Source organism: Crotalus tigris, unplaced genomic scaffold, assembly GCF_016545835.1.
Source record: "Crotalus tigris isolate CLP2741 ecotype Arizona unplaced genomic scaffold, ASM1654583v1 scf7180000019068.10715455, whole genome shotgun sequence".
NCBI lineage: Eukaryota > Metazoa > Chordata > Lepidosauria > Squamata > Viperidae > Crotalus > Crotalus tigris.
The window spans coordinates 8,144,477-8,288,655 of record NW_024097358.1 but is presented as its reverse complement, the minus strand read 5'-3'; the positions used below and the strand labels follow the sequence as shown (position 1 = coordinate 8,288,655).

Below are 144,179 nucleotides of genomic sequence, written 5' to 3'. Positions count from 1 at the left end.
AAAAGTGACTTACAACCTTTATTTGCATTTACAATTGTTGTACCACCTCCATGGTCACATGATTTCAATTTGGGTGTTTGACAAGAGGCTCACATTTATGACCAATTGCAGCATTCTGAAGCTACATGAATGAGATTTGTCTTCTTTTTTTGCCAACTTCCTTAAAAATGCAAAAAACATCCAGCTGAATTCACTTAATGACTACATGGTTCATTTAATGATTGCAGTGCTTAATTACCATTGTAAAAATTGCCATAAAATTGGGTCCAACTCGATTTACAGTCACGATGACTTATGATGGAAAGTCTGGTCCTAATTGTGGTCATTAGGTTGAGGATTACCTGTACTTAACTAGTTTGCCTTCTTGATTATTTTTCCTAATGTTATTAGTTTATCAAAGGCTTCAAAATGCTGTTCACAAGGTTCTTAATCAAGAGTTTTTTGGTATAATTAGCAGCCAATAAAAAGAAGATTTTCTTTTTATGGTCTGCTAACATGTTAACAAAAAGAAAGTAAAGAGTTCAAATAAATGAGCAATTTCTCCAATGGACAGAAGTAAGAAGTAGAGGCTCTGTGTTGTTATTTTTTAAATTTGTTCATGAATGGCCTTGATTTAGAAGGAAGAAGTGAATGGGCCAAATCTACCATTCAGGGTAGAGAAATAAAAAATAACTCTGAAGATTTCCAGAACCTCTCTTTAAATTGTTCAATAGTCAGATTGAACAAGGGTCAATTGTCAATAGTCAACGCACTAATTTCAGGGTAAGGATCCTGGGGTTATAATGGGGTCAAGGATAAGGGCCTTCTCTGCCACTGCCGCTGCCCTTGCTCTGTGGAACATTTTGCCCTCAACGTTGAGGAAAGCTCCCAATCTCTTGCCCTTCTGCATAGGGGTCAAAACCTGGCTGTGTAACTTGCCTGGGGGACACAGACCCCAGACAGCCATGGGGTTGGTTGGCCCTATGAGAACCTCACCCTCCATCTTTATTAACAACCTCTAGTCTCCTATAATGGATTTCTCTATTTTTGTAATTTTATAATGTTGTCTTACATTTTTTAAAAAAATAATCTTAAATTATGTTTTATTATATTATATTATATAATTATTATATTAATTAAATTGTATACCACCCACTCTCTACAAGGGAGATGGGGATTTAAGAAGATGATTGAAAGATAGATAGATAGATAGATAGATAGATAGATAGATAGATAGATAGATAAACACAATGAAGATATTAATTTAGTATGTGGCAGAATAAAAAAGGCAAATTTCATACAGTATCATTAGGAAATGGAAAGAAAATAAAAATGTCAACATTATAGTGCCCTTATACAAAAATATGATCCATCTGCATCTGGAGTACAGTGCACAGTTCTGATAATCACATTTGAAATAAGGTATAATAAAGCTGGAAGCAATGCAGAAGATGGCAATTAAACTTATTAGAGAGCCTGAACACCTTCTTTATGAATAATTTCTAGGATGGCAAAATGATGGTGGGAAGGGATATGGCTATGGTTTATCAAATGTAGAAAGAAGATCAGGAGAAGCCTTCCCCCTCCCAAAAATATTAGTATTAGAGGCCATTCAAAGTATATTTAAAACAATCAAAAGAAAGGGACTGTGGTATTCAAGATATGGTGATGGTCATTAACATGAATGGCTTTAGAAGTTGATAAATACACTAATAAAAGAACAGATGTGACAAAGCTTATTTATCTTGATGATTCAATGTTCCAGCATGGCTCCAAATAAGAGCTGCAGGAAACAATAGTGGGAAGGAAATGTCTATGTTTCCTACTTGCAAGCAAGCAGAGCTACTGGTTGGCCACTGTGAGAAACAAAATGAGAAACTGAAATGGATCTTAGCTTAATTCATTTGGGCTCTTGTAGTGTTGTGTTCCTATATTTTCTCAGGACCTACTAGATTATTATACAACCTAAGGATGGATAAATGATGAGTTGATTTAATGAAAGCCAATTTGGTCTAATGGTTAAGGCACCAGGCTAGAAAGCAGGACACTGTTAGTTCTAATCTCACCTTAGCTATGAAAGCCAGCTGGGTGACTTTGGGCCAGTCACTCTGTCTCAATCCAATCCACCTGACAGGATTACTGTTTTATTTTTTTAAAGTAAGAAACTTCAGATAGACAAGGCTTTGGACTCGAATAGTACAAGATTAAGGGAAGACTCCTCAGAGATTATACCAGTTTAGATGCATAATAGGAGTAACCTGAACAGGTTGCATGTGTAAACATTCAGTGTTTCACAGCAGAATTGCACCCTAATTTACTTGAGGGAAGAATCTCATAACGACCAAAAATTGCTTTTGGGATTGGCCACAGGTCAGTCTATTGTGTCAACCAGATATGAAACTATAAACTCATAAATTTGTACCAACATGATCAATGAAAGTAATTTCACATGTCCAATACTTGTGCCAGCCCTATCTCATGTTGGAACCTCTATTGACTTTTCTTCTGATTTTCATTTACAACTTTGAGTGGTTTTTTGTCTGCTGCTTTGGAGCTTGCAGTATCCCATCATTCTACATGAGGAGATAGGGATCTCACTCCTGGGAATCCACGGGAGATCGTAGCTAGATGGGTTTTCCCATTTCAGCCATTTCCTCCTGTCAACTTTCCTGGCCTATAGTCATGATGATGGCATATTACTCCTTTTTCCAAACCACTTTGGGGAATTCTGTAGGCTTTTAATTTTCCTAAGTGTGGATTAATTAAGTAGCAATAAACACAAAGGCATGCATTATTGATGGTGAAGAGAAGGGGGGAAGGGAAGAGTTCAGGTGGATATGATCATTGTAATTAGAGTCAAACTAAATTCCAAAATTTCTAGCCTGATGTACATAATCAGTTAAAGTGCAGAGCATGGGAAATATTTCTAGAAGGTGGTACTTCATTCAGACCAATACTAACCAACTCAAGAGTATAAAGATACCAGCTGAACAGACGGTACATATTTTTTCAACCATGATCTTTTATTTCTCAGATTATCAATCAACCTCAAACTCTGAAATGATAGGAAGCAGTGACTTCAAGCTGCAAATTCCACAGGATTATTTCCTGCTGCCAGGCTCCTATGTCAATAAACAATATGTCACATTTACAAAGCATTTTTAACCATTCAAAGCAATTAATGTATATTAAGGACTTTTTGAATCACTGCAAGTTTCCTTGATTGAAGAAACCTGATGTTAGAGTGAAGAATTACAGCCCTTTTATAACTTGTAGACTTCAGTTCCCATAATTTCTGAGCCAGCCATCCTGGGTCAGGAATTCTGGGAGTTGAAGTCCACAAGTCATAAAGAGGCCATATTCCCCAACTCTGATGTAGAGCATGGAGTGATCTATTGACTGCTGTCATTTATAGTTATATCCAACAATACCAAAACCAGAGAAAAGGAAAACTGCTTTTCCCATTGCTACTTATAATCCTTGGATGCAAACTTCCAGGCCTTTTTTTTTTTTTGTCACAGAACTCCCAGAACGGAGTTCCGGCACCTTTTAGGGTAGGCAAGGCAGGTTGTATGATATGTGTGAGTTCCAGCACTTTTTTTTTTTTTTTTTACAAAAAAAGCACTGCAAACATCTATTCTAGAATAATCTTTCTTAAACTGTTTGCTCCCAGGACCACTTCCCAGTTTAAAAATTATGGAGGCCTCCAAAAGAGCTTTTGTGTGTGTAGATTATATTGATCAATATTTATCTACAAAAATTATAATCAGTGCATTTGTAGAATATTTACTGAATCATGTAAAAATAACAGTAAATATTAACAAATATTTTTCATGAAAAACCTTATGTTTTAAACAAATAAAAAAATAATACCAAGAGTGGCATTTGTTTAATTTTTGTAAATCCTTCAATATTTGGCAAATAATTTTGATTTTATGGACCCCAGGGATCCTTAAACCATAGTTTAAGAAATCAGGTTCTAGAAAGATTTATTGCATTGATCTTTCTTCCATCCCAGCTTTTGCTGCCTACAAATAGGGTGGTGAACTATGAGAGGCTATTTATACGCAGTTGTCTGGATATAGTTCCACTGTTCCTAAAAGTTCAAATATGGAATGTGAGATTATGCTTTGAGAGTTAGAACTACCATTGGTGGCCAAGTAACTTTCTCCTCTTATCACCCATTTATAGTAAGTATCCACAGATAATGTGTTCTTGAAACTATTTCAATATGTTGTAAATGGAACTCTCCACTGTCTGGACATTTGTTAATGCAAAATGCAGCACATATATTGACTTGGATTGGATACATCAAATATATATCTTGCCAATTTTTAATCAAGTGTATTGGAGCCAGCTTTCTGAGCGTAGTTCAAATGGTTGGTTTTAAAACTTTAAAGCCTTAAATAACTTGAGACTAGAGCACTGACAAATTTCCTCCTGCTGTATGGATATTAAGAATTAACCTCTGAGACCCTACAGAACAGCATTTATTTGTATAGCATATGATTAGGCTGTGGCTGCACAATGTTTACAGAAATAATTGCTGTTGTCACAATTCGGAAAATCAAATTGAAGGAAAATAACCTAACTTAATTTAATATCACCACCAATAGTATCTTCAGTGAGATTTATGGAAAGAAAGTATGTGTCTTACTACTTGAAACAGACTAGACTGTTTTCATCTTAAAAAGCCAACAATATAAAAGGTTAAATTTTTAATGCTGAATCCCATTTCCTAAATCCATCTCTACTTTTCTACTTCAACTGTCCACTCCCAATATGTACACAGGTTGGTAGGCAGCTTCATTACATCAACCCAAAAGGGGATATAGCCAATTCTAGAATGGCCATTATTCTAGATACCCCTATGGCTGAAGATTCTCTAAGACAAAGATGGGAATCTGTGGGTCTCCACATTTTGTTGATGTATAAATCCCACCAGCCCCCATCAACACGTACAGAATGAAGAATGTTGGAAATTGCTTCCCACTGTGTGGTTTTCAAAAAAGAAGCCACTTCATCATTGGGAAAAGGCAAGGAAGAAAATACACATTCTTAAGGAGCCCCATACAGAATGTAAATTAAAGTCAGAAAAAAGGCAAATATTATTTAAAATCTGAAGAGCAATTCTAGACTAGGGTCAAAAGATTGCACAAATGGAGACAACTATTCTGTAACCTAGAAAACTGCAGTTTCCATATTGGATTATCCAGATCTGAGTTAGAACAATGGCTCAATGGACATATCAATGTATAATATCTTGCTATATATCTCTGTGATTACATAACTTTACTCTGGGCTAAGCAGATGTGCTGGAAATTTGGACCCAGTGCCTGGAGGATGTGAATCTGAAAGCAGAAAAACAAGTTTAAGTTGAATCTTGTTTTAGACAGAGTCCTTGTGGACTTGGAAATCAACTGAGCCCAGAAATAGTCTGTTTCATTCTATATAGGGAATGAATTCTAGATAGCTCTGACTGAAGTTACCTGTAATATAGGGATCACCCTGGATTACCAGCTCCTGTTTGAATAGCAGGCAGAAGGGCTTTTTCAAAATTACATGGTGTATGTCAGTTGTAGTCTTTTCTGTATCAAAAGCTTTACTTGCAGTCATTCATGCTGTTTTATCTTTAGATTAGATTACTGCATTATTGTATTATTGTCATCTTTAAACATCTAGATCACTCTGCACCTGGATATCTCTGTGGCTAAGTTGGATCTATCAGTCTGGGAGAAAATGTTTGTTGAAGGTTTCACAATCGAAAGAGTGCCATCTTCAGCAACCTTGGGTTTTAGCCTTCTCAGTAATAGCCCCTCTTTTGGAATGGTGTATTGCCAGACATCCAATACTTCTTAGTATATTTTTGGAGAACAGTAGAAACATGACTCTTCAGAGTGGCAACTTTTAGGTGACAACTTTGTCATCCAAAAAGTAGAAGAAGGAACTAGAAGAAAAGCTGTACTGGACCTAACTCTTACTAATAGAGAAGAAGTGTTACAGGAAGTTGAAGCTGCTGGAACCTTGGGAGAGAATGAATTCAACATAATGTAAACACAAGCAATAGAATACAATCCAACCAGTGTCTTTAAAACACCTGATTTTAACAAACTCAGAGAGCCTAATAAAAATTCCATGGATAAAAATCCTAAAGGGGAAAACAACTCAAAAAGCATGGGAGACTCTGAAAAATATGGTTATAAAAGCCAGTCCAACACAATATCACTGAAAAAGAAAAACAAGAAATCCAAGAAGAAACCAGCACCATATCTTTCAAAAATCCTGGAGCACTGGGGAAGTACCTGAGGATTGGAAAAGGGCTAATGTGTTTCCCATCTTCAAGAAAGGAAAAAAACAGACCCAGGAAACTACAGACTAATCAGCCTAACATCAATACTTGTTAAGATACTGGAAAAAATAATCAAAAAAGAGATCTGTGAATATCTAGAAACAAAGCTTCTAGTACCAGCACAGGTTTGTTAAAAACAGATCATACCAAAACAATCTTATTTCATTCTTTGACAGAGTGACTAAATTAGTAGACCAGTGAAATGCTCTGGATATAGTATATGTAGACTTCAGCAAGGCATTCAACAATGTAGATCACAACCTACTTCTTGATAAATTAGAAAAATGTGGGATAGAAAACATCATCATCAGATGGATTTGTAATTGGCTGACCAACCATATTCAATGAGTAGTCTTTAATGGTACTACATCTACATGGAAGGAAGCAGTGGAGTACCACAAAGGCCTAGTATTGTTCAATATCTTCATAAATGACTTAGTTGAGGGAATAGAAGGGGAACTCATTAGATTTGCAGATGACACTCAGCTGGCAGGAATAGCCAACACCCCAGAAGACAAGTTCAGGATCCAAAAAGATCTTGACAGACTTGAGCAATGGGCCCTCTCCAACAAAATGAAATTTAATGTGGAGAAAAGCAAGGTTTTACACCTACGTAGGTACAAGTACAGATTTGGTGAAACCTGGCTCAAAAATAGTAACTGTGAAAGGGACCTTGGGATCCTAGTGGATGATCACTTAAATATGAGTCAGCAGTGAGTGGCAACAACCAAAAAAGCTAATACAATCTTTGGTTGTATAAACAGGCATAGAATCAAAATCACGTGAAGTATTACTACCACTTTATAAATCCTTAGTAAGACCACATCTAGAATACTGCATCCAGTTTTGGTTACTACTTTGCAAAAAAGATTTTGAGACTTTGGAAAAAGTACAAAGAAGAGCAATTAAGATGATTAAGGGCCTGGAGACAAAACATATGAAGAACGTCTGCAGGAATTGGGTATGACCAGTCTAGAGAAAAGAAGGACTAGGAGTGATATGATAGCAGTACTCCAGTATTTGAGGAGCTGCCACAAAGAGGAGGAGATCAACTTATTTTCCAAAACACCAGAAGCCAAGACAAGAAACAATGGATGGAAACTAAGTAAGCCCTACCACAAAAGTAAGCCCTATTTAAGAGCCTGTGCAGCCGGCTGCCCGCCAGTTCCATCTGATTGCTACCATAGACATGAAGTGAGGGGGGGGGGGAGTTGCCAATACCGCTGCAACGAGGTGAAGCCACTGCGGGAGGGGGAATCTGACCTACTCGCCCAGCTTAATGGTACCCTGCCACAGCCTTTTACACCACCCCACTGGTTCTGTGCCCAGTTTTGGCCACTTGTGGCACTATGCGCCCACCAATGCCACCGCCATGAGGCTTGGCAGATCCCCCCCCCCCGATCCACGCAGCACCTGCTTTCCAGCTCCATCACATTTCTCTGCAGCTACGGGGCTGTTTGACTCACCACTGCACAGATGCCCTCGCTTCCCCCAAGCATTTCTTTGCTTACCTGATTTCTAGCTCCATCATATTCCTCTGTTGCATTCCTCCACGGCTGTGTGCAGTCCCACAAACAAAAGAAGCTTGTGGGAATAAAAAAAAAGGCAAACAATCCATTCCAACTTTTTGTGGAAAAAAAAAATCTCGCGGTTGGAAATGATTGATTGAACTTTTTTCTTTTTTTTTCTTTTCTTCTTTTCTTTTCTTCTTTTCACACATGGCGGCTGAGGAACGCGATGGAAGAATATGACCAAGCTGGAAATCATGTAAGGAAAGAAATACTTGGGGGAAGCGAGGGCATCTGGGTGGTGGTGAGCAAATTCTCCAGCTCCGCCTGGAGGACCATCAGCCTGGCCGTCCCCACCTCGGTGCCCTCCCATCATCGCCCATCATGGCTGCCCCAGCTCTGCAGGGGGCAGAGGAAGGGCACGTGCGCCCCCCACCCACCCAAATTCTGTCATACAGTACCTTAACCATACCATAGTTGGTCCGCCACCACGCTTGGAGTTTGATCTCTACCCCCGTGCGCTCGCCACCTGCTGGTAATGTAAGATCTACCCCGAAAATAAGCCCTAGTGCTTATTTCAGAGCCCATTATGAAAATAAGACCGGGTCTTATTTCTCTGGAAACTTGGTAATCAAGGAGAGAAGAAACCTGGAATTAAGGAGAAACAATTAGCTAGTGGAACAGCTTGCCTTCAGAAGTTTTAGGTGCTTCATCCTGGAGGTTTTTAAGAAAAGATGGACAGCACTTATCTGAATGATATAGGGTCTCCTGCTTGAGTAGGGGGTTGGACTAGAACAGGAGTCCCCTAGCTATGGCCTGTTGGCCATCAGTCCCCAGGAATAGCTGGCGAGTCCCCCCACTTGTGGTAACACTGCCGCATGGGCTCTAGCAGCTCTATCTGTGCATGCGCGGGGATGCTAGCACTGCTGCATCATGCAGGTGCCAGTGGCCTGCTTGCGCATGTGTGCGGGTATCAACGGCCCATTTGCATATGTGTATGGGTACTAGTGCATGCATGTGCATGCCAGTGTGTGTGCTGTGGATGTGCATTGCCTGTTTGCGCATGCATGCGCACAGTAGCACTGCTGTGTGTGCTCACCCCTTTGCACAAGCACGGTGGGCTGCACACATGAACATTTTCCTGTTGCTCCCTTTCCTTCTGCGCCGCCAAAGGTTGGGGTGCTCTGGACTAGAAGACCTCCAAGGTCCCTTCTAGCTCTATTCTGACTGGATTGGATTGGCATTTAAGATTTGAAAAAAATCATGCTGCTCACAAATTATGGTACATCAGACTGCTTGATTATGACTGTATTGATTGATTTTTAAAATCTTCTTATATTAATACTGCTCAGGCTCCCAAAAGGAAGCTAGACATAAGTTATAAAAGCACACACATTTAGTTGAAAATGTGGTTTCCCTAGATCAGTAGCTCCCAATCTTTTCTGTACCTCGCGCTCCTAGAACGCTTCTGATATATTCTTACAAAAGTTCAAAATAACGGCAATGAATTATGTATATATGCTATAATTTTGAAAACCCAAGTTTTCACGCCCCCTGGAATATTGTCTTGCACCCCTAATTGGGAACCCCTGCCCTAGATGATTTTTGACACATTCCATTTTACATGTACATTAAAAAAAAAATTCTGAACACTTGCAAAAATGTTGCATCAACCTAGACAGATAAATATTGACTTTGAATTTCATCCTGAATGTGGCCTCTTAAATCAGACATGTATCTAGACTAATGTGCAGGAAATGATTTATTTTTTTTAACAGTGACCAGGTTAATTTGGCAGCACAGGAGATTAAGGTCACACCCTGGAACCCACCACATGGATGGAAAACAACATTCTCAATCCTCAATCCCCCAGTGTTCTCCTATCACATGCAGTGTCCCCATGCTTTCAATCTGGCAGAGGTGCAAAGAATCCAGCTGCTCTGCAACTGCTGAAAACGAGCTCTTTGAACCCTAGTGCAGTGTTTCTCAACCTTGACAATTTTAAGGCGTGTGGACTTCAACTCCCAGAATTCCACAGCCAGCTGTGGTCCAGATTTGCTTTCTTTGGGGGATAGATTACTGTATAAATCCAAGCAGCAGAACTGTACTTGGGCGCCCACCGATTGTTTTAGCATAGAAAGCAAGGCCCAGGTTGCTAGGTAAACTCAGTGAATCATCCGCCTGGGTCAGGGAGAAGGGCTCAGAAAATAAGAATGTGACTCAGCCTTTCTTGCTATCATAGGCTGGCCTGATAACCTGATCAAACTGTAGGGACACTCCCTTGCCACCAGTATAAGAGAAAGCATCATCTTCCAATCTATTTGCTTTTTGTTCTTGAAATTGATGAGCAGTGATGCCATTTTGTCATTTGCCTTAGGTAGCAAAATATCATGGGGCAGCCTTAATACCAAATGGCTTTTTGCTGATGTATAATTAACCTGTGTATTGTAATGCTAGAACTGCTTCAGATGGATGAATTAAGAAGCCAGTAAGTGTGGAATATCATGTAAGCCATTCAGTAAAATGGTTGACTTTTTTTAATTGTAGAATTTCAGCCTGAAGTGAATTTCAGTGGCTACTTCTAGAAAGGTAGCACATCAGGGAGAAAGATGAAAACTTTCTCTGACTTGCAAGCTTTTGTCTAATTAGGCCTTTGACTTCAGCAGCTATTGATCCATTACAGCAGTGTTTTTCTTGGCACTATTAAGATGATGAGGAATTCTGGGAATTGAAGTTCACACATCTTAGAGGTGCCAAGCTTGTTTCTCCACATGCTCCATTAAAAAAAAACAGAAACGGTATATGATATGCCCTAAATTCAACCTGTAGGATGCCTTAGGAAACACTTCAAACATGAATTATTTTAGCGTTTAAATACATGAGATGAACAATATTTGACTTATGATATCCAGTTTCTGTATAACAGTGCATTATAGTTTAGCCTGGTATACATAAATTATGGTTTGAAATTGGCTCTAGGCCAGTGGTTCTCAACCTTTTTAATGCCGCGACCCCCCAACCAGTCATAAGTCGAGGACTACTCAACCAGTCGTAAGTCGAGGACTACTTAACTGGTGCAGCACCGTTTGCAGAATGGGACTTTTGGTGGGCTCAGCAGGGCAGAGACAGCCTAGACAATTCCTATTGGCTTTTGAAAGCCAATAGAATTAGACTCTATTCAAGAGAGTCTATTCTATTGGCTTTCAAAAGCCAATAGAATAAAAGGAAGTAGCACAGCTCAGGAAAAGGGGGAAAAAATGGCGGACTGCGTTGTTTGGCGACCCCCGTGAAATGGTCGTTCGACCCCAAATGGGGTCCCGACCCACAGGTTGAGAACCACTGCTCTAGGCAAATCATTGTCAAAACTAACAATATGTCTTGCTTCTGATTTCTTCCTTGTGAATGTAAACCAGAAAAGCAGAAAGTCTGAAGATGAGCTTCACTGGCCCTATATAGGATCTGCAGGGAAACTGATGCATCGTTCAAGTTACTTTGTCTCTAAATTATTTAATATGAAGTTTACTCTTTTTAACCAGTGAGGAATTACTACCAGTCCTCATCTATGCAGAGGCTGGAAGTGAAGATGTTCAGAAGAAGATGTACATCCCGTAAAGGGTTACAATCTTATTTCTTTAGCATTTCTGTTTCAGAAAACCAACAGCATCAGCCATCAGATTAATGAACATCTTTCTATTTGTTATACTTCTATCCGTCTTGCTTACAAATCCTCAATTTCCTAAAGAAAGTTATTCAGTTCTGGGGGAATAATTCTAACCAGAGAATTGATGGGGAGGGGGTGAAAGAAAGCCACATGTGTGCCCAAGAAAGAGCAGAGTTTTTAAAAAGGCAGCTCAATTAATCTGTTCCCATCCTAGTTCCCAGAGTGCCCTTCTTCTGAGCTAAGGGGTAGTGGAATTGGCAGCTGTTCGCTATTTATTAACCAGTCATGGTTAAATTGGTTTATAAATTAACAGATGTTTTAACTTTAGTCTTTCTTTGGGGACTGGAAGCTGCAAACTGGTTGGTGATTGTAAGTCAAGCATCAAGTTGGGACTAAGGGAGGAGACGATGCAGGGAGGGAGGCCTCTGCCCTGGCTCCTTTCCACAAGCCCTTGCCCATAAAGAGAGCTGTCCGTGGACAGCAGGTCAGTCCTGTGGGGTGACTCTGCCTGGTGTAGGCAGGCTGGCCATGATGCATCATTAACTTTCTTCCTTTTAGTGCTCACATCTTCATCAGCCAAATATGGAACAGGGTAAGAAGGAGTGCTACATTTTGGGGATGTAGGATGCCCAGATTGAGATTCTTGCAGAAATCAGAAAATATCACTGCCAGACTTGTCACTCCTACAGAGAGATACAGCCAATATTATTATGAGCCTTGCAATAAACTTACTGAATTGGGTGACCATTCTAGGTTCTGAAAAACCATTGATTCTGGCTCAGTTTTTATACCAGCTTCTTCGATTCTGTCTGCTTTCTAAGTCAGACAGTATCATTGGTTTTTTTAAAGAAATCAAGATCCTTTCATTGGTTTGTGAACAAATACACTTATATATATCCAAACAAACATTTTAATCAATTCCTCATTTTTTTTAAGTCATTGGACCACTACAATCCTTTTGAAGTACATAAAAAAAGTGGGGGGGGGACTCAAAAACTGTCCAGATTTCTAAAGTGGGATGGAAAACTAAAAAAAAGTTGCATGACATTAATCCAAGTTGGGCAGTAGGTGGGTAGAAATAGAGATCACACAGAAATAAAAAGGCACCCCTGAAAAGCATCTACAAGCTTACTTGATATAAATCTTTAGATAAGAGTAGGTCTTCTTTCAGCCTGTCCAATTTGTACCTAAAGAGCTTTGAAGGAGCAATGAAATAATGAAAAGTCACATTGGGCCATGGACTCTACTTAGAATATTGCCAGTATGGACAATTTGGTGTTCTCTGTTATTTTGAAAGGCAAATTTCATAACCTTTTCATATGACATAATGACAGAATATGACAAAAGAGGGCACCAGAATATTTTTTCCTGATGTACAGGGAAAATCTTCCTCTGAGCTCTAGGGGCAAGCTCATCCATGCTGCTGCATCTTGGAATTATGGTACCTGCGAGAACTGAAGACATGCAGAGATACAGAAGCATCAAACAATGTGTTAAATAATTAGAAGTGTTATGTTGTAGGTCCAGCCTAATTATGTAGTACTATGGAATAACTGTTAATTGAGCAACTTTCATTGAATATAATCTGTATTGTAATGAGCTGACTACTATGGGAGTATTTTTTTTTTTTTTAGCAATTGTAATATCTTTAACACATTTGATTGAGGTTCCCTAACAACATAGAAGAATTGGACAGATACAAAGACCTTAGCAATGTCAATATATCCAGTGCTTTCTATATGAGGTGGCAACAACTAATACTATTGATTTATTCGCATTCCAGGCACTTGCCTCTGAAGTGAGACCCAGAATATTCTCAGCATTCTATAGGGCTAGGAATGGCAGAACCTGGGGAGAAAGTTAAAAGGCAGATCAGCCTGGAATTTCTAAGCAGCCACAAGCAGACTAAGTCCAACCCCTCTGAATTCTGTTGAGCCTTATCTAGCTCCTAACAAATGCTAACCATTAGTTGAAAATATCCCTGAGCATAGGTAGTAAATCAGTTTAATTGGACCTTCATGTGTGGACCTGATCTTCCACACCTGATCCACTCTCCCTTATTACAAGCTAAGAACAGTATTAGAAGCTGCCTTTCAAGGAAATGTATTGGCCATTATTGTCTCTTTCCTCAGGAGCAGGAGTTTCTGGGAAATTCCCAAAGAATCCTAGCACTGTGATGGAGAACATGTAGTATCTTACCAAGATACAATTCCCACAATTCTTGGGGGGGGGCAACCATGGCAGAAGACTGCTAGAAAAGTTGCTCCTGAGGCTACTCGGTCTTTGCCCCTCCATCCAAGCACAATTCTGGAGGCTTTGGAGCTACGGCTGGCCTGCAAAAGCTTTGAGTGCAGCCCCTAGAGCCTCCCCAAGAGTTGCCATCATATGTAATTTTTAATGTAACAGAAGGGAGAGATGATTAAATACATGGAGAGTAATCATTTTAACTGTGTTTAATTTCATTTTAATTCACATTTAATGTAAATTAAATAAAGTTCGGTTTTGTCCTGGCCTGACCCATTTCTCTGTTCTGGCCCAAGCTGTCTTTGAAGTGCAGCCCACCGCCATGCAAAAGTTGTATGTCTAGTGTTGTGTTGTACAAGCCACATTTTAATTTATCTGACACACTCTTGGGAGCCCGGAGATTTTTCTGTGTCCCATCCACAAAAGCTGAAGGAAGGTAGCCGTGAGCCAAGGAAGAGAATATGTATTTTTCTTGAGCTAATATCTTTAAAAACAAGAATGGCATTATTTATTCCTGGCAGTTGTTTTTCAGCAGTTATTAAAATTGCACTGTTATTGCCCAATATCTATTCTGGATTGTAAGAAAGTTTTCTCAAAAATATCTGTTTTTTCAGAACCCAATTTTTAGAACTGAGGTTTTTGACCGAAATAGTGGACTGACTAGAGGAGGAGATAGATCCCATATGTATTGCTAAATTAGTAGCGACAAAGAGGGCTTTAGTTCTCATGCGGAGATGAGTTCATGTGATCATACAATGCCTCTCCATGCAAAGGTGAGAAAAATCAAGTTTGGTTCAAGGAATTACAGACAGGTATTATGTTTGTACACCCTCACAAGCTAGGGACCTTTAAGCTTTCAAACATACAGTGCTATACACCCCTTAAACACACAACACACACACACACAGAGAGAGAGAGAGAGAGAGAGAGAGAGAGAGAGAGAGAGAGAGAGAGAGAGAGAGAGAGAGAGAGAGAGATCTTATTTATTGACCATTGCAGGGAACCCATTATTTTTGAGTGTCTGTTAACTCTCAGCAGTGTGAGTTTTGCATCATTATACAAATAATGCAAGCTTTGTCATTTATTTTATTTTGGTATTGTGTCACTACATAGAAATGGTCACAAGTGATGTCATTTTCATCATTTGCATTGTGACATCACTACATAAATGTCATAAAGTGGTACTGATATCACAAAATTACTATAGGACTAACTGCCTCATCTGATCGATGTTAGATGCAATATGATTGCTCATTTCTTAGGGAGAAGGTCTGGACTGCAATGTAGCCTTTGTATCCAAAGTCTACAAAATGGGGGAATCCATTAAATCTACACATTTTAATGTGAATTATATTATCAATTAAACAATTAATAAGGTGGCAAAATTGTGCCAACTGAAAAGGCGTTCATAATGAATAACTAAACAACAATAGGCAAATCTGTCACATGCACCACTGCACACTTCAAAACTGTACCTTTTGGTAAATTGGAAGACTTTGTATTAAACACTAATCACATGCTATGAAAATTGCATTGCACTACTGTTCTCTTCACCTCCTCCCCCCAAAAAAGTCAGATTTTCCACTTTTGAGAAAGAAAGAACAGAAAGCATAAAGGATGGCAAATAGAAATCATTTTCATATATGTTGTGTAAAAATGAATGGATAGACGGTTGAAACACAAACTTTGTTTTCATAAAACACCTAGAATAGAAGAACTGAAAGTTAAGCTGGGATATATTTATTTTTAAAATGTACATAGTGTGGTGATCCAGTAAGCATCATCAACCTGTTTCCTTTTATAAAAAAAAAAGGCATACTGGTAAATCTGACATTCGCACTAACTGTGTAATGAACACACCCACATTTACAAAATTTGTTTAGCTGATGTTTGGGTTTCTTTTTGTTAACCACAGGAATTTTTAAATTTTTTTTTATAAAAAATAAAATAAAATCCAAATTTTCTCTTCACCTAGATTTTAGCCAATGTTTGATTCTTCTTTTGTTCTTCTTTTGTCTTTCATAAAAGTAATCCTTACTGATTTTAAAGAAGTTTACACCCGAAGCAATAAATACTGGATTACAATCTTTTCGGTACAAATAAGAACGTGGAACATAAGATCACAGAGCTGGAAAGAACCTCTTCCAGTCCAGTCCTCTCTCAAGATAAGAGCAGGCAAAACTGCTTTCCCTGGTGGAAACTGGAGGGCTTTGAAAATAATAACCAAACTCTCCCTGCTTAGAAAAAGTAGATGGGCAGAAAGTAGAACAAACTGATGAAAAGAGAGGATGCAAGTAACACTTTTAAATAAACATTAGAGAGATAGCAAAGATTTAACGAGTGCTTGGAGACCCTAGATGTGGTAGCAACACTTTTAAAATCCTACTATGTACATTACTATAGAACATCTGATTATTTCTGTTCTTATGCCAATCACTTCCTTCTTCATTAATGAACACAGTTGCTTTTGTGCCAGGCTTGTCTTAACTCATTCAAGAACAATATATAAGTCCTCTTTTAAACTTCTTTCCCATAGCAGTGATGATTTCTGTTATTGCCTACTGTCCTCTTATTATTTTTTTAACTGCTCATCTCAGCTTTTAAAGAACATTTTCCTAGATCAGTTTCCTAACCTGGTTAGGAATAGTGGGAATCAGGATCAACATCCATGTGAGACAGGAGAATGAAAATTGCTGCATTAGTTATATTGCTGTAATTTGACAAAACCTGAACATACTTTACCTAACTTGAATTAAATCTTATTTAGTAACTTAGGAAAAGAGAGAGATGCTGCCTTGTCATGGTAATAAAAAGATAATGCAGATTTCAAATTCTGCTTTCAGGGAGAGGGAGGAAGGGAGGGAGGGAGGGAGAGAGAGAGAGAGAGAGAGAGAGAGAGAGAGAGAGAGAGAGAGAGAGAGAGAGAGAGAGAGAGAGAGAGAGAGAGAGAATTTGACGCTACTCAATCAGATTCCAGTGCAGTAGTGAGATAAGTCAGCCTTAAAATGAGGTGGTCAGCCTCTCAAGCTGGTAGAGCTGGCAGCAACAGCCTACTTTTTTTTTTAAAAAAAAAGTCTGCCGTTTAGGCCTCCTTCTCCCGTTTTTTTGTAAGCAAGCTGCACACACACATGCACAAACCACACCCCTACATACATAAGTACTTGCTTTACATGCAGTGCTGTTGAGGGATTTGTGAAACCAACAGATGGGATAAAAGCCCACTGGGGTGCCATTTAATCCCTCCCCCTTGGCAAAAGCAGAGGATTTTCCTTCCCATGTCCCCTGTGCTCACCTTTAAATTCATCAGGAGTCAGAAAAGACCCGTCGGGACCATACAACCCAAACCTTATTTTACAGTGCAGAGAAAGCAAAGAGGAATGGATGTGTTGGGCATTTGTTTTGTGTTGGATTTTTTTTTAAAAAAAACCCATGTCCCTCTGCCATATATATTGCTATGACTAGGATCCTATTTAGAATGAGATGGCAGGTATAGTAATAATTTGGACTGTTGAAAAACTCACTATCCTTAAGTACAAATTAAGAAAAAACACAAATTTCTAGCCTTTAGAGTTACTTGTTCACTCTAGGGCTGTATTATGTATTCTCCCTTCTTTCATAAAGATACAGTGTGATATAAGCAGAGCTGTTGATATTGGAGCAAAAAAGAAGCCATAAAATTTACCACAAAAAGATCACATCCCATTCAGTTTTGGCTAACCATTTCTGGGGTTCCTGCCTGGTTCACAATCTGCACTTATTGTCTGTCTTTAATAGATATAAGAAGGCCAATATTTGTGTAGCCAACAAGAAATTGAAGAATACAGATAATCTTTTTGAAAACATGCAGGGCATAATTGGGATGGTGGGGTTGTGGTGGAGGAACAACTGTACATTGTTTGGGATATGGCCCTCAAAATAATCTTCCAAGCCCTTCTAGAAACTGCTTGGATCATAATTTGCAAATGTCGAACAAGCTTCTATAGAAGCCATCAACTTTCTCAATGGCGGGAGTTCATTCTATTTTTATGCAGTATAAATATACTTGTGCCTCTTTCTTGTTCACATGTACAAAATCATGCACCCATTGCAAATTCTATCCATTTGATGTCTGAATCAGAGATATCTTAGATTTGTAACTCTCTTTGTTAGATCTCAATAGCTTCTACCTCCTTTTCAAATCCAAGGGGGGAAAAAACCAGGATTTGATTCTAAAATGGCAGCCTGTGTCCTAGGACCATTTTGCACTCTTTAAAACTGCCTCTATCTATATGCTGATTCCTATATGTGCTATTGTTGAAAACTGATGGCTTGGTTTCCTGCCATTTTTAGATAACTCAATACCAGGTGTGTGGGCCCCCAAACAAACTTCACAAATGCATTTGAAATACAAAGGAAAACCTCAAAATACCAAACGGGAGGAGACACAGAATCTTACACGTGTGGCACAGGCTCACCTATTCCAAATGAACAGCAGCTTCCAAACTCCTCCAAACATCTTTTCCTATCATGGTGTAGGTGAAATTCAAGTATATTCAAGCTCAGTACATCAGCCCCAGCCAGGGTCTGGGCGAGTTCCAATCTAAAACATCTGTACTGTGGCTTGGATAGAGCAATTTCTGTTTTGAACCATATGTCTCTTTCCTTCCTGGCTGGGGAGCAAAATCCAGACACCCAGCTATGGTTGGAGACTACACAGGAATCTGTTCTTCCTCCCATATTCTCTTCAGTTAGGGCAGCCAACCTTCCAATTTTTTCCTATATGAATCCTGCTATTCTGAATATATTCTGACCATGGAAGAAGGTAACAATACAGAAATGGTAGAGGTGAACAAAGATTTGGAATCACTTGCATTGCCATTTCTGACTGTTCCTTCAGGAGCAGCTTTGTGTTTAAAAAGGGAACCTTTAAGTAACAATACAAGCACCTCTCTATAAGGTCTCTTTGACCTCTAGACAAGAGCTGGCTCATCTTGGGATCCTCTTTGCACTGGGATCAGCTTTGTCTGCAGTTCCAGGCCTCCCTCGCTCCTCTCCCAGTAGGTTCCTTTCTTTGAGCTGTGCAGAAAAGAGAGAGCTGTTTGTGCAGGGTGAAGAGAAGAGGTCAAAGCCGCAGCTGACTCCATCTTGGATTCTTGGCTGCTGTTCAAACTTGTCTGGCAGTGGCACAGGGGACTTGGCATATGGGGTGGCAAAGCAGGTCGCTCCTGCAAGGAGGCGGTGGGCCTGGCGCCGTTGCCCCATGCCCATGACACGTGCCAGGTCTTTCCCTTGGCTCAGCTCCCAAGTCCTGTCTGCTACTGATGGCCCCAGAATCGGCTGCAAGCAACTGGGGTGGAATTGTGTGTGTGCGCTCGTGCATCCTGCGGGGGGATTACAGGACACACAATTCCGCCATGCCGGTCTGTTTTTGCAAATGCCTTGCAACACCACAGCAATTTGCTTTTGAAATTCATATCTTTGATTGTAGTATTCAAGGTTTCCCAAACAGTTCCAGTTCCATTTAAACAGCACTGGAAACACATAATCCTGACACTATGCCCAATGTCATTTCTGAAGATTAAAAAACAAGCACCATCACAATGAAATGTTACAAGTTTTAGCTGTTAGGTTTCATTGGAAAATGATTCCCTGCTTCCCCTTCCTCTGTGGTTTGAACATCTTTGCATATTTCCAAAGAATAGTACTGGCAGTGGCACACTATGTTTACAGTATTTGAAAATGATATCTTATACTGGTCATATAAAATTACAAAATTGAGATTGGGTTGAACCTAAAACTGATGACAGCTTGAAATTGCATTTTATTTTCAAACACATATACTCTATTTTTTAAGATCATTAAATGGCTTTAAAAAAAAAAATCTATCAGCTTGAAAGAACATTGGGGGGAGGGGGGGCTGACCCTAAGCAGATTGCAAGACAGTCCAGAAGAGAAAACTTCTCTGTCCAAAGGATCATTAAACCAAAAGTAAGCTATTTTAAAAATACTGGCTCACCTAAAGGGTTTCCTTTGGCAGTAAGGATCACAAAGGAAAGGCTCTTTAAAATCCATTTTTCCTGAGCAGCTAACAAATTGGTAGATGCTGAGCAAAATATTCACACTAATTTATTGCCCCTTAACATATTTATTTTTAAAACCTCTTATTTTGGGATGGCTTAAAATGCCTTCCAACATTTCAAACATGGGCAATATTTTGATAGCTCCTCCACCTCCCACGTTTTTCCCCAAAAAAGATTTATAGTGTATTTGTTAAGGCCAAGTGCCATCCCCATGATTAAAATAAATCTGGAGGCATTCAGAAATTGTGTGTTAGAGGCCATATCTTTCAAAATCACTGATGTATTGACAGGATATTAGAAAGTATATCATTTCGTTCTTCAGTTTCTTCAAAAATTAAAAAAAAAGATTTTCGGTAAGATTTTTTGATATTTTGGGTCATTTTAAAATCTTGGCAGTAATCCAAAGATCTGACTGAAGATAAATATTGGCTGTCATACATGAGATTATATATGCAGATGAATAAGGCTACCCATTGATTTAGGTTTCTTGTACTGGATGTAGTATTTCTCCTCACACAAATATTCCTGGAATAACAATACTTCGGCGAAGAAAGGTGATTTTATAAATATATGAAAAAACAGGATCAGATTTTCTTATACTGACAATCCTATACTGATTCATTAATTCTGGTTTGAATTACTGTATGCTAAACCTGAAATGAATGTTTTGAAATGAGAACATCTTTTACATCTCTATCAACAAAGAATTTTCCGGATAGATTATCCAGAAAGGTAGACAGTAAGAAAAGGACAGCTTATCCCCATCCCAGCCCCAAATTTCCAACCACTCTGTCCAAGAGAAGTTAATATTTCCCATTCTGACCTCGACATATTTGAAAGGTGGAATAATTGTGTGCTTGGCTCTGTCTTAGGATAGTTAATGATATGATAGTATCCATTCATAATTATCAGGGAAAAGAATTTAAGTCCTGCCAATTTTCTTTTTCTACCTAGCAAAGAATTAAGTGCATTTGGAAGCTTGCATAAAACTTCTGGTAGTCATTCTGAGAACAGTAGAAGAAATTGAGGAAATAATATTATATCTTGAGCAATAATAATAGCAACAAAAAGCAATAACATCTGTTGAGGAAAGACTAGAGGATTAACATGGAATTCCATAGCTAGAGGCCAAGGAAGGGAGGGTGGGAGGGAGGGAGGGAGACAGACAATGGTGAATCATTTATTTATTTATTAATAAAATTTATACGCCGCCCAATCCCTAGGGACTCAGGGCGGCGTACAAAATTAAAACAATAAATATAACAATAAAAATGAGTGCATTCGTACAACATGTCCCAATCGTGTCCCGGACCCCCCGGGGACATTGCTATATCATGCCAAGAAAACTAAAAGAACCAAATTATTGGGAGCTGAACTGCATTAGAAAGCAATATTACTTTTATGCAAGGTTATACAGTATGGCAGTGTTTCACAACCTTGGCATCTTTAAGCTGTGTGGACTTCAACTCCCAGAATTCCCCAGCCCTCCAATTCTGGGAATTGAAATTTTACATGTCTTAAAATTGCCAAGGTTGAGAAACATTGCAATATTGTACTGTATATGTTCAGTATTAAAGTACAAGTATTCGGAATAGGTTCCCAAAATAAAGCTTGAGCCTTAATAACCCTTTTATTCATTCCTCAGAAACAAGCAGCTGCTATGCTCCAGGATTAATCTCCAGGAGTCATCCCCAAGAAATTCCTAAGTCAGCCTGCCCCTAATACAGTAAATGGGTAAGTAAAGAACTATAGAGAAAGTAGCGTCTAGGGTGATAGTTCTTCTGAAGTAGTTGAGGAAGCTCTAGAAACCATTATCTGCTGGAAAAATCCATGCTTTATGATCATTCCTGACTCTGTTTATACATTATGATTAATGCAGTAACTAAATTATTTTCTGGGTTCATATAATACATTGAACTAATTGTATTAGCTAAATAAACTGGGTTTTCAACAAACAGAATAAATCACCAAAATTAAAAAGAAACCCCCCCCCCATCAAGCTTACCTGTTGTATGAATATCAGTTTTAACTGATGTAGCTAAGCATAGTGCATTACATATATAGCCACTAAGTCCTTCCTTTTTTGCTGAAGAGATTCAGTATCTTTACTCTGTTTGTAAAAATGCCTGTTTCATACATATTCTAAGTAAAGCAAAGATTAAGCTTGCAAAGATACACTGCATTATTCTGAAAGGCTAATAGAGGGCGCCCTGTGCTTGAGTAATTCATTTACTAACCCTATTCAATGCAAATACAGTTGCTCCTGCACATACTTTTCATAAACCTTACAAACAACAAATAAAATTACAGTATGATTATGTCCATTATGTAGACAATTAATTTATTTAAAAGAGAGGAACTAAATGGTAGTTATTCTGAAACTATTAATGAGATGTCTAGAGAGAGAGAGACCATCCTGTTTATATACTGTCCTGTGTGCCAATGTTTAATCCAAACATTTCATAGGCTGAAAATTAAATCAGAACCTTAAAAAATGGTCTTTCCTGATCTGTGCCTGCCAGGTGTGTTAGATAACAACAATCATCTTCAAATGTTGGCTGTGGGATTTGTAGCCTAAGATACCTAGAGAAAAATCATATGTTGAATATTAGTCCAGGTTAAAAAAAAAAAAGCATACAAGATGCCCTTTGGCCATAATCTGCATAGTGCAATTAATGCTGACATTATCTTCAGAATGCTGTTGTTTTATTTCAGCTTTCTTATAACCTAATGCTCTCTAAATCTGCTAGAATTCAGCTCCCCAAATCCTATACGGCACTCAATGGCCAAGTTGAATAATGATGCATCCAGTTTAGCAAGACTATTTTATTGATATTCATGTAAAACTGGTTAGCACAAAATGTTAAGTCACCTTATAGTTTGTTTGCATTTGTCATAACTTGATATGTTATAGCTAAATATTCTATTTGAATAAAGTCATTATGGAAGTTCTATAAGCCATAAATTAAAAAAAATATTCAGATTTAAAGGCCAGAGAAAGGTGGTAAATAGACCAATAAAAATAATCCCCAATCCATGCTTAGCTAAGCCTATGTCAGTGATAGCTAAAATGATCTACAATTTGAATATAAAAACTGAATTTACAAATCGAACAGCCAGTTTGGTTTAATGGTTAAGGCACCAGACTAGAAAGCAAGAGACTGTAAGTTCAAATCCCACCTTAGTCATGAAAGTCAGCTGGGTGACTTTGGGTCAGTCAGGGTCATGGGGAAAATAGAAGGAGGAAGGTGTGTTGGAAATGTTCACAACTTTGAGTTATCTATAAAAATAAAAAAGGCAGGATAAAAGTAAACCAACCAACAAACATATAATCCTAAGAACCTAGAGAATTCCAGGCTAGGAGGAAGTCAACTTCATCCTTTTAGTAGCCAAGATAAATTTGGGATTTTTATCAAATCTGGAGCTTAATCTGTCATTAGAATTTGAAAGATTAAATTAACTTTCCGCCTGTGGTACCAAGATAGAAGATTAGAGGGGACCCACCAAATTGACGTTACTACAGTGACCTTGTCTGTGGTGCTTTGGACTTTTTATTATTTTATCTACCAAAGACAGACAATCAAGGTTTTATGATGGCTCTGTAACTGGACTACTATGGAATGTTCTGATGACCAAATCTCTGCCTATCTCTGTTAAGAATTAGCCTACCAGCCCCCCAAATGATTATGATGTTGCCCAAGATAATTCATCCAAAATGATTAGAGCAACCTTTGATCAGTTGTCTAATTCTGAATCACTATGATGTTAGTGAGTGAGCAAGCATGTGATTATTCGTTAATATGTGTGCTTCCATGTAGCCATGGATGTGAATAGGTACGGTATGTGTTGTTCAACCCAGCTCACAACTTACAGTTGACCGGAAATAATGACCCTTGGCCAGAGCTGACTGTATCGTTAAATAGAACAAAGCTGATATTTCAAGTAGCTGTTTGGAGTTTAATATTCATTCATTAACATTATTTCTGGGTTTTTCTAAATCAGGTTCCACTAATTTGATTTTAGATACTAGGCATTTGAGGGAGTGGGACATTTGTTGTTTTGACTTCAGATGTTTTGATTTTGACTTAGAAACTCTTCCTATATTTGTGAACAAAATGATTTAGGAACGAAATGATGGATTTCTTACATTAAACCCAAAAGCATTTCTGAGTTTCCTCCTGGCTCAGGCAAAGTCCTGGTTTGAAAAAGACATTAAAAAGAGATGTTTATTTTACTCTCCTTTGAATCTACAATTTGCCTATGTTAACGGAAAACCCAAAGAAGGACCTTGATTGCCCAGCAAGGTTTGGCACAGCTTAGCAGGTTGCAATTTGCCAAATTCCGTCTAATCCAACCCTGTCTCCCATCCGCATCTCTGTCTGCCAAGGTCATTGATCTAATGCCCAGCTCTTAACTTGTGACATGGGGGCTCTGCCAAAAGCCAGATGCCTGTCTATGTCCTGCCAACAACTCTGGCCACACAGTGACATCTGCTGGATGTCTATGATAACGTGTGTGTCCTTGGTATCTAGATGAGAAAACACATTGCAGGCAGACATGCAGTCTGTTCTTCCGGTAAACAAACTACGGCCCTGTTTCTACAAGGTTATCTAACTTAAAGGATCATGTGTGTGTCTGAAGCAGAGGGTAGTATATTGTGAGATCACAAAAAAAGGGTTAATTAACAGTCAATTAACGTGTAGGGCATTATATTTAATTCCCATCAGATCCAGTCACGTATAGGATTAAATTGTTTTCACCCACTCAGAGAATGTCTTATACCTAGTCAATTGACTCTTTTACATACATCCACCAAAAACCCAAAATGGAGAGAAAGGGCCAAGTTTCTCTGCCGCAGATCTTATTTACTAGCAGCAGAGATCTCTGAGATATTGATTGACTATAGTGGCCAAAGTATGCTTATGGCCCGTCATGGACAACTGGGAAGTGGCAAATGATGTATTCAGAGGATGCAAGACCTAATGTGACATTAGTCATTTCCTAGATAAAGTCACAAGGAGTCTATATTCTCCTTGTGTGTGATGATGATGATATGCTACAATGACCACCAATAAGGAGCCTTCATTTAGCAACTCATAAGAAAGAGAAGGACAGATCCATAATTTGTGATGGTTTCTGTTGTGTCCTGGGCCTTATGAGGAAACTCATCAGGCCCAGAAATGTTGCAATTGGTCCCGGGCATTCCAAAAGCTGCCTGGGATCAGACAGAGCGGCACCAGCCTTGTGCGCATGCGCAAGGTGCGAACAGGCTAAATTCCTATTGGTTAACATTGCCTGGGTCTTTGGCCCTATAAAAGGCCTGTGTGCCTTTTGTTCCTTGCTTGGGTGTTGGAGAAAGAGAATAAAATGTTTGTTGCTTGTCACCATGTGTCTTCATCATTCATATGCGAATGAAGGATTTAACAGTTTCCATAATGTAATTATGCATCTGGTGGAAGTTTCTTTCCAAACTTGTTGACCATTGTCTCACTTTTCCCTTCCAATGCTGCATTTACTCCAAAAGGAAAAAAAAAAAGAAAAAAAAAGAAAAATCTTCCCTTGACCTCAAAAACAAACAAAGAAAAAAAGAATAGCCAAAAGAAAATTTAGCTGCCACCAGTATTGTACTGTCACTTAATGTAAGACGATCCTCATATTTTAAACGTAATAGGGAAGAATGGATATCCTCTATTTTCATATGCTACTTTCTGGATTTGAGCACCTTGTTTCTGCAGAAATAAAGTATTGGGAGGCGCTGACACTTACCCTTTGCTGGCATCTAATGTCAGGATAGATTTTTGCCGCCCAAATCTGGAAATTCTATTTTGCATGGAGAAAAACCAGTAACAAGTCTGAAAGGAGACCCCGTCTGTATCCAAGACCTTCCTCCCATTTCTTTCTACCATTCTTTTCTTTTTTTCCAAGCAGTAGGCTGCAGTGAAAGGATTGCCAACTCTTAATAAATGCGTGAAATAGGGCTTTTTAAACTAAATTATGTCAGAACCTCATGAAGATCTGGGGTCACAAGAAACCAATCCCTGTAGTTTTGGTTCTGAAAACTATTGCATACATATCAACATGCAGCAGTTGGCTTTGTTAGTGGAATAGGGAATGTGGATCCACAGATCTTGTTGGCTGCAATTATCATATTCCATTGGCTGCAGTAGTTAGGGCTGATAGGTTTTGGAGTTTATTTGGAGTTTATCTAATATCTAGAAGAATTTTCTTTGTGTTCTATCAGGCTTTTGAAAATCTGTATATACTTACTAATAGTGTATTCTACAAACTAATACATTCACATCTCCTAGAAAGGTTAACTAACATAGAAACCACTTTAATTTGGCACATATAAGTCCCCTTGTTTATTTTTATGTTTGCTTTTATGTTTCGACTTGATATGAAGCTTATCAACTAAGGTGAAAAGTGGGAGGTTAGTTTTTAGAATGAGAGTGAAGTAAATTTTTTTTTCAAACTAAAATTTGAGATTCATTCCAGATCAGAGCAAAGGAAACATTTTAGTTTATCCCAGATAGGATGTAACCAGCAGAGGGCAATCATGGCCCAGATACTATTTCACTTAGATTCTTTTCAGCCCAGTGGAATGTTGTAAGCAATTATATAAAGGATTTGAATATCATGTCGGGCAGTCTGTCTGTAGTCAGAAGGGTACCTCTCTGAAAATGTAACAGACTGCATCTGAATTTGAGGCAGAAACCAGCAAAGGAGAGCTTGAATTTGAAAATGTAAGTAGTTGACTGATGATCACAACTGGGACTGGAATTTTGGTCATTAAATGATGAAGTTGTTAAGCAGGTCATCATGCAACTGAGCCTGAATTTATGACCAAGTTTACCAAATCCAGTTTCCCCAACTGACTTTGCTTGTCAGAAGCTGGCTGGGAAGGTAGTAAATCGTGATTACATTATCACAAGACCCAGCAACGGTCATAAAGGTGAATCATAAATTCAAGGACAGTTCATAGGTTATTTTTTTCCAAGATGTCATATCTTCAAATCATTGTTAAACAAATGGTCCTAAGTCAAAGACTACCTGTAGGCCAAATACAGCTTAGGACTGGAGAGAGAGAGAAAGTAGAACATTTGCCCCAAAGACTTCTCTTCCCTGTGGACAAGAAATTAGGAAACAAGTCAGAATGTGCTCATCCATCCATGCGAAGGCGCTCTCTCAATTTCCTCCTGGTCACATGACCTACAACAGAAAGTACGTCTTCCCTGAAGATGGGCTCCAGCATGAATCCGAAAATTCAGAAGACGAAACCATTGGTCCTGGTGACCAGATTGGATCCTGCAACATTATTCTGGGACACAAATATTTGCTTTCATTTGTGAAAAAGCACAAAGCCCACCCTGTGTTCCCATTACACATATACATACCAATATATGCAGATGTATAATGAGGTGACAGCCATTGGTTCCTATTTAATGTCCTCTCTGTGTTCTTAATAGAGACATTTCTCAAGTAATTCAGTCAGTTCCGGACAGCTATTCTAGATTCAGAACCTCATTAAATTTGGTTGATGATAAAATTCTAGTAGGGTTAAATCTAATTTGACTTGGGTGGAGAAGACTAGGAAAGTCCAGGACCGTAGATTAGAGATGGAAGTTGAAAAACTTCCTTACTCAGAAGAGGGTGATGGCATTTTACTTCCATATTGCTACTAATTGTGAGATCAGACATAATTATTCATCTTCCAGATACAAGTGGAGGGTCAACTAACCACACAAAAAGCCATGTGTCCAAATGGCAGATTTAATTAAATCATAGCCAAAATTATCATGTTGTATAAACCCTATAAGTCACTCAACATAGGTTTTAAGAGAGGGTAGTTTTATCCCAAAAAGTTCAGGGATGCTTCAGGTTATCTTTGTCCTATCAAACATGTTGTAAAGATGGTGATGAGAAGATAAATGGAGGCATAACTTTTTTCTGAATATTTAATTTAAAAAGTGGTGAAAAGTAATAACTATCCAGTCAACTTTGTGGTGGTTTAAGAAGCTGCTCCTCATTTGTCCAGAGCTTCTCTGATCATATGTCACTGATGGATAGGAAATGCTTTGGCCCAACATCCAAATAGTAGCTACACAAATGTTTGCCTACCGCACTGCACAAGCAAAATCTGTGCAGTTGGTCTGTGTTTTACTCATGGATATTGACAAAGGGATGTGGGAAACGAGACAATGCCAACATGTGTGGAGTATGGGATGCAAATGCAAATACTTGGGCCAGATGTTGGGGCACAAATATAATTGCAGCATTTGCATAGTGATATAATTGCATTCATATTTGCAATTCTTTTGGTATTATGGTTTGATGTGCTGCTGGCTTTAATGTATCATGCAAACTTATAAAATTGAGTAACCATGCTAAAGTTAACTACATGCTACAGTAAGTATGTCATACAAACACAACCACTCATTGAAGATCGCCAGTAAAGATGGGACAATTCAGGGATTGTGGACATACGGTAAAATAGTATCTTTCAATTCTGGAGACCTCATCCTCAAGTCTAGGGAAGAATTAAAATTAGAAGATTACGCTTGTCACTGGTTTACATATCAACAAATAAACTAGACAAAAAAAGGTCATGGTTCTGAGTTTGTAAAAATGAATTGGAAATCCTACTATGGTAGTGATGATCCTATAATTGCCAAGGCCTATAAAACGTTATTAAAATTGAATTTGGAAAATGAACATGTAAAACACTGTATGATCCAGTGGGCAAGGAATTTTGGATATAATGTGATGTTTGAACGATGGGAGATTATGTGGATAAAAGGCTTAAAATTCACATTAAATTATAACCTAAAAGAAAATTTTTACAAAATGGTGTATCGCTGGTATTTAACACCAGATAAGTTATCTAGAATGTATAAAGATATTTCAAATGAATGTTGGAAATGTAAATGTAAAGAAGGGACTTTTTATCATTTATGGTGGACGTGTGATAAGGCAAAGAAATATTGGAGTAGGATTCATACATTAATGCAGAAAATTCTTAAAGTGAACATAAAGATTAAATCAGAAACTTTCCTTTTGGGTCTAATGGAAAGAGAACTGGAAAAAAATTGGAACTCTGATTTTATATATGGTTGATGGCAGCAAGATTGCTTTATGCACAACAGTGGAAGGATACCTCGATTCTTACCATGGACAAATGATTAAAAAAGCTGATGGAATTAGCAGAGATGGACCAAATTGACTGTGCTGATAAAACAAAAGAGCAGCTTCTATTTGGAAACCGCTTCTGGACTTTGTGCTTGAGGTGGAAAAAAATGAGATTATGATTTTGGGTTTTACTGATTAGACTGATTTGCCAATACAGAAATGGCTAGTGCATACTACTATAGAAATGTAAAAAGTTGAGATTTGATTTTAATATCTGATTTTACTGCGACAGAGAGAGTCGGAAGTCAATGCTTTTAGGTTTCTTCCCTCCCTTTCTTCACACCTTTTTTTGTTTTCTCTTTTTCTACTGTCCCCTACTATTTGCTTTTGTATTTTCACATTTTATGTTATAAATAAATACAATAATAAAAAAGAGACAATTCAGGGATTTGTAGTATAATGCACAGCACTCTTCATTTAACAGCTGGTATGCTCAACTGGCTCTCCTAGAAGCGATAAGGATTCAGCTGAGCCACATTCTAAGTAAATCACTTTAATTTTCTGCTGCTCAGGACTCTTAGATTTGAGTTGCAAAATCTAAGGCAGATATGAAATGGCAGCCAAGAGACTTCTCTGTACAGGTAGTTCTTGACTTATGATCACAATTGGCATCATAATTTCTGTTGCTAAGCTAGGTGGTTTTTGCCATTGTTGTTAAGCAAATCACTGTAGTTGTTAAGTAGATCATGTTTGTTATGTCCCGAGCCTTGCAAACGGCTCGGGCGTTTGCAGGCAGTCCCGGGCAGGTGCAAAGCTGCCCAGGACCAGACAGGCTGTCGCCAGCGCCGTGCGCATGCGCGGGTGCTGGCGCGGGAAAAGTAACCCATTTACCCGGGAGTTGCCTATATAAGAGGCTGCGAGGCGTTTGGGCGAGGCTGAAGCCATCTTCCTGTAAGCTGAACGCTGAATAAATGAAACTGAGAACTCCAGCTGCTTCTCGTGTCTGTTTTCCCGCCACGGACTCAACACTGGCGACGAGGATGGGATGCCTTGCACTACCTGGAAAGGAAGAAGTGTAAGCTTACCCAAGGAGTCCTGAGCGGCGGAAGAGGAACGGCGTCGACTCGGCAGCTGCCCGCCAATCCGGTGCGCATTCGGGGGTAGGCTGGCTGATAGACCCGTCTCCTGAAGATCCGAAGATGGCGAAAATCGGAAGGCTTTCGGAATTCGACGTCTCACATCCAGAGCGGTGGGAGTCCTACGTATCCAGAATGGAGAACTACTTCAAGGCAAACCAAGTGAGGGAAGATAGCTTGAAGGCGGCCACCCTGCTTTGCGTTTGCGGCCAAGACGCCTTCGAAATCGCAGAAAACATTGCAGCACCTGTCCCAGTAGAGTCTGTAAGCTACGCAGACCTGAAGAAGCTGCTGAAGGAGCACTTCAACCCCAAGGTGTCCGTTATCTCATGGCGCCACATCTTCGAACAAAGGGATCAACGGTCCGGTGAGTCAGCCAAGGAATACATCGCCGCGTTACGGAAGGCCGCCAAGCCCTGCGAGTTCAAGGACCTCGAGGAACGACTGAGGGACCGATTCGTGTGCGGGTTAAGGCATCGCGAGCTACAACAGAGACTTTTCGCAAAGGAAGAATTATCCTTCCAAGACGCCTTAAGGGAAGTCACCGCAGAAGAAGCAGCAGGCGGCGCCGTCAAAAACATGCGGCCGATCAGAAACAGTGCAGAGGGTGCGTCCGTGCACCAGGAAGACGTCCGACGAAACTCCGAGGAGGATCCGGACGAGGAAGTCGACCGTCTACACCCCGCGAAGGAAGAGAACCAGAAGGGAAGCTCTTCGGCTCCGCTCAAGTGCATCGGCTGTGGAGGTCGCCACAGGAGAACCGACTGCAAGTTCCGCTCCGCTACCTGCCGGGCATGCGGTAAACTAGGGCACATTGCAGCTGTGTGCCTGGGCCGACGAAAGGCACAACCCCAAGAAGAACGCCTGAAGGGTACCAGATTCCCCAGCCAGAATAGGGTAGGTTTTTGCGCTTCGCGAAGAAGCATCTGTAGAACAGGCACACACAAGCCCATGAAGAAAAAGCTGTCACTCAACGTGAAGCTACAAGGGGTTCCATTATCTATGGAACTAGACACAGGGTCTGCCCTCCATATTTCATTGCATACATTTAGGAAGATTTGTTCCAGTAGTGGGTCTAAGGCCAAGTTAAGGCCTTCTGATATTGTATTAACAGATTTTCAGAACTCAAGAGTGTGTGTTAAGGGGGAGGCCACCCTTAACGTGCAATACAAGAGTTTTGAAGGTCCACTAGACTTATTAGTAGTAGGGGGTGAACGAACGAGTCTCATAGGACTCGATTGGTTTGAGGCCCTGGGGATACACGTCACAGGACTCAACAGCTTACAAACACTCGACCTACAGGAAGTCTGCAAAGAATTTGCAGATGTTTTCAGCCCCCAGCTGGGCACATTCAAAGGACCACCTGTGTCCTTAAAGCTAGACCCCACTGTCACTCCCATTAGGATTAAAGCAAGAAGGGTCCCTTTTGCTTTAAAAAGTAAGATTGACACTGAACTAGACAAACTAATCCAACAGGGAATCCTAGAACCTGTTGATTCCAGCCCGTGGGAGACCCCCATTGTCACGCCTCTAAAGGCAAATGGGGACATTCGCATTTGTGCTGATTACAAATGCACACTCAATAAGGCATTGCAGCAACATGCCTATCCTGTTCCTGTGGTCAGTCACATCCTGGCCTCTCTCAAGGGGGGGCGTGTTTTTGCAAAGCTTGACCTAGCTCAAGCATATCAACAGCTGCCTGTTGATGATGATGCTGCCATAGCTCAGACCATTGTGACCCACAGGGGAGCCTTTAAAGTAAAAAGGCTACAGTTTGGAGTAAATGTCGCTCCTGGGATTTTCCAAAGCGTAATGGAAAACACACTACGAGGTATACCAGGGGTCTGCCCCTACTTTGACGATGTCTTGATTGCAGGAGACTCCACACACATTCTAGCTGAAAGGCTTAGGGCTGTCCTGTTAAGATTCAGGAAATCAGGCCTCAAGCTCAGAAAAGACAAATGCCAGATTGGGGTGCCTTCTACTGAATTTCTGGGATTCAAAATTGATGCTGCTGGGATTCATCCTGCTGAATCCAAACTAACTGCTATTTTAGATGCACCCAGGCCAAAGTCTAAGGCCGAACTTCAGGCCTTCCTAGGCCTCCTGAATTTCTACAATTCTTTTCTTCCACATAAAGCTAGTGTAGCTGAGCCTCTTCACAGGCTACTAGACAAACAGGCTGTGTGGCTGTGGTCACAAGCGCATGAGGCTTGCTTTAAAGAAGTCAAGGCCTTGCTCACTTCTAACAGTGTTCTTGCACATTTCAACGAGTCTCTCCCTGTGTGCATCGCTTGTGATGCGTCCCCCTATGGGGTTGGAGCTGTCCTGAGTCACCTCAGGTCTGATGGAACTCAGGTTCCTATTGCATACTACTCCAGAACACTGTCTTCTGCCGAGCGCAACTACGCTCAGATAGACAGGGAGGCTCTGGCTGTTGTTGCTGGAATTAAAAAATTCCACGATTTTCTATATGGCAGGCATTTCACGGTCTTCACTGACCATAAGCCTCTGCTGGGACTGTTTACCACACGTAAGCAGACTCCCCACATCATTTCCCCTAGAATGCTTAGGTGGTCTATTTTTCTTGTCTGCATATGATTTTTCATTACTCCACAAGCCTGGGAAAGAAATGGGCCATGCTGATGGCCTCAGTAGATTGCCTCTGCCAGTAGTGAAGCTGACCCCGCGCCAGCTGTCAACATTCTATCAATCCAAGCCTTGCCCGAGCTCCCTCTTAGTGCCAGGGATGTTACCGCTGAAACAGGTACAGATCACACACTTTCACGTGTCCGCTCCTGGGTCCTGTCCGGGTGGCCTGAGCACTGCCCTAGTCCTGAGTTTCAGAGTTTCTGGTCCAAAAGGAACGAACTGTCCCTTTCTCAGGGTTGTCTGCTTTGGGGAAACAGAGTTGTCATTCCCACCTCAATGAGGACTAGGGTCTTAGAATCCCTCCACGAGGGTCATCCTGGCATTGTTCGTATGAAGGCTCTTGCACGAAGCCACTTGTGGTGGCCTGGTTTAGATAAAGATATTGAGGCTAAGGTACACGCATGCCACCTGTGCCAACGATCTCGCCCAGAGATGCCCCAAGCCCTGTGCATAGATGGGAGGAAACACAGTCCCCATGGTCTAGGGTGCACATTGACTACGCTGGGCCCTTTCAGGGCCAGTTCTTCTTGGTCCTTGTTGACAGCCATTCAAAATGGCTTGAGGTTGTGCCTGTCTCATCCACCACCACTGCAAAGACTATTCAGGTACTGAGGGGGATTTTTGCTGCACACGGGCTGCCAGATGTCATTGTGTCCGACAACGGCCCTCAATTCACCTCCTCCGAATTCCAAGCTTTCTTACAGGCAAACCTGATTCGTCATGCCACGTCTGCGCCTTTTCACCCGTCCACCAACGGTATGGCTGAACGCATGGTGCGCATCGCAAAGGACGCCTTGAAGAGACTCACCTACGGGGACTGGCATCACAGGTTGGCTGACTTTCTCCTTTCTTATCGCACCACACCGTCCACTTCTACAGGGAGAAGTCCAGCTGAACTTCGTTGGGGGCGCCAACTTACTACTAGACTTGACCGGTTGCATCCGGACAGACTGCCTTCATCTACCTCACATCCTAGGGCACCTAGACAACTACTTGTGGGTGCCCCGGTTTGGGCTCGCAATTACGGGCCTGGTCATACATGGGTCCCCGCTTCTGTGTCCAGGATCACAGGTCCTCTCTCCTACGAGGTTGCCCTGGACAACGGTCGTGTCCTGCGTCGGCACATCGACCAACTTCGCTCTAGGCGAGACTTTTCTGCTGAGACTCCTGGGTCTTTTCCAGGGGGGGAGGGGGACCCTTTGGAGCAAAGGGAAGGGCAAGAGCTACTGCCCATCTCCACTGAGGGAGCCACAAACGGCTCGTCCCAAGGTTCTGCAATTGCTCCGAAAAGAAAGTCATGGAGCTTACCCACACAACAGGCACTCACGCCTACTCCAGCCAGGGAGTCACCCCGGGGGCATACTCACTTTCCACACACATCACACAGCACTCCAGCAACGGAGGATACCCGGGGGCATCCCAACAAATCATTCCCCGCAAGAGAGCTGGCACACAATTCCCAAGGTTGGCCTGACCTTACCCCAAATCCTACAGGGGGTCAAACATACACAGAGCTAGTCGAGGAACCAAGTCCCGACTACAACAACCCTAGCACAAATCAGGGAACACCTGAGTTTTGGGAAAGTACAGAAACCCACACGAGCCCGAACACAGAATGGGGTTCAGGGAATGGACAGCCTCCTGACAGGTCTTGGACTGACCTAGGAGGTTCTACAGAGACGCCCAGCAGCGGCTATCACTTCAAGGGGCCTGAGGGTCTACTGCTAGGTAGGTCAACCAGGTCACAAAGTAACAGAAGCCCTGGCCTGACGAGCCCGGTGGGCAAGCAAGCAGGCCAGGCATCGGGGCACAGTCCTTGGAAGACACCAGGGCACAATAGAGAGAACAGGCTCACGCCTCCCTCCAGTCAGGGGACTTATGCCAGTAACCCAGAGCTAAGAAGGTCACAGAGAGCAAAGAAATCTCCTAAGTATCTAGAAGATTACATAACATTGCTGGCAAGGCAAAAGCCAGTAATCAGTGGGAGCACTGGGGAGCAAAATGTCATATAAAATAAATGTTGTATGTTGGTAGTAGTTTTAGCCCGGGGGAAAGGGGTGTTATGTCCCGAGCCTTTGCAAACGGCTCGGGCGTTTGCAGGCAGTCCCGGGCAGGTGCAAAGCTGCCCGGGACCAGACAGGCTGTCGCCAGCGCCGTGCGCATGCGCGGGTGCTGGCGCGGGAAAAGTAACCCATTTACCCGGGAGTTGCCTATATAAGAGGCTGCGAGGCGTTTGGGCGAGGCTGAAGCCATCTTCCTGTAAGCTGAACGCTGAATAAATGAAACTGAGAACTCCAGCTGCTTCTCGTGTCTGTTTTCCCGCCACGGACTCAACAATGTTATTTAACAAATTTAGCTTCTATTGACTTGATGGACACTGGTTGAGAAAGTTGCAAATAGCAATCACAGGACCTCAATAGATTGCAGGACCTCAATAGATTGTATGCCACCTGCAAAGCCTACAATTTTTGATCATGTGAATGTAGGGATGGTGTAGTGGTAGTAAGTATGAGAACCAGTCATAAATAACTGTTTTCAGTGCTATTGTAACTTTGAACAGTTGCTAAATGAATGGTTGTAAGTTGAGCACTACCTGTATCAGGTGGGATTTCAACTTCTATAATCACAAGGCAGAAATTCTTCAATTTCTGGATGGAAGATCCAGAAGAAATTAGAAACTTAAGGCAAAGGTAGTGTTGTACAGGTTGGGAAGGCTGGCAAGATCCTGTTGAATAGTGATGTCTTCACTTATTACATGAAATCTGCTGATGAATCCCTTTATGGATGGCTTTGTACAATGTTATAACTGCATGTTATATTCCTATTTTATTGCATTGTAAGCTTCCCAGAGTTGCTCTGAATAGTGAGATGGGCAGCGTATAAATTTAATAAACAAATAAATATACTACACTTCCATTTATCCAGTTTTGATTTAACTTGCTATGTGAACCATTGGTTAGGAATCTATTTGTGATTCATTCAAATCATGGTTAAGCAAATCTGCATTTAGTGGGCTCCGCAAATTCCATTGGAATATTATTTTCCTTCAAATCCTGCTCAGTTCTTCCCACCCCACACCTGGTTTCACAGTCTGATTAGCACATTGACATCAGACTTTTTCTTAACGGAAGGACTACAGATAACCTACAGTTGACCTGGCTGGAAGCTATACAGATATATGTTACATACTTTACAGGAATGATCTCCTATCTGAATATTTTATCTAGTTCAAATATTGTAAAAAAAATGTAAAAGACTTGTGTTCTATTTAAATCAGAGCAATTATTTCTGAATTGATATCTTTGTTCATAAATCCAAATGAACATTGTTTACTCAGCTCTCCTTCACTCATTGTGTTTTAATTTGAAAATAAATTTCCTCTTCCCCCTCCTTTCTTATAGGTGGATAATATCTAAGCGGACATCTTAAATAAAAGCTAATCTACTTAATCAATAATTTTGTGTCTCTAAGTGCATGTATGTGTGTTGTACAGTGATCAGGGAAATATATATTGCACATGCCCAGAAGTGCTCTTTCATAAGTGTCTCAACCTCTGTCCTTTGTTCTTGCAAGACAGAAACTAAAGAAAAATCATAACCTGTTGTGTCTAGGATATTTACTTTGTTGTCTGTGAAAAGGTCTCAGCAAACAGAAAAAAACGTTATGCTTCAGATATTATTGCTTTAATTTGAAGCCTATAAGGCAGAATAATATGTTGCATTTACAAATCTTAAATGAGACAAACCATTTGGATGCCCACTTGCACTTCTGTGCATCTACCAAACCAATCTCTTGTGGCACTGGAGTGTATATTAAGCCAAATGTCTAAAGAGCAAGATCAGGCACTAATTAAGCTCTTGACAAAAACTTTTGTTAAAAAGCAAAAAGTTGTGAAATGAACTGAAGCCAATAACCGGTGCCCTCCTAGATTGCAAAGTTAATATTTGTCATTAACAGCTGTTGTTTGGTTAACCCATGTTATATGTCCAAACCCTGGATCCCATACTAGAGTAAATAAAATGTCACCTGGTAATTAATGTTCAGAATGTCCTGGCATTGCTTCTTTCTGCGTCAGCACCTGCCAGAGATTAAAGTTTTGCATTGTAACAGTGTTAAATGAATTTTTAAGAAAGCACTTATTAATAGCTCAGTATGCCAGCTTTTTTTATTTAGTGTTAGCAAAAGGCCCACCATCTTTGATGAACAGTGGAAGGCAGGAGTGAAACAGGTACAGGGTCTCTGGAGAAGATGTGAACTCTCCTTGACTGGGATATTTAGAGAGGATTCAGAAGCTCTTGCCTCCTGGAGTTAAGTTTCAACCCATTTAGCTTGTTTAAGTACCCTCCCAATTCTGTGATTCAGGAACAGATGTAGTTATGGAGACTAGATATAGTCTGCTAAAACCTGAAGCAGACTTCTTCCCTTCCAACCTCTGAAACCTGAAAATTGTAATCTATTAGTCTGTCCCATAGAAGTAAATAGGAACCATTAAGAACAAAATCAGTTCCTCCTTCTGCTAGAGAAGTCTGGTTTGGGGGAAAGAAGGGAGGGAGGGAGGGTCAGCAGAAAAGAGACCATGGATCCACTATTTTTTTTTTTCAGATGAGTAGCTGCATTTTCTCCCATGGCTTCTTAAAGGAAAAATACTTTTGAATGACAACTGTTTCATGAAATAAGAATTATCCACATTGGGAATTGGTGGTGTGTTTGGGAAAAGGGGTTTAAAAAGTTGAGATGATGAATACAGCTACACAACTGGGCCCCTGACCCCTTATTATATGTGTAGCAAGGACCCAGCACTTCAACTGCACTACAGGAGCTATATTGATATTATTTAATACCCATATATGTTGCCTCTTTCAGGTACTTAGCCATCATGTGGTGATATATTAGCAATGGAGGTCAATGTGAGCAAGACCCACTCCCTTCTGGCCCTGAAGAATGTTATCTAGTTGAATAGTGAAATATCTGCTAGAAAACAATCAAGCTCGGAGAGCACTAAGCACTCCACACCATGGATATATTTTGCTTCTTTAACCTGCCAAATATCTCTTCTCTTCAAAAATCCCTGACCATTCAACCCAATATAGCACAATCAATGCAAACCCTAAAAGGAATTACACTGCTATACATCAAGAATATTTTAGAACTACCAATAGACTACTACAACCACATGGAATCACACAAACCAACTAAAACCCTTCAAAACATTGTAAGCAGTCCAAAAGATCCAATAACTCTAGAAGGAAAACAGGAGTCTTCTACAACATACCATGTAAAGATTGCAACAACCACTATATAGGACAAACAGGCAGAAGACTGGCAAAACACAAACACAAAACCAACCAGTAGTTAGAAGACATGATGAAAAATCTTTAATTTCACAACATATAGACAGATTTAACCATAACTTCAATTGGGAAAATGTGGCCATCCTAGACCAAGCCAAGTCCAAAAATGCCAGGTAATTTCTAGAATCTTGGCACTCTGACAAATCAGCCATCAATAGACACATAGACATCAACAACATCTATAGACTATGCAAAAGAGACTCAGTTCAAAAAGAAACACAAAACCCGAAGCACCTCTCCACCAGCAATCAGCACCCAGATCAGCATAGATTAACATCAGACCAACAATACCCTAATCAAGAAACTGTCAAAGAAGCCAACAGCAAACAGCCCAACTGAAGAATCTATAAACCATCCCCACCAACACTGACAGGCAAGCCATTAGAACAGGGATGTCAAACTACCGGCCCGCGGGCTGGACACGTCACACAGAAGCCGCACCCACCCCATTGCCGGCAATGGCAAAACAGTCCCGATATGTTGTGCGACGTTGCAAATTTGACATGTCTGCACTAGAATATAAATTGACAGCAAACTGCACTCCTTACTAGCACTGATGTTACCTAGTTTGGATAATGAAACATCTGCAAGAAAACAAGCAAGCTCAGAGAGCACCAAGGACCCCTCATCTCTTCTCTATTTTGCTGCTAAGTCTTTAACTGACCCATATCACCACCTACATAACTTAGGCATAAAGTCAAACCTTTGGCTGGTCATGTAAAAGGTTTGGTAGGCTTCTTTCCTCTGATCAAACCTATCTCTTCTCTCTGAAATCCTCTTTCTCTTTCTACCTCACTCCACGAGTCCCTGAATATGGAGATCACATCAAATAGAAATCTTTGACCAATTCAATGGTGGCTCAGAATGTACTTCCTGCCTATCTTAGCAGTGGAGAACATGCCAGTTCATTAGAAATTGGCCCTGCTGAATGATCACCAAGGCTAGACAATGAAACATGCAAATACATAATCATAATCTATACTTTTCTTTTGGGAGCTGCTTATTATAAAAAAACACAGGGATGGAGGACAGAAGAAGCCTGTAAAGAATATGAACAGAATTGAAGCCGAAAATTAGTATGGCAAAACTTCAACCTTCCAGGTCATGCTTTGTTCCCTTCTTTGTATATTGCTTTGATAGGTTGGGGTGCCCTTGATTCTCAATACTCTCCCAACCCATCATTTCCCTTTCTTTTCACTAAAGTTGATGACTTTTTCTGAAACAAAAAGAAACACAGTATGTCCTATCCCGTAAAAAAAAAAAAAAAAACTAAAGTCATAAAATATAATTTAATTCCCTGAGAAGGGTGAGGCTGTAAGTGGTAATTATCGCAAATGTTCTTCTATTTTTATGCACTGTCTTTCTCATTTTCTCTCTCCATGAGAAATTGCCATTATGGCAAAATGCAGCCTTTCCCACAGTTGCAGGGAAGTACTCCTCAAATATCCCAGTCGCTATATGGATAAACGATGGGGGTCAATCAGAACTATAACGAGGTAAAACAGAAGGAGATGGATAAATAGTTTAGAAAGTGATAGTGGAAGTGGGCCTGGAAATTGCCCATGACTATTTATTTATTGTGACTTGGTCTTTAGAGCTTTCCTCAGATGAGGATCACAAAATATAAGCATACCTGATGCTTCCCAGCAATAGGACTAAGACAGCAATTGGACCCATCATTCTACCTTGGCTTAGATTCCGGCCAAGACCAGGGGCTTCAAAAGTGTTGGCCTCTAAAGACAGAAAAGCAAAAACAGGAAAATAGAGGAATGCTTGACTTTGCTAAGGGACAGTTGGAGTTCACAAGGCTATTAAGGAATATCCTCTATGAAGCTGGACCCAAACCAAGCCAGTTATGAGGGAATGAAGTCAGGATTGCCTGATATGTAGGGCTTGATATTTCACCGGAACATTGTCAACCTGTAAATGGATAATCAGAATTTGCTTTAGAGCTTTTATATCCAGAACTTCTATTCTAGAAAATTGACTTGGTTCTTCTCTCTTCTATGTCTCTGTAAATACAGTCTGCCAATGAGTCATGATTTTAATTGTATAAAAATTTGGCTTTAAGTTTTGATTTCAAGATAAACCTGAGAGCTGCACTGCCATTTAAGCCAGACAAATAGCACAAAGCAGTCTAGATACTTATTGAACCTGCAAAGGCATTCCTTCTAAGCTTTCTACTGTTTCCATTCTCCTGACCCAGTACCATAGTGGCAATCTTCCTTGGGTGCTCCAGGTTGACTGGTTTGTTTTCATGGTCACATCTATCAAGGTGTCACTTGGAAAGGACCTAACTAACTGACCAGCTGGAGAGGCAACAGTCCAGGAAATATCACTCATATGCATGGTTTACTTTGCTCATCGGATGAATGCTAAATTACTACAGCTTCACTGCTGGAAAATTATCTAATAGTGTGAACCTTGCCACTTACAGAGAATGATGAGTTATAGTCCAACACATCAGGAAGGTGCCAGGTTTGGAAAGGGTGGTGTAATATATCCGTATAGGCCTCATTAATGCATTCATTTACACCCAGGAGTTTTAGAGACAGATTTGAAGAGCCAACTTCAAAAGGTTTCAGGGTTCAAGGGCTTCCACTGCCTGCCAACTCTTCCAACATTAATTCCACAGGTAAGCTTCTTGGTGGTTACAGCAGCATTAGTGGGGACCTGCAAAATGCCCTCAGTTTTAGATTTCTAGAATACCCTGACATGTTGTCACTCTGGGGCAAGTCGCCAGTTGGCTTTTGATATCTACCCAACAATGCTAGATGTTGGTAGGGGGCTTGGATGTAGAGTCAAGTTCAAGAGATTTGGAAGGAAAGAGGCTGAATGTGAAAAATGACAACTCATTTACCACCTATTAGCAACTTTTTAAAAAAGAAGCATCCTTAAAATATTCCCAAGGAAAAAACAGAAATATTTTCTGAAGAAAGAACTAACAAAACAAGAAATAAATATATAGGATTGCAGTAGGAGCCAAGAAATAAATATATAGGATTGCAGTAGGAGTCAAGAAACTCTACTGAAATTATTTGAGGGGATTCTAGGCAATCAACCAATTTTTCAAAGAGCTGTTGTGATCACAGCTCCCATTTTTGGGATAAAAGAGAAGTGGGGTGAAGTCATGCTGCATACTTGTCAAGCAAAAATTTCTGTCAAAGCAAAGATGGGGGAGTAATCCTAGTGGAGAAGTTGTTCTGCATTTAAAAAAAAAATCAGAGAAACATTATCTAATACTCCTTAAAATACTTATGTGTGTGCATGTGCACCATTTGTTGCTATAACAACCATGCAGTCTGTTCTGTCTTCACCGGGTAAGAAGCATCTCAAGGTAGAGCTTGGGGAGAAAAGTTTTCTGATTTGTTTAATAAATCATTGGTGATATTTATCTATCCTTTACTTCAATAGTAACTCTTTTAATTTTACACAACGTATAATTTTGTCCCCCAAAAAGTAAAGAAGGGAACTAGGGGATTAGCCATATTGGATCTAATCCTCACTAAAAGAGATGAAATGATAAAAGGTGTTGAAGCCACAGGAACCTTGGGGGGGAAGCAATAGTGCAATATTGGAATTCAACATTATGGAAGCACAAGTAATAGAACACAGTCAAACTAGAGTCTTGGATTTTAAGAGAGCTAATTTCAATAAACTTAGAGAGAGCTTAGGAAGGATTCCATGGATGAGAATCCTCAAGGGGAAAACAATTCAAGAAGCTTGGGAAATTTTGAAAAGTGAGATAATAAAAGCCCAGTCTAGCACAATACCAACAAAAAGAAACCAGCATGGCTGCATAAAGAACTCTCTAGTAAATTGAAAGATAAAAAGGACAAGTATAAAAAGTGGAAAGAAGACACATAACTAAGGTAGAATATCAGCAAATAGCCCGAGCCTGCAAAGATGAAGTGAGAAAAGCTAAGGCTCAAAATGAACTAAGGCTTGTGACCAAAGTCAAAAATAACAAAAAAAGAGCTTCTTTCAATATGTAAAAAACCAAGAAAAAAATAAGGAAATGATTGGTCCACTGGTGGGGGAAAGTGGCAAGAAGGTGACAAGCAACAGGGAGAAAGTAGAACTATTTAACTCATTTATAGTTCAACCTATCAAAACAGTACCATAAAAAACAGATTAGAAACACAAATTAAGATAAGCAAGAAAATGGTAAGTGAGCACCTGTCCAGCCTAGATGAATTCAAATCACCAGGAGCAGATGGATTACACCCCAAGGTTCTCAAGGAACTGGCAGATATGATCTCAGAACCACTGAACTATATTTTTCAAAGCACTGGAAAAGAGCTGATATAGTTCCCATCTTCAAAAAGGGGAAAAAAATAGATCCAGGAAACTATAGACCTATCAGCCTGACCTCAATACTTTGGAAGATTCTGGAAAAGATAATCAAACAACGAATCAGTGAACACCTAGAGACAAACAAAGTCATTACTAAAAGCCAACATGGATTTGTCAACAACAGATCATGCCAGACAAATCTTATTGCATTCTATGACCAAGTGACAAAATTAGTGGACCAGAGGAATGCTATGGATATAATTTACTTGGATTTCAGTAAGGCATTTGATAAAGTAGATCACAACTTACTACTTGATAAGATAGAAAAATGTGGGTTAGACAGCATCACCACCAGACGGATTCGTAGCTGTCTGTCTGGCTGTATTCAGCGTGTGGTCCTCAATGGAACTGCATCTACATGGAGGGAAGGGTGTAGTGGAGTGCCCCAGGGCTCTGTCCTGGGCCCAGTGCTCTTCAACATCTTCATCAACAATTTGGATGAGGGGATAGATGGGGAACTCATCAAATTTGCAGACGATACCAAGCTGGCAGGAATAACCAACAATCCAGACAGGATACAGGAGGATCTGGACAGACTTGAACATTGGGTGCTATGTAACAAAATGAAATTCAATGGTGAAAAAAGTAAGGTTCTACATTTACACAAGAAAAACCAAATGCACAAGAATAGTATAGGTGGTACCTTGCTCAATAGTAGTAACTGTGAGACGGATCTTGGAGTCCTATTGGACAATCACTTAAATATGAGCCAGCAGTATGCTGCAGCTGCCAAAAAAGCCAACACAGTGCTAGGCTGCATTAAAAGAGGGATAGCATCAAGATCACATGAAGTATTAATACCACTTTACAATGCCTTGGTAAGGCCACACTTGGAATACTGCATCCAGTTTTGGTCACCACGATGTAAAAAAGATGTACTCTTTCTAGAGTACAGAGAAGAGCAACAAAGATGATTAGGGGATTGGAGGCTAAAACATAAAAGGAACAATTATTGAAATGTCTAGTTTAATGAAGAGAAGAATGAGGGGTTACATGATAGCAGTGTTCCAATATCTCAGGGGCTGCCACAAAGAAGAGGGAGTCAAGCTATTCTCCAAAGCACCTGAAGGCAGGATAAGAAACAATGGATGGAAACCAATCAAGGAGAGAAGCAACCCAGAACTAAGGAGAAACTTCCTGATAGTTAGAACAATTAACCAGTGGAACAACCTGCCTCCAGAAGCGGTGAATGCTCCAACACTGGAAGTCTTTAAGAAGAGACTGGACAACCATTTGTCTGAAATGGTATAGGGTTTCCTGCCTGAGCAGGTGATTGGACTAGATGACCTCCAAGGTTCCTTCCAACTTCATTATTATTATTATTATGGATCATCGCACAGTCAGCCAGATGTTCAGACTGGATTTGGCATTTAGTCTACCTATCGAGTCCTTATCCAGGACCTGGGATAGGCAGATGTGGATGTTTGATGGTATTACAGATATCTTCACAGGATGGAAGCAGTTCCTAGTAAGGCCGCCTTTTGCAATTGACTAATAGTGAATTTGTCAATGCCAATGGTGTTCAAGTGGTGCTCCAGTTGTTTTGGGATTGCACCCAAGGAACCTATTACTATTGGTACTACCCTTGCTTGCTTTTGCCACAGTCTTTCTATTTCTATTTGTAGGTCTTTGTATTTTGTTATCTTCTCCAGTTCTTTCTCGTCTATTCTGCTGTCTCCAGGCACTGCCACATCCACTATCCAGACTTTTTTGTCTTTCTTATCGACAATTGTTAAGTCTGGGGTGTTATGTTGCAGGTGCTTGTCTGTTTGAATTCTGAAGTCCCAGAGCAGTTTAATTTTATCATTTTCTATGACTTTCTCTATTTTATGATCCCACCAGTTTTTGCTTACAGGCAAATGATATTTTTTGCAGATCTTCCAATGCACCATTGTTGCTACTTTGTCATGCCGCTGCTTGTAGTCAGTCTGTGCAATCTTCTTGCAACAGCTTACCAGGTGGTCCACTGTTTCTTCATCTTCTTTGCATAGGCGGCACTTACTGTCTGTTGCTGTCTTCTCAATTTTGACTTTATATGCATTTGTCCTTAAGGCTTGGTCTTGTGCAGCCAGAATTAGTCCCTCGGTCTCTTTCTTCAATTTTCCTGCTCTTAGCCATTGCCAGGTCTTGTTATTATCTGCTTTCCCAGCTATTTTTTTAATGTATTGGCCATGTAGTGCTTTGTCTTCCCATGCCTCTATTCTGTTCTTCATTTGGTCTTTCTTGTAGGTCAGTTTGGTCTCTTCAGTAGTCAGTAAGCCGTCCTGATCTACTAATTTCAGTGCATCTTCAGATATTGTTCTTCAGATATTCTTCCAAAGCCATTTTTCTTCTTCAACCATCTGATATACCTGTAGCATTCCACGCCACCTATTTGCCTTGGTAGATAAAGTCTGTCAATGTCACTGTGTGGATGAAGGGCATGATTCATTGTCATTATTTTTCTGGTCTTCCTATCCATTGCTTTTAGTTCTGCTTGAGTCCAGTCCACTATTCCAGCTGTGTACCTAATGACTGGGATTGCCCAGGTGTTGATTGCCTTTATGGTATTTCCTCCATTGAGTTTGGACTTTAAGATCTTCTTCACTCTCTTGATGTATTCACCTCTAATCTTTTTCTTGACTTCAGTGTGCTTGATGTTGTCTGCTTGAAGGATACCCAAGTATTTGCAGTAATCTTCCTCATCCAGACTCTTAATGTTATTTTCGTGGGGCATCTTGATTCCTTCAGTTTTCACTACTTTTCCATGTTCGATAGTAAGTGTGGCACATTTGTCCAAGCCAAACTCCATAACAATATCTTGGCTATATATACAGACAGTGTTGAGCAGCGATTCTATTTCAGATGATGTTTTTCCATACAGCTTCAGATCATCCATGTAAAGGAGATGGGATAGTCTGGCAGATGTTTTTGATGTTTGATAGCCATGTCCTGAGTTATTCAGTATTGTTGACAGAGGAAACAGTGCAATAACAAATAGTAATGGTGACAATGAATAATTAAATAATAATTATTATTATTATTATTATCATTATTATTATTATTATTAATCTTACAGCATGTTAAAAATCAGTACATTTAATATGATACACTTCTGAGATATCCACATCATCAGATACGCAAATGATTTACTGCATAGTAATAAGCAGATTACTGCATCAACCTTGTTTATAAATACATGAATTAGTCTTAAAGTGGTATAAAATTCATTATTTTTAGCTATCAGGAAGTGGCAAAAAGCATTCCATGCAGCACATCAACAAATAGCCATGTTCTGCATCCAAGAATTTCCAATGTCTCAGTGTCTTCATGTAGAAGGAGAAACCAGGAGTACAGAAATAATCTTGAAAACAGGATGCATAAACTGGAAAGTAAATATTAACATTGTCATGGGATGGAAGAAAGAGTGAGAAAGAAATTCAAGATAATTTCCCCCTCCCCTTGATTCTCTTTGATGTAAGAAGATGAAAATGGAAATTCTTTCTTTTATTATATTCCACAATAATAAAGCAAAGATCCAGTAATCCATGCAGTGTCTGACAACAGAGCCAGACAAGACCGTGGTCTGAGAATTTAAACAGCTGTTGCCATTAGAATAGTCAATTAATAGGCCATAAGGACTAAATATCTGGTTCAATATAAAGAAGTATCCTATCTTATTCTGTACTTTAAGCTGCTACCAGTGATTGTGCTTCTCTATGTTGAGGAAGATCTGTTTATATGTTGCAGAGTGATAGAAGAATGTTAAAATGTTGCACTAGAATGAAAATAATAATGTTCGTGTATCAGCCACATCACAGGCATAGAAAATTAATACTTCTAATCTCCAGTTCTCAGTTTTGTTGAAATACAGTATATCAGCAGTTGGTTCAAAAGTAGAGTTTTTGTATATGCATAAATAAATCTGGCAATTAGTCTAATGTTGAAAAAAATCTATCTGAGCTAGTTTTTTTCCATGTGGCATCATAATTTGTTCATAAATTTCTTGGCATACCTAGATTTGGCATGCATATACATAACCTTTATGCTATTTTTTTCAGGGTATGCAAACTTTAGTAAAGCATGGAAAAAAGAATGAAATGTAACAGGCAAAATAAGTTAAAGACAGGAGAGAAAAAGAAAGCAGGAAATATAACTAAATTTAGATGATTGTTGTTGTTAGTTGCGAAGTTGTGTCTGATCCAGCATGACCCCATGGACAACGTTCCTTCATTTAGATGATTACATTTAACCATAATGTAATAAAAATTGCTTATGTGATCAGCCCTACCAACAGAGTCATCAAACCATGCAAGTTCTCGCCCCCCTCAAAAAAAAACCACTCCCTTTTTTAGGACGATTCTTTAAAAAAAAATTAAGTTGCTGTCTTTACATTCTCAAGCTTTTCTACAAAGTCTCATGGACTGTATTATCAGACCGTTCTTGCACAACATGCAAGCAAAGTCTGCATCTCCAGATACCTACGTTATGACTGACCTCTTGCAATCAAGATTGGTGTGTCCATTCTTTTGGATAACTTTGGAAAATCTGGAATCCTTTAAGAAAGTAAAAGACAGGGCATGACAGCAGATAGAGTATAATATTGATTCCTTGGGATAATGGGTATAATCCACAAAAATTATGCCATAATTAATGGATTGTTTTGAAAATGCCAGACTGACGTAGAAACCTTCTAGAAAGGGTTTAAAATCTAATGCAAGAATGGGCAACATTTCGGTTGGCCAGGGATTATACATAACATTTTTGGGGTACCAAGGCTATAAAGATGCCAAATGGACAAAACAAACTCATATACATGAACAACATCTGAATATTCTGTATTGTCCTTAATTAGAATGGGGATCTAAAACAGCAGTCCCTTTTTAAACTGCATATAGAACTTTTTTAAAGTTCCCTTTAAAGTTTCCATGAGTTTCCTCATAAATGGCAAAAAACTATGCTACCAGTTTTCAGTCTTTGTGACCAGGGGACTTACTGGGTGCTGTAAAAGGCATTCAAGACCTTGAGTTGCTCATTCCTACTCTAGAGTTAGTTGATTTTCTGGCTCCTCATGAATTGTTCTGAAATTATAGATGATGAGAAAGATTGTTAGTATATTTAAAGCAGTGTTCCCAAATTGCCTTTCAGATATATTGAGATTGCACCCCTGAGAAATTCTTCCCAACACATATGGGAGGGGGACAATATACTATAAAAGGGTATCTCCTTTGTCAGTGAAAATAAAGATAGACTTTCATCTCAGAAGTTAACTATACTGTATTTATGCCTACTATTCAGCTACTAAAGATGCTGGAGTTGGGAATGAGGAAAGAAAAAATGTGATATGTGTGCGATATGTTATATGTATGGGTGATATGGCTTCAACTGACCAAAAAATGAACTGTAACTCTTTCTTTACCAAAGAGTCTTAAAAGAACTTGGTTCTTGCCAACTTCAGACAACTGCCAGCATGATTGTGTATGAGCCTAATTCCTCTCTTACACCTTTTGCAATTGGCACTACAACACAACAAAATTAGAACAAAACAGGATAAGTGCCTGAATCATGACTTGTGGACAAGACAAAGCCAGCATGATGGAGACAGAGGATAACATTTAGTTTATGAAGCTATTCTAATGATGCTTTAAATAGCTAACAAAAGCAAGCACTATGCCTGATAAAGAATCCATTATAGCAGGTTATTTGAGGACTGAAATAAAAGCAAAGAACTGAACAAAAAGCAGAGTTACTGAAATGAACAAGAGAACATGAGTTATGACAAAAGGACATCTAAGTTAAAAAGATAATACAAGATCTTGGAGGAAAGATTAGGCTTTGTCCAGATCAGATCCATATTTTTATTTTTATTATTATAGTTTATTGCACAGTCAGCCAGATATTCAGATTGGATTTGACATTTTTGTCTACCTATTGAGTCCTTTCTAAAGACCCGGGGTGGGCAGATGTGGATGGTTGATGGTGTTGCAGATATTGTCACAGGAGGTAAGCTGTTCTGAGTAAAGTTGCCTTTTGCAAATGACCCATGGTGAATTTGTCAATACCGATAGTGTTCAAGTGGTGCTCGAGTTATTTTGAGATTATACCCAAGGCGCCTTTCCTTGCTTTTGCCACAGATGTTCTATTTCTAAGAAAATCGGGGGGGGGGGCGGTGAGGGGAATCACAGTTTGAAAAAGAGAAAACAACTTATAGTGAATACAAATTGAAGGCTGGAAAAATGAAAAGTTCTTTGCCAGGTGACAGGTAAGACTTCATTCTGCAATCATGAGAACCACCATTAAATAAAAAACCCAGGCAGCTATTTTCCCTAGTGATGCTCTCAGAGAAATTCCTCCAATGATCCTAAAGTTAGATATTTTGAGGATCTAAAATAATGTCATGGATTGGGTCTAGAAATACTAGCAAAGATAATAAATATAGTCTTATCACCAAGCCTTACTTGGCAAGTTTCATTTTTTTTTTTGATTAAAGTAAACCATTATCACAGTAGCACCTTTGGATAAATGGTGAGAATGTTTTTTGAGAATGCTTATAAAACATCAAATGCACTTATTCATGAGTTGCCTTTTTGACCTCCTTAGTATCTTGCAGATATATGGGGAAGGAGAAGCAGCTACATCTTGATTTAGTGCATGTGTTTGATTGCCATAAACACCAAATGCCAAGGAAATAAATGTAGTCTTGCATTATCATCCCCAATAATTGCCTATTTAGATACAACTGTTATAAGTGCCCATCAGATCTCTCTCGGGAGCTTATCACTGTGTGTTATTTTGAGGCAAGTCTGGCCCTGCTGTCTTAACTTGCAAAAATTGTGGATAATGGTAGCCAGGACATTTTGTGGGAGCCACGAAGTTCCAAACTGACTGTGTGATGATTACAGGTGATTATTCATTTTCTTTCCCATTCCTAACATAGCAGCAAAATTATTTTGTTGTGCTTTTCAAATATTTTAAAGTGTTTATAGGGATCTGATCTGCATATGAAATCTAGCATGGAAGCAAGGCAGGTATCCTCAGCTTATGATCACAATGGAGCCCAAAATTTCTGTTGCTAAGTAAAGCATTTGTTAAGTGAGTTTTGCCCCATTTTATGACTTTTCTTGCCAGAGTTAAGTGAATCACTGCTGTTGGTAAATTAAGTAATACAGTTGTTAACTGAAACTGGTTTCCCCATTGACTTTGCTTGCCAGAAGATCACAAAAGGTGATCTCCATGTCCTGGAGACATTGAAATTGTCATAAATATGAATCAGTTGCCAAGCATCTGAATTTTGATCGCATGACTGTGGGGAATGCTGTGGTGCTTGTAAGTGTGAAAAATGTCCATAAGTCACTTATTTCAGTGATGTTGTAACTTTGAACAATCACTAAATGAACTGTTGTAAGTAGACGATTATCTATATATGTTGACCACCTGCTGCAGAGTTTAAGTTGTGTCTCCAGGTCCTCTTAGCTTGTTTATCTTCAGATAAATATGCATATAAAAATATCCCTGTAGCCTTTCCCCCCAAAAAGGCCTTTGGTTTCAGGTTTCCCATTGGTTTTAACCACCTTTTTGTACTTCTCCCATTTGGCACTATGAAGTCAATTGAGGGCAATTGAGTAGAAATTTCCTGTGAGCAGGAAGTGGATAGTTACAGGGCATCAGGATATCCAGGAGCACATGTCAGCAATGAGAATCAGGCAGAGGTGACTGTTTCAAAAAACATTTTAATCTTATCATATCCCTTCCTTCCCACAACTTCATTCAAAGGGAGGGGGGAGAGAGAGAGAGCAAGACATTACAGCCCTCAACTACTCAACAAGACAACCCTATGGATCAGAAACTTATTATTTTTTATAATTTAATTCCTTATCCAGTTTTAGGCACAGTTAATAAATTTGTAAAATTATTGCTGCTGGTTATTCAAAGATTAGAGTTCGGTTTGTCCCCAGAGGTAGAATTCTCTCATTAGATGTGTTATCTGCACAATAAAGAACTCAGCAGAATTGTTTTCAAACTGAATATTAATGGCTGTCTTAGTAACACGAATCTGTCCCTGAGTGTCTTTAATTGAGCTACATCTGCCTGTCTATTGAGGTCCAAAAGCTAAACAATTTACCAGGCTGTTCGCCCTTCCCAATCATTCCACTTTAATACAGGTCAAGGCAAATTCAACTTGAGAGAAAAGCAATTTGTGTTTCATTAATTTATTGGAATCCCCATAGGTTGGCATGGCATTGTAATTGTTTGTGGCTTCTTGTAACCAATGTTCAAGTTTATTCAACTTCTTCCTCTGATATTTCCTTTCAGAGAAAGACAAGGAATAATGTTTTAAAGGCTTTCCAGAATGGAACCCAGAATACCAGGTGAGACCCTGATGGCCAAGTCATGGGTCTCACGTTTTATATTTGGTGCACCTAGTGCATTCAGAATATAGTTTGTGTCCAATTGTGTTGGGAGGATAGGAGTGAATACTCTTATTTGTTCTGATTATCATTTGGAGTACCTCACAACAATTTCTCAATGGTTACAGCCAGAGCATGGCGGTATCATCCGTTTTTCAATTTCTTCTTAATCATTATTATGCCAGTCCCTTTCCAATTTAAAGGTAGTCCTTCACTTACAATCATTCATTTAGTTACACTGGCACTGAAAAGAGTGACTTATGACAGTTCTTGTGCTTATGAGCCTCATACCATCCCCGTCATCTGATGAAAATTCAGGCATTTGGCAATGGGCCTATATTTACGATGGTTGCAGCTTCCCAGGGTCACGTGATCACCATTTACTACCTTCCCAGCTGGCTTTGTTCAAGTAATGTCAATGGAGAAAGCTGGATTCACTCAATGACTATGTGATGCACTTAACAACTGCAGTGATTCACTTAACAACCAGGACAAAAAGGATTATAAAATTGGGTATGATTTACTTAACAACCGTCTTGCTTAGCAGTGGAAATTTTGGTTCCAGTTGTGGTTGTAAGTTGAGAACTAGCTGTAGTTCAGCTTATCACGCCAGAATTACATGGCTGGGAAATTTTTCCAACCTCCAAATGAAAATTTATGCTGATATACATATTAACTGAATCTATTTTCTTTTAAAAAACTTGTCCGAATGTTGAAAATGTACTGTCCCAAACTGATGACTTCTAGGTATAAAAGACAACTTTCTTCACTCCCAGGTGGCTCAACCAAAAATATTATCCTGCACATCTGGTGGACACCCACTTTACAAAGACCCAGTCAATATGACTTAGAAGAAGATCAATTTGGGCAGCTGCTGTAAAGTGTGGTATGATCACAGCTTTCAAATCTCTGCTGGTCTGAACTTGGCAGAGCAGAAGAGGTCTAGAGCCTGCCATACATTTTTCTTCTGTTGAGGGAGTATTTAGGGAGAAGAAGGCTTGGACTCCCTGTTTTTGGTCTCTGATGTTAACGCTGTGCTACCCGAAAGGGAAAAGGCAGTGGATCTTTCTGAATGTGAGAGGTGGGAATGCCAAAGCTGAATCTACTGTCCCTGTGAGTTGAGACTTCTATTTCTTTGCCCTTGGAGATGGAATTTCAGTTTGTTCTATGAGTTGTCATATTCTATAGGAATGCACTGTAAATGACGTAGAATTGTAGCTGTATTTTCTTACTCAAAGGAAAACGACAGAGAAATAACAACACATCAAGATTCACGGTATGGAGTCATCTTGGGATTGCCTACCTTTTTTCTAAAAATATAGTGGAAGAGAACAGATAGATTTGTTCCCACACATAAATTTACTTTTTGTCAATCATCCAGGTATAAGACAGAATGGAACTGCTGGCTGGCCATTCTGTCAGGGTAAATATTTTCCTTATTGCTAGAGCTTCTGGAAACAAGCCACTGAGGCAGATGAGTTGTCTTTAAATTTCACAAATTTTCAGTTGCTGAGGATTTCAGTCCTTTTCTTCTGAGCTGGGCAAAATATTCCATTCTGAACTGAATCCAGCAAAATTCAGGATTTTCTCACTTATTCACAAACCTCTTAGAAATACCTCTGAGGCTATCAAATTATCCATGTAAGGTGGCTCCTTACACATCACCACAAAGAGGATATGAATTTAAATCACTCTGAATACGTGCAAGCTGGAGGTGAGTGGGTGAGAAACGAAAACTAGCTGTCTCTGTCTGTGTTAAGAGTGAGGAGAGAATGATTAATAGCTTGAATTTAAGAGCCATGCACTCTTATTGTATGTGTGTGTGTTTGTGTGTTTGTGTGTGTGTGTGCGTGTATGTATACAGTGAGTCCTTGACTTATTCAGCAGAAAATTTCTATTGCTAAATGAGATATTTGTTAAGTGAATTTTGCCCCATTTTATGACCTTTGTTAGTAACATGGATGTTAAGTGAATCTGGCTTCCCCATTGACTTTGCTTATTAGAACATCACAAAAGAGGATCACATGATGCTGGGACACAGCAACTGTCATAAATATGAGTCAGTTGCCAAGCTTCTGAATTTTGATCACATGACCATGGGGATATTGCAATGGTCATAATTGTGAAAAATTGTCATAGGTCACTTTTTTCAGTGCCATTGTAACTTTGAATGGTCACTAAATAAACTGTTGCAAATTGAGGACTACCTTTAGATGAGTTCTTGGATGCATTTCAAGAGGATAGACCTCTCTTAAAGATTGTCCCACTATCCAAGGCTGGTTGAAGATGAAAGAGCATACTGAGAGAATACCTCTTGTGCCTAAGATACATGTAAACCGGGAGCAGTTAAGCATTCCAACCTGTATTGCCCAACTTCTCCAATGGGTTCATGTATCACTATAAACTATGCTTAATCACAACTAATTTAATATATTAGCTGGATTAAAACATTACCCTGAAATATAAAGCATGATTTACTGGCCACAGTAAATGGTCAGTTAATACCTAGGCTAAGCCTAGACCAGGCATCGAAGTTATGGTCTAGACCAGGGGTAGGCAACCTCGGCTCTTTTATGACTCATGGACTTCAACTCCCAGAATTCCTGAGTCAGCAGCTGATTCAGGAATTCTGGGAGTTGAAGTCCATGAGTCATAAAAGAGCCGAGGTTGCCTACCCCTGGTCTAGACTGAGCAAGGTTTCCAAGCTGTGAGGTCTGCCTCATGTGTGAAAGTACAGACAGCATCCCAGGAGAGGTATGAAGAACTATTGAGTACCCTTTGTGATCCTTTCTGGTGTTTGGATTTTTAGCAGGTGTCTCCATTAAGGTTACACTAAAGCAGTGCTTCTCAACCTTGACAATTTTAAGGCATGTGGACTTCAACTCCCAGAATTCCACAGCCAGCATTGCTGGCTGTGGAATTCTGGGAGTTGAAGTCCACATGCCTTAAAATTGTCAAGGTTGGGAAACACTGCACTAAAGGAATGTGTGATGGACAAATATTTAGGAACCCCTGGTCTAGTGAGATGTGTGAATCAAGTTTTTTTGACAGTTTGCTCCAGCAATCATTGCTTAGGATAGAGATGGACAGATGTGGTTGTTCTTTAGGGGTTTTGCAAAATTTTACAAATCTTTGCTGCTGCTAATTATTTGAGTGATTAGGTTGCTGAGACAAGCATGCTAGGATTGTAACCTCAATTTTAGATACTTTAAGCAAATTCTAGTCCTGATCTATGAGTTCAGCAGCAGCTGGTTCTGCCAGCTTAGGGCTACCCCAGATGAGGGTTGCAAACATCTGGATGATCGCTAGATGGGGGCAAGAGATGCAGAAAATTCTAACTTGTTGCTGCCATTTAATGGTCACTTGGAGCTCAGCAGCTCAGTTTGGTGCCATTTTTTTCAACCTTGCTCCCAATTAATGGAACTTGCCATTTGAATGAAAATAAATAAATAAACAGAAGCTTGAATTATGCTGAGATTTTTTTGCCACTATCAAGTCACAGTACTATTAACTCATCTTTGGGTCAGCAGAAATCCATAGTGGATTTCTCCTCTTGCTCTCCCCATTGCTGATTCAATCTTGCATCTATTTAAATCAAGTTAAGACTTGATTTAAACATCAACAACAACAAACAGGTTTTCTTTCATACTCTGACTTTAATAGAGATCTAGTCCATTTTTGCTTATTATAACAGCTATACCATTATTCTCTTCTCAAGAGAATTAAGAAACTGATTTCTAAAAAAAACCTGACATCCTACATCCCTATATATCTCAGTGTAAATAGCAACGACACTTATATACTGCTTCACAGTGCTTTACAGCCCTCTCTAAGCAGTTTACAGAGTCAGTATATGGCCCATATAATCTGGGTCTATCCACTAAGTTTTCTCCCAGATTCTGTGATAAATTCATAATCGTTATAGATTGGTTGGAGAATAATGCATTGCTTTCAGTGGATCATTTGAGATCATCAGCTTGTTCTAGTTGAAAACCATGACAAATAATTTGTGCATGTTTGTTTTCTTTCCTGGCTTCCCAGGAAACTCAGCAGTCCTAAATACTGACTGGTTTAGAATAGAATAATAATTTTATTTTCACTTTGAATGTACACTAATCGGCATACATTAACATGAAATTTCATTGCATACAGCTCTCAAAAGGTCATCACCTCCGATATACACTACATAGATATGACAAAAATAAATAAATAAATAAATACAGAATTATGCATATACCCACATATATTAAATGACACAGAGAAACAACAGTCTAGTTTGGGTTTTATACATATATATATATATATATATATATATATATATATATATATATATATATATAAATGGCGAGAAAAATGAATGTTGTGAGTTTACCAGATGGATGGCCTATGGAACAAAACTATTACAGAGCTTTGGGTAGTCCTGCTAGAAATACTTTGAAACCTCCTCCCAAAGGGGAGCAACAGAAACAGATCATAAAGTGGGTGCAGAATCTTGTCTCTGTTCTGTTTGTTCAAAAGAAAAGGTGATAATCAATTGGCTATAAAGAAAAAAAACCATTTCCCATGTATTCCCATTTATTAAATTACTGACTTCTCATGGCCTGAAAGAAAGTTTTCTTCGGAGTCCCACCCAATTCCCATTCCTTATTTTATTCCATTAAAGACTTCCAGAATAAATATGCAGGCCAAACATGTAATGATGTGGCTATTAGGTAAAAGGATTAACCTGGAGCCTGAAAGTTGTTAAACTTGTTTATGGAAGCAACCTCTGAAATGAATATTTTACCAGTTAGCTGTGTATATTTTGCTTCCTGTGAGTCAACATGTCCTTAAATGCCCCCCATTCTAGGAATGACACTATTTCACAGAGGCTTTTGGGCATTAGCAATGGCACAATCTTATGCATAGGTGTAAGCATACAGTGTACATTAAGAGACTAAATAAACTTACACTGAATGGTGCTTATGTCTGGATAAATATGTGTAGGAATATGCTGATAGTCTCTGCTCCCCAAAGAAAAGTGGAAAATGTATTAAAAAGGAGGAGATGGCAGAGGACAAATGGATGGGCCAAGGGATAGAAAAAATGTGCAGAATAGTGGGAAAGCAAGCAGGGCTAAATGTATTACTTCTGAAATCATACAATAAAAATCTATATTTTTTTCACTAGACACAGAATTTAATATTCCAATTATCTAAGTTCTGTTTTTTAAAATATTTTTTGTATTTCAGGTAGATTCTATCTTACTGCTCCAAACCTGATTTAATTAAACACATCAACTATGTATAACTATTCAAAAATAAATCAGACCGACTTTAACAAAACTTACTCCTGGAAGTATATGGAGGACTGCAGCTCATTTCTCTTTTAAATTTTCAGTTGATCTGCTGATTGCTTGGGGGTTTATGTATGTATATGTTGGTATGTTTTCTACATTGAGAGCCAGTTTGGTATGGTGGTAAAGGCATCAAACTAGAAACTGGGAGAGTAAGTTCTAGTCCTGCCTTAGGCACATAGCTAGCTTGCTGACCTTGTACCAGTCACATTCTCTCAATCTGGTGAAGAAGGCATTGGCAAACCACTTCTGAAAAATCTTACAAGAAAACTGCATGGATTTACCCAGGTAGTCTCTGAGAACTAAACACAAGGGAAAGTGTTTTATATGGAGCACTGGCCTGATTTCTTTTAATGTTTTGAACAGTGCTTTTTTTGTAAGAAAAAAGGTGCCGGAACTCACATCTTGTTAATCTTTTATTTAAAAAATTATACATTCAGTTCTTAGCAGGACCAGTGGTTGAGAAGTAATTAGTATTTTTTTTTTCATTTTTAAATTTGAGGTCATACTTTTACACTAAAAATTTAAAAAAGATTTTCAATTCACCAACAATTTTTTAAAATAAAGAAATTATTGACCTTTCGCACGTAGTCAATCACTGTACACACACTCACACATGTTGTGTAATGAAACATAATGGTCGCTGCCCGCAGTAAGCACTCAGCCTGTGACCACACAACCAATCACAAGCCGAGCAGTGCCACAACCTGAGCAGTGCCATCACAACCAGCGCGGACGAAGTATGCATGCATCAGAACCAACACGCAAGCAGCCCACATGCACCATTTTAATGATTTTGCTGCCAACCTGCTATGCTCAACAGGGCAATTCAAGTCCATATGGACCAAACATCAAATTTTTAAAAGTTACTTTTAAAACTTGGAAAATCCATCAAAAAAAGGTGCCGGAACCCTGTTCCGGTGCGTTCTATGACAAAAAAAGCACTGGTTTTGAATAAATAGGCAAATTTAGGCAGCTAAAATGGGCCTATATGCCATTGCTAGAATTTTCTGAGGGTACCTCATCCAATTACTAGCCAGCAAATATGTATGATTGCTAATTAAAACATAGCAAACAGAATACAGTGTGGAACAGCACTTTCTATAATCTTCAGACATGCAGACTGGGGATAATGAGATATATAGAATAATGTAACTAAAAACTACAATTCCATGTATATCACCCTTCCTGATCTTTGGAAAAAATGTTAGAAGTGTATGTTCAGCTTGTTTTTTTTAGGTGAGAATTGTTTTTACACCATGGATGCAAAAAGTTACTGCAGGGCATGAGGCTTCCATTCATTTCCTAGATCAGATATTTTGCCCACTTTTGATAGCATCCATCAACTTATCGCAATTTTAATAATAGATAACACTGAAAGAGGTTTTTGGGTCTCACTGGTTGTCCTACACAAATTAATTAAAATTAATTAATGTTAAAATTTCAGTTCTGGTGGAAAATCAGATCCCTTACAGATAACATCCTAACCAATACTTGAAAAATACCTTGGAGAGATAAATCTTGATACATCAGCAAGACTACTTGAGAGAATCAAACAATCTGATCCTAAGCAGTTTAGGTCTTTGGAGGATAAGAACAACGCTCTAAATACTTGCAGGATGAGGCCCTATATTTTCTGGCTACCTCTACCTATAACTGTCACCTAAGGAATTCTGGGAGTTGAAGTTTACACTTCTTAAAATTGCCAAGATTGAAAAACACTGTGCTAAACTATCACTGTGACTTAAGTTTCTATTTGTTTCAATAAGTATGACAGCATTTAACTCAGATAACCTTCATATGTGATCAGACCAGGATATTGTGGGTTCTTGTGTCAGCACAGTATAATGCCATGCTGCTAATCAGCCTATTTGTCTCCAATGGGGAAAATGAATGTTGGTTCTTATTTTGAATGGAATAGTGAGTTCCGCTGTGTTCCTTGCTTGGTCAAGGTGGGCTTTATTTATCTTCAAATAAACAGAGCAAGCTGAGAAAATTATAGGAGGTAATATTATGCACCAATATCAATGGCCATGAATACTATTGTCACATAGTTTTTCTCTCTGTCTTTTGGATTCCGATAGTTAATGCAAAACTCATATTGAACTCTGCCTATCCAGAATTAATTTTTGAAAACTCAGACCAAACGCAGATGTAATGAAAGAAAATTCTCCCGAATTTTCCTTGTGCTGTTTACTTTTTTAGGAACTATATGTTTTGCCGTATCAGACAAACATCTATATATTATTCTGTTTTAATTCAGTTACCATATTGGGGAATTTGTAAGCTGCTCAGAGAACACTGAAATCATATCAGACAAGGAATAAAATATGGGATTGGAATCAGGAATGACACCAAATCATTTTGTGTGTATTTCTCTCTTGCAAATTAGAGTCATTCATCCAACAAGTACCTTGCCGAATTTTCTCTGCAGTTCAGATTTAACAATATGAGAACTGCTAGTATAACACGGAAAGCTCCACTAGGTTTTCATCACAAGTGTGTCCCAAGAAAGAAATTAAGATATTTACTCTGTGAACACATCCTGACAAACTATAACTCAACAGGGTGATATACTTGACTACACAAACTGTAGCACATATACCTCTGCTGGTTATGAAATTGCTTGTATTGGCCAACATTCAAAATGCTGCCAGAGATATCTTGCTCCTGCACAGCCTAGTCCTTAAGTTTCAAAAAGTTTAAATCTGTTATCAAATCTGTTCAAAAGTTATTGAACCAAAAACTCTTTAGGGAACTTAGCAGAGGATATCCCACAAATATTCAGAGATCTCAGGGTTCAGAAACTAATTTGTTTGGTTCCTTTTGAGGAAAAGCAAGCTAAATTTGCTGTAGACGACCAAACCAAATATTAGCAATAGCAACATTGAAAAGCACTTTTTCCAAGGGAAAAACACATCTCCTTTCCACAGCTATTAGCCACTAGTCTTAAGATGGCCATTCTTAAACAAAGAATCTTAAAAAAGTTATTCTTAAACAAAGAGTCTTTTTTTTATTGAAAATTTTTAGATATTTTTACAAAAAGCAAAAAAACCAAAAAAAAACAACCCTCACCCACCCACCCCAACCCTCCCTCTCCATCACCCCCGATCTTCCCAGAGCTGAATATAGGCTTAATTAAAATTTTTAAGAATCTTTAAAAAATTGAAAAAATATAAATCATAAATATATCTAAATACCTTACATAAACAATTTATAAAGTAATTAACAATAAAATATATGTAAAAAAAGCATACGTATTAAAAGGAAAAAGTACTTGAAAGAAAAAGAGATAATAAAAAAGAAAAAAAAGAGAAAGAAGAAAAGAGATATAAAAAGTACAATCTATAAAATATTAAAATTTATATACAAGTTATTAGAAAGCTAAATGATATTTTTTTATATCCAATTTATATTGTATAAAATTTATCCATTTTTCCCATACCACAAAGAATTTTTCTTGCGATTGCTCCTTTAAGAAAGCCGAAATCTTTGCCATTTCCGCCAAATAAGAAACTTTAAAAAACCACTCTTGCAAGGTAGGCAAAGATTCCTTCTTCCAATATTGCCCTACTAACAGCCTAGCGGCCGTAATCAAATTTAACATCAATATAACTTCCTTAGCATCACAATCAGTAACAATACCTAACAAAAACAATTGTGGGGTAAATTTTACCCTCTTTCTAAAAATTCTTTGAATATTCCACCATATCTTAATCCAAAAGACTTTTATATTTTTACACGACCACCAAATATGATAATAAGTAGCATCCAAACAACCACATCTCCAACATTTAGGCTGTAAGTCAGGATACATACGAGACATTTTTTGTGGATCAAGGTGCCATCTGTAAAACATTTTGTAAAAATTCTCCCTTAAGTTCTGAGCTTGTGTAAATTTAACATTCCTCACCCAGATGGTTTCCCAGGTATCTAGTAGAACTGGTTCACCAAAATTTTGTGCCCATTTAATCATACATTCTTTAATTAATTCTGATTCTGAGTCCAGTTCTACTAGCACCCCATAAATTCTCTTAATGTGAGTTCGCCTTTGATCTTTTACTTGTTTAAAAAGATTTTCATCTTCTCTGAGAAGACCCACATTACGATCTATCTTCCATCTATCAGCTATTTGTCTATACTGAAACCATGAATATATAATATTTTCATGTGCTAAATCTTCCAAAGATTTTAACTGCCAATTTTTACCATCCCACCTGAGTAATTGCGCATAAGAAACACTATCCATCTTAACTCCTCTTCTTATCCCCTCTATCGCATGCCAAGGTATAGCCCATAATGGCATTTTAAACTCACTTTTATAATATTTCCTCCAAACCCGAAGTAAAGAAACTTATAATATGAGATTTAAAAACCCGATCCACTTTTTTATTAAAAATTAGATAGGCATGCCATCCAAAAAGTAAATTCCAACCCTCCAAATGGCGTATTTCTACATTTGTTAAATCAACCCAATCACTAATTAGTGTTAAAACCACAGCATCATAATATAATTTCAGATTCGGTACCTTGAGTCCACCTCTCTCACGAAAGTCTTGCATAATTTTAAGCTTTACCCTTGGTTTTTTCCCTGCCCAAATAAATTTGTTGATACCTTTCTGCCATTCATTTAAATTAACCTCATTCTTTAAAATAGGTAACATTTGAAATAAAAAGAGAAATTTTGGCAGGACATTCATTTTAATCACTGCAATTCTTCCCATAAGAGATAACTGTAACTTCTCCCAATTTTTCAAATCTTTTTGTACCCTGACCCACAGCCTTTCATAATTGTTTTTATACAATTTTACATTAGAAACAGATAGGGTAACCCCCAGATATTTTATCTTATCAACAACTTCAAAGTCTGTCAGATTAACCAAAATCTGCTTATCCAAATTAGTCATGTTTTTAGATAATATTTTAGTCTTATTATTATTAATTTTAAAACCCGAAACCCGTCCATATTGGTAAATCAGTTGTAATAAATTTACTACAGAATAGGTAGGTTGAGACAAAGTAACCACCAAGTCATCTGCAAAAGCTCTTAATTTATATTCTTTTTTGTTAACTTCTATTCCTTTTATTTCCTACGACTCTCGAATTTTGATCAGCAAAATTTCCAGAGTTAAAACAAACAGTAACGGTGACAATGGACATCCCTGTCTTGTACCTTTTTCTATTGTAAAAACCTCTGACAAACCTCCATTAACAATAAGTTGTGCCGTTTGTTTTTGATATATAGCACCAAAAGCTTGTGATATTTTTTCTCCAAAATTCATTTCCTCAATTAATCTTAACATAAACTGCCAATTCAATTGATCAAAAGCTTTTTCAGCATCTAAAAATATCAGCCCTGCGGAAATTTGGTTATTCTTATCTAAATATTCTAATAAATTAATAATTTGTCTAACATTATTCTTCATATACCTACCAGTTATAAAACCCAATTGGTCCTTATGTATAAGCTGATGCAAAACCCTCATAAGCCTATTAGCTAAAATTTTTGCAAAAATCTTATAATCTACATTTAAAAGAGATATGGGCCTATAATTCTTCGGTAAAGTGAGATCTTGATCCTCTTTTGGAACTTAAACAAAGAATCTTAAAAAAGTTATTCTTTGAAAGAGATGATCTTCACTTCATGAAGAGGTTTATCTTCATGAAGATAATTGTTTGTATAATTATTCATGTTTTAGTTCATAAATGCAAATTGCATTGTCACTCAAACAGCAGTGGCTGTTCTGCAAAAAGCCACTGCTGTTTTCTTTTGACATCACTGATTGTACTTTACTCTCACTCCTAAATGATTCAGAATATGTGAATGCAGAGGTTTGTGTGTGGACTCTCAGAAGCCATAGTCCAGAACATCAAGGACTGACTGGTAATCAAGTGGAGGATTTCTGCTACAAGTTTTTGCTCTTCTTCAGAAGCCACGATTCCCACAAACCAGCATCAGAAATAAGCAGTTCAAATTGCAGCTATCTAGATTTTATTTAAATGTAGAGAAAACCTCCCTGATTATAAAATCAGTCCAACAGTAGAGTACTCTATCAATGGAGATTGTTGGCTGTCCATCCCTGGAGAATTATATATGGACAGCCACCTCTCAAAATAGCTTAACTGGTTTTCTACACTTTACAGAGAGTTGAACTAGTCCATAGTGCCCGAGTCTTAGCAGCTGTAAGATGTATGGATTTCAACTCCCAAAATTCTCCAGCTAGCATGCTGGCTGGGGAATTCTGGGAACTGAAGTTCACTATCTTAAACCTGTCAAGACTGGAATGCATTGGAGTAGGCAATTCATCTGGTCAGTTCCAGCTCTACAATTCTTGGTTGTTTTATAATTTCAAATGTCTTGCAATACAATTATTAATCTCCTGGAACTAAAACCTAAAGAAGAGAGGATTGGCACTGGACTGGAAAGGCAGGACAGGGAAAGAAAGATACAGGGATTGATGAAGAGTTGTCAAGAAAGCTACTGTTTCTTGATTAACTTTTCCCTCCTGCGGCACTCTGCTGCTCTTCGGAACGGGCTAAGACGGGCAGCTACTGATCTCTTTTGAGTGGCGGCATTTTAATAGGCGTCCAGCTGAGGGCTTCTTGGGAGCCAGAATCCTGATGCCTACCTGCCTCCTCTGGAGGACTCAATAATTCAGGCGGCAGTTGGCAAGAGACCAAGCTTCCCTCCCCTCCCCTCCCCTCCTCTCCCCCACTCCTGCCGCCTCCTCTTCGCCTGCCCTCCCATCGCTTCCTCCAGCCTCCCCTAACGCACGCAGCTATGAAGGAGAGTTGAGCTCTGCCACCTTCAGTTGCTTTTGCAGCACGGGAAGTTAGCACCGGGCAGCGCCTGCTGCTAAGGGGATCCCGGGGGACTGAAAAGAGGCAAAGGCAAAGGGAGGGAATCCAGAGGGAGAGTTTTTCTTGTCAGAAGTAGGAGGCTGTCTGACTCCAGGACTTCGTGATGGACCCCAAGGAGCGGAAGAAAATCCAGTTTTCGGTACCTGCGCCGCCCAGCCAGCTGGATCCCCGTGCAGTGGAAATGGTAAGGAAGGAGCAATGGGGGGGGGCAGCCTAGGGAGGGATTCGAGGCGTGGAAAGAAGTTGGGAAAGTAACAATGGTCAATCCCGTTTCCTTTTCCTTTCTTCTCCTCTCCTCTTCTCTGAAGTCCTTCTGTTTATTAGGCATAGAAGTACATCCAGTGCACTGATTGCTGTTTAAATACAAACTTGCACGCACGCACGCACGCACGCACACACATACACAGAGAGAGAGAGAGACAGACAGACAGACAGACAGACAGAGAAGGGCACATAGGTGATTTAGCAATGGTTAGAACCAGACTAAAATCATTGGGATTTCAGTTAGAGTTACAAACTCTGGATTTCCAAAGCACTTAACCCACAGAGAAAAACGAGACCTCCAGAAACTGCTTTAAACTTACTTCCAAATCATCCCTGTATGATTTATTTATTATCTTTCCTTACTGAAGTTCTCAAACAGGTAGGGTTTATATAAAGTGATTATATAAATCCTATAAATAATGCCTGTTTGTGCTTATTTTTCTTTTATATCATACTCTGCAAATGTTCTTGTTTACTTTTTGATTGATTTTATTATATTTTTTAACTTTTATTAAGTCACTTTGGGAATTTTTTTTCCCAGGGGGAAAAATAAGATTGTAAATGCAGCCAGGTAAATAAATAATTCATTGCTTATACTTATTACATTTCTTTACACCATATGGGTCTTTGTATTGTATAGCACTGGAATAAATAAAGACACCAAAACACAAATCTGTGAATGCATGTCAAAAAACTTCCATGAACCCAGAGAATGGGGGGTAGGGAGAAATACAGTACAGTACTCCTTTATTTTGCAATAGTACATATAATTCATAAACTGTAAGATCTTTTCTTATAGATGTGCAGAACCAAATTTACAGTAATTATGTACAGCCAACCATCTAAAGTCTATACCTGCTCAAACTTTTTTACACACCTAAAAGTCTCTTATGTGCAAATTCTCACATCTTATGCAGACTCTTAGCTTTTCACACTTGCTAATGTGATCTCTATGATTCCTGAATAGATTTTCACACCAAGTGGTGAAAAATGCCTTGACAAATTTGGCTCTCCTCTTTTGTAACAAATGCATCATTCCTAACTTCTCAACCTGATGATCTCTAACTGTATTAGATTACATTCCCATCACACCCCAGACATCATTGAAGAAGTCATTATATCAGAAATTTGATTTCTGGTGAAATTGCGATATCAGAAATATGAATGTTAAGGAAGATATATTGCAATCAGGGGCCAAGGATTCAGCTTTCAGGCTCTTTGGGCCCTGGCCTCCCCATAACAAACAGGTGATTTCTTAATTTGGTCATGGATCTGCAACCAAAGTTATCCTTCTGCAAAATCTAAATAATTTGTCTCATTTTGGGTGTGTATAAAAATAAAATAGTAGAATTTGCATATTAAAAGAACAATAGAATCTAAGATATGTTTTTAGAGAAATGGTGAATTCATGCTTTATTATTGGCTATCATGCAAGCGATATCAGTTCTTATGTTATCTAAATAAACTGAATACACATACACTCACTGATCTAATGTAGTTCAACATCACACTAGCTTAACTTTACCCTGTTAATACTGGATTCAAACATTGTGGTAAAGTATAAACCATGGTTACAAAGCTAGCCCACCCACCCCAACCACTTTGTGACAGAATGTGATATATAACTCCGCAGAGAGAAAGAAGAGTAAGCTGGTCGAAGACGCTAACAGTGAAAAAAAAATGCAGGTATGATAATATATCTGCACCCAATCAATAAAGACTGAGCATATATTATCCCTGATTAATAAATGCACACATAGAAGAACATAGGAGCAAGGATGGCAAATTTGTTAAGAATAGGACAAAAAGATCACACAATGTTAAAATGCTTTATTTTTTAATATTTGAAGGCCTGACAGTTTAATCTTTTCTCTCTCTCTAGCTTTGGTGCATATGCTGTTTAAGGTAAAGAGTCAGAAGATAGCCTAAAACAGATTAAACATCTAGGGGAAATGAGCCTCAGTGCTCTGCTCAAAACGGCCTGGTAGTTGTGTTCATGTCAATATGCTGAACTTAGTTACTAAATTAGCTTATTTCCAGGTCACTGAAGCATAAACTCACCAAGCAGGATGGTTTTCTAGAACATAGTAAGCTGCACAATAAAAACCCAAACTCTAAATACTAAGGTGACCAACCATCCTCCTTTAGGGAGGACAGTCCTCCTTTTTTAAGTTCTGTCCTCCCTCGAAAAGTGTCCTCCTACATGTCCTCCTTTTCGATATTTGAAGACTAATCTGCAGGGCTTTTTTTTCTCATAGAATGCTCGGAACGGTGTTCTGGCACCTTTTTTATGGTTTTTTTTTCCAACTTTTGCATGAGGTGTGCTACTCCCCTTATTGGCTTTCAAAAGCCAATAGGAAATGCTGCTGAGCGTGCCAAAACAACCAGCCAGCAAACTTTGCACATGTAAGTTGTCTGCCGCGAAGGCGAATTGGCAGAAACTTTGCATCCTTCCCTGCTACCCAACTACACCATAATAATAATAGTAAAGTTGGAAGGGACCTTAGAGGTCATCTAGTCCAACCCCCTGCTCAGGCAGGAAACCCTATACCATTTTGGACAAATGGCTGTCCAGTCTCTTCTTAAAAACCTCCAGTGTTGGAGCATTCACCACTTCTGGAGGCAGGTTGTTCCACTGGTTAATTGTTCTAACTGTCAGGAAGTTTCCCCTTAGTTCTAGGTTGCTTCTCTCCTTGCTTAGTTTCCACCCATTGCTTCTTGTCCTGCCTTCAGGCGCCTTGGAAAATAGCTTGACACCCTCTTCTTTGTGGCAGCCCCTGAGATATTGGAACACTGCTATCATGTCCCCCCTCGTCCTTCTCTTCATTAAACTAGACCTACACAATTCCAGCAGCCTTATATGCTTTAGCCTCTAGTCCCCTAATCATATTTGTTGCTCTTCTCTGTACTCTTTCTAGAGTCTCAACATCTTTTTTACATCGCGGTGACCAAAACTGGATGCATATTCCAGGTGTGGCCTTACCAAGGCATTGTAAAGTGGTATTAACACTTCACATGACCTTGATTCTATCCCTCTGTTAATGCAGCCTAGCACTGTTTTGGCCTTTCTGGCAGCTGCAGCACACTGCTGGCTCATATTTAAGTGATTGTCCACTAGGACTCCGAGGTCCCTTTCACAGTTACTACTATTGAGCAAGGTACCCCCTATACTATATCTGTGCATTTAGTTTTTCTTGCCTAAATGTAGAACCTTACTTTTTTCACATTGAATTTCATTTTGTTACATAGTGCCCAATGTTCAAGTCTGTCCAGATCCTTCTGTATCTTAAGCCTGTCTTCTGGAGTGTTGGCTATTCCTGCCAGCTTGGTGTCGTCTGCAAATTTGATGAGTTCCCCATCTATCCCCTCGTCCAAACCGTTGATAAAGATGTTGAAGAGCACTGGGCCCAGAATAAAGCCCTGGGGCACCTCACTATACACTTCCCTCCATGTAGATGTGGTTCCATTGAGGACCACATGCTGAGTACGGCCAGTCAGCCACCTATGGATCCATCTGGTGGTGGTGCTGTCTACCCCACATTTTTCTATCTTGTCAAGTAGTAGGTTGTAATCTACTTTATCAAATGACTTACTGAAGTCCAAGTAAATTATGTCCACAGCATTCCTCTGATCCACTAATTTTGTCACTTGGTCAAAGAATGCAATAAGATTTGTCTGGCATGATCTATTTTTGACAAACCCATATTGCCTTTAGTAATGATTTTGTTTGCCTCTAGGTGTTCGCTGATTCGTTGTTTGATTATCTTTTCCAGGATCTTCCCAGGTATTGAGGTCAGGCTGTTAGGTCTGTAATTTCCTAGGTCCATTTTTCACCTTTTTTGTAGATGGGAACTACATCAGGTCTTTTCCAGTCCTCTGGTAGTTCCCCTGTGCTCCAGGATCTTTGAAAAATATAGTTCAGTGGTTCTGAGACTAACTCCTAGTTAGTCCCAAAGATACCTGGAGGAGACTGGAGCGGTGATGCCATGGTAACTTTCTCTTGATCTTCAGCCCTGCTAGGGCAATAATGGCTGCGGGCGCAAGAAGCAGGGGCAGCAGGGCTGCTGCGGGTGGGGGTGTGAGGGGCGGCAGTGGCTGGCTGCCCCCAGTACTGTGGGAGCCGCGGAGCCTGCTCTATACAGGGCTGTGCAGGGTGGGCGGTGGTGCTGGTGGAGCGGCTGCAGGCAGGGTGTGTCGATGGCGGGCTGCCCCTGGGGCCGGAGCTCGCACAGCTGGTGCTTTGGGAGCCGTGGGGCCCATTCTACACAGCGGGGCAGCACTGCTGGCGGGGCAGCTGTGGGCGGGGGCGCAGCATGTAAGCATAATTACAATATAAAATGTTATTGTTACAAATGTTTTTATTATGTATTTATCATATTAAAGTATATTCTGCATTATTGTTGCAATGAATAAAATGTTTCTTTTATTTACAATATTTTTTCTTCAATTTATTTGTGTTCTCCTTTTTATTATAAATAAGTTCGTCACCTTATAAATACACAAGGTTAAAAAAAAAAAATTTAGCAGATTGTATAAATTCCAGCACTAGGACTGTATCTGATTTGTTTAAATGAATTTATTTATTTATTTATTTAATTTCTATATCCATCTATCTCAGTCAGTGATTCTGGGCAGCTTACAATTCAAAAATATGCTGCAATTTAAAAACACATAATAAAAACAATACACATAGTAGCTGAAATATTTGCTGTTTGAACATGAGTCAGTTGTAGGGAAATATTAGGTACCAGTGTTTTCAAAACAGATTCTGTCATTTAAATCAGGGGTCCCCAACCCCTGGTCCATGGACCGGCAGTGGTCTATGGCATGCCAGAAACCGGTCCGTGCAAACAAGCGAAGCCCCATCTGCAGGATGCAGGCAGCACGCAAAACCACACCCCCTCCAGTCCGCGAAAAAATCTCTCTCCACGAAACTGGTACCTGGTGCCCAAATGGTTGGGGACATCTAATTTAAATGAGCTTGAGGCCAGAACAACTGAAGTCCTCTCCCCCACCCTCTCTTTGATGCCTCCTAATCAAGTTTCATCTTAAATTGCTTTCTGGGCAAGAAAGACTTTATGCCCCCCTCCCACATTTTCAGATAGCAGATTATAGCTACTTGTTCAAGATAAACGTGAGAAGAGCAAGAGCAGGTAGACTGGTCTGGAGTACTGGCCTGCAAGGTAGGTATTCTGGCAGGATAAACTCAATAGTTGCCTCATGAATGCATACAAGGACACAGGTCACTCATTCCCTCATCAGAGTCCTAGCCACCAAAATATGGCATCAGTGTGAAATTCCCCAAATTTGATCTCCAACGCTTTCCACTGAAAGAATTTGATGGCTATCTTTGATATTTAACATCCACCTGAACACAGATTTTATTGAGATAAAATAAGGCCAGGCAAGTATAAAATGGCTCCACGAAAGTCTTTTGTCTATACACGGCCTATTTGCATTGGGAGGAATAGCCCACAATAATCATTTATAGAAGACAATTCTTTGCTCCCTATTCCAGCCTTCCAGGATACATCCTACCATCCATAGTTTACTTTTCGTTTGGATAAACAGGCATATTTACAAATAAAGCACTGAACTATACTGGGATTTTGTTTCAGCATTACATCTCTCTAGTATTCTCTCTGATTCAGGAGAAAAGGGAGGCATCAAGAACACAAAAACAACTTTCAATTGTCTATCCAGGCCTGATTAGTCAGTGGCCTGCCTTGTATAAGGCACTTTACTTTCCATTTGAATCTGTTGGCTGAATAAATTGGCTCATGAACTGTATGTGAGAAGGACCCTCAGCTCTCATATCAGTCCTAAGACATATAGTACATTAGTTTTACTGTCATTGTTGATACTATAGATTTCCTGTCTTTGCAGCCCTCAAGGGATACTGGGTTAAAGATTTCTCTTACTCCTAGATATCAAAAGTGTGAGTGAATGGAATTGCAATTTACAAATCTGGAGAACTTTAGTTTGGAGAAGTCAGTCTATGGAGTAATGTAGTTAAAGTCCATAGGTTGTCCCACCATCCTCTGTATCCCTCCATATCTTTTCATAAGTGGAATAGAAAGAATTGTAACAGTGGAGCTAGAAATCTTTTTCGAATTCCCACGCTCTATATTTTTCTCTTCTCTAGACAGCAAATGAGATCAGCAAGTTAGATCTTCTGGCATAAAAGGGCTACCCTTAATCCAACTATGCAGCTACTGGATACTTCCCCCAATGCTGCAGGCTATGATTGTGTGTTCAAGGCATGAATATGGCACAGTTATAGCCATGGAATTTTGGCAATGGGAGCCACAGATTCCTTTTCTTGTGATGGCTGATATTCCCAGTGGAATGGAAAGGCACCCTGAAAACATTTTAATTGTGCCCCACAGGCTGAAAGATCTTGGAACAATGCTGGGCAGTTGATTTCAGTACTGAAATGTGCTACCAATCACAGATTTCAAAAAATCTACAAGACATCTGCTATTCATTTCTTCTGGAAAAACAATAGGGATAGGAAGGCAGAACTGTAGCCGCCACATTTCTCCCACCTCTTGTGAGAAGCAAAATAAAACTTCTATTTGATTTCTCTTTTAGATCCGTCGTCGGAGACCAACCCCAGCTTTGCTTTTCCAGCTTTCAGAAACTTCTTCCCCCGGTAAGTCACTATTTTTTTTAATCAAACCTGAAGAAAGGAATGGAGGGCTTGGGTGTGGGGAATAGAGGTACAAGAATATGCATAGATATATTCAGCTACTGTACCATGTTAGAATGTTAGCCCCTCTAGCATGCTGCTGAAGAATTCTAGGAATTGAAATCCATGCATTTTAAAATTGACAAGTTTGAAAAACATTGATCTAGAGTATTCAAGTCACTTCTGGATTGGCTTGCACTCAGAAGTTTATCCATTGGTTTGTTTTTTTTTAATCCAGCAATGATCTTCAAAGCTCTTTACCAGGAGATGCCAGGGGCAGAGCAATGTTGAAAAGAAATGTCAAAATCTTTTTTAAATCAAATGCTAATTTCCAGTATCTTCATGAGAGAAACTAAATTCCATTCTTTCAACTCTAGATTTTGATATTTTCTTCTGGGATTGTTTGATTATTGCATTTGCAAAGAACATTCAAGAGTATCTTGTTTATCAGCAACACCTGCAATTGCTCTGTAACATTGTAGGAGAAGAGTGGCAGAGTCAGGGGGAGGAGTAAAAAAAGGAATCAGACTAGAATCCTTACATAGCCACAAACAAACTAAATCTAACCCACCCTTGTGCACTATTGACCCTAATCTAACTATAATCAGGAGCTGACCATTAGTTGAGACTATTCCTATGCATAGGCTTTTAGCAAAAAAATCAGTGAAATTGAAACCTCAGGTGTGAACCTGATTTTATCTACCTATCAAATATGTCAAAAATGGAAACTGTACATTTCTGAAGTTTATTTCATAGGTTGCAAATGTAAAGTGATTTGACATTCCTCTCCTTTCACTAGTTCAATATGGCTAGTTCAGTAAGTGGCATATTTGCATGTGTTCCTGGTTTGTGAGTGGGTACACAGAGCTTAGTTAACAAAGCCTAGCTTGAAATTGAAACATGGGGGTTTGGCTTTGTCCGCCTGAAATAAACAGGGAACAAAGCTATGGCTCCATTTAGTTTTTAATGGCTTCATTATCTGGCTTCTTCCAGGCAGCCAAAGCCAGAATCCTGCATTTGTGCAATGTGCTAACTTGGTTAACAGGCCATAGAAGAGCCAGCATGCGCATAAGAAGAGCCCCCCTTGGATTAGGCTATAGGTCCCCTTGTCCAGGACTTTATGTCAAATATTATAATTGCCTACTGGATTCATTTTGGAATGGTTCTCCTAATGTTGCTTTGCAGCAATCAATGTTTCTGGCATGCTAACTATAATTCAGGATGTTGTAAATAGCCATCAGTATTCCTGCTAGTGGCCATTAATTAGAAGGAATCTGATAACAACTTTCCAGACTTATACATTTTATGAAAAAGGAAAAGCTTTTCTGAACCACAGCTCACTTAATCAGATCCATTGAGGGGCTAAACTGATATAGGATTTAAATTGGGATGAGTTGGGAAGCAATAAAAGGGGGAAGGCAAGTGGTTATATATATGCAGGTTACATATGTGACATATTATAAATACATTATCAAGTGTCAATTATAAAATGTTACCAGTCCATTGTATTTCTTAAAATCTTCTGAGATGGCTTCAAATCCTTTGATATATGTGAGTTCAGCAGTTTCTTGCTCAATTATCTTGGTGAAGTTTCCTTGCTCCAAAATAGCTACTTTGAACATCTACTGCTAGTCATTGATAGCCTGAGAGTCCACAAAAACATTTATTTCCTGTTTAAAAAACACCCAGATTGGTTGCCATTATCAAAGCTACTAGCAGCTATTCCATAGCTTTACTATATACAATATAAATATGCATTTCCTTTTCTTGATCCTGAATCTCCCAATATTTAGTGGGGGTGATAGACCTTGAGTTCCAAACTGATTGTACAGAAGTACTTTTCTTTTCACATTATTTGTGGCCTACATAATTTTATATAGTTCTCTCATGTCTCCAGTTATCCTTTTTTCCTAGGCTGTAATCATTGCTGTAATCTTTCAATATAGGAGAGTTGCTCCAGTCCCATAATCATTTTGACTGCCCTTTTTTGCACCTGCAGGTCTAAAATCTTCTACAGGTAGTTCTTGTCTTATAACTATTTGCTTAATGACCGAAATTGCAAAGGCACTGAAAAAAATGACTTATCACTGGTCCTCATAACAATTGCAGCATCCTCACATCACATGATCAAAATTCAGGCATTGGTAACCACCATATAAATACAATAGTTGCAGCATCCTGGGGTCGTGTGATTGCCACTTGTGATTTTCCTAGCTGGCTTCCATCAAGCAAAGTCAGCTGGGAAAGCTGGACTTGTTTAAGGACCATGTTAAGTTTTAACAAGTCCAGTGATTTGCTTTAAAATGGCGGCAAAATAAGCTGCTAAATCTGGAGCTTAGCTCATTTAATGATACCACCTTGCTTCGCAATGGAAATTCTGGCCCCAGTTGTAGTCATAAGTTGAGGGCAGATCAAAGTTTTGCACAAGGAGTTTAGCCCCTCTATTTAAACTCCCTTTCTAAACATCCCAAGTATGGGATTTGTCCCTCTTTATTTTAACATTCACACACAAGTGACATTTTCATTTTGTTGTCTGCCATTCCTCCAAGACTCCCTTCCTGATTATTCACTGCCGGCTGAGAACCTTTTGTGCCTGCGTGCATGATTTTATATTTGTTTAAGTGTTTGTTTATCCCTTCATCAGTTTTATTGCTTAGCATGACAAGCAAGAAGAATTTCAGGTTCATATTGTTATGCAAATGTGTTATGCAAAACCAGCCATGACTTTGGCCTAGCTCAGTATGACTCTAGTAACTCCTACTAGTAAGCCCCTTGGGAGTCAATGGGACTTACTTTTGAATGTGTTTCTGCTGCCAAACTTGAGCCAAAGAGATACCAATTCAGAAATAAAGCATTTCTATATTTGAAAAAAGAAAAATGAGAGAGAGAGAGAGAGAGAGAGAGAGAGAGAGAGAGAGAGAGAGAGAGAGAGAGAGATATCTACACAGGCAAGCATTTGTTCTCGTCCTACTCAGTAAAACAACTTCTCCTCCTCCTAGCAAAATACATATTCTTTTTTCAGTAAAGCTTATCCCTGGAGGTTTTTATTTTCTTTCTTTCTTGTTTGTTCTGAAAGTTTAGCTCCAGGAACCAGGAAGGGTATCTTCTGCAGCCTTTCTCTGAACAATAGCCCTGCTGTTACCCATGGAAAGGCATGGTGTTCAGAACAGGCCTTACCTATTCCATAGCCTGCTTCCTCCCAGGGAGCATTCCTTAATGCTTTTTCCAGCAAAGTTTATTTGACTAAGAGGTTTATACAGACACAGGAGTGAATAAACAGTTTATTTTTTAATTTCAGTTGAATTTCCTTGCAGTTGACTATGTTTCATATTTAAGAGTTGGGTGTTAAAAGTTTGACTTTTCACTGTGTGGGTGATACAGTGCTTTTCTTTCTTGTGAAGAGATTGGCAACCTACAGCTTCACGGCTACACAACCCTCCACCCCCAAAGAGAGTTCTTTGATCACAAATGCCATTTATCAGTTATAGAAATGCAAAAAAAATAATAATAATCCTTAAAGCCCTCGTTGGGTGTATCTGAGGGGGGGGGGAAGGGAGAGAGAGAGATTATTGTATTACTTATTTATTTAGTTGGATACTGGTTTTAGTCCATTTTTGGTTTAGTTCCTTAATGGATCACGGTCTTAATAGCTAAACACAGGTAGCTGCTTCCATGCTGCAACGAATGGATTTAACCAAGTGATAATTAAATAGAAGTTAACGTTTAGCCTACCTAAGTAGTTGAATCTAAAGGAGGGAGGAAAATTATTTGCAGTAACCACAAGTCACAAGTGTAATTAGCTCCTCATGGTGCAGCTGAGACAATTCTACTCCTGGCTATGAATGTCCTCTCTCTCTCTCTCTCTCTCTCTCTCTCTCTCTCTCTCTCTCTCTCTCTCTCTCTCTCTCTCTCTCTCTCTGTATATATACAAAGTTTATACATATATAAATATTGCCAAAAGTAACTGCCAATGCGGAGGCGTTCACTCAAATAATTGGCATGTGGTGTTGCCTTGAAATAGTTACATTTGAAGAAACCATCAGCCCAGTTGCTTAGCTATGGAAAGCTATAACACCAGTACAAGCTTGGTACACCAAGTTTGGTAAACTATTTGTTTAGCGAACATTCAAAGTTACAGTAGCACTGAAAGTGGCTTATAGCTGGTCCTTGCAGTTATTACTGTTGCAACATCCCCACCATCCTGTAATCAAAATTTGAAACTGTATTTATGATGGTTGTAGCTGGCTTCCCAGCCAGCTTCTGACAAATAAAATCAATGGGGGAAGTCAGCTTCACTCAACGGTCATATGTTTCACTTAATAAGTGCAGTGATTCACTTAATTGTGGCAGAAAAGGTTGTAAAATCAGGCATGACTCACTTAACATCCGCTTTGCTTAGCAATGGAAATTCTGGTTCCAGCTGTGGTTGTAAGTCAAGGACTATCTGTATAACAGTCAAGAGCCATCATTTTTATCTTTTGGACCTGTGGTGTCAAAGAAAAGTGTGCTTTACATTTCTTTTTTTAAAACTCATAATATTCTCTTTTTCTTTTGCCCTCCCTATACTCTTCATACTGCTTGCTACAGAAGATGAAGCAACCCCTTATCAGGTCAGTATTGTGGATTATTGTAAGATGCTATAAGCTAAGCCCACTGGATTTCACCATTCCCAAGCTTGAATGATAAAGGCCCATGTAGTAGTGCAGGGCAGGGCTTTTCAATCAGTGGTATGCATGCCACTGGTGGTATGTCAGCACTTGGCAGGGGTACACTCATGATGGGTTGAAAAGCACTGTAAAAAAAGTGTGAAAAAAGTGTAGCGTGGGGATGGATTGAAGTGGCGGCAATGCAGCACAGGCTTGTGGGAGAGCCAGCTGGAGCCACGGTGTTGCTGGGGCTCTGTTGAGTGCTTAGGATCTGCGCCAGGCTCCAGCTGATTGGTGCTTCTGGAAGCTGCGTGCAGCCTGGGGAAAGGAGTCAGTTGCAGCTACACCAAAGATAAAAGGAGGAGGAGGAGGAGATAGACATACCCACTGGGTGTTTACATTTGGCCCGGGTCCACCCTGGAGACAGCGAAGGGCTAGCCCACCCCAGCCCACAATCAAAGGAAAACCCTGAATCCAGCGGGCCAGAAGGCAGCCCAACCACCACACCCCTCTGGTTCCTTCTCCTCACCCCTGGGCACAGATGCAGTCGCTGCTCCTCGCCATAGCTGGGGTGGGACTTGCAAGTACCTCCGTCCTACAAAGCAGTGCTCCCTGGCACTCCCACCCACTACAATGCCGGCAGCCCCGACTAAGGCTGCATGCTCCAGCCTCACCCTACCAAGGAAGGAGGCGGTAGCCGAGACTACAGCAGATCTGCAGCTTGTCAGTGGCACTCAAAGGCTGCCCAACTTTACTCTGGAATTTGGGGGTTGGAAAGCGTAGGGGTAGCAATGCGTTTGCAGGCCTGGCACCTGCTGAAAAACCTCCTACTTCCCTCCCCCCCACAGCTACCTCTTTCAGAGCCATCCTGATTCCGATTGGCCTGCCAGCATAGATCTCCCAGCTTCATCCTGCAAAGTGCAGCTCACCAGGAAGACTCTGAAGGAAGTAGCTGCAGGGGGAGAGGCTTTGCAGCAGGTGCTGCCAGGCCTGCCAACACAGTGCTGCCCCTCTGTTTTCCAAGCCCGAAATTCCAGAGTAAAGTTGGACAGCCTTTGAGCACCACTGACCAGCTGCAGATCTGCTATAGTCTCGGCTGCTGCCTCCTTCCTTGGCAGGGCGAGGCTGGGGTGCACAGCCTTTAGTCAGGGCTGCCAGCATGGTGGTGGCTGGGAGCACTAGGGGAGCACCATTTTGCAGGATGGAGTACTTGCAAGTCCCGCCCCAGCTATGGTGAGGAGCAGCGACTGTGTCTGTGCCCAGGGGGCAAGGAGAAGGAACCGGAGGTGTGTGGTGGCTGGGCTGCCTTCTGGCCCACTGGATTCGGGGTTTTCCTTTGATTGAGGGCGTATGGCCTGACCCTTACCGAAATGTAAATCCTCCTCTAAGCAGGGGTTGGGAGGCTGAAGGTCTCTATCTTTGTGGCCATGCAGTTCTGAAATTGATGGGCTGCTGCTGGGGATGAGAATCAAAATAGGGCAAAACAAGCCTAGTCCACCATGGTTTATTATTGCAAAGTTTTCCTTGGGTTTTCCTATCCCTTCCTGGATTATTAAAATCACATTGGCAAGGTGTACTGAATAGCTGGTTGCAAACTACTCAACCGGATTTTAGCCTAGCCCCTTGTGCAGTCCCAGGCCACATTCTGGAGGTAAGAGTATATAGTAACAAGAGAGCTACAAAATTGATTCGTTATTTATTCTTGCCTTTGGCAGCAATATCTACGTTGTTTGACAACTTTGCTAGCAACCTGCAGGCTGTGAACTTTCCTTTCCCCCTTGGGGAAAGAATTCAGGAGTGCTAGATTTATTTTTCTTGCTAATTACAATAAACCTTGTGGGTTTTTTAGGGAGCTTATTAGAAGAAGATGTGTATGAAAATTAAAGAATATATGGATTGAATTGTGAGACAGGGAAGGAAAGTACATGGACATATGCACTTCCAGTTGCTGACTGGACACCTGCATGCTCTTAGGGCTGAAAGATTATCTTCATTCTTCATAGGGTGGTATTGTGGATTAACTAATTTTTTCTGGGTTCTGATTTTAAGGTTAGTATCCTGAGCTACAGCGGCCTTTGATCTTCTTCTTAAATATATAATAAATAAAATAATGAGAACTAAAGGCTCAAAGGGAAGGTAGATTAGAAAGAATGAGACCTTTTGGGGTCTTCAATTCCCTTCCTGTTAAGAGTTCCTTAATAAGGGCTTAGAGAGGTAGAAGTGACAAATATGAAGGCTGCACCTTGCCCTCCAGATCTCTGTCTCCCCTGCAGATCTCTGGAAAGGAGGAGGGTGTGGCAGGGGAGCTGTGTGAGGGAAGGCTGACCCAACAAACCAGCATCCTTACCATGCACAATTGGAAATGAGACTCTCCTTTTGAGAAGACCCAGCCTCCCTTGTGCAGGACCCAGGACCCTCTGCTCCCCTGTAGCCTCCTCTTGCTCTCCAGAGATCTGTCAAGATAGGAGTTGGACTCAGAGGAAACGGTTTCCTGCAAATGTCCTCCATCTCCTGCTTTGCCAGATAGGGGCACCGGACAGGGAAACACTAACTATGTCTGAGATTGGGAAAAGAACATCTCTTTAGCATGCTATACACACACACAAACACAAACACACACACAAACACACACACACACACACACACACACACACACAAACATTCCAAGCTTGGAGATTTGTATCCACATCTGAGCTAGCAAATTGCCAATCATGCCTGCGCTTGAGGAGAAGGCCCTCTCCTTCCTCTGTGGATAAAAGTACCCAAACCTGGAATGCGGTGTGTTGTGCATGTATGTGCTTGGCTGCTAGCAGTTTGGGGAGGCGAGGAGTTTGTGGGGCACCAAGTTGTTCCCACATCAAGTTAACTGGTGCGATTTGTTCCATTCTGACCCAGCTGGCTCGAGTCTTGAAAAGACCTGGTGTAGGATGTTGGACAAAATCAGGAGACCCAGGAATAAGGCTATCTTCAGCCATAGAAACTCATTGGATTTCTTCAGGCCAGTTCCTACCTGTTATCCCAGTTTATTTCACAGGATGATCATCGTGAATATTAAATTGGGAAGGGAAGTATTATGTATATGACTCTGAACTATTTGAAGGAAAGTTGTAATATAAATCTAAATGTATACTAAAATACCATTATATTTTCCTTTGCTATAGAGTTATCAACAGAAATATCACTAACTACCATTAAAACATCCTCATCCCTAAACTGGAGCTATTGGTCAGATTTAACCACAAGTTAGCAACAGCAATAGCATTTAGGCTTATATACCACCCCAAAGTGCTTTATAGCACACTCTGGGCTGTTTACAATGTAGCAGCATTATTTGCATATTGCCCCCAACAATCTGGGTCCTCATTTTACCAACCTTGGAAGGATGGACCACTTGAAATCCAAATGCCAGACCCTGCTAACCTTTTATAGGTCTCCTAATTCTGGCTGGTCCCCTAAGCGTTTGGATCAGGAGATTAAGGGAACACTGCTGGCCATGCAGCTTTTATTATTTGGGTGTATTATTTAACCCCAGGTGTCATAGCTCTTAGGTGGTTGTTGTTATTGCCTATCCACAGGAATCTTCTGAACTAAAGATCAGAGCATGCCTAATGTTAGATAAGTTCCATTTAATTCAAGGGAGGTTGAATTTTGTTTGTGGCTATATAGGGATTTTAGGCTGATCGCTCTTTTAACTCTGCCACTCCTTCTCCTACAATTTCAGTGAAACAGAGGGAGGATTAAATCACTTCTCTAGCAACATAGACCTAATTTCGGTTTAGATGTTTCAAAAGAGCTGATTTCTTTTTAAGTGTGTATAATCACTCCCAATTTAATGCACCTTGAAAATTATGAGATTTATAGACCTACATTTGCAGAGGATATTAGACACAGGAAGGTTGCCTAGTATCTATTTGCCTTCAGTTCACTTATAACCCTGTTCATTGATGGCCTAAATTTTAAATAGCTAAATATGAAGACAGCTGCTCCTTTGCTGTGTGTGACAGATTTGACCAAGCAACCTATTTCATATATTGCATTGTAATCTGTCCAGAGTCACTGAGGTGGGTGGCGATAGAAATTGAATAAATAAATATTTATTTATTCAAGCATGCTACTTGAATGCAATGGTGGTAGGCAAATTTAATGCAACAAGTTTTAGCAAACTTTTACGGTAAATCTTTTTTCACCATTTAAAAAGAAATGGATTACATGTGTTGTATTTGATCTTCCTTGCCACTAATCTCAGTTAAGGAAACGTTTGCCTATTTTTTTTTAATGTGGTCACATGCTGTAAGAAATAACCAGTAAAGTCACATTCCTGTTCTAAAAGATTACCATCCTTCTTATGATAGTCAGTGTGGCCTAAACATCTTTCTGCAGATGTTTGCTGAGAGTAAGGTTACCAGATGTCTGGAAAAAGAGAGAGAGAGAGAGAGAGAGAGAGAGAGAGAGAGAGAGAGAGAGAGAGAGAGAGAGAGAGAGAGAGAGAGAGAGAGAGAGAATGGCAGCTTTTTTGTTTCTCAGTTCTGGGTATTCTCTGGCCTCTTCCCTTCAGTAATAGCAAGCAGGGGTGAGAGAAAGATGTCAAGGTCAGTAGACGAGAATTTTGCAGCTCTGCATTTCCTTGCTCAAACAAAAGGCTTTACAGGCTGCAGAATGGCTCTGCTGCACTAGGAGACTTTGGAATTTACTAAAAATATATATATATATTTTGCTGTTAAAGCACAACTTGCAAACTTTGCTACCACCCTCACCTCCACCTGAGCCTCCTGCAGAGCAAATTTATTTTGGCCTGCATTTTTCCATAACTTTTCCTTCATCTTCAATCACATTAATATAGCCTTTATTGAGTATATAGTTTTCCTTAAAAGAACTCCCAAGCTCTTTTGGGGAGGATTGTGTGGGAGAGGGAGAGGGGAGACCAAACATGCAGTACACTACATAAAAATCACACCTAAAACAAGTATTATTAAAATAAAGAGAACTGAACCAATAAAAGAAGTCAGAGTGCAGATTTTCAAAACAAGTGGAGTTCAGTTTGTTGGTAGGGAGAATTAAAAGACTGAAGAAAACTTGGCTTTTAAAAACTGATGTTTATTCTGCGATGCAGTCCATTCTATAGTCATGTTGCTGAATGATTCCTTTCTTTTCCCCCAGTTGTGCCTAACCACAGCGCAAACACTGGAAAAATATTTTTTTTTCCACTATGTCCTCATGATGATGCCTTTATCGTGTCTCCGGCCCATGGGTGAATCTCCCAGAGTCATTTTTAGCATGTTAAAGCAACCTTTTCCTCTTGAGGCAATAATATTAAGTTATGCCCATAAGTTGCAAAAACTCTATTTTACCTTACCATTCTTTTTCTGAGAAGTCAGGTCATCAGCAGGGAATGGGATCAAGAGAGGCATTCACTGGACATTTCTGATTCAGGCTCAACCTTGTCTTCCCCATTAAACCAGCGTCATTTGCTACATTCTGCCGTTCTTTTTTTAAAGAGTGGGGGAAGAGTGGGGGAAATAAGGAGAACTGCCTAGGCTTGAAATAGTCTAGGAGTGAAATGGGGTAACAGGTTGAAATAGCACAGTACTAATATGACAGGAACCCTACCTCCAGAATAAAATACAGAAGAAGCTGGAAATCAGCATATTCTGGCCAAATAAAGCATAGAAAGGAAGAGGAGTGGAATCTAAATCAAAGTGCTGTAGTGACTCATCTCCTTTGGGATTTTTTTTTTTAAAAACCTGCATTCTGTTTGAATTGAACAGAATGGGGTGTAGGAGGATGGCTGGAGGAAGGAACTTAGAAATAATGGAGTCCTGTAGCCAGATCCACCCAATTTCTGGATCATAGTTATTCATGCATGGGTCTCCTCTTGAATGGACAACTGCAATGTACTTTTTATGGGCCTGCTCTTGAAGATCAATAGAAAGCCACAGTTGGTCTAGAACAGGGGTAGGCAACCCAAAACACTTAAAGAGCCACTTGGACCCGTTTCCCACCAAAAACAAAACACTGGGAGCTGCAAAACCCTTTTGATATCTAAAATGAAGATAACACTGCATATATCCTTTTTTACCTTTATTATAGGTGTGTGTGTTTGTGTGTGTGTATTTGTGTGTGTGTGTGTGTGTGTATATGTATGTATGTATGTATGTGTATACACACACACACACACACACACACACACAGGTTAAAAAAAAGGATATATGCAGTGTTATCTTCATTTTAGATGTCAAAAGGGTCTCTCTCTCTCTCTCTCTCCCTCCCTCTCTATCTGCCCTTGGTCTGCCACTCCTCTTCCCTCCCCCCCCTCTCTTTCTTTCACTCTCTCTCTCTCTCTCTCCCTCTCTTTCTCTCTCTCTCTTTCTCCCCCCCCCCTCCTATCTGCTGCTCACCTGGCAAGCTTCAAGCTGTTGTCCAACAAGCAACCTCTCTTTTATGACTCATGGACTTCAACTCCCAGAATTCCTGAGTCAGCCTAGCTGGGCTAGCTAGCTCTCTCCTGCCCTTCCTGTTTCCTGCTTCCTGCAGAGACGCAGCAAAGGGAGGAGCTCCGCCCAGTAAGCTTTTCAGGTCCTCGGAGAATACTGTGAGTGCACTCTCTTTTACACATACACACAGACACACACACACAAAAACACACACACACACACACAGAGAGAGAGAGAGAGAGAGAGAGAGAGAGAGAGAGAGAAGCAGGGAAGCGCAATTGCCTCTCTCTGTCTCTGTCTCTCTCTGCAAAGGCAGAGGAGGCTGGGAGCCACAGGGGAAGGCCCAAAGAGCCGCATGCGGCTCCGGAGCCGCAGGTTGCCGACCTGTGGTCTAGAATGTGACTGCTTGAATAGTTCTGGGTGTCACTTGAATGGCCCACATAACATTGCTTCTCAGAGAGCTCCTGGTGCAATTCAAGGTACTAGTTGTCACCTTCAAGCCCTCTATGGCTCAAGATATAGGTTATCTATAGAAACACTTGTTCCCAATGGCATTTGCCCATTTGATACCCTGTAAGGAAAATCCTCTATGGGTCCTTATTCCTGGGGAATCTTGTCATCAGAGACTGGTGTAGGTCTTCTCAGTTGCTGTCCCATTTCTATGGAACAGCTTCCCCCCTGGTATTACACCAGTTCCAAAACTAAATTTTGGCCTTTGGTGAAGGCCTTGAGTTTTAATTGTTCTTGCAATAGGATTGTTTGTTTCAGTTGTTATTCTGACTGTTTCTATTACTAAATAATCTTTATAATAGTGTTTATATTATTACAGCATCTGTTATTATACTGTAAGCAATTCGGCATCATGCATTTAGAATAGCATATAAGCCCAAGTTAAAAAAACCTTAAAATAAAATAAATTCCTGCTGTAATGCTGCAGTTGATAGATGTGATTTCTAGAAGCCGATGATATACAGAAAAGAGAGAGAAAGGGCAGTCAGGCAAGCTGAAGGAATCAACCAGTTGCTTTGTGCAATCATACACATATAGTCATAATCTGAAAAGTGCAATTAAGCACTTAATGCAACAGGGGCAGTATAGAATTGACAATGGGGGTCATAAATTTCATACTTGAGCATGATGGATAGACTCAGGAGTAAAGAAAAGGCTCTGTCTCTCTCATTTGTTCTTTTTATTCTCTTTTCTTTAGATTTCTTCAAATTATTCTGTTTTATTTTTTAAATATATCATTTTTATTAAATCTTTTAAACAAGAAAATAAAAACTAACACAAACTAATATAAAGTAAGGAAGAAAAAAGAAAAAGAAATAAAAGAAAAAGCCAAAAGTATCAGAAAAGAAAAAAGTGAAGACAAATAGAAACGAAAGAAAAATATGTAAAGAACATATCTTTCAATATTTTTCGCAGCATATATAAGTACAAATATATATTTAGCCTCTCTAAAAGCTTACTTTTCTTTCTATAATCTATCCTGTCTAATCTCAAAACCATAAATCCATTTTTTTATTTTTATGCAAAAAGTCTACAAGAGGCTTCCAGTCACCATTAAATGTAGATGATGCCTTTTCTCTAATCAAAGAAGTCATGTTATCAATTTCAGCAAAATCTATCAACTTCGCTAACCATTCCTCCATACTGAGTTGAATGCATTGAATCTCTGTGTATTTAATAAATTCACTGCAGTAATCATACATTAAAATAATCTTCAATGACTTTTAGCAAACTGTTTATCCACTAAACTTAACAGAAAAGTTCCAGATTCAATTGAATATTGATCTAAAATCCTCATAACAAAGTATGCTTTGAATCCATTCTTTTTTTGTTTGTTTAGCCAAGCCATCTTTTAACAAGCATGGTAAAATGTTCCTTCATGTTTACATTTCCAAAATGCATTTGACATGCCTTTATTACAATCTACATAATTTCTCTGTAATCTTCTACTTTTGAATTAAGCACAACATAAATTTCAACCTTTTTACATGTATTTTCCTAATGATCCATCTGTATAGTATAACCAAAATTTTATACTACTTTATCATGCATTTTTAACCTCATCTTCCTGTTTCAAATTTTAACAAAATCACTACTTTGTTGTAATTTTAGTAATTAGATACTTATCATCAGTACAAAAATGTATTTCAAATTCTGACTCACTTTGCATGACTTTTAATCCATTTTAAGTCTTTCAGATTACTGTAAATGGGAAAACCATTGATAGCTATATACTTTTGCAATTAATTGTTCTCTTGATTTGATTTTAATTTCCCCTTGATAATTTTCAGTGAATCTTGGTATGTTAACCATTTTTGTCTGCCATTTCTATTTTATAATAAACTTTAGGAGCTGAGATCCATAAAGGTGTTTTGGGGCACAACCTGGGTTTAAATTTATGGTATTCAATTCTCAATAAACCATATCTAATAAAATGATTTTTAAAGTCCTTGAACTTAATCTTGCCATGAATATCTATGTATCTAAACCTCAGATTGTGATTTTCTACTTGTAAAAGTCTCTTATTTCTCTTTCACGCAGCAACAACAAATAGCAACTTCAAATCCAGTAAACCCATTTCTCCTTTTCCTTTGCATCTTAATACCCTTAGACAGGCCTTTTTGCCATATGTTGTAAAAAATACATTATCTGAAACAATGTGTTGGTAAAACATTGGTAAAACATTCATTTTTATTACAAAAATTTTCCTCAACGGTAGTTATTTTAATTTCTCCCATTTTAATATGTCCTTTTTCATTTCAATCCATGTTTTAACATTATTACTTTGAAATAATATAACATTATGAAATAATATACAATTCATATTTGTCACAGTAATACCCAAGTACTTTATTTTTTTCTTAGTTTAAAATCAGTTTATTCCGTACTTCTATTTAATCTAATTTCATATTTTTATTAATAAAAATGTGATTATTAATCTTGAAATTGCTTATATACCAGTCCTTTAATTTTCCCATTAATGCTTCTCCTTCCTCTATTGGATCTTTTAAAATTAATACCAAGTCATCCACAAATACTCTTAACTTATCAAAAAACAATATTTTGATCTTGTTTTATTCTATGTCCAATACCTCAAGAACCAAAATGAATAAAAGCAGAGATAGTGGATATCCTTGTTTTGTTTCTTTTTGAATCTCACAAGTTTTTATTTGTTCTCCATTAACAATTATTTGTACTTTCTGAGAAGTAAATTAAACTTACTTTAACAAAATTTTCTGCCATGTTCACATATTCCAGAACTCTATAAACAAAAACACCCCATTCAAATTGCCAAAGGGGTTCTCTGCATCTAAAAATCAATGCAGCTTGTTTTTGATTACATTATTTCAAGTACAGGTAGTCCTCGACTTACAACAGTTCATTTAGTGACTTTTCAAAGTTACAACTGCACTGAAAAAAAGTGACTTACCATTTTTCACACTTATGACTGTTGCAGCATCCCCGTAGTCACATGATCAAAATTCAGACGCTTGGCAACTGACTCATATTTATGGTGGTTGCAGTGTTCCGGGGTCACTTTATCATTTTTGCAACCTTCTAAAAACCAAAGTCAATGGGGAAGCCAAATTCACTTAACAACCATGTTAGTAACTTAACAAGTGTAGTGGTTCACTTAACAACTGTGGCAAGAGAGATTGTAAAATTTATTTATTTATTTATTTATTTATTTATTTATGAGACTTATATACCGCTTTAAGTGCAAGCACTCTCTAAGCGGTGTACACCAGTAAGCAATGTATATATATATTTACATTGCCCCCAACAATCTGGGTCCTCATTTTACCTACCCCGAAAGGATGGAAGGCTGAGTCAACCTTGAGCCGGTGCTAATTCACTTAATAAATGTGTCACGTAGCAACAGAAGTGTGGGGCTCAATTATTATCATAAGTCGAGAACTACCTATATTCCAGAATGTCCAAATATTATTTCATAGTTGTCTTTTAGGTAAAGCCCGCACTGATCTTCACAAATAAAATCCTATAAAATAGTCTTCAGCCTTTTAGCCAAAATCATGGTAAACAGTTTGTAATCGGTTTGTAAAAGTCAAATCTTGTACTGGTTTTAGTTTTACTGTAATCTGTTTTATGTTCCAGGTGATGATGGAATCTTTCCTTCATCGTACAATCTTTTAAGTAGTCCTATGTGCAATAAATAATTGATTCAGACAATGTTAACAAGTCCTTTATATCTTTCATACCAGATTTTATACATAGGAAGGTTGAGAAGCTGATCCATTAATATGCCTAATGCTTTCAAAGGCATTTAAGAAAACTTCCACTTGCATTATTTTAACACAGTTATAAAAATGAACTAAAAAGCTAATATACATTCCATTGACACACCTGTTAAGATTCTATGCTTCTCAATACATATAACAAAGTTCTGTTAAATTACTCTGGGCATATAAGAAGTGGTACATGAGTTAAAATTTCTTTAGTGGTAGGAACACTTAACATAAATTTAACATTTGTCTTGATAAATTTATTTTCAAAATCTTGCCCTTGATCTGATGGAAAGATAGGTGGCAGTTCTAATGTACTATCTTTATAGAATCTTATCATAGTTCTAATGTACTATCTTTATAGAATCTTATCTCATAAATTAACCCACATACAACAATTTTTTCATTGTTGTATGTGGGTTAATTTATGAGATGATTAAGTACTGTTCAGATCCCATTGTTATTAGTAGGCTCCAAAAGACATGGAATATACACACTAAATCCAATAGTCCTTTACTCACAACTTCTCACAAGATATGGAATATACACACTAAATCCAATAGTCCTTTACTCACAACTTCTCACAAGTCCTTCAATCTTCACATTTTGCTATATGTTCATTACTTCATTTAATATCTCAGTCCACATAGCTGTTCTACTTCTATTATGGATATGCCAAAATACTTTTTTCTTAGTTGATACTGAAGTCTAAAAACATATAGGGACAGAGCTGCAAGCCATCTGTGTCCTATAGCACTTAGCATATAGCATTTAGTTTTCAAGTGGTTAAGATGTGGGTGGATTATTATGTTTCAACACAAAATTGACCCCATGGAGATAATCATGAAATGTGTCCATTCTAAACCACTTCAATATCCTAGTGAATAGCATTGCTTTGCAGATGTAACAGACTTGTTATCCCATAGGGTATTCTTGATATGAAATCACACTAAAGTGAGTCCACTTCATTCTCAAAACTATTTTAAGACTTCTGTGACTATTTTCATCTTTTTGCATTTCAAAGGGAAAATATGTATGAGGCTAAGTTAAAATTATTTGAAATGATACTGGAACTGGATAGGGCTTCTTAAAATATTTCAAATTCAACCGGGGAAACAGCATTTATAAAATAAGTGAAAGTGAATGAGAAAGTGAATGAGATAGAAATTATTGGGATCTGCTTTAGACATTTTTGGAGCTATAAATAGGAATAATCCATAGGTAATACTTGAAGGTAGATGATGATGATGATGATGATGATGATAAAGTTGGAAGGGACCTAGGAGGTCATCTAGTCCAACCCACTGATTAGGCAGGAAACCCTATACCTTTTCAGACTAATGGTTGTCCAGTGTCCTCTTAAAAACTTCCAGTGTTGGAGTATTCACCGCTTCTGGAGGCAGGTTGTTCCACTGATTAATTGTTCTAACTGTCAGGAAATTTCTCCTTAATTCTAGGTTGCTTCTCTCTTTGATTAGTTTCCATCCGTTGCTTCTTGTCCTGCCTTCAGGTGCTTTGGAGAATAGCTTGACTCCCTCTTCTTTGTGGCAGCCCCTGAGATATTGGAACACTGCTATCAGTTGAAATGGTCTTGGATCCACAGAAAATGGGACTTCTTTATTACAATCCATTAATAGCAACAAGGGGAAAAGCTTTCTCTCAATTTAAGGGATTAGGCAAGTATTGAGATCATTAGTAAAAAAAGAGACAAAAATATAGAAATAAATCTGTGCATAATATCCTAAACCCCTTTCTCGGAAATTGAATCAGTCCTGATTCTAAACCAGAGCCAAGTTGTATCAATTCAATAATATGTCCTCTGATATTACCTGCTCTTTTTCTAAAGCTTCTCTGGATTTCATACTTTAAATATAGAATAATAGGGTTGGAAGGGACCTCGGAGGTCTCTTAGTTTAGACTTTGGAGGTCTGTTCAAGCAGGAGACCCAGCCTATACCATTATGATTAAATAAAATAGTCTCTTCCTGAAAATCTCCAGTGATAGAATACCCACAACTTCGGAGGCAAACTGTTCTACTGATTAATTGTTCTCATTGTCAGGAAATTTATCCTTAGTTCTATGTTGGATCTCTCTTTAATGGTCTTCTACCCTCAGGTGCCTTGGAGAATAGGTCAACCCCCTTTTTCTTTGTGAGAGCCTCTCAAGTATTAGAAGACTGCTATCTTATTATCCCTAGTCCTTCTGTTTATTAGACTAGACATATACAGTTCCTGCAACTATTCATCATACAGTTTAGTCTCCAGACCCCTTATTACCTTTGCTGCTCTACTCTGTACTCTTTCTAGGGATACATCTTTTTTGTATCCTGGTGACCAGAATTGTATGCAATATTTCAAGTGTGGTCTCACCAGTGCAATATAATATATTTTGTCTTCATTTTTTTTTTGTCTTCTCCTATCACTTTTTTTTATTAACTTGTTATATTAAATTCCTGCAAGGCAAGCTACTTTACTGTAAGGAAATTATGGGGACAGAGTTGGGAGCCAGAAGCTTAGTGCCTTTGAAAAAGATTGGCTGGTTTTCAAACTCACCTCATGACTTGCCTGATGTTTTATCAGATTATCCGTCTAATTGTTCCCTCTGCTCAACCTCCCCATCTACTGGTTTATTTTACAAAGCTAAAACCCTTGGCAGAGGTCAGGTGGAAGGGGTCACTTTTTCACCTATTTCCCAATGGAGAGCAAAGGAACTGTGGACATTTTCCAAAACATCATTAAACAACAAACCATGGAGGTTTTCTAAGTAAGAGTTAGCAGCAAAATGAAGATTGATTTAAATAATTATCACCCATTGAACAGAATAATTAGTTCAATTAAAATATTTTTTTTACCAAATGGGCAGATATCTTGACTTTTCAAGTTACTGAAATATCTGAGAGACAGGAAAGTATAAAAATGTACAATCTAAAGGCAGTTTTTTAAATAAATAAAATCTATTTGTATTACAGTATCACAGAAACAAAAATAGAGTCAAAAATTAAAGTGTGAATTTCATTCTCAGCTCTACTTTTTGAAGTTTTCAATCACCAATTAAACAACTAACACTTCAGTTGCTGAATTTACGTATTAAAGCTTGCAGCCTTACTAAGAGTGTTAAAAGAGCCTAATGATGTTTCTGCTGCCTTTGGCTACATCCAGATGCCCCTTTTCATAGGCCATTACATTGTTTCTTACAATATAGAATAGGAAAAAAAAATAGAAAAAAATAAAAAAGGGTAAAGAGAAATAAAATACCTGGATGCCTCTTGAAATTACTGTTTCAATTACTGTATCATTTCTATTAATGATATAATCCACACAAATAAAAAGTACCAAGAACAAACACCAGTCCTATAAGATGCATATATAAACCTGCCTTCGCTGCTGTTTCCTTTCCTTTCCTTTCCTTTCCTTTCCTTTCCTTTCTTTTTTTAAATTGTTATCTGCACAATATATTTCATACAACTGTATCTCTTTTATTAATTTCACACTCTAATGCCAGAATTTTAAAGTATCAAAATGCCATTTTTGATATAATTGTTCCCCTAGGTCTGTTTCTGTGTTTATCGTTTTCTTTCCCTGAAATGCTGTTCAGCACAAGGCCCCTCACTCCATTTTTGGGTCCCCTAAATGTGTTCTTCCTTCAGTTTGCCCACTTCCCAATAAGTTTCCACTGTGCTATGGCCAAATCACTGCCCAGAGCAACTAAGGAGGATGAGAAGGACAGTGTCTCAGTTCCAGGAGGAAGAGAGAATCTCTCAAGAGCTGGTAGGCAGGAAAAAGCAGGAGATTCCACCACTAGATAACTATCCCTTTAGCAACACCAACCAATTTTACCGTGTTTCTTTGGAGCAGAGATACAAGTTAATTAGACCAGCAGCATGCAAACCCCATATGACTTTAGGTGGGGAAACAGCAACATGGTGCAAGTCTGAGATAAATGTAGTACTTTCTTGTGGGAAAAAAACTCTGTTACACTTCAAGAAGACCTAGTGAAAAGAGAAGGAATTACAGGTAATCCTCAACTAATAATAATAATAATAAAGTTGGAGGGGACCTTGGAGGTCGTCTAGTCCAATCCCCTGCTCAGGCAGGAAACCCTATACCAGTGGTGACAAAGCTATGGCATGCGTGCCAGAGGCAGTATTTGGAGCCCTCTCTGTGGGCACATGTGCCATTGGCCCAGCCTCGCCTCCCCCCCGCAACCCCCCTCCTTACCAGCAGCCCCCCTGGAGGAGAATCACCCCTGAGTGTGGCCCACGTGGAGCAGTACAGCCAAGGACATGGCAGCCAGACAGTGTGGACAAGACTCTACCCTCATGTCCTATCGCGCACAGTTGATGCTGCGGGGCACGGACAGAGGATGCTGCTGCCATAGCACTGCTGGGCTGCCTGGGTGATCTACGGTGGGCCCTGGAGGTGGTGAGTGGTCCTGCGGGCAGGCAGGGTGGGGGCAGAGTGGGGGCAGGGCAGGAGGTAGAGTGGGAGCAGGGCCAGTCTCTAAAAGGTTCGCCATCACTGCCCTACACCATTTCAGACAAATGGCTGTCCAGTCTCTTCTTAAAAACTTCCAGTGTTGGAGCATTCACAGCTTCTGGAGGCAGGTTGTTCCACTGATTAATTGTTCTAACTGTCAGAAAATTTCTCCTTAGTTCTAGGTTGTTTCCTTGATTAATTTCCATCTGTTGCTTCTTGTCTTGTCCTGCCTTCAGGCGCTTTGGAGAATAGCTTGACTCCCTCTTCTTTGTGGCAATCCCTGAGATATTGGAACTCTGCTATCATGTCCTTGTCCTACTCTTCATTAAACTAGACATACCCAATTCCAGCAACCATTCCTTATATGTTTTAGCTACCAATCTCCTGATCAATGAACTTATAAATGAACTAATAATAGTTTATTTAGTGACCATTCAGAGGTACAATGGCACAGAAAAAAAGTGGCTTATGATCATTTTTCATGATCACTTCAGCATCCCCATGGCCATGGGATCAAAATTCAGATGCTTAGCAACTGACTCACATTTATGACAGTTGCAGTGTCCCCAGGTCATGTGATCACTGCTAACAAGCAAAATCAGTGGGGAAGCCAGATTCATTTAACAACTCTGTTCCAGGGCTCTTTTTGTCACAGAATGCCCAGAACGGAGTTCCGGCACCTTTTTTGGATGGAACCTTGTAGGGTAGGCAAGGTGGGTTGTATGATGTGTGTGAGTTCCGGCACCTTTTTTTTTTTTTTTTAGAAAAAAAGCACTGCCTGTTACTAACTTAACAACTGCACTGATTCAGTTAACAAATGTGCTAAAAGGCGCCTAAGTCACTTAATAACTGTCTCACTTAGCAAAAGAAATTTTGGCTCAATTGTGGTCTTATAAGTCAAGGATGGAATTGGTATATCACCACTAGTCCTGGCTAAAACAGGGATTTATTGTTCATTTATTTGGTCACCCAACTCACACATAAATGACAAAAGTACTCCACCATACAATAAAAGCCATTAATCTCCTCCCACTCACCCCCACCTCCCCAAGCAGCAACACATTCAAATCAGCCAGGATTGGCTTCATCTCTATTTGTGGTCTCCAGGCCTGCTGACAAGCCATGTTTTTAGGGCCTCCCTTTTGGAAAAGCTGCAGGGTGGGGCTTGGGTACACCTCAGGGAAAATGATAAAGAAGGGCTAACACCAAGAAGGACCTTTTTGATGATCCCACCAGAGGACAATCCTTAACCAACATCCTGCCTTTCCATCCTGGTGGGCCAGGTGGATATAATAGGAGAGAGGCAGTCCTTCAAATAACCTTTGATAGTGGCTTCTTGTGTTGGTGGCTTATTGAGGGGAACACAATAATTGTGTTTTCTTATACAGGGTTGGAGTTTAGCCTATTGGACAACCTGTAACCTGACTTGCATTATTTTAATGGGACTTTGTAGGACAACCAAGGCAATTCTATTGTTCTTTCCTGAAATCTCTAACATTGAGAGTCTCCAAGGAAAGCATTTGTCATACGGTATAAGACTACAAACAGGTCTTTTTAAGGAAACTATTTACTTTCTCTCTGGGGCTAATAAAAGAGACTTGAACAGTTTGGGGACATTCACCAATTTGTTCTTCATTACAAGATGGGGAGAAAAGACGTACAGCAAAATTCTGAAAGAATTAAGTGAAAAGGTTTCAGAATGGCAATTACTTCTTTGAGGATATGGCTTCTTCTTCAACGTCTAAGTGCAAAATGCAACTAATCATCTGGTTCTTGGAACAAGTGTCCATATTTTACATTTCTTCTTCAATTACATTTTCCTCCTGATTATAGAACGTAGGACTGCAAGTATGTGCATTATAATTATTTTCTTTCTGTACCACCCAGACATATTTCAAATGTTGTTTCAGTAAGATATGGAGGGCATAAAGAATGTTTAGCCAACCAAGCCAAAACATGCATAAGTACAAGCACACGCTAAACATATACAGGAAAAAGCTAGCCCAGTTTCAAAGGAAAACTAATAATAATGTGCTGTTTTCTCACTTCTTTTCTTATGAAATTGTGACAGAATGTTATAAGGATCCTACTGAACGTATACAAGCTCTCTTAGGCATCCTCAGGAATAGATTTCACTTATATTTATCAAATGAACACAGTCATAGCATCGGGGAGAAATTTCATTGTGATCATCTTCTTTATTACTATTCAGAAAGTTCCAAAATGAAGTGTTTTAGTTATTTAACTATTTAACTGCATGCAGTTTTTAATACCCTTGTAGCTACAGTTGTGGATTATTTTGCTTGGTTTGGTTTGGTTTTTGTGCTTTCAAGTCAGTGTTGAATCCTGATGTCTGTTTGGACAAGTTCTGAAGTATTCTTGAAAAGATTTTGGAAGTGGTTTGCTCATGCCTGTTTTCTAAGACTGAGGAAGAAAATGAGTGGCCCATGAGTCACCCTAAGGCAGGACTAGAGCTTATGGTCTCCTGGTTTCCTACCTGGTGCCTTAACCACTACTATACATCAAACTGGCTCTCTTGTGGAATATATCAATTAATTCTCCCTCCATATTGCATATTAGACGTATGATGTATGTATGAGACTTTAAAAAAAATCACAGCTTGCTTAAGACAAACTATAACTTAATGGAAAGAGTAGTATTTGAATGGAGGATTAATAGTTTGCAGCTCAGTTTCTTAGGTAATATGCTATAATTCTTTCATTAAAGGGCTACGTTCTTTTTATTATATACCTACTTAATCTAACTTAGAACATTCATCTATATGTGGAGTCAGATGAACACTTGTATCAAGGTCTCCCCAGTTCTAATTCCAGGATCTTAACTATTGTTCTGTATAATTAAGATTGTATTGTTGACAAATCAGTGTTCTGAATATAAAATTAATTAATTTGATTCATAAGAGCAACCAGCTTTTAACTGACCAAAGGATCATCATTGAATGAAATGGGCAGCAAGTAAAAACCTTTGGGTTGTACCTGAAATTATCTCATCAAAATCACAGAGAATGAAACTCTTTAGAAGAGGCATCATCCTTTTTTCATGTGAAACTAATCTCTTAAGGTTATGAATGCATCAATTCATGATCAATTCTTGTCCAATCTACACAACTGATTGAGATTTAAAAATAAATTTATAGTTCTTTTTTGTAGTCTACATGTTTCAGAACAGGACCCCTATTTTGTGGTTTTATGAAAAGTGATGGAAAACTAACCAACAAAGGTTGTGTGAAAAAATACACTGTATACAATCTAACTGAATATACAATCCTACGTGTGTGCAGAAAGTTCTTCCTGGATCAAAGTGAATACACAACCCTAATTTAGCCATTTGGTTAAAATTGTTGTCCTGTATTTTTTCATAGGAATATTTGTTTTAAAGAAAAGTTTTGCCTTCAAATGTTTTTTCTCTTCTTGTTTTTCAGAGAACTCTGGGTGAAGGATACCACCTTAAAAACAAAAGGAATGCACCCTGTGTCTACACCCCTCCTTCTCTTAAAGGTAAGCTAGCTTTCTCTTGTTCACAATCCACAATGCCACTCTTAAGCAGAAACACAGTTAAATTCTCCTCACTGCTACCATAAAATTTGCTGCACAGGTTCTGGATTTCATAGCAGCAAAAGCTACAGGGCAAGAACTGATACACCCAAAAAATATTTGCAGAGCTTCCTTAGAATGCTATTATAGACGTGCTTTATAGATACAGTAAATACATAGTAAAGGTTGGGTTAATGGTATTTGCAGGCACAAAGGTACCCTTAAACATTGCTTTCAGTGTCCCCAAACTCCTGTTTCACATGCATTTTTAAAAATATTCTTCTAAGGAAAAGAAATTAAACATGAAGCTGGCAGGCTGCAAAGCTAAGCACCAGCCTCTAAACTTTAGTTCTCTTTGGGTAATGACTTTGGGCTCCAGAAAGACCTCACTGGAGTTGCAGAAAGCAGTGTGAAAGCCTAACTTGTCTTCTAAATGTATTCTTCTTATTGACCATTTATAGCTGCCATGGTGTGACTAAACAAGTCTCCCATTACAGTAATTTTGGGAACGCATGATCCAAAGTTCTCCAAAATTCAAAATAGACCTCTAGCCTCAAAGGATTGACTATTTAAAGTGTAATTTTATTTGAAGATGGTGGAAAATTACAAACTTGATAGTTGATGACTTATAGACGTTAGATATTTCATTATATATATTATTTATTTTCATTTTAGAAATAAGTAGAAGACCCTTCTGTCTTTCTCAAAATAAGATACTGTAGATCTGGTTTATATATACCAACTACATAAGTTGCTTTGCTTGGTTTATCTTAGCACAGAACATAAATCTTGCTGTTGTAGCCTAGAAATCCTTATTTGTGGCTTTAAACAGGTTATATAGACTGAGTCAAATATGATTTATTCAATATTCCATTATTTCACATACAACAATAGGTGAACGTAATCATTTTATACAAAAACAATATTAACTTAAGGATTGTTGCATCTATAGGCTGATTTCCACAGCAGATGGTAGAAGCAAATCTGCAGAGAAAACAATGTGCATGTCATAATTTTTTGCCAAGATTTATCCTTTGCACACCTCATTTTTTTAAGAGAGGGAAAAATAATTGTGGTATAAATAGAAAAGCAGTGAATGTGAGCTGAAGATATGCAGAAATCTAGAGTTCCCTTATTTGGCTCTGCTGCTTCTGCTATGGATTTGGAAGCTGTGAGCATTCCTTGGAGCACTGTTATGTTTACCTATGTTTTGTTGTAATGTTTCCATTAATTTGTAAGCCCCTTAAAGACTTGTTCAGATAAAAGCAGCATATAAGTAAACAAATACATATATAAATATTGATTTTTTAAACATTAGTAACCTTAAAGAGTCTTGTCAGAGCTAGTGTGATATCTCTTCCAGATTAAAAGAGCTCACTGAGGATATCACATTTAAGGTCCTTCCAGCTCTGTATCTCCAAATTTCTATTTTTTAAAAAAATTATAGCGCTTCATAATCTGTATTTGAATTAATTGTCACATACCCACATAAGCACACACAAACACATATATTAAATTAAGACAGAAATGAAAAACTGATGCAACTATTTAAAGTGTTCTTAGTTAATGACAGAATATGTCTTGTACCACTGAAAAGTTAGTTAATATTAACATTTGTGGACAGGACAGCTTAACTTCCAATTGTATGCAATTCTTCTAAAAATGCTCACATCTTTGTCAACTGCTTTTTTCACACTTTCGTAAGACTCCTTTACTGCTAATTTCTTTTCTAGGCTACTGGAGAACTTGTAGTTTAAGGAAACAGACTCTTTTGCACTTAATTTGAATGTGATAGCTGACCCTTCTTGCACCTAACTTGAATTCTTATATTTGATAAAAAGTTTAAATTCCATCTGTTTCAAAACTAGCTATTTTGCAGGAATTAAGGTGACCTTAAGGGCATGGGAAAATGGTGGAGAAAACTGAATATGTGTGGGTGTTATACATGCATACCTTTGTAGTCATTTGCATTAACTATATTAATTCTGGATAGAGAGTTCTAAGGAGATAGGATGACTTGTGTGTGTGTGTGTGTGTTCATGCATGTGTGCTTGAGTGTGCATGTGTGTGTGTGTGTATGTGTGTAGACTATGCTTCCATTCAGCCTGCCTAATTTTTAAATGGGATGCAACATTTAATACTGAGTTTCTTTCAACACTCTCAGTTAAGTACAGTTTGTTCAAAGCAAAGTGTTCACCTTGCAGACTTTAAGCGAATCAGTTATATTTACTGACAATGAGCTCAAAAATCTCCCTACTGAACTGAGATGAGCATAAAAGGATGTATGTTGATGCAAATCCTTATTCAAACTGCTGATTGCAAGCACTAGCTTTAGTTAATATTAGTTTAGAAGGGAACACTTCTTAAATGAAACCTGCCCAAACATCAATGATACCTGCATCAAACAAAAATGATACCTGTATTGTGTCATGATTGAAGGCAGATTTGAATCTGGGTTTCCCAGATAAGTTCAATACCTAAAACCCTATTCTATCCTAGTTTACAATTTCTTCTGATGAAACCATATCTTGGCTTATTGCTATAGTCTGGCTTCCATGTTGAATTTGCTCACTGGATCTTAATATCACCGCCTTAATTTAGTTATACAAGTTACATCTTCTAATGAATGATTAGTGGATATTTTACTTATAGGCAGGGCTTTTTTTCTCATAGAACGCCCAGAACGGAGTTCAGCACCTTTTTTAGATAGAACCTTGTAGGGTAGGCAAGGCGGGTTGTATGACGTGTGTGTTACAGTACCCTTTTTTTTTTTGAGAAAAAAAGCACTGCTTATAGGTCCTTATATTTGTTTTTGATATCATAAGAGAAAAGAAAAATGTCCATATTTTTCTTCACATGGTTAAAACTGTTTGAAGGCCTAGAATTGAAAGAGGATTAATATGATTCTGACACATATACTAGATTCTTTCTCTTTTTCACTAAGTGTATAGATTACACAGAAATTACTGTAAACAATTCTCACAAAGAGGTGCATGTTTTTTCATGCCAGAAAGCAAGAAACCAAATCCATTTCTTGTAAATCCAATTATCCCTACTTAATTACTGAGAATGTCATATCTTCTAACACAAGACTAATATGCAAGGGACATGATTTTGTTCCTAGAATTTTGCTATATTGTCTTGACCACAATCAATAGGCTAATTAGCAATTTTTAATTAATCCCTTGCATAATAACCTGTTTTCCCCCTTTAAAACTTGCTAACCTGAAATATGCATTGATCAGCTAATATAGTACAAATATAAAACAAATTGGAATGATGTTCTTTTTATTGTTTTAATCTTAAAACATTTCTCTCTTTTCAAATGAAAAAGGATTTTTTAAAAATAACACAGAATACCTTGTTTGACTGATAAATAACTGTAAGTAATTATTTCAAGTATTTCAATATTTATCTTTCAAAACTAATAAATAGGTTTGTCAATGAAATATGAGTTTCTTTATATTTATTCCTTCATGAAGCATCAATCTTAGCTAAAGATGAAAATACAGAGGAATAAATGTGATTAACAATACATCCAGCTCATGAATTGCCACTTGAGATTTGCTCAAAATGCCAGCATACTGTAGATCTTCCAGAAATGGGTGTTTTTCATGTCATCAAAATTATCCATGTCTCTTTCATGTCATCAAAATTATCCATGTCTCTTGCTTAAAAGCAACTCTATAATAATTAACTTCAATGGAAAATATCTGAGTCTACTAAAATATTTTGTTGCCTTCAAGAAATAAGATGACGAGCTTTCTCACTATTTCATGAACAAAAGACCACCAACCTGGTAGCTGAACCTTTCTCCAACATTTGTAAAGGGAGATCATTCTCTGAGAGGAGAGGCAGAGGTGCTGACTCTAATCCATATCCTATAGCACACAATCTCTCCATTTCTCACCATCGCTTATTAAGATTATAACAAAAGCTAATGATTGGGTCAGCCTTGGAAATACCACTGTCAAGCTTGTTTTTTATGCAAGAAAAATTTGAGCAAAATGATGAGATGAGAAGGGTAAAATCTATTAATATCAAATCATTAATTTCACTGTCCAAAATCTTGTGTGTCCTGTTAATCACAGTGTCCTTTCAATTCTGTAGGGGAACACCTTCTCTGCTTCCATTGGAAGCACTGTGCATGTGTACCTTACAATAGATTTTTCTAGTCTATTTTCCCAGACCTGAATCCAAAACTAGAAGAATGATTTGAGTGGTGCCTTGGGGAGGGAGTAAAGAGAGAAGTGGGACTATTCCATTTGGCATTCTCTGATTCAGTAGTGGGTGATTTCAAAAGCTTTCTGCAAATGTTCATTTGAGACCCACTGGCAAGAGCAATTTTTTTTTGTATTGGCAACCTGCAAGGTAGATAAGTGGAAGAAAAATAAGATGATGAGTTTACATATAATGCTAGCCAGGATAATATTAACCATAATATGGTTAATATTATTACTATTTAAAAAAAAAGACCTGAACAAAAAGTCATCCCAAATGTTCCTGAAAAAAATTAGTGGAAAGCAACTGTGTAACACAAGTTCTTCATTTGGAGGGGAAAATAATGCAGACATATCTAAGACTTGAAAAAAAATATTTTAATGAACTGAAAACAATGAGAGGTAAACTTTAATGGCAGAACAAGAGAATTGGGAAAGAATCTAAAACTATGTGGGAGTACCTAAAAACAGAGAATTTAAAAGTCCATTTGCAGATAACTATAGTGAAGAAAAAAATATGGAGAAGGAGTAGGCAATATAACCGAAATTTTATATGTTACCTTTGATAAATTCTGGAACTGTGTAAAATTGCCAGATGACTGAAGAAGAAAGTCAGATTTCATGCCAGGCATGGCAGTAAACCTTGACTTTCCAGAAACATATCATTAATTAACCTTGACTTTTCCACATTCATTCATTCATTAAGAGCAAAATTTATAGGTGTGATGTTGCTAGATAGGCTGGTTTATTGAAGACAAGAAAGAAGTTATATATTATAGATGATTTGCAGAAATCAACTCCAAGAATTAAATCCTAGATCTCAACATTTTGCATTAAAAGATTTTTGGCTATTTTTTTCCCCCAGATTTGAGAATGGGGACATCTGTTCCATTTTTACATAATGATTCTGTCTACCTGACTTTCCAGCTTTAGCCCTTGTAGAAGCAAGTGATGTCCCTATCTTCAAATTGTGTGTATGTTTGTGGGGGGGGGGAGGGGAGATTCTAAGAACCATAAGCCAATCAGTCTGACATTAATACCTGAGAAAATTTTAGAATAGACCAAAAAGATTTGTAGTTGTAAGCACATTGAAAACAATGTGATAATTAGCAGAAGTCAGTATATATTTGTCAGCATGGATTTTTTTATTGGGCACTTCATTAATAGATGTGGGAACATTGTAGACCTAATATATCTTAATTAGTTGAGAAAATATTCCATGACATTCTGATCTGAAGTGCATTGCATAACATGACAAGTGTATACATAGCAAGCTCAAAAATTATATTCAGAATGTGTTCACTGATGGTTCCTTTTTAAGCTGGAGTAATTGCAGGAAAGATACCTCAGGTTTTAAGACCTCTTTAACATTTTTATTAATGACCCTGGTAAAATGAGCTCACTTGTTAAGTCTTCAAGTGAAACAAAATTAAATTGAATAGCTAATACTATGGAAACCAGTAATGAAATTCAAAATAATTTTAATAAGTTGAATGTGTATTGTAATGTTTTTCATTATTTTCTCCATGAGTTCTATGATTTACCAGTTCTTTATATTGTCGCTTTTATATTGGAATTTGGTTTGCCATTCAGAGTTGCTATAGTGGGGGTAAGGATGGCTATATAAATCTAAATAAATAGATTTATATATAACAGAGTTAAATTTATCAGTGACAAAAGCAACATTCTTCACTTAAGAAACAAAACTCAGATGCACAGTTACTGAATAGAGGGTGCCTGGTTTAGCAGATGTACTTGTGAAAAAAATTTTGGAATAGTAATTGATTATCAACCAAATATGAATCAGCAATGTGATATCCCTGCAAAAATTCAAAAAAAGAGCAAATGCAATTTTAAGCTGCATAAACAGATGTGTAGATTTCATATCATGAGAAATAATAGATCTACTTTATTCTGACTTTATCAATCCCCAGCTTGATTATATCTTGCACTTGGGTAGATGCTTTAAATAAATTCAGAAAAATGGGCAAATTCAGAGAGCAAATGATAAATAGGAATTAATCAATCAATTAGAATATTGCTGGAAGGGACCTTGGAAGTCTCCTAGTCCAATCTCTTGCTCAAGCAAGTATCAAGCAATACCATTTCAGACAAGGGATTATCCAGTTTCTTCTTAAAAACCTCCAGTGATGAAGCACCTACAATGTCTGATGGCAAACCGTTCTACTGATAAATTGTCCTCACTGTTAGGTAATTTTTCCTTAGTTCCAGGTTGCTTCTCTCCTTGATTAGTTTCCATCCATTGTTTCTTGTCCTGCCTAAAGGTGCTTTGGTAAATAAATTGACCCCCCCCTCCTCTTTCTGGCAGTCTCTCAAGTACTGGAACACTGCTATCATGCCACCCCTAGTTCTCCTTTTCTCTAGACTAGAAAATACCCAAATCCTACAACTGTTCTTCATATGTTTTAGTCTCCAGGCGTTTAATCATCTTCTTTGCACTTTTTCCAAAGTGTCAACATCTTTTTTGTAATGTGACCAAAACTGGATGCAGTATTCCAGGGGTGGTCTTATTAAGGCTTTATAAAGCGATATTAATTCTTCATGTGATTTTGATTCTATGCATCTTTTTTGGCTGCTGCCGCACATTACTGGCTCATATTTAGGTGATTGTCCACAAGGCTTCAAGGTTCCTCTCACAGTTACTGCTTTTGAGCCAGATTTCGTCTAATCTGTACTTGTACCTTTGGTTTTTCCTGCCTAAGTTTAAAACCTTGCTTTTCTCCACATTAAATTTCATATTGTGGGATAGGGCCCATTGTTCAAGTCTGTCAAGATCTTTTTGAATCCTGAGTTTGTCTTCTGGGATATTGGCTATTCCTGCCAGCTTAGTGCAAATTTGATGAGTTCCCCTTCTATTCCCTCATCTAAATTATTTATGAGGATATTAGTACTGGGCCTAAGATGGAACTCTGTGGCACCCCACTGCTTACTTCCCTCCATGTAGATGTAGTACCATTAAGGACAACTCATTGAGTACAGTTTGTCAGCCAGTTACAAGTCCATCTGGTGTTGATACTGTCTATCCCACATTTTTCTAGCTTATCAAGAAGTAGGTTGTGGTCAACTTTGATAAATGATTTGCTGAAGTCTAAGTATATTATGTCCACAGCATTTTGCTGATCTATTAATTTAGTCAGTTTGTCAAAGAATGAAATAAGATTGGTTTGGCACAATCTATTTTAAAAAACCCATGCTGGCTTTTAGTTATAACTTTATTTATTTCTAGATGTTTGCAGATCTGTTTTTTTGATTATCTTTTCTAGTATCTTCCCAGCTATTGATGTTAGACTGATTGTTCTGTAGTTTTCTGGGTCTGTTTTTTTCCCTTTTTTGAAGGTGGGAACTGTTCTGTTTCTCGCATTGGTAGGCATTGACCAAGGCAGAGTAACAAACAGGTACTTCTTTATTCAACTTCAACAGAACAGCAAACAAAATGGCTCCACCCCCTTTTATACCTTTTGCAAGGGACAGTGTCAGCCAATGAATGCAACGTATTTTCCCGCTTCTGCGCATGCTCAATAAACCAAGACAGCCTGTCTGGCCTGGGCAGGCCACGTGGTCAGCCCGGGTCTCAGTGCAGCTTCCTGTACCTGTTCTGTCAATCAGAGCCCAGGACATAACAGGAACTAAATTGGCTCTTTTCCAGTCCTCAAGTAATTCCCCAGTGTTCCAGGATTTTTGAAAGAAATGGTACAATGGTTCTGAGATAACATCTGCCAGCTCCTTCAGAACTCTGGGATGTAAACCATCAGATATTGGTAATTTATATTCGTCAAGATCAGATAGCTGTGCTCTAACCATTTTCTTGCATATTTTAATTTTTATTTCTAGTCTGTCTTTTATACTTAGGTTTTTGGTAGGTTGGGCTGTAGTTTCTTTTTGCATGAAGACTGATGCAAAGATTGAGGTAAGAGCTCTGCTTTCTCTCTACTGCCTGTTACTTCCTTGCCACCTTCTCTCTTAAGTGGACTTACTAGTGGACTTACTGTTTTCTTGACTTTTTTCTTGTTATTAATATGATGAAAAAAACATTTTTATTATCTTTGACTTTTGTTGCAAGTTTTTGTTCATCCTTAGCTTTCCTATTTCATCTTGAAGATTCAGGCTATATGCTGGTACTCTGCCTTAGTTATGTGTCCCTCATCCCATTTTTTGCACTTGCCCTTTTTGTCTTTTAGTTTATTAGAGAGATCTCTGTGCAACCATGCTGGTTTCTTCTTGGATTTCTTATTTTTCTTTTTCAGTGGTATTGTGCTGGACCGGGCTTTAATGATCATATTTTTCAGAGTTTCTCACACTCCTTGAGTTGTTTTCCCCTTTAGGATTTTCATTCATGTAATTTTTCACAGGATCTCTCTGAGTTTGTTAAAATAAGCTCTTTTAAAGTTTAAGACACTGGCTCTATTATGTTCTATTGCTTGTGTTTGCATTATATTGAATTCCAATATGACGCAGTCACTCTCGCCCACTCTCTTTCCTCTCTCTCTCTCTCTCTCCCTCCCTCTCTCTCTCTCTTTCTCCCCACCCCTCTCCTATCTGCTGCTCACCTGGCAAGCTTCAAGCTGTTGTCCACAAGCTCAGGAGTAGGCAACCTCGTCTCTTTTATGACTCATGGACTTCAACTCCCAGAATTCCTGAGTCAGCCTAGCTGGGCTAGCTAGCTCTCTCCTGCCCTTCCTGCTTCCTGCAGAGACACTGGAAAGGGAGGAGCTCCGCCCAGTAAGCTTTTCAGCTCCTCGGAGAACACTGTGAGTGCACTCTCTTTTACACACACACACACACACACTTGCCTCTCTCTGTCTCTCTCTGCAAAGGCAGACACACACACACACACACACACACACACACTTGCCTCTCTCTGTATCTGTCTCTCTCTGCAAAGGCAGAGGAAGCTGGGAGCCACAAGGGAAGACTCAAAGAGCCGCATGCGGCTCCGGAGCCGCAGGTTGCCGACCTGTGGGATAGAGTATAGCACTCTTCAAAAAAAGGGCACTCAGAATTTCAAGACCAGCTCACTTTCATTCCAAACTGCAAATCACAAAAAATGGGTTTAAGATACAGAAGATATATTTCAGTTTTAAGCGCTCCAATCTGTAAAAACAGTTGGACAAAGGAACCAATCTGAAGTTGAAGGAGATTATCTTCATCAAGTAACATGCTGATGCAGAGATGAAACAGTCATCAATAAAAGTGCCTTAATTTGGATTCTTGCACTGATCAAAAGATAGGCTTAACAATTTAAAGACCCTCTCCTGGCTTTAGGTTGCCCCTGATGTCTTAAACTATGTCTTACAGTGATATTACAAGAGAACATGTATCTCATGATTTTATGGTCAAAATAATACAATTAGGTATTTGTGTCATCACATCTGACCCAAATATATGAGTTATGTCATTTGTCCAGACATGTCATGCTGCATTAATTGTCATTTGCCCTTATCCACATCCATGAATGGCCAAGAATGTTATTTAATTCCATTACTGAGATGAGGGTGACCAAGCTGAAATTAAATACAGTCAAAATGGAGATGCTCTTGGTAAATAAGAAAATGGTTATTGGGGTTTACCTATCTTGATGAGTTGCACTGAACAAGGCATTGAACAAGCCCAGGCATTGAACAAGCCCATTCTGTAATCCTTCTGGGGTTTTAAATATATTTGTGATTTGGCCTCAGTTTTTCTGTGTTATGTTATGGCATTTTGCTTATGGTATGCTGTGTTATGTTGTGGCATTTTGCTTATGGTTACTTTATTTCATGTTTTAACCCTATGTTAGCTGCCCCAAAGTAAATATTTCTGTGGTAGGCAACAATAAAATAGTTTCAGTCAATGCACTGATCAATTAATGAATAAGCCAACAATAGGTGATGCTGAGCACAGGAATACAGCAAAAAGATGGGCAATCTTTCTTCTATAAGAGATTTCAAATGACTCTATCAAGATCATTGAAAAAATGGGTAGAGCCAAAACAAACTGTGGGTGTGGCCAGAATCCAAAGTGGCTCTGTTTGTCTATTATCAGCATCTATGTCACCTCTCCTTTTCACTTTCTTCTATCCCCTTTCTTTCTGGTTTTATTTCTCTTTCTCTCACACAGCAGATTGCCAGAAGGGGAACAAAAAAAATTTCACAGTTTGTTTTTCTCATAAATGGAATATTTATTTTTATATGTGGCTGTGACAGTAACAGATGGGAGGGGCTTGATCATGAATAGAACTAGAAGGTGGGGAGTGTCCTTGGCCTGATGGCTATTAAATCTATTTTATGGGTCATACTATAGTTTTCATCTATTTTCTGACTAACGTGGCAAAAAAGAGCTGCAGTGTCAAGAGTAATGATCAGAAGACATTCCAGGGGTTGCTGGAGGAAGAGGAGGAGGAGGAGGAAGAAGAAGTAAAGGGAGGAGGAGGAGGAGGAGGAGAAGAAGAAGAAGAAGAAGGAGAAGAAGAAGAAGAAGAAGAAGAAGAAGAGGTAGTAGTAGTAGTAGTAGTAGTAGTAGTAGTAGTAGTAGTAGTGGAGGAGGAGGAGGAGGAAGAGGAGGAGGAGGAGGAGGAGAAGAAGAAGAAGAAGAAGAAGAAGAAGAAGAAGAAGAAGAAGAAGAAGAAGAAGAAGAAGAAGAAGAGGTAGTAGTAGTAGTAGTAGTAGTAGTAGTAGTAGTAGTGGAGGAGGAGGAGGAGGAAGAGGAGGAGGAGGAGAAGAAGAAGAAGAAGAAGAAGAAGAGGAGGAGGAGGAGGAGGAGGAGGAGGAGGAGGTGGTGGTGGTGGTGGTGGAGGAGGAGGAGGAGGAGGAGGAGGAGGAGCTTGGAGATCACATTCAACCTGGTGACTAGAGATTTTTGTTTCATTGGATTTGGTAGCAGTTTGAATTGTTTTCATTTTGATGATGAAGAGATCAAGAAATTGGCTGCCTAGACAAGAATGGATGAGGCCTAGTATAAAAATATAAATTCTGTCCTGTCATCCAGCCTTCTAAGAGTGATGTGAACTCAGGAACTGAGTTTAAAATCCTACTGTGGCTGGATTTCCCCATGCCTTGGCACTGCTGTTTTTCATTTCAGTGTCAATGTCTCTGTGTAAATTTAATCCCCCCCCCTTACCTACCCATTAAGGCAAGCTCATTACCTTAGGTAGCCTAGAAGCATGGTTGAAAAGATGTGGAAAGTTGGTGGCACAAACATACAAAACATTTTTGAAACCCTCAAACATGCAATCATATAATCCTGATCTAGGGGTTGAAAAAGACTTCCAGTCCCCTGATTATGGGTATCAAGTCTTTGGTTGCAGTTGGAATGAGACTGAATCTCAAAATGTGTGAGGAACACTTTCCCCATCTTAAGCATGCATACCACAAGAAGCCCATTTCTTCCTTTTCTTGACATTAAACATCCATGTCACTTGCTCAGAACGCTTCATTCATTTCCCATCAGCCTTTGCTGTCATCATCACTCCCCCACACCTATTGTTCTCATCTCTTTTTTTCTCTACAACTATTTCATCTTCTAAGGCTGAGTTGCACATTCTGCCTTCCCACACATGCCTGAAGCTTTTACTTTGTCCCATGGCTGTGCTTTTAAAGATGTTTTCTGTCATCTACACAAACGTACATCAACAAGACAAAATTGGGAACAATCGAGCTCATGTACAAGTAGCAAAATGGAGTTGTTCAAAAGCACAATGGTTTTCTCTGATTTTGCAAGAATAGAAAAAAATGGAGTTTTTGAAGAAAACTATGGGGCATATCTGAAATAAGCAGTGGCAAGGTGTTTAAGAAATAGAAATCTTATCTTGGAATTCACCATCCAGGAATGCTTAGTGGTACATGAGATATGCTTGAAATATTCTTAATCAGTTTTTATATGACTAAAACTGTAGCTCCCTGCTAAGTCCTTGAAGCGATGGCGAAGAATGAAGACACATTTCTACAGAACAACTCTTTATTGTGCTTTTAGTCAAAACTCCAACAACAAGCAAAGGCATGCAGGCCTCCTTTTATATGCCCAGATCCCCGGACATAATGGCAACATAGTCAAGCACTTTTTGCGCCTTGCACATGCGCACAAAGCCGGCGCCACTCAGTCTGGTCCTGGGCAGCTTCTGCAAAGCCCGGGACCATTGCAATGTCCCGAGCCTGCATTTGCAGGCTCCGGACACAACACCCCTCCCCCCTAGCTTGGAACAATCCTGACACTTCAGTATTCTTATTTTTGGGAAGAGTGTCAAACTTCCTGACAGTCAAGCATGGAAGGGAGTGCCTGAGGTTGCCTCCACCCACAAGTTCCTATCCTTGTTTTGTCAATTAAGACACTCAAAATCATAAGTAAACAAAATACATTATTAACTAATAATCTTAAGGGTAGTACCCCTTGTAGTTGGACAACAACTTCACAAAGTCTGAAAGATATTTGGGAGGGCACTTGGCCCTTTGCGACCTTCTCAGACCGGGAGAGTTTGCTGGTTCCTTTTCGTTGTCCACCAGGCTAGGTGAGCCAGGGCATTGCTGCCCACTTGCCTCAGGCAATCCTGGTGTTGTTGCCTGACCTACCTGCTCACTGCCAGGCTCAGTAGGTCAGGGCTTTGCTGCCCCAAGTACCTGGTTGATCTGCCCATCTGCTGGTTGGCTGTGCCCTCTGAGATCAAACCAACATCCCTTGGAGGGGTGGTAGTCCCCAGATCTACAATGGACCTTTCTTGGGAGCACTGTCCCTCAAACCCAAGATCAGCAGATGGATATTCAGGGATGACTACAGGGCCCCAGTATCCCGTGGACCCCAAGGTCATGCCTGAGGTGCCAGAGTCAGGAGTAGCCTCTCTGTTTGCCTCCCTTTCAGAGGACTTCCTTCTGGGAGCAATTGCGGAATTTGGCCTGCTCCTGTGCTGTGTTGCCAATTCTCTTGCAGGATGTGAGGTATGTGGATACCCCCGGTCAGTCTCCCTGTCTGGAGTGTTACTAGTTATGAGTGAATAATGTGGATACCCCCTGTGTGACTCCCTGGCTGGAGTAAGTATGGGTGTATGGGGTGACCCCCTGCCCCATGACTTCCTGTTTGGAGCACTTGTGGAACCTTAAGATGGGGGATCAATGGCCTCCTCAGCGGCCAGTAATGGCTGCTGACATTGATCCTCAGAATGCACTCTATAGCCTTCCTCCCCCCACCAGAGCAGAGCCAAGAGTAGAAGGGTATAAATCCAGCCTCACACGCAGCTGATCTATGTGCCGCCAAAGAACATGGCCGTCTTCCAAGGACACTTCATATGACAAAAGTCCAGAGATCTTGCAGACCACAGCTGGTACCCAGAGATGACCAGGCCCGTAGTTCCGAGTCCAAACCGGAGCACCCACTTGCAGGCTCCTCGGTGCCCGTGGATGCGACACCTGAGACATCACCCTGTCCAGGTGCAGTCTGTCCAGCTTAGTGATAAGCCAGCGACCCCAGCGAAGTTCAGCAGGGCTCTTCCCGGTGGCTGTGCAAGGTGTGGTGCAATGTGCAAGAAGAAAGTCTGCTAACCTGTGATGCCAGTCACCGTAAGTCAGTCTCTTGAGGGCATCCGTGGTGGTGTGCACCATACGCTCAGCCATTCCGTTGGTGGATGGGTGGAAAGGAGCCGAAGTTGCATGGCGGATCAGGTTGGCCTGAAGAAAAGCCTGGAACTCAGAAGAAGTGAATTGAGGACCATTATCTGGAAGGCCATGAGCTACAAAAATACCTCTCAGCACCTGGATAGTCTTGGCAGTAGTAGTGGAGGTCACAGGAACAACCTCTAATCACTTGGAATGGCTATCAACAACAACCAGGAAGAATTGCCCCTGAAAGGGCCCAGCGTAATCTATATGTACCCTAGACCATGGGGTTTGAGTTTCCTCCCACCTATGAACTGGGGCCTGAGGTATTTCAGGCCGGGACTGTTGGCACACATGGCACCCATGCACCTGGGCCTCAATGGCTTTATCAAGGCCAGGCCACCACAAATGGCTACACACAAGCGCTTTCATCCTGACTATCCCAGGATATCCCTCATGCAGAGAGATTAAGACTCTAGACCTCAATGAGGCTGGGATTTCTACCCTACTGCCCCATAACAAGCATCCCTTGAAAACGAACAACTCATGCCTCTTTTGCCAGAAACTTTGGAACTCAGTATCAGGGCACGTGTCAGGCCAACCTGACAATACCCAGTCAACACGCATGTAAGTGTGTGATCAGTGGCAGTTTCAGCAGCCACATCCCTAGCATTGAGGGGAGACTCAGGTAGCACTTGAATGGATAGAATGTTAACGGCTGGAGCAGGATCAGGCTCCAGTGTTGGCAGGGGTAATCTACTCGGGGCATCTGCATGACCCATTTCCTTTCCAGGTTTGTGAATCAATGTATAGTCATATGATGACAGGAAAATGGACCATCTCAGCATATGACGAGACAGGATATGTGGGGTCAACAACCCCAGCAGTGGCTTATGGTCCATGTAGACCGTGAAGTGGCAGCCATATATGAAATCATGAAATTTCTTAATGCCAGTCACAACGGCCAGCGCTTCCCTGTCAATCTGAGTGTAATTACACTCTGTAGAAGACAGGGTTCTGGAATAATAAGCCACAGGGACCTGTGTCCTGTCAGCCATCAGATGGCTAAGAACTGCCCCTACTCCATATGGAGAAGCATCGCAGGCAATGCAAACAGGTAGTTGCTCATTGAAGTGAGCTAGTACAGCATTAGAAGTAAGCAAGGCTTTAACCTCATTGAAACTTTTTTCATGGACCTTAGTCCACTGCCAACAGGCTTGTTTGTCTAAGAGCCTATGCAAGGGCTCAGCTATTGCAGCTTTATGTGGCAGAATGCATGGTAAAAGTTTAAAAGCCCCCAAAAGGCTTGTAGTTTGCCCTTAGACTTAGGGGCCTGCTGAATGGCCTTTAATTTAGCTTCAGAAGGGTGAATGCCTTAAGCATCTATCCTGAATCCCAAAAAGTCAGTAGAATTGACTCCTATCTTACACTTGTCCTTTTTAAACTTCAGGCCTGCTCTTCTAAAATGAAGCAAGGCAGCCCTTAATCTCTCTGCCAAGTTTTGAGATGATTCCCCTGCAATGAGGACATCAAAATATGGGCAGACTCCAGGAATACTCCTCAATGTGTTCTCCATGACACTTTGGAATATGCCAGGGGCTACGTTCACCCCAAATTGCAATCTCTTTACTTTAAAAGCTCCTCTATGGGTTACAATTGCCTGAGCTTCAGCAGCTGCCTCATCAACAGGCAACTGTTGATAGGCCTGTGCCAGGTCAAGTTTCGCAAAAATGCGCCCCCCCCCCCTTTAGGGAAGCCAGAATGTGACTTACTACAGGTACTGGATAAGCATGTTGTTGCTGCAGTGCCTTGTTTAGTGTGCTCTTGTAGTCTGCACATATATATATATATGTCCCCATTAGCCTTAAGAGGCGTTACTATGGGGGTCTCCCAAGAACTAGAATCTACAGGTTCTAAGATGCCCTGCTAGAGCAGTTTGTCTAGTTCAGCATCAATCTTGCCTTTGAGGGCAAAAGGTACCCTCCTAGGCTTGACCCTAATGGGTGCTGTGGAAAGATCTAATCGTAATGAAACTGGAGGTCCCTTATAGGATCCAAGCTCAGAATTAAACACATCTGCAAATTCCTTGCAGACTTCTGCAAGACTTAACGTTTGCAAATGGTGCAGCCCCATGACCTGGATTCCCAGAGCCTCAAACCAATCGAGTCCAATAAGACTCGTATGTTCACCCTCAACAATCAACACATCTAAGGGACCCTCAAAATCCTTGTACTGTACCTTAAGGGTGGTCTCCCCCTTAACACACACCTTAAAATTCTGAAAGTCTGTGAGTATCATGTTGGATGGCCTGAGTTTAACTCGAAGGCCACTGCTGCTACAAATCTTCCTGAATGTGTTGAGGGAAATTATGGAGAGAGTGGACCCAGTGTCCAATTCCATGGATAAAGGAACCCCATGCAACCTTACTTTAAGGGACAGTTTCTTCTTTAGGGGTTTATATGTGCCTGTCCTTAGAACACTTCTGCGTGTTACGCAGAAACCCACCCTATTTTGGCTGGGGACCCTGGTACCTTTCAGATGCAATTCTTCTCTAGGTTGTACCTTCTGACGACCCAAACAGATGGATGCGATATGGCCTTGCCTACCACATGCCCTGCAAATGGCGGAACGGAACCGGCAGTCAGCTCCTCCGCACCCGAAGCATTGAAGGACCGTTGAAGCTTTTTCTCTGTGTTCCTTCTGTCTCCTTCCGGCTGCCTGGTAAAGCTTGTCCAGCTCATCTTCAGGAACTTCTTCCAACTCTTCTCGCATGTTCTCCTGGTGGACGACGACGGTCTCTGGAGCGCTTCTGGAGGGCCGCATGTTCTTTACTGCCCCGCCTGCTGCTTCCTCTGCTGTAACCTCTTGCAGAGCATCTTGGAAAGAGACATCTTCCTTAGTGAAGATCTTTTGCTGTAAGTCTCTGTTCCTTAACCCGCATACAAAACGATCATGCAGCCTTTCTCCCAAGTCTTTAAACTCACACGGTCTGGCTGCTCATCTCAAGGCCGCAATAAAGTCCTTAGCAGATTCACCTGGCTTCTGATCCCTTTGTTCAAACGTGTGCCTCCAAGCAATGACGGACAACTTGGGCTGGAAATGCTCTTTTAGAAGTTTCTTTAAATCTGTGTACGTTACACCTTCCAGCAAGGCAGGGGCCACTAAATTTTCTGCAATCTCAAAAGTCTCTTGTCTGCATACACACAACAAGGTGGCAGCCTTCAACCCATCTTCTCGAATTTGGTTGATTCTGAAATAGTTCTCCACCCTCGCAACATATGATTCCCATCTTTCCGGGTGTGAGACATCGAACTCTGATAAGCGGCCGATCTTCGCCATTGTAGCTTGCGCTTCACCACTCACTTTTCAGGGAAATGGTCTTTCAGTCAAACTCACCCTCCAGCGACGCTGTACTGGCAGGATGCTGACTTTAACACCGTTTTCCCTCTTCAGGACTTCTTTGGGTGAGTCTTACAGCTTCCTTCTTGTGAAGGAACCCATCCTCGTCACCAGTGTTAAGTCCTTCAAGCGATGGCAAAGGATGAAGACACATTTCTACAGAACAACTCTTTATTGTGCTTTTAGTCAAATCTCCAACAATGAGCAAAGGCCTCCTTTTATATGCCCAGATCCCCGGATATAATGGCAACATAGTCAGGCACTTTTCGCGCCTTGTGCATGTGCGCAAAGCCGCGCCACTCAGTCTGGTCTCGGGCAGCTTCTGCAAAGCCCGGGACCATTGCAATGTCCCGAGCCTGCATTTGCAGGCTCAGGACACAGCACTCCCTACTGGTTATTTGATGATCTCAAAGAAAACTAACCAGGATGGGGACTAGTTGTTACTTGGATGAGAGATATCAGGAAGTTCCAGTTATAAATCAGAGGAAAAATATCCCAGATGTAGGCAAAGGCAAAAAATACAAATTGAAAGATAATCACCAGGACCAAATGCCTATTCATGTATGTTTTTACTTTTTCATGAAAACATGATACCTGTTTTTGTGTAGGGTGGTTGTTGTTATTAATTGCAAATCGTGTCTGACCCATCGCGACCCCATGGACAACGTTCCTCCAGGTCTTCCTGTCTACCATCTTCTGGAGTCCATTTAAGCTCATGCCTACTGCTTCAGTGACTCCATCCAGCCACCTCATTCTCTGTCGTCCCCTTCTTCTATTGCCTTCAATCTTTCCCAGCATTAGGCCCTTCTCCAGTGAGATGGAGGTGGAGGTGGAGATGACCACAAATGTAATTCAGTATTTCTTCTCCTTTGTCATTTCAATGATTAATCATTTAACTCAACATTTTATAGTTTCATTTCACTTTTTTTATTAAAAAAAAGGAAAGCAGAAGTTTATTACACAAACTTGCTAATGATATAATTTTCCATACACGTTAGGAAAACTTCATAGCTTGATTTCTGTGTGCACAGCTATTGTAAGAAAGGTAAGCATTTCTCTAAGCTGTATTTTTCACCACTGCTTTGTTAATCCTTTTACTTAAAACTACAATTATTTGTGAATGGACTTTGCTTGGAATATTGAAAGTATCTGCATCTCAAGAAGGAATCTGTAGGTTTAACTCAGTGTGAAGCAAGAGCTTTTTTTTAAAGAAAAAGAAACAAAAAAAGAATAAAATATCAAATGAGCTTCACTATACTAGATCTTTTTCTGTTAGTGTTCAGCTTTTCTTTATAGTTGCATTTTGGAATGAATGGTATCATGCCAACATTAGGCTTTTGAGCAAGAATCTTTCAAATTTGAAAGCTAGTTGAAACCCAGCTTTGGATAGATATAGATATGATTCCCTTGATAGATAGATAGGACACATTCATCCTGATTAGTTCTTGGTAGAAATAATCTATCAATAATTTCATTTAAGATTACTGTCCCAAACTCTCTGCTCCATCTCTCATTATTACAGATTAGGCTAATGGAAAAATGGGACAGAACCATGTTGCATAGTAGCTCCCTCAATTTTAGCTTTTCTTCTTTGGGAAGTGGCATTATTTTAATACAATTTTTTAAAATCTGTATATTCATACAATTTTATCTTTGCTTTTTTCAGTTTATTACTGATATTGTTTTAATTGGTAATTCACTTTGGAGCTGAAAAGGGGTGCCTAAATTTTATGTCTCAAAATAATAGTAATAATTCCAATATCTAAAAAATATCCAGAAATGATAAAATGAACATTAAAATTCTTTATCCCACAAGCAAACATTCTCTACAGCTTCCCTGCCTCAATCTTTTCCCTAGAATTCTTTGTTCGCAAAGATTCTTTGTAGAGGATATACAGTTTATGGCAATTGCATGCAAAATGGAAAAAGAAACAACATCAAAACAGAGCAAGTGAAGAATGTTAACTATTTTCAATCTTCTTTAACTCAAAGAACCAAATCAAAGACAACAGTATTCTTGGATGGAAACATCCAGTGAAGTTAAGTTTGCCAACCATGAAGCTGAACATTTTGTCATGACAGTAGTAAAACTCTTTAAGGCTATATTAACTATATTATGCCTAATGCTTTACAGCTATGTCTCTCAAAGTTATAAACTTTAAGATGTGTGGATATCAACACACAGAATTCTTCAGGCAGCACATTCAAAAAGCAAACATTTTTAAGGCAAAAATTATGCCTAGTGTTTTACAACAATATATCTCAACCTTGTAAACTTTAAGATATGTGGATTTCAACACCCCAAATTCCCCAGCCAGTGCATGCTGGCTGGGAGTTGAAGTCCACACATCTTAAAGTTCATATGGTTGAGAAACTTTGTTTGCAGTTCCTCCTGTATGAGGACCTGAGACCATCAGCTGTCAATCAGACCAAATATATAAGAATAATGTTTAACTGCTAATGCAATTAATCAGGTCCTCTTTGGCAGAAGCACATACAAGAACCTGCCATTTATCAGACAGGCTAAAGGTAAATTTATGAAAGATTCTCCTACTCTCAATTCTCACAGACAAGTTCATGTTGACTTGGAAGGAAAGCATAGCTACAGATTTACATTACCCACTTTTTTCAGCCCAATTCTGCTTCCAACTATGTCATCAGAAAGCATTTCTGGAGATAAATCTTAAGTATTAAGGTCTAATCCCTTACAATCATACAGGTCCATCAGTTTATTTACTAGCTTTTGGAGAAAAAAGCCTGTTTGGTGGCTATATTCAATGATGTACAGGTAATACTTGACTTACTACAAGTGGAACTAGAATTTCTGTTTGTGAATCACTGCAAATGTTAAGTAAATCATGCAGCCATTGTGCAAATCCAGCTACCTCACTGATTTCCCTTGTTGGAAGTCAGCCAAATGGCAACCCCTTGACTCTGGGGCACCTGGGTTATAAATACATCCCAGTTACTATGCATCCAAATTTTGAACACATAACTAGGGGAGGCTGTGATAGTTGTAACTGTGAGGACCAACTGTAGGTCACTATTTTTAGTGCTGTTGTAACTTTGAATAGTTACTGTTGTGTCCTGAGCCTGCAAAGGCAGGCTCGGGACATTGCAATGGTCCCGGGCAGTTGCAAGCTGCCTGGGACCAGACTGGCTGGCGCCGGCCTCGCGCGCATGCGCGAGGTGTGGAGCGCACCTAATTGTTGCCATTCTGTCTGGGAAACATTGTTAAAAGAGGCAGAGAGGCGTGCGAGCCTCAGAGTTGTAATGGAATAGAAGAGACTGCAATAAAAGACTTGTTGGAACCACGAGATGTTCTGTGCTCATTTCGCCATTAAGCCGAGGACTCAACACTGGCGACGAAGGTGGGATGCCTTACAATTAATTAAGAAGAATTGTAAGCTTACCCAGGAGTCCTGAGAGCAGCTAGGAAGACGGCGTTAAATTCAGCACCTGCCTGCCAGTACAGCGTCGCTGGAGGTAAGCTGGCTGATAGACCCCTTCCTTACAAAGGAGACAATGGCAAAGATAGGGAGACTGTCTGAATTCGATGTCACGCACCCAAAAAGATGGGAGTTTTATGTGGCCAGAGTAGAAAACTATTTCAGAGTAAATCAAGTAAGAGAAGATGGCTTAAAGGCCGCTACTTTGCTGTGTGTCTGTGGTCAAGATGCATTTGAAATTGCTGAAAATTGCATTTGAAATTGCTGAAAATTTAGCAACCCCTGCACCTCTTGAATCTGTCACTTACACAGATTTAAAAAAATTACTAAAGGAACATTTTCAGCCCAAGTTGTCTGTTATTGCATGGAGACATACTTTTGAACAGAGGGATCAACGAGCTGGTGAATCAGCTAAAGAATACATTGCAGCTTTGAGAAGAGCAGCTAAGCCTTGTGAGTTTAAAGACTTAGAAGAAAGGTTGCGAGACCGATTTGTATGTGGGCTTAGGAACAGAGACTTGCAGACTTTTTGCAAAGGAAGACATATTGTTCCAAGATGCCTTGAGAGAGGTCACTGCAGAAGAGGCAGCAGGTGGGGGCAATCAAGAACATGAGGCCTATCCGGAACACTCCAGAAGCTGTTTCCGTGCACCATGAGGGAGTCCAGGAGAGCTCAGAAGAGGATCCTGAAGATGAGGTGGATCATCTCTACCCAGCCAAAGAAAGGAAGCAGAAGGAAGGCAAAGAAAAGTCTTCAGCTGTACCCAAGTGCTTCGGGTGTGGAGGTCGCCACAAGAGGACCGACTGCAGGTTCCGTTCTGCAATCTGTAGAGCATGTGGAAAGCAAGGCCACATAGCAGCTGTGTGTCTGGGCCGTCAGAAGGTACAATCCTGAGAAGAATTGCGCCTGAAAGGTACCAGGGTCCCCAGCCAAAACAGGGTGGGTTTCTGTGCTTCACGAAGAAGCATTTATAGGACAGGCACACACAAGCCACTTAAAAAGAAACTGTCACTTAAGGTGAAGTTGCAAGGAGTTCCATTGGTTATGGAACTAGACACTGGGTCTGCACTTTCAATTATTTCCATTCACACATTCAGAAAGATTTGCTCTAGCAGTGGGTTCCAGGCCAAGCTTAGGCCATCCAATATAGTTCTAACAGACTTTCAAAATTCCAAGGTGTGTGTTAAGGAGGAGGCCACCCTTAATGTACAATACAAGGATTTTGCAGGTCCATTAGATATATTGGTAGTTGGGGGTGAGCGCACGAGTCTCATAGGACTCGATTGGCTTGAGGCCTTGGGAATACAAGTTACAGGGCTTAACAGTTTGCAAACATTAGGTCTACAAGAAGTCTGCAGAGAATTTGCAGATGTCTTCAGCCCTCAGCTGGGTACATACAAAGGCCCCCCAGTTTCCTTAAAGCTGGACCCCACTGTCACTCCTATCAGAGTAAAAGCAAGGAGAGTACCTTTTGCTTTAAAAGGAAAAATTGATGTTGAATTGGACAAATTGATTCAGCAAGGTGTCTTAGAACCTGTTGACTCAAGTTCTTGGGAAATTCTCATAGTCACGCCTCTTAAGGCTAATGGGGACATTCGCATCTGTGCAGATTACAAATGGACTCTAAACAAGGCATTGCAACAGCATGCATATCCTGTACCTGTAGTCAGTCATATTCTGGCCTCCCTCAAGGGGGGGGCGTGTTTTTGCAAAGCTGGATTTAGCACAGGCTTATCAACAGTTACCTGTTGATGAAGCTGCTGCTGTAGCACAAACCATTGTAACACACAGAGGGGCATTCAAAGTCAAAAGACTACAATTTGGAGTAAATATGGCTCCTGGAATTTTCCAAAGCATAATGGAAAACACCTTGAGGGGTATATCAGGGGTTTGCCCCTATTTTGATGATGTCTTAATAGCTGGAGACTCCACTCAAAATTTAGCTGAAAGGTTGAGAGCTGTTCTGCTGAGGTTCAGGAAAACAGACCTCAAGCTTTAAAAAGACAACTGTAAAATTGGAGTGTCTTCTACAGATTTCCTGGGATTCAAAATAGATGCCAATGGCATTCATCCTGCTGAGTCTAAATTAAAGGCTATTATGCAAGCTCCTAGACCTAAGTCTAAAGCTGAACTACAAGCTTTTCTGGGCCTCTTGAACTTCTATAATGCATTCATCCTTAACAAAGCTAATGTAGCTGAGCCACTTCATAGGCGTTTGGACAAACAGGCAGTGTGGCAGTGGTCACAAGCACATGAAGCAAGCTTCAATGAGGTTAAGGCCTTACTTACATCCAATACTGTGCTTGCACATTTTAATGAAATTCTTCCTGTGTGCATCGCTTGTGATGCTTCCCCTTATGGGGTGGGAGCAGTACTTAGCCATCTAAGACCTGATGGAACTCAGGTTCCTGTTGCATATTACTCCAGAACCTTGTCTTCTGCTGAGCGAAACTACGCCCAGATAGACAGGGAAGCCTTAGCTGTTGTTGCTGGGATTAAAAAATTCCATGATTTTTTATATGGCAGATATTTCACGGTCTACACTGACCATAAGCCTTTGTTGGGGTTGTTTACTACAAACAAACAAACCCCCCATATCATCTCCCCCAGAATGCTGAGATGGTCCATCTTTCTGTCAGCCTATGATTTTTCTTTAGTTCACAAACCTGGCAAAGAAATGGGCCATGCTGATGGCCTCAGTAGATTATCCTTACAAGTGGTAGAGGCTGACCCTGCCCCTGCCATCAACATCCTTTCCATTCAGGCGCTGCCTGAGTCACCTTTAAATGCCAAGGATGTGACTGCTGAATCAGCCACTGACCTCACACTCACTCGTGTATTATCCTGGATTTTGTCTGGATGGCCAGAGAGTTGTCCAGGTACTGAGTTTCAGAGTTTCTGGTTTAAGAAACACGAGTTATCCACTTTTCAGGGTTGTCTGCTGTGGGGCAGCAGAGTTGTTATTCCTACCTCAATGAGGTCTAGGGTCTTGGCTTCCCTTCATGAGGGCCATCCTGGCATTGTAAAAATGAAGGCACTTGCGTGCAGCCATTTGTAATGGCCTGGGTTAGACAAGGAAATAGAGGCTAAGGTGCACGCATGCCACCTGTGTCAGCGCTCACGCCCAGAAATGCCCCAGGCTCCTGTACATAGATGGGAGGAAACACAGTCACCTTGGTCTAGGGTGCACATTGATTACGCTGGGCCCTTTCAGGGTCAATTCTTCTTGGTCCTTGTTGACTGCTATTCAAAGTGGCTTGAGGTTGTACCTGTCTCTTCAACCACCACTGCCAAAACCATTCAAGTACTGAGGGGGATTTTTGCTGCACATGGGCTTCCGGATGTTTTGGTGTCTGACAATGGCCCTCAATTCACCTCTTCCAAATTTCAAGCTTTCTTACAGGCCAACATGATTCGTCATGCTACCTCTGTACCATTCCACCCTTCCACCAATGGTATGGCTGAACGGATGCTTTAAAGAAACTGACCTATGGGGACTGGCACCACAGATTGGCAGACTTTTTTCTTGCATACCACACCACATCTTCAACTTCCACTGGGAAAAGCCCAGCTGAACTTCGCTGGGGGCACAAACTGATCACCAAACTTGACAGGTTGCACCCGGACAGACTGCCTCCTAAGGCTACACAACCCAGGGCACCGAGGTATCTGCAAGTGGGTGCCCCGGTATGGACCCGTAACTACGGGCCTGGTCATGTGGGTTACTGGCCCTTTGTCATACGAGGTCTCATTGGATGACGGTCATGTTCTTTGGCGGCATATCGACCAGCTGCGTACAAGACTGGACTTACCCTCGGAAACTCCTGGGTCTTTTCCAGGGGGGGAGGGGGACCACTATGGGCAAAGGGATGGGTGATGGCAGCAGCTAGGCCCCAACAGAGAGGCCACAGATGGCCTATTCCAAGGTTCTGCAAGTGTTCCAAACAGGAATCCATGGGAACAAGAAAGCACACAGGCACTAGTGCCTACTCCAGCCAGGGAGTCACCCAGGGGGCATACTCATCATTCACCAATACCATTCAGCACTCCAGTCAGGGAGAATAACCGGGAGCATCCTAATAACCCAAACATTGCAAGAGAGCTGGCACACAGTCTAGTTGGCCCAGTACTGCTACTGTTTCCAGAAGGAGGCATTCACACAAGGAGGTGGTCGGAGAAGCAAATCCCAATTCTGACACCTCCGGCACAGATGGGGGGGCAACTGAGTTTTGGGGAAATACTGAAACCCCAGACAGTCCCGTTACGGGGCTGGGGAGCGAAGGGATGCAGTCCCTTGATAGGTCCAGTGTGGGCCTGGAAGGCTCTACAGAGTTGCCTAACAGTGGCAGTCTTATAAAGGGGCCAGAGAGCCTGCAACTAGGTAGGTTAACCAGGTTATTGGGAGAACAAAGTCCTGGTTTGACGAGCCCGGTGGGCAAGCAAGCAGACCAGGCAACGGGGCACGGTCCACGGGGACCACCAGGATCTGAAAGAGGGGGCAACTTCATGTCATCCTCTGTGCAAAAAGAAATTGGGGATTCTTAGATTCTAAGGAGGTCACAGAGAGTAAAGAGATCTCCTAAGTATCTTGAGGACTTTGTAACTCTGCTGGCAAAGCAGAAACAGTGAGAGGGTGTCTGCTGTTGGGAAAATTGGAAATACGGGCATTGGGTATTAATCCCAGAACAATAGCCCGGTACCATTTGGAGCATGGGTTGGCACACCACGCTCGTGTTGAGGTCACGTGTAACTTTCAATATAGTTTATTAGTCTTAGCCGGGGGGAAGGGGTGTTGTGTCCTGAGCCTGCAAAGGCAGGCTCGGGATGTTGCAATGGTCCCGGGCAGTTGCAAGCTGCCCGGGACCAGACTGGCTGGTGCTGGCTTTGCGCGCATGCGCGAGGCGCAGAGCGCGCCTAATTGTTGCCATTCTGTCCGGGGAACATTGTTAAAAGAGGCAGAGAGGCCTGCGAGCCTCAGAGCTGTAACGGAGTAGAAGAGACTGCAATAAAAGACTTGTTGGAACCATGAGATGTTCTGTGCTCATTTCGCCATTAAACCGAGGACTCAACAGTTACTAAACAAATGGTCGCAAGTCAGGGACTTCCTATATCACCAGTGATTTTGGAGGGAAGATGGAAAAATATTCTTCTGCGGGATCATCTCTGCCTCTGCCAGAATTTGCAACAGAATCATTTCCATCTGTTTTGTTACATTGGTCCTGGTAACAATTTTGGAATTCTACGCTAACATTCCCCCATGTTAGCAGGCTGACTGCTATTTTTTTTTCCTGAAATAACCAAGAAAATTGCCACATCTTGTAATTATTGTAAGGAAGATTTTGATCTAATTCTAGAATTGTATTCTTGATTTATTATAGTTCATATGTATTGTCATGTATCTTGGTTTTTTTTCCCATACCAACTGATTTTCTTCCAAAGCAATATTGTATGTGTGGCTATTCATGCCCCATAATTGTCGTGAAATTTGACCATAAATAAATAAAACTCCCTGAGGCTTTACGAGCTACAATTTGAAAACCCTGACCTAGTATGGCATTTACTTATTTTATTTACGCAGATCTGAAAAATCTGGATGACCACAAAGTGGCAGCAGAGCATGACAAATTTTAGTATCCTTTTGCTGCCATCTAAATGTTATCTGTAATGTGCAGCCCAGCCTGATTGCCTTAGTCTAATGCCATCTGACAGAAGCTAACTAATATGGTTTAGGGCAGAGGTTCCCAGTCTTTGCAAAACATGGACCCTTTGAAATGATAGTGAAATAAATTATGAATAAAATTAAGAATTTCACTGAGGTCAAGATTAGGTGAGAAAGAAATATCCCAATTACTTTAAATAATTTTATATTAATTGATCTACCACCAGGGCTTTTTACTTTGTGGGCTTCTAACTGTTATGCAAATTTGCTTCTTGGTCTCTAAAACAGCAGCAATCTCTGGAGTGTAAGCTTAGGCATATAAACTGCAGCCCATTTTGCTTTTATAGTCCGCCCAATCCTGAACAATCATAGAAAAGGTGACATCTGCAATCAGTCTTGCATTCCCAAATTGAGCACATATATTGCAATAAACTCTATAAAAGCACAATTCATAAAGGAGCAGAATTACGCAAAGCAACCCAAAACAAGGTGTGTCTTCAAAGGAACTAGAACACTTTAAAAAAAAGGAATTGACACTGCCTGCCTCCCCCCCCACTCCCCCAAACTTCTTATAACAAAAGATCTTGTCTTTCTGCTTTGCAATTCTTCTTCAAACAACCCATTTCTCACTGAGGACTAGATTCCTGCCAAGTTTGCTGGACAAGGAAACTATTTGTGTAAACTCCTCAGTAGATCTCCATTGTGTGACATTATGAGAAAAATTCCTGCCCTACCCTGAGCACTTTATTTTCTAAGGCCGCTAATCTCTTGTTTTCAATAAACCTTTGTTAATGCTCCTTTCATTCTGTCAACTGAGGTTTCGTCTGCCAAATCTTGTGTTATTATTGGGAGGTGTACATTTAATTTGGTTTCCTGTAGAGCTTCTGTAACTGCAAAGTCATATGGTAAATTTTAAATCTTGTTGATCAAACTTACAGTGTCGTTAAAGTTCAGAGGGTATTCTAATTACTTAAATGATGAGTCAGAGAAAAATAATCATACTCATAACTATAATATCTAAGACTAAAAGAACAATTTGGATGACAATACTGCATACTGTTTAAGGGGAGAAAAAGTTGTGGATGTCTCTTTTGATAAGGATCTGGAGGAAAAATGGTTTCCCCTCCGCATAGGTGGGCAGAGAAGTAGGGATTAAGTCTTGGATTCAAACTGTATCTACATTTAAACTACAGATCATTCTCACTTACAGACTGCTTCACTCAGTGAATGTTCAAAATTATGACAGTGCTGAAAGTAGGTTTATGACCAGACCTTAAAGTTGTGGCTGTCATAGCATCCTCACCATTTGATAGTTTTGCAATTGGCATCTATTTACAATGGTTGCAGCAACCCATAGTGACATGATTGCCATTTGCAAACTTTTCTGACAGTTTCCAACAAGCAAAGTCAATGTGGAAACCTGCAAGAAGTCACGAGTTCCAGTCATGTCATGCCACACTTAACTACTTATAGCAGTGGTGGTGAACCTATGACACGTGTGCCAGAGGTAGCTCTCAGAGCCCTCTCTGTGGGCATGTGTGCTGTTGCCCCAGCCCTGCCTCCCCCCCAACCCCCTCCTCACCAGCAGCCTGCCCAGAGGAGAGGCTCCACTAGGCGCAGCCCACACGTAGCAGCGCAGCCAAGCACATGGCAGCCGGGCAGCAGGGGCAAGATTCTGCCCTTGCGTCCTATCACATGCAGATGATGCTGCGGGGTGCGGGTGAAGGGCGTGGCCGTCATGGCACTGCAAGGCTGCCTGGGCGATCTTTGGTGAGTAGCCCTGCAGGCGGGCGGAGCGGAGAGTGGAGCGGGGGGCGGGCCACCTGCAGGTTTTTGGGCACTCGGTCTCTAAAAGGTTCGCCATCACTGACCTATAGTGATTCGCTAAATGACCACAGGGGAACTGCCACTATAAATCCAGCATAGTCATGTCATGTTTCATTTAATGACCACATTAAATGAATTGCACATTAAGTGACAGAATTGCAGATCCCAATTGCAGCAGTTAAGTGAGGACTATCTATTTAGGAATAATGTTTAAATGGACATCATTGTAAAAACTGTCATATGCCTATTTTATGGAAATCTATGTCTTATTTTGTCCTCTTTTGCTAACTTTCTGAAATGGAGGGTTGTCCATTAGAACTGGGAAAAGTATTACAAACGTAGGGGGATTTGTACCTGTCAAGTCAAAGTCATGTCAGAACATGCATTTGTTCTCTGGACAAGCTTATAATTACATTGAACTTATTTTCTCTGAAAAATAAAGGACAGACTTGAAAAAGAGGCAAATCTAAAAGAGATTTATAAGGATAAAGAAAATTAATTGTTTCTAACTTTGCTTTACAAAGAAAAATTCAGGAGCAAAACCAAGAAAAACTTGTTTTGCATATTCCAATAATATATAAAACCCAACAGAATATGTAAATTTATTTTTAAAAGACAATTCAATTTCCATATTTTCCACATGAATGTGAAAGATGATGCATTAAAAGTTGAACCATTTATATGGTAAAAGTTAAATGACTAAAATAAAAAACAAAAGTGGGTTTTGAAAAACAAAAGGACATCTGAAAAACAGCTTTCTGAAATAAAGGATTGTCCTTTATAGTAAAAGATATATAACCACTGGATGTATCACTAATCATTTTTGGATCTTATGAGAACATTCGGGCAAACTAAAAATAAATTGAGAAAAAAAATGCCCTGATGTTTAGATCAAAAGGACAGGATAAAGAGCCAAGATAAAGTTTGAACTGCAAGATCTGGAGGTTTTTTCCTGTAAGTAATGGCCTTGCTGGAGCGCCTTGTCAAAAAAAGCAACTGGATATAGATGACAGGAGGCAAATCTGGAGGGAATGCCTTCAGGCACTGATCAAGAAAAGACTGCTAATATTCCATTTGAGTCCTTAATTATTGACTAGTTCATGTTCTATTCCATTTTGATTCTTCTTCGTGTACCCGTACTTCAAGTTGCTTGTGACCAAGACTGAAAAAGATTTAAGCATACAAAGAAATTCTTTTCACACTTAATACATCAATGAGATTGTTGAATCAAAACCAGGAGATGAAATGAGCTGTTACTCTGGATGCTTTCACCATTCCCTGAGGGCTATCAAATCAGATCCATCAAAGCAAGTGAAGTAGCTCATGATTTAGTGCCATAAACATAATGTAGAGGATTTCTCAACAAATGATTTGTAAATCATTGGATTTCTTGTTCTTCTTGCTATGGTTCCAATTGGCAGAAGATTCTCCCTCCCTTTGCTTCCAGTCAAGGGTATTTATATTCTTTCAGTGATATCATATGATATATAGGCTATTAGTTTAACATACTGCAGTAAATACATTACAACACTTACTGCAATCTTTGGAAGAATTGTATGTTTTGTTTTAAAATTCTGCTAGAATACTAGCAGTGAAATTTGGAGAATTGTGTAGATTGGCCATAGGTATTAATAATAATAATAATAATAATAATAATAATAATAATAATAATAATAATAATAATAATAATAGTAAAGTTGGAAGGGACCTTGGAGGTCATCTAGTCCAACCCCCTGCTCGGGCAGGAAACCCTACACCATTTCGGACAAATGGCTGTCCAGTCTCTTCTTAAAAACTTCCAGTGTTGGAGCATTTACTGCTTCTGGAGGCAAGCTGTTCCACTGATTAATTGTTCTCACTGTCAGGAAGTTTCTCCTTAGTTCTAGGTTGCTTCTCTCCTTGATTAGTTTCCACCCGTTGCTTCTTGTCCTGCCTTCAGGTGCTTTGGAAAATAGCTTAATTCCCTCTTCTTTATGGCAGCCCCTGAGATATTGGAATACTGCTATCATGTCCCCCCTTGTCCTTCTCTTCGTTAAACTAGACATACCCAATTCTAGCAACCGTTCCTTATATGTTTTAGCCTCCAGTCCCCTAATCATCTTTGTTGCTCTTCTCTGTACTCTTTCTAGAGTCTCAACATCTTTTTTACATCGTGGTGACCAAAACTGGATGCAGTATTCCAAGTGTGGCCTTACCAAGGCATTGAAGAGTGGTATTAATACTTCACGTGATCTTGATTCTATCCCTCTGTTAATGCAGCCTAGTACTGTGTTGGCCTTTTTGGCAGCTGCCGCACACTGCTGGCTCATATTTAAGTGATTGTCTACTAGGACTATTAGACCAATTCTCTTTGATATTGCAGTTCTGGCAAAATTGGACATTGCAAATCCTGAGTTCAGGCTGCAAGATTGCCAGTGTGGGTGTGGTAGTGGGTGTTCTGGATACCGTGGCACCAGCTTCAAAATCATCATAGTAGGTTTCAGTTCTCAGGGAAAGAAGGCCCCAGGTTTTTATGCAATGAGTTTTTTCAAATATTCAGGATTAATAACCTTTAGTTTTTCAACCTTGTTAGCAAAGAGCTGGCATAAGAGATGAAACTGATTTTACATTGTTCTTTAAAGTTTTAAAATTATATGCATATCCTATCTTTCCTCTTGGAGTTCAGGTTGTATATTTGTCCTCTCCTCTTTTTTTCACAAAACAGCAGTCTAAAAACAGGGCAGTTGAGACATAATTCCCCAGTGTGGTTCAATTTCTGGGTTGAAATTTGAACTCAGAGCTCTTCCTCACATCAAAAGAGCCTTCCATTTGTGTTTGAAATAGCAAAAACTATTCTAATATAAAATCCCCCCCTAGTAAAACAAAACTAGTGAAATCTGTCTACCTATCCCTATTCTGCCACAGGAATTACACAAGCAAATGCTGCTGACCTTAATTTCAGTTCATAGGGCAGTTAAGGATAGGGCAGGTGGATTCCCCCAGTTTTGCTTGCCTTCCTTCCCACCAAACATCACTGGCAGAAATGTATCCACCAGTCATCCTTTTAATGTTGGGCAGAGCTGAGTTTGGAGAGAAAGTGGGTTTTAACAGATGGCTAGGCTAGTGTGTTGAGCCATCTGCCAAAACTTGCACTGGTTTTGAACAAATATTTTGTGCGGGTGTGTTCAGAAGAAGCTGTCAGGGTTGAAGTTAGCAAGATGAGAAGAGGGAAGATTGGAAGCAGAGAAATCTGTTATGAAAACATTGTGCAGATGGACATAATAGCCAAACGTAAGAAAAGTCCTTTTTTTGTTAGGCTAACATAAAGAAATCCAAGATTTAACTCTGTATTATGTCTCTATATATAACTTCTCTGTGGCTTGGTAAAAGCTGTTCTATTTTAGTTTGCTGTGGCTATTGTAAAGGATGTTCATGTGGAGATATGGAGACATGTGATGCCCTAGATTCCATGTCAGTGTGCTAAATTTCAAAGAGAATTATTGCTAGCATCTGAGGAACTTTAGCAGGAACCTCACTGTTAGTTGTTATCAGTAGTTAGAAAGAACTATTCCATCGGAGCACCAACCTCAAAACAGCCTGAGCAACAACATATAGAATCAGGGAAAGTCGTACCACAAAGCAGCAGAGAATGAGCCAACTTTGTGTCTGTCTGCTTCACTGTATACTGCCATCACTCAGCTGCTATTTAGCTGGTCCCCATTTCTGAACCAGGAATCAACTTGGAGACCTGAAGAACAGAGGGGCTAGGATACAGTTTGAAAAAAATAAACAAATTTTCCCACTGTCCTGGAAGAGAATGCCCAGGCATCAGGGCGATAGGGGCATGCCTGCACCAGCTTAAAGTGGCCAGCAGATGCCAGGCTGATCTCATCAATCTGACTGTACCAAGGACACAACATCATTTTGTATTCACTACAAAATATTTCTTGGGAGAGATATTGGGGGAGGGGAGAGGAACAAATAATTTAGAGCTGGTGCAGTTCAGGCAATCTGAAATCTGCCTAATGATTTTTGGATTTTTTAAAACATCTTACAACTATTGCTTTAAGGATGGGCTGGCTTTTTTGTTTATTGATGTTATTTATGCCATTAGAATCTACAAGCATCTTTTAAAAAATCTTTACAATTCTAAAAAGCAAACTAAATACCCCACCTTCCCATTTCTCTTATAATATTTCTGCATTGTCATCTTTTTTTTTTCTTTAATGACAGCTGTGCAACGCCTAGCACAAAGTCATCTGGAATCCAACAGTTCCTGGGTGGATGAAGATTATGCTGAAGATGTTGAGGAGGAGGAGGAGGAGGAGGAAGAGGAGGAGGAAGAAGAAGAAGAAGCTCAGGATTCAGATGACTCTGTGAGGGAGATGACTGGCTTGTATAAAGCAGGAGGTAAGCCAGACAAAGAGCGATTCAGAAAGGAGAGGGCAAACTAACGGGAAAACCAGTGCTCTCGGGCTGAGCTTGGCAGTGCTGAGACAGGCACATTTTGAAAATACATCTTATTCAAAAGTTGTTCTCATAAGTTTATTTTTAATCAGTCAAGTACCACTATTGGCTGCTTAGCACTGACTGTGCTTGTTTACCCTGTTTGATTAACATGATAGGAATAATTTATTGCTCCTTATGTGGCCTCTCGGCCTCCATGTCACTCTATAGCAGTGTTTCTCAACCTCAGCAACTTTAAGTTGTGTGGACTTCAATTCTCTGAATTCATGTGCTGGCTGGGGAATTCTGGGAGTTGAAGTCCATACATCTTAAAGTTGCTGAGGTTGAGAAACACTGGACTATTTAGCACATTTACATGCTTGGTTTCTGGGCAGAAAGGGAAGGAAGGCAAGTTTCCTTGGTTTTCTGGGCATTATGGGAGTTACATCTGGAGCGTGACAAGCAGAAAAAGCTGGCCTGGGATTATTGCATTATTGAAGTCCACAATCAGAATATCCAAAGGCATTTTGAAGAATTGCACTGGCTTTTTGTTTGATACAGAGAAAAAGTCTAATATTTTGTTTTAAACAATTGCTCCAAGATGCGTTCAAGTAGGCTACAGAGGCAGGCCTTAGAAGCCCAGGTAATACAATCACTGCCTTGTTTCCTAGGCTACAGTTGAAATTATCTCGTGTGAACTTAATATTTGCATCGAATTCTGAATTTTTCCTTTCTTTTTGAAAGATGAATAAGTCCCTGTCCGTTTTTGTGTATGAGTTTTCAGTTTTTGCTTTCAAACCTTAACTGAACCAGATGATCACTTGCAATAAATTAAAAAATGTGTTCGCTTGGACCTGGGATGATATCTCAAAGGGTATTGTGAGGAATAGGGAGTGAGGAGGGTTAATTCCTGAGGTCAAGCAGTTATAGGCAGGTAGTTTTAGTTTTTAGTTTTAGTTTAGTTTTGGGCTGTTACTGTAGTGACACACTTCTATTTAAAGAGCTTTTTCCTGCTGTTACCTATGGATCCCACTCACTAGGGGCATACTGTATGTACTGAATATATTTCCCTTCGTTTAGCACCTTTGTCAGAGAGAAATCTGTAATTGTCTCCCCCTCTCCACATACACATACACTTACCTTCCTATCCTAGCTACAGGGAGCTGCCAGTCTCCTAGGAAACCAGCTTTCTCCTCAGCAGGAAGGAGCTGCAAGATGGGAGAGGTGGAATCTATAGAAGACATTTTTCTTTTTTTCCACCCCCAGGCCCGCTGTCCACATATTTTCTTTTTCTAGCTATTCCAGAGCAAAGGTTTGAAACTTACGCTGGTCGCCTAGTGCTCTAAAGCAGACTTTGCGGATTTCAGACTCTCATGAAATCTAACTGCATGATGCTGCTTTTAATCAGCAGAAAGAATAGAGGTTGAACTTCTCCAGCGTAGCATAGAATGGAGCCAGGAGTTATGACTGACTGATTCTTAGGCTGAGCAATCATCAGTGTTAGAAGTTTGTTCTCTTAAAAACAAAAGAAAGCATAGAGTTGTAATACAGGTCTCTCTTCCCCCCAGCATATAAAGCACCAACAATGTGTTTCTGGTTCATATTTCTTTATTGTCTGTTACAGAATCCCAGGGGCAGGGTCCAGCTTCCAAAGGAAGACTGCTAAGACAATGCACTGGTAAGATAAACCATCAGCGCTGACATTGAACAGCAGCAAGGGATAATTCTCCCATGATTATCTTGAAGTAATGCAGATGAAGTATTTGCAAGTAGGACTGCTTTTTCCCATTCTTCTGTAATAAACTATATATGGTCCAACTTTAATGTTCTCCAGAAATGTGGACTTCCCTAGGCAGGGGAATTCCAGGAGAATTCAAAAGCTAATTCTGGGTGAAATATTCACCAAGAGAATTAATAGTTTCACCAGGCAAGAAGGATGTACTCTGTGTGAAGACGGTAGGAAATTATTCCAGCAGGTAGAAAAAAATATTCTGCTGCCATTTGCAGATAAATGCAAGACTATTCTGGAAATCTTCTCAGAGTTACTAATGAAAGTACTGCAGATAAGTGGATTTATTTGCAGACAGAGAAGCAGTGGGAAACAATTGCTCTAAAAAAGACTGCAGGCCAAACATAAGGAAAGAAGGAAAGTGTGAGAAAATTGTTGCTTTATCTTCTGAGGGATAATTTATTTCTCCTTCCTTCCTCCTTCCTTCCTTCCTTCCTTCCTTCCTTCCTTCCTTCCTTCCTTCCTTCCTTCCTTCCTTCCTTCCTTCCTTCCTAATTATTGTCATCACATCCCACAAAGTCTTGGAAAATAAACCCAAGGAATCTGAGAATCCAGTCTGCCCATCTCTCTCCAAATCACAGAAACGGAAAGGTAAATGTGGGTATTACAATACAGAGTTAAGAGGGATTTATTGCTGGAGGACATAATCAAAGGTATGAGTTTGGTCATGGTCAATCTCCTTCTCTCTCTCTCTCTCTTTTTATCTCTCTCTCTTCCATAGCCAAAGAGTTTTCACATGTCTTTGAAAGATAATAAAAATTTACAGAAAATTAGCAGTCTCTTTTACAGGCAATCTGTTCCAATGCTTTTAATTGTTGTCCATCTTCAACTCTTGCCTTCACAGTTGAAGACATAATAGTAAATGTTCTGAGACTGCAAGATGGGACACAAACATAAACATTTTAGAATCCAGATGATAACTTTTCCTTTTACTGTGGTATATATAAACCAGTGTTTCTCAAATTCAGGAATTTTAAGTTAGATGTACTGAGGAATTCTGGGAATTGAAGTTATATATTAAGTTATACATTATATTATTCCATAAGTATTTATTTTGTTTCTTTGATGGTTAAAACAAATAGTGTGAGATAGATAGATAGATAGATAGATAGATAGATAGATAGATAGATAGATAGATAGATAGATAGATAGATAACCTTTATTGACATTTTTTACTGTGGGCACAGTGGCACACATTAAAAATGAAATTTAGTTGCTCTCAAAGTGTACACATAAATAATACACATTTAAACATACCATATACAACATGTGTATAGACGTACACCCTTACATATAAGCAACATATAAATACTAATCACTGTCCATCTTGAATACATAACAGAAGGAGGAAAAATATGTAATGTATATACTGATATGTAAACCTAGCAGTAAAAGCTTATAATATGGAGCGGCTGCCAGACTTCAAATTCAATAGCTGCTATGTAGCAAGTAAGCAGAAGAGTTTTCTCATATAAAACTTCCTGTTCCCCATGAATCAAATATTTTCATCGTGTGGTAAACCAATCTAAAGACTCACTAGTGTTCCACCAGAAATCTTCTTTAGAGTGGCAACTGGCCATGCTGGTTGGGAATTCTGGGAGTTATGGTACAATACTTCTGAAAGAAGCTTCAGGCAGGCAAAGATTGGAAAAGTCCGTCAATAAGGTGCTTTCTTTTTTCTTTTCTTTCTCAGGTCCCACAGATGTGTTTTTATCTATTACAATACTAGTTTTTTCAAATGGTCATCTGTTCATTTATAAAAAGTGGTGATGTTGGATGCTTCTAGCACTATAGATAACTTTTTGGTGGAAATCACACTATCTTGAACACGTGTTTCTGGGTAACATTCATACAAATTCTCCAAAACAGTCTTAGTAGCCTTTCAGAAAAACAGAGCACCAGATATACTTATAGAAAGGGTGCTGAGTGTTTTATGCAAATACTCATGTGACCACTGAAAGAACTGCAGTTCTGGATGAAGGTCAAGGTATCAACCAAGTTCCAGAAGTCCTAATGCTAGTACATGGACTAGGGACAGAGCTGACTGTTAGTGGACAATGTTTTTCCCAAAAATCGAATAGAGTTTTCTTTCATCTTGACAGCAAACAAAGAGCTGTTGGATGGCAGAATGGGACAATTGGCCAAGACTCCCTAGCCATTCCCGCTTCACTCCAGACCCTCAGGTGCAGCCAATCCACTGCAGGTGTTCATTTTAGGTTGGCCCTCCAGTGGGGTTTTCCTTCGCTATTGGGCCCCCACTTCCTCATTCCAGGTGATTCGCAGAGGGACACTTGTCCCCACCCAATTGGCTGTGAGAGACAATTAGCCATCAGCCAATCCATACACCAAAAGGTGGGTCTCTATATTCTCATTGAACATGGTGGTGCCAGGTGGGGTAAGCAATGGCCTTGGGCACCAGGGATGCAGGGGACATGATGGCTGCAGTGCAGGGGAACTGGGCTGCTCCTCTTTGCCAAGTGCACCTTCTCAGGGGTGGCAAAGTGCCCTGCCACCCCCAAAAGGAAGGCTTGAACATCCCAAAGGAGCTGGGTGCAGAGCAGAGCTAGGCAGGATGCAACAGGTGGCGGCAGTAGCGGAAGGCACAGGGTGAAATTCAGGCCTTCCTTTTGGGCACGGCAGGGTGCTTGCTGCCCTCAGGAAGGTTTGTCTGGTGGAGAGAGCAGCCCGGTTGCCCTGAACAGCAGCTGTCATGTGCCCTGCGTCCCTGGCATCCAAGGCCATTGTTTACCTCATCTAGCACCACATCTGCCCACACTGTGGGGCACTGCCCGCCGCACCCCGTGCCATCACATCCAATTGGTGGACAGAGTCCCACTCCTTGTCACGCAGATTGGCTGCCAAGATGCTCGCCTAATTGTCCCTCTAAGCCAATTGGCTGGGGGACAAGTGTCCCTTTGCAAATTGCATGGACAGGAGACCAGGGGCAGAGGAGCAGTGGTGGGGGGGAAACACTGGTGGAGCACCAGCTGAAGATGAATGCCCATGGTGGATCGGCTGTGGTGGGGGACCCTGGGTGAAGCAGGCATGGCAGGCAGCCCCAGTAAATTGTCCTAGACTCTTGGATTGAGTACACTTGAGGTACAAAAGCTAACATTGTACAAATATCTGGAATATGATGGTGGTGATATCAGAATGTACACCATGTCTCCATTGGAGAGCTGGTTAAGTAAGCTGATAAGTGATGAATAGGAAAGACCATGTATAGTACAGATCTGCTCAAGAAAGAAGAAACATATAGTCTTGGATGCCATCCCTTTCTGTTCAGACTTGGCAGCAACGGCCATTCTCTAGTGATAAAAAACATCAATTAACTGGGAACTCCATTAGTGCAGTCCATGAATATCCCATATTCAAAAATCCAGATAACATCTGAAAAGCAGGAGCATCTTGCAGAAGTGAGTTTGAAGCACAGAACGGGATCAAACTACTATCAGTCAGTTGCCTAGTAAACATGACCTATATGGTAGATTAACTATAAACAACCACTCTTACTTAATTACATGTTGCTTCTCTGAATGTGTGTGGGTGTCACCTGTTTGTAAACTAAGGCGACCTTTGTCCTTTAGGAAGATCTTCTGTATGTGATCTAACTTTGTGTGACACAAATTGGAACTAAAGCAAAAGAATCTGCTTAAAGAAATACTTATGCCTATGAGAAGAAAAACTGGTCTTTCACTTTTCTTAAGATAGATGAGAAAATAAAGAAGTAGGTTTATCACACAGAAAATGTGGGTTGCTTATGAAGTTAGTTTTCTTTCTTCCTCATCCACTCTGACAAAGTGTGGTTTAGTCTTAGATTTGTTCTTTGTCACATTCACAACTGCAGAACTTGTTGAAAATAAAAACTGGCAATCCCCCCTCCCCCATTTGGCCTGATACAAATTTCCTTGCTTTTTCAAGGTTGGTGGTACATCATCAGAAAGCAGCCACATGTTTTTTTCTTACAAACTGAAGGAAAGCTGGAACATAATGATGACTACTATTACTTAAGAGTTGACGTGGATAAACTGGAATATATAGAGTTGTTTAGATATTATATTGGCTGCTAACTTGTAGGAGACATTACACAATCATTTTTAACCTTTTTAGTGCTTTTCAGTCATAGGCATTCTCTATACAGGCCTGAATTGTATAGGAAAAATAATAAGGAAAAAAAAACCTTGTTGTGTAGTGCCTCCTAATGGTCAGTAGCTAATATAATCTGTAAAACTAAAACCCCGAAGTATGAGAGCATATAGAAAAAGGGGAGATGTAACTGTAGAGCTTCTATAGATTTATTGATGGATTCACTTTATGATATTCAGGCCTTAACATCTCTGGAAGCTGTAGAAATTGTGTTGTGCAAGATGTAATATTCTCAGGGAGAAAGTTGAACGGATATGCTGATGGTTCAAAATTCAGAAAGAAATGAACATATACGGTAGCTATTTAATCTGGTTATCTTTATCTGGTCTTTGGGTGATAAAAGGTTGGTCTGATAATCATGCAAGTCTAGTAATAATCATGCAGATCTCTGCAATGCAATAAAAGGTCTCCACAAGCAGAGGAGTAATCAGCATAGTGAGAGATGACTTGGGAGACTCTTTTAGTAGATAATATAGTAAGTTCAACATAGAACTCCTGGCCACCGGGCTTAATACTGGAGTTAATGGTGATGCCAATATAAATGAGAATCTAGTAGAATGACTAGATTGGAATCTTCAAAATTGTGGCAGAAATTTCTTCTTGCCATTGTAAGCACAGTGGAAAAATTAAAATAATGGCACAATTATGATTGAATAAAGGAAGTTTCCTTTATTAGGTTTGGTATGTGTCTATAAACATCATAGGATTTAAGCCCTAAGCATTGTGACCAAAAATTTTTAATGTGATAGTTTTCTTCATATGTATTGCTTGTAAATATGTTAGGACTACTAGCAGGTTTTTGATCCTAGAGAACCCAGTTAGATTTTGATCTTGAAGAAAGAAGACTAAGACATCAAGGGCACTTTATGCTAACTCCATAGGGTGTGAGATTTCTCCATCTGAAACCAACTCTTGGATTCTAGCTCAGCCCTAGAAGTGCCTTAAGGAGAAGTCAGTGGCATTCAAGTGTCACTCTGCTGAAATGACAGATGGCTGAGATCCTGCATCTAACAACCAAGCCCTAGGCTTCTAGTCCAATGACAAGGAGTATGAACTCTTTTTTTCTTTGACATTTCAACACTTTGAAAATATTGAGAATATTCTAAAGTCATACCATCACAATTCAAAGTAAATGGATTTTAATAAAAAGTATACAATAACAGTGAGAAGAGACAAGGAAAAAAATGAAGAAATGAATAAAACAGAAAAAATATTGTTCAACACTTATGCTAACAGTTATCTAAAGGAAATGGTAGAAACCACATCCAGAAACATATTTTGCAAGCTATGTACTTTCTATCGAAATATTTCCCTCAGCTGAAGAAGATTCCAGTGAGGGCTCCAAGCAAGTATGTGATTGCAAAAATCAAAAAGAATTTCTCCATTCTGTAGCTCAACTCCCCTCAACTAAAGACTTAATTTCTACAAGCATCCTCTGAAAACATTAGCCAGAATACCGGTAGGGTTAAATGAGTAGGATATTTGGAGGGCAAACAAGACTTGTCACAACAGCCTCTATGAGCAGCCATCTCTACAAAGATCCCAGAGTAGGGCATACTTGTTGATCTGCTAAGGCTGCTGGCCTGAGAAGCTGATTTTAACAAATGCATCCCCAGCCACAAAAAATAAAAGTTTTACTCTTAAGTTACAAAGGAATATTTTTTGTCTGCTGAAAACAAGATTTTAGAATAATTACAATATTTAGAATAATTATCACTGTAGAACATTATGCATATCATTATCCATAGATAAGCTGACCTTCAATTTTTTATTACAATACTATGAAAAATGTATTACCCACAGATAAGCCGTCTCAAAATGTTTTATGTTTTAATGTTCACAATTAGCTTATATGCAATTTGTCCATTTTTTGTGATATTTTGGTTAAAAATTCAAGGGATGGGTTATCTATGAATGGTTTACAAGCAAGTATATATGGGACATATAGGTACCACCAGAATTATTAGATATACTCATACATAAACTCAATCCAATTTTAGGGGGTATATTTTGGCACCTATAATTGTAGATTTGTCTATGAGTATATATAGTATATTTACTATATAATCTTGTCACAATCCACAATCTATACATGTTTTTTAAGCAAATCTATTTCTATTTTAAACTGAACAGCTAAACTTTTTTAAAAAAACAATGTCTCTGAACTTCATACCTGAGTTTACTACTTGAACATGTCATGATTGTATGATTCTACCATATTCCTAACTGATTCCATATGACAGACAAATGTAATATTATGCAAAGTAAATATATGTAGCATTGCTTAATTTGCATAATTTATATAGGTCATAGAATTCAGCTTCTGCACTGCAGAATGTGAACTATCTGCGTGTGGGATTCTTACAATATGCATCTTGTAAGTTATAAATTAACTTTTCCATGCATCTTATAAGTTATGCGATAGTCTGAGTACCTCCAAGTGTATTGGACTGATTCTCATAATCTCCTCAGAAACCAACATATTTGGAAGGCATTGATTTGTAGTTTGTATTATTTATATGACAGGACAATACATATAATCTCTTTATGTGTTGTGTGTGTGTGGGAAACAATATATAGATGGACAAACACTATGACTGTGTGTGTGTGTGTGTGTGTGTGTGTGTGTGTGTGTGTGTGTGTGTGTGTGCATCCCTTTGAATCAAACATGACTCCTGGTGACTGCATGGACAAATGAAGTTTTCTTGTCATGATTTTGGAAGGGATTTGCAATTGCTTTCTTCCCAGGGCTGAGAGAGAGGTCAACTTAGGCTTTGTGCCTAAGGCAGAAGTAGCTCACAAGTTCTTGGTTTCTAGCCTGATGCCTTAAATTGCTATACCAAACTGGTTCTCCATCCTTCATTAGTATAATATAATATCAATGCAGCATTCCTGAAATCCTTCAAGTCCCCATGCCATTATCCATCAAATTCTCTGGCTTTTGCAGAGAGAACATTTGAGTCAATGGAATTGCAATAAGGTTCCCTGAAATGCATTTTATGGCTTAACTGTCAGCAGGTGCAGCTGGTGTTTTGATTAATGTCATAGAAAGCAATGCACCAAATAGAGCAATTGCTTACTCTCCAATAGTTTATACATAAAAATTGGGAGATGCTTGTGATATTGTAGTTCCATGCTATAGATCACAATCACCACTCTCTTCACTATCGGTGAGGGCTTTTGATTGCTTGCTGTATGCTCCATGTATTCCTGTAATCTAGGCCAAGAAACAAGGTTATTTTTACTGACGATAATAATTCTAACAGAATTCAGCAGCTTCAGTATATCGAGTGGCAGACCATGTACAATAGGACCTCCAATTTTTTGTAAAAGTCATATTTGCATGGAATTGAGTAATTGTTGCGATCTCATTCCATTGCAAGGCACCAGGCTGGGAAGCCTAGGAATTGCATGATGTTTAAGTGTTTGTCCACATGCATTTTATGCTAGAGAAAATGCATAAGACACACAAAGAAAAACAGAGATTGAACTTCACAAAGAATAGAGGATAATCTCTGAAGAACAGTATTTTGGGCATAACTACACCAAGCTAAAATGGATTTCCTACAGCAGTGGTGGCGAACCTATGGCACGGGTGCCAGAGGCGGCACTCGGAGCCTTCTCTGTGGGTACGTGTGCCGTCGCTCCAGTGCTAGGCCTTCAGATGGGTTTTATCAAACCTTTTCACTTTAGGCCTCTCCCATGTGGGAAAAAAAAAGGTTCAATCAATCAATTTCAACTTCTTGCGGGGAAAAAAAGGTCTTGCAAAGTTGGAATTGATTGATTGAACTTTTTAGTATCACCCAGTCTGCCATTACCACCGCAGCCATGCCCACCCAATTGGCCACGCCCACCCAATTGGCAATACCCAGCCAATGGGCCACACCCACCTGGCACTCGACGATGCATAAGTGGGTTTTGGGTTGCAGTTTGGGCACTCAGTCTCTAAAAGGTTCGCCATCACTGTCCTACAGCATCAAACAAAGTAAAAAGATATCATGATAAAAAATTACATTACATTATAAAATATTTAATTATAGACATTAAGAATTAAAGTCTACAGCATATTTTTAAAAAGTGCTTTTCCACTCCACCACAATTCTGGCTAAATATTCCCAAATCCTTTATTGTACAATTGGCAAAATTACAAGAATCAGAATCAGAATAAAGGTGGAAGGGACCTTGAAGTTCTTCTAGTCCAGCCCCCTGCTCAAGCAGGAGATCCTCTACCATTTCAGACAAGTGACTGTCCAGTTTCTTCTTAAAAACCTCCATGATGAAGCACCCACAACCTCTGAAGGCAAGCTGTTCCACTGGTTAATTGTCCTCATTGTTAGAAGGTTTCTCCTTAATTCCAGGTTGCTTCTCTCCTTGATTAGTTTCTATCCATTGTTTCTTGTCCTGCCTTCTGGTGCTTTGGAAAATAAATTGACCCCCCTCCTCTTTCTGGCAGCCTCTCAAATACTGGAATACTGCTATCACGTCCCCCCCCCCAGTTCTTTTTTTCTCTAGACTAGCCAAACCCAAATCCTGCAACTGTTCTTCATTTGTTTTAATCTCCAAGCATTTAATCATCCTAGTTGCTCTTTTTTGCACTTTTTCCAAAGTCTCAACATCTTTTTTGAAACATGATGACCAAAGCTGGATGCAGTATTCTAGGTGTGGTCTTACTAATGCTTTATAAAGCAGTATTAATTACTTGACGTGATTTTGATTCTATGCCTCTGTTTATACAAGCAAGGATGGTATAAGCTTTTTTGGCTGTTGCTGCACACTGCTGATTCATGTTTCAGTGATCGTCTGCTAGGACTCCAAGGTCCCTCTCACAGTTACTGTTTTTGAGCCAGGTTTCACCTAATCTGTACTTGTACCTTTGGTTTTTCCTGCCTAAATGTAAACTTTGCTTTTCTCCATATTAAATTTCATTTTGTTGGATAGGGCCCATTGTTCAAATCTGTCAAGATATTTTTGAGTTTGTCTTCTGGAGTGTTGACTATTCCTGCCAGCTTAGTGTCATCTGCAAATTTGATGAGTTCGCCTTCTAGTCCCTCATCTAAGTCATTTACAAAGATATTGAAGAGTACTGGGCCTAAGGCAGTAGATGTAGTACCATTAAGGACTCCTCATTGAGTACGGTTTGTCAGCCAGTTAAAAATCCATCTGGTAGTAATACTATCTATACCACATTTTTCTAGCTTACCAAGAAGTAGTTGTAATCTACTTTGTCAAATGCCTTGCTGAAGCCTAAATATACTATGTCCACAGCATTTTAGTCAGTTTGTCAAAGAATGAAATAAGACTTGTTTGCATGATCTGTGTTTTTTAAAAAAACAAAGCCTCATGCTGGCTTCTAGTTATAACTTTATTTATTTCTAGATGTTCACAGATCTGTTTTTTGATTATTTTTTCCAGTATCTTCCCAGGTATTAATGTTAGGCTGATTGGTCTGTAGTTTCCTGGGTCTGTTTTTTTTTTCTTTTCCCCCCATTGGCATTAAATAGCAATTACATCAAACAGAGGCAAATTCAAAAAAGGATAGGCAATCGAGTCTGAATTCCTATCCAAATAAGGTCAGAACTGCAGTGGTCAGAATCAAAGCCTTGTTGAGAAAGAAAGGTTAATCAGATATGTTAGTAGTAGCTGTTCAGTCATTCATTCACTTCTTTGTGATCCAAGGGACATCATTTTGCCAGGAATGTCTTTCAGTAACTGCTTCTCTGGGTAATTGCAAGCTCCTGCTTGCGACAATTCTACTATTGTATGAAGTTTGAAAGTTCTGTTCATTATAGAATCAAAAGAATTTGTCATATTGACAAGACATTCCACGTGGAGAATATTCATGGGTGGGGATGAGAACAATACTTTTCCAATCTCTCAAGTGTGGGCATCTCATTGAGTCTTGTCATTCTGTACACGTTTTCCTTTTGGCAGTTTACATTACATTAAAAAATTAAAGATAATGCAGGCAGTCTTATTCTCACTTTTGTTGGTGACAATCTGTTGTGTAAATCCCATTATTACACGATTTCCATGTTCCCACTTTAATCAGTAACTTAACAAAGAACAAATTATTCAGCATATTACTGAGGGTTCCCAGATGGAAACCGCATCCCCAAGGAAAGATGGCTGCAGAAAATACAGGTGGAAAGGGAGACCTGCTGAGACTGTGTTGTGTGAAGTGCTATTTCTTGAATTTAAATACGTTTGTGTGTGTTGTGAATGCATGTGAATAAAGGAGACCTGCCAGAACAACTCGTTTGCATTAGCCAGCTCCACTGCCCTGTTGTCACAATGTGTTTTGCATCATTGCTAGGATTTGCTGATTTTGAAAACATAAATGGACCACAGCCAAGTCGTTGTATGCCTTCTATTTCACCTTGAAATACTCCCCTATTTCTGCTACTTTTTGAAGTAGAATAACAATTGGGATCAGCACCTTGGTCCTTAAATGAAGCAGTTGCTAAGTGAAACATCACAATTTTTGATGTTTTGTCTTAAATATCTGCAAAAGTCATAAATACAAGGATTGATCACAAAGTTACTTTTCTTTCACCATTGTAACGGTGAATGGTTGACAAATGACGACCACCTGTATGAAGATGAGAATAACACAGGACCTTATATGAAGGTTAGATTAAATACTATGATAAAGGATTAATATAAACATCCTCAAATACAGACAAAAGCTCTTTGAGCTTTTAGAAGTATGCATGTTGCTTTCATGGAATTTCAGTAAATGTTTTAAGTGCTTACCTTTCAAACAGAAAGGGGATGGTTTAATTCTAGGATTGGATCATGATGAAGTACAAATATGCATTGAGTGTATCCCTAAGCTTTCTGAAGGAACAGGAGCTTTTTTTTTTCTTTTCTTTTTTGTGACAATGAAGTCTGGTCTCTTTAGGTGGGCAGAAAGTATCCTTTGCAGGATCTGTTGAGGAAGTCCCTACTGGATCAGAGAAGTCAGAAGATGGAGATGCCCCAGAAGAGGAGACAAATGTGAAACAGGAAGAGGGAGATCCAACATTAACAGGTAACGAAGCTGGGCCTTGGATGCAATGCTTGCTAAAGAGCACAATGTTAGGCCTTCTCTTTTTCTACAATTTGTTGCATTTCTTCTTTTGGAAAGAACCTGATTGTATGTTTTTTTCTTATGAAGGGACTCTCTGTTATTTTCATTTTTGCTTGATGGAAGGATACGTTATTCAGTTCTTTGTTTTTACGAATCTTAAAGCCAGGGAGACTGAGAAACAGATGCAGTTCTAGGACCATGTCTGCTCATAAGGAAAGAGGCTTTTCTGAAGAGTTATAGATGCAAAACCCTAATCATGCTCTGAAGCCAAGCTTGTGACTCTATTGCTATGAAAATTCTAAATTGCTGTAGTTAAAATTATATTTTGTGAAATAGATTGGCCCAAAGACAAGCAGAAACTGTCTGTCAGTTAGTACTATATAGCCATTATTTAAAAAAAAAATCTTGAAGGAGAATTGCTTAAAGTTTTTTGAACTTTATATATTCCTTTATAGGATACATTATATACATGTATATATTCCTTTATAGGATACATTAATATGCATTTTTCTTCTAATGGAGAAATTGACTCAATTATTTGGCTGTCTGGAACTGTTTCCTTTTCAAATGTGTTCTCTTTATTAATACAATCCTTTTAAAGATATAAAGTAGTCTAGGAAATGCAATTTATATTGGTTTGGGTGGGAATTTGAGGGGGGAAAAGAGAAATCTGATTTTGATTGGAATTATGCACAATAATTTCATCCCTCTCAGCCTGGATCCTGTGAACTAGCTTCTTCATGTTCCCAATTTATTTTTATGCTGTGATTCTCAAATAAAAAGCCTGGAAATTGTAACCTTATTTAAAAAAGAAAAGGAATATTTTCACACTTTTACAAAACTTGGATTCCCATAAACCACATTTACATTGATTTGAAATAATAGTTTTAAAGCAAATTTTGCCTCTTCCTGATCTTTCTTCCCTTTGCTTCATAGATCATGACATGGAACAGAGTCACTCTGACTGGAAAGAGAGACCTCCCTGTGCTGTTAAACTGGAAAATCGTTCTTCTCCACCCCCCATCCACACCACAACCTAGCACTGGAAGTGAAGGATAGTTTGGGGAGATATCCTGTTGATGGCAATCTCTCATTTTTCACGAGACCAATTGGATTACTTCCTTTAATAACTATTTTTCCTCTCTCTTTTCTGTTTTGAATTTGTATCTTATTTGGCAGTGTTTGGTTATGTTCAGTGAATTATTCAATAGAAGGGTTGAAGGGAAGAAAGGTGAATGAAAGCTACCTAGAAATGAACCTTCACATTCAAAGGCAAGATATTTCTGAGGGCCTGTATTGTGGGCATGTGGCAGGATGGCTATTTTTATTGTGCCTTGCCAGTAGATTTCACTGCAAGGGGAGGAAGGAGGCCATCCAGTCATTGTTTGACCTTCAACCCTGGACTAGATGCTCATTTGGTCGGATCTAGCATGATCATTATTGGTTTTTTTTTAATGTTTCTGCTCACCCACCCAGACCTGTTGATTATATGACCATGGTTTGTAATATTAATAATTACCTAAGGAAATCAGATTACTGAGGTGCTTCCAGACAGATAGAGCCTTGTTCTAGTAATAAAAAAGTATTATATAACTATTTTATTTTTCATTATTTAAAAATGGAAACTATTGTGTGTTGATGGGAGGGAGAAACAGAAGCAATATTATGCAGCAACTGGAAGCAATGGCCTATATAAATCATGTAAAATTTCATGAAGGAGATTGATTGCATAATAAATTCCTTGTCTGGCAGCACTTCTTTTCTAAAAATGTTGCCATTTGATTTCTAAAAAATCAAGTGTGAAAATTTGGTATTTCAGCAAGTAGAATTTATAGCTGGGTTCAGCTTAATAACCTAGAGAAAGATCTTTAACTTCTATCTCCCACATCCATTGTAACATTCAATGCTCAAAAAGCCGTAATTCAAGATTTAATCATTGAATAGTTGAATCTTCCTTCTTCCTTCCTTCTTTCCTTTCTCCCATACCTTTCGCCCTGTGTATTGGGCAAAGCCGTTCCATGTTTCTCTGCTCTATTGTAAATAAATACTGCATTTAAAGAGTATTTTATGGAGGGAAGAGCCAACAATGAAAGTTTAAGCCAGTTTTTTCTTAATGTATTAGCCAGGAACTACAGAAGGAAAAGTTTCATGATTTTGTGGAGTTGACTTTCTGAAAACAATCTCTGTATATATAAACCAAAGTTCATTGGCAGTAGGAATATAAAAACATTAGGACAAATTTGGGAGGGTGGGAAGGAGGCATCCATTATGATTCTTCCAATGTTTATCCCTAGGAAAACCTCAATTTTGGCTTCTAAAAACAGCCCAAGCAAACCAGTTGTCAAATATTCAAGACTTGAGTTTTGTAGTATAGAAATCAAGAAATCAGCAAAAGTTTGCTTACTTAAATGTTCATTTATGTATTACTTCAACGTCTATGCTGCTTCAAACTTCATGACTTTAATCTGCAGTTAGTAAAGTTATTGCAGTCTACCTCTCCTTTGTAGGACACTTTTTAATGCAGTTTAAGATCCAGTTTTGTTGTTGTTGTTAATCAGTCACTAAGTCATGTCCAACTCTTCGTGACCACATGGACCACAGCATGCAAGGGCCCCGTCCTCCACTATCTCCCTGCGTCTACCCTCCACTATCTCCCTGAGTCTACCCAAACTCATGCCCACTGTGTCAATGACACTATCTAATCATCTCATCTTTTGCCATCCCCTTCTCCTTTTGCTTTCCATCTTTCAGGGTCTTCTCTATTCTCATTTTGGTGGCCAAAGTATTTGCATTTAAGCTATAGTATCGGTCCTTCCAAACAATAGTCAGGACTGGTTTCCTTTAGGATTGACTGATTTGATCTCCTTGGGATCCACGGGATTCTCAAGAGTCTTCTCCAACACCACAATTTGAAAGCATCAACTTTTCAGTTGATGGTACGACTCATAGCCATACATTACAACTCAGAAAACAATAGCTTTGATTATACAGACCTTTGCTGGTAAGGTGATGTCACTGCTTTTTAATATGCTATCTAGGTTTGCCATAGCTTTCTTCCAAGGAGTAAGCATCTTTTAATTTCATGGTTGCAGTTGCTTTTCTGCAGTGATCTTGAAGCTCAACAAATAAAGTCTATTACTGCTTCCATTTCTTCTCCTTCTATTTGCCAGGAAGTGAGGGGAACAGATGCCATGATCTTAGTTTTTGTAATGTTGAGTTTCAAGCCAACTTTTGCACTCTCCTTTTTCACCTTCATCAAGAAGCTCTTTAGTTCTTCTTCACTTTCTGCCATAAGAGTGATATTGTCTACGTATCTGAGGTTGTTGGTATTTTTCCCAGTACGCCTGTAATTCATCCAGCCAAATATTTTGCACGAGGTACCTTCCATATAAGTTAAATAAGTAGGGTGATGATATATAGCCTTGTCATACTTCTTTCCCTATTTTGAACCAATTAGTTGTTCCATGTCTGGTTCTAACTATTGCTTCTTATTTATTGTGATCTACACAATCAAAGGATTTAGCATAGTCAATGCATATGTTTTTTTCTGGAACTCTCTTGCTTTCTCCATAATCCAGTGAATGTTGGCAATTTGATCTCTAGTTCCTCTCCTCTTCAAAACCCAACTTGAACTTCTGGTAGTTCTTGGTTCATATATTGCTGAAGCCTAGCTTGTAGGATTTTGAGCATGGTCTTGCTAGTGTGTAAAATGAGTGCAATTGTACAGTGCAATGGAACATTCTTTGGCATTGCCCTTGTTTGGGATTGGAATGTAAACTGACCTTTTCCAACTGTGGCCATTGTTGAGTTTTCAAAATTTACTGACATATTAAATGCTGAACTTTAACAGCATCGTCTTTTAAATTTTTAAATAGTTCCACTGGAATAGCATCATCTCCCCTAGCTTTGTTGTTGGCAAGATCCAGTTTAGTGCCCTCCAAATGTGCTATATCATTTCTTGCAGTTAATATCTGTATAGGACATCAAATCAGATATTTTAATGAAGCTATGAGATATGTCTATAGTTTTCAGGGAAGTGGAACAGGTTTTCTATAATACTAGCTCTGTGATCTGTGTACATCTCATAAAAGCAATCAGAAAGGTGATGGGGGGGCTAAGTTAGAGCTCTGGTGAATATTTCTTTGGTAGGGAGGATGATATTACTTGCCTTGAAAAAAGTAACAGTGCACCCATATTTAAGAAGCCATCCTTTTATCCGCTTTATGGAGTAACTAACAGGCTGCCTGCAATTTTCCCTTTCTTGGAAAGATGACTGAGAAGGTAAAGAACCAGTAGTTAAAGAGAGCTATGGATGAAACAGATTATCTGGATGCCTTTAATTAGGATTCAGGCTGGGGTGAAGATTGTTGTGGATTACCTTGTGGGGACTGTAAGGAATAGTGCCACCTTCCTTAGCTGACTTCCATGACTCTTGATACATCAATTATGGTATCCTGCTGGATTGTTTATGAGAACTGAAAACTGGTGACCTTCAGGTTCTAGAGTAAGCCCATCTTTGACTCAAAATGGGGTTCTGCACACTCATAGAGAATAGGCAAATAATCTGAAGGTATTCCTGAACTCATAGCTCCTGCTGGAAATAAAGATGAAAACAATGGTCAGGAAAGCTTTTACACAGGTTCAACGTATGCTCCAGTTGTGTCACTTAGGTCCTTGTCACTTCATATCTTCATTACAGTCCCTCTTCTCTGAAACAGCTTAGCCCTAGAAACAGTCCTTTGTGTCAGAATTTTAGTGAGCTATTAAAACCTGGCTGTTCCAGAGTGTTTGGAGTATGAGGGTATTATTCTAAGATTGAAAGGAGGTCCGGAGAGATAGATGGGAAAAGTTATAATTGTGATACTTATATACTATTGATTTTGTGGTGGTTTGATTATTAAGCATTATTTTATTATTTTTAAATAAATTACTAAAAGTGAGAATTTGCTGTGCCTGTGGATTGAAGCACATAAAAGCCTAAATAAATAAATAATCTAAACAAATGTAGGTTGCCTGTACCCTTTTCTAACTATATGTTTTGTAATTTATATTTCTAATCTTATATACTTACAACTCTTTATTTCCCTCAATCATGTCTAGTGTGTTTAAAAATTAGGTTTCAAAGCTTTTCTTGCATGAATGAATCAAAATTATGAATAGCTGATTATCTTCAGTGTATTAAAGGTATACAAATGATTTCCTGAAACAGAAAAAGGCATAGATGGAAATTCATATTTTCAGAATTCTTGAAGCAAAACATTGCACTGTACTTAACCAAGCAATTTGCTTATTTGATTTG

At 39.5% G+C, this 144,179-nt stretch overlaps 1 protein-coding gene across 4 annotated transcripts; it reads left to right on the top strand.

Moving 5' to 3' along the window:
- Window positions 1–62,885: 62,885 nt before the first annotated feature.
- Window positions 62,886–143,883, top strand: PPP1R1B (protein phosphatase 1 regulatory inhibitor subunit 1B). Of its 4 annotated transcripts, none has more exons than XM_039359224.1 (9): window positions 62,886–63,188; window positions 69,863–69,923; window positions 74,550–74,569; window positions 93,207–93,282; window positions 125,664–125,840; window positions 127,501–127,554; window positions 128,185–128,256; window positions 138,713–138,841; window positions 139,817–143,883. In XM_039359224.1, exons 1-9 carry the CDS (start codon window positions 63,108–63,110, stop codon window positions 139,918–139,920), a joined length of 774 nt encoding a protein of 257 aa, XP_039215158.1. In that variant the 5' UTR covers window positions 62,886–63,107; the 3' UTR covers window positions 139,921–143,883. The 4 variants fall into 4 exon arrangements, with proteins under 4 accessions (XP_039215158.1, XP_039215157.1, XP_039215160.1 ...); XM_039359223.1 differs by having other exon boundaries at window positions 62,888–63,188; window positions 74,547–74,569; XM_039359225.1 differs by lacking the exon at window positions 128,185–128,256 and having other exon boundaries at window positions 62,893–63,188; window positions 74,547–74,569.
- Window positions 143,884–144,179: the final 296 nt, after the last annotated feature.

Excerpts from the sequence above, each read along its gene's own strand:
- PPP1R1B (XM_039359223.1), top strand. The coding sequence starts at position 63,108 with ATGGACCCCAAGGAGCGGAAGAAAATCCAGTTTTCGGTACCTGCGCCG. Across the intron at positions 93,283-125,663 it reads CACCCCTCCTTCTCTTAAAG|CTGTGCAACGCCTAGCACAA; the intron begins GTAAGCTAGCTT and ends CTTTAATGACAG. Across the intron at positions 125,841-127,500 it reads TGGCTTGTATAAAGCAGGAG|AATCCCAGGGGCAGGGTCCA; the intron begins GTAAGCCAGACA and ends TGTCTGTTACAG.